Genomic DNA, 142,066 nt, shown 5'->3' on the forward strand with positions numbered 1-142,066 from the left:
GTAATTTCTCCTCCTAAGCTGCCTGCACCCTGACCTGTCCCCACTTCCGCCCCCCCCCCCCCCCCCCCAGCATCATCACCCATCTGGACTGGCACAATCACCTTCCCTTCCCTTGGTCCCCCAGCTCCCTCCCACCCTCACTCTTCACAGTCTTTTCTCCCTACAACAGCCAGAGGGAGCCCGTGAGCACGCGAGTCAGGCCCCGCCCCTTCCTCTGCCCACAGCCCTCCAGCTCCCGCCTCCCTCCAGGTAAAGCCTGAGTCCTCCAGGAGTCCCCCTCCCCGGACCTGCCCCTTCCCCCTCCTGCCCTCTCCTCCTCCTTCTCTCCCCCTCACTCCAGGCCCCGTCCTGCCCCAGGGCCTTTGCACTGACTGTTCCCTTTGCTCAGGATGTTCTTCATTCGAGGCCTTCAGAACTTTGTTCATCACAGCATGGCCTTCCTTTAGCACCTGATTTAAAATTGCACCCCCAACCTTCCCCTCTCCTGCTTACTTTTCCATCCTTACTGCTTCCCACCATGCATTTATTTATCTGGTTTTATGTTCATCTCTTCCGTTAAAAAGTCAGCCCGAGACTGTCACTTAGTTTGTTCCCTTTCTGGCACAGTTGGTGCCCAATGCGTATGTTTCAGATGCATGAATAAACTATGACCTGAGTCAAATCTGGGGCCTTGGGACTTCCCTGGTTGTCCAGTGGTTAAGATTCCATGCTTCCACTGCAGAGGGTGAGGGTTAGATCCCTGGTCAGGGAACTAAGATCCTTCATGCCATCTAGCGTGGCCCAAAATTTAATTATACACTTGGGACCCTTAACCCAGCCCTTCCTGTCTCAAGTTATGTGAATGTGAGGACATCCTTTCCCTCTCTGAGCCTCAATATGCTCCCCTGTGAAGTGGGCAGAAGTCATTCATCTTAATCCAGGATGATAATGATTCCTGGTACTTGGTGACACAGGAAACTCTCAGCCACAGCCTAGCACATAGTAGGTGCTCATCAGATGGATTCTGTTATCCTGTGTCAGCGACTCTCCCCTATCCCTCAGCAGGCAGCCTGCTCCCAGCTCAGAAATGCCCCAGTCTTTCAGTTTCTTTCAGTTCAGGAAAGTCACAACAATATTGGGGGGCAAGAGCGGTGACCATAGCCTGGGGACCTGTGAGCAGTGTCTGAAATGCTACAGCCTCCCTGAGTTTCACGGGCACAGGAAAAACGCCGCCCCCCCACCCCCCAGAGTCCCAGAGTGCCAGGCACCAGGAGAGGCGCTCCACGGGTAAGTGGGACGCCAGGCAAGCGGATTTATTTAGCACTTCCCATTTTATCCTGCGCCACATCTCTGCTGCCAGGACGATCCCACTCGTGGTCGGGTGGGAGCCAGCGAGGGTGGTGGGGAGAGGGCTAGGCTCCAGTCCCCTGCTGGGACATCTATGTCCCCTGTGTGTCCTGCCCACTGTGTGTCCTGGCTCAGTCACACACCCTCTTCAAGGCCTGGTTTCCTTGAGAGGTGTGAACAATCAACACTATGACATCTGTCGAGTGCCTACTATGCACAGGATTAAAGTTACACAGGGTTAACCCAGGCTAGGTTGAATTTCTGCACCATTTCAATTTTTGGAAGAAGGTACCATATGCCCAACCTGCAGTTCGGTAAACTGAGGACAGTTCCTGTGGTTGCAGGGGTGGGCGGGGAAGCAGAGTCCCATCTCCCGTTGCCTGCACCTCTCTGGTTAGTTCATTACTACAGGTGCTACAGTTCATTACATCAGGTGCTAAAGAAGAAGGAATGTCCCTCTGACTACTCCACCCCAGCAGTTAGGGTGATCTGTGCCTCACTCCTGCCTATACACCCTCCCCCCGCCCCCTCCCCTGCTCAGCCCCTGCTAGCTCTGCCCAGAAGAAGCCCTTCATTCACCTCTCCCTGTGCTCTAGGACTACCCTCACACCCTCCCCACCCTCCCCCCTCCAGCCCAGGCAGCAATGCTCTAGTCTGTTCCTGAAATGCATCTGGGCATGGTATGCAAATGAAGTAAGTTAACCCTTTTCACACACAGGGATGGTCCCACACAGTCCACAGGTATTCAGCAAGCCCCAGAGTGTGTGTGGCTTCATGACAGGGCTTAATGAGCACTCAGCTTTCAGAGTGATTTGGGGCTGTAAGAATCAGGAGGGCCTCTTGCAGGTGGAGGGCAGGAGTTGGCAAAACTGCGGGGTGCCAGGAAGGCATGCCAGGAGGTGGGACCAGCCTGGGAAACATCCGGAGGGAGGATCATTGGGAAAAGGAAAGAATATAGCCTTTGCAGTCAGACTGATCTTGATTCCATACTTGTCCCTAAGCCAGTGATATCACCTCCTGGAGCCTCAGTTTCCTCATCTGTAAAATAGGTGTCAGGGAGGCACATGCTGCTTGGGTATCACTGAGTTTCATGGAGATAATTCAATCTGCAGTGGACTTTACTGTTGTTTGTTTTCATTACTAAGTCGTGTCTGTCCCTTTTGCAACCCCATGGACTGTAGCTTGTCAGGCTCCTCTGTCCATGGGATTTTCCAGGCAAGAATATTGGAGCAGGTTGCCACTTCCTTCTCTAGGGGATCTTCCCAACCCAGGGATCAAACCTGCATCTCCTGCATTGACAGGGAGTTTCTTTACCACTGAGCCACTTGGGAAGCCCTGGACTTCAATCCTCTTCAAACATCGATAGTGAGTAGTGCTTGACCTTTTATTACTTCGTGTTTTCTTTCTTCCTTCCTTCCTTTCTTTTGTTTTGCCCTGTGGCATGTGGGATCTTAGTTCCCTGACTGAGGACCAAAACCATGCCCCGTCCCCCATGCAGTGGAAGCCAAGGAATTCCACTTCATGTTTTCTTTACGGCCACTTGTTTGCTTCTAGGTAACTAAACTTCAGGGCTTCTCTAGAGGCTCAGTGGTAAAGAACCCCCCCGACAAGCAGGAGACGTGTGTTCAGGCAACCCACTCCAGTATTCTTGCCTGGGAAATCCATGGACCGTGGAGGCTGGTGGGCCACAGTCTGTGGGTCTCAAAGAGTTGAGCAGGACTTAGTGACTAAAACAACAAAACCAAATTTCTTTTTAAAAAAGAAGCATTAGACCACACCTCTCAAACATTAGACCTGGATGCAAGTGAAGTGAATACACAAAGGCAAATCAAAGTAGTAAGTCCAGTGAATATGTAAGGCCAGAATACACAAAGAAAAAAGATGAAGACCCAGCCATGAAATTAACAAAATCCAGAGCAATGATCCAATCTGAACTGTGACCACCATTCTCAGACCCCCAGTTGGGCCAACTCTTTCCTTCTTGGAAAAAGTGTTGAGAGGATGTGAGCAGGCAGGCGTTTATGACTCAACTAGCACCACCCAAGACTTTCTCCTGGAAAAGAAAACCGAGATGTGAATAGCTTTGGCCGGCCGGATTCCGTGGTGTTTCATGCTGTGAGTGTAGAACCCTGGGGCCTCCCAGGCATCTGGATGCCACCCCCTTGGGGCCTCCCCCCTGGGGCCTCCCAGACATCTGGATGCCACACCTGGGGACCCATGGTGATGGTGGTAGGAAGCCCCTGGCTTGGGGAGCTGAAGCAGGGGGTCTGGATGGCGAATCTAGGTGTGTCCCAAGGTCCTTGACTCAGCAGAGCCCCCATCTGGTGGAACATCCTCTGTCCCTTAAAATCAGTAAGTCTCAAGAGGCCCCATCTGTATCAGGTAGGAGGTAACAGATGTCAGATTTGAAGATTGTCATTGAGTCCCCAGGTGTGTGCATGCGTGTGTGCTGAGTGTAGCCCTACCAGACTCCTCTGTCCATGGCGTTTCCCAGGAAAGAATACTGGAGTGGGTTGCCACGCCCTCCTCCAGGGGATCTTCCTGACCCAAGGATCAAACCCAAGTCTCCCGCTTGGCAGGTAGCTTCTTTACCATCAAGCCACCTGAGAAGCCCCACTAACTGTCTGCTGCTGCTGCTGCTGCTAAGTCGCTTCAGTCGTGTCCGATTCTGTGCGACCCCATAGACGGCAGCCCACCAGGCTCCGCCATTCCTGGGATTCTCCAGGCAAGAACACTGGAGTGTGTTGCCATTTCCTTCTCCACACTAACTGTCTATAAGAGCTTAAATAGAGAATGGCTGGGTTTGGAGAGTTAGGGAAAGCAGCTTGTGTGGATAGGTGACAGTCCAACTGTTTAGCATAGCATTGTCTGTGGGCACCCAAAATAAAAAGCAACATCCATGTCCAGCCAGGGGGAATAGACAGGGCACACATGCCACCCTTCAGCCTCCCAATATGCTCCTTGAATAGCATTTTATTTTGAAATGGTTATAGATTCCCAGGGTGTTGCAAAGATAGGACAAACAGGTCCATGTACCCTTTCCCCAGCTTCCCCAAGTGATCACATCTTCCACAATTACAGAACATTTTCAAAATCAGGAAACTGACATTCTACAGTCCACTGATCTCTTCCATACTTTTCAGGTTTGTGTGTGTGTGTGTGGTGTGTGCGTAGTCTTCACCATTTTATCACATGTTCAGATTTGTGTGACCACAACCACCATCAAGATTCAGAACTTGTCACCACAAAGAGAAAAATGCCATTTTAAGAGAATTATTTGAATAGCCCATCCATCCCACCACTTGTTTCTTTTGGATGGTGGTGGTAGCCTGGATTTATAGATGTGCAAGTATATGCATTTGCTCACTTTAAATGAGCTCTTTTCAGCTTATTTCCTTATAAGCTGAAAACACAGAAGGTGGGACATGATAATCAAAGCTCTCCACAGGCATTTATCAAGAACAAATTATCTTACAGATCCTTCCTCATGGGTCCAAGCTACCTTTCCTTTTTCATTGCTGTATACTACTCCCCAGTTGGGTCATACCTGGTTAATTCATGCTTGTTCCCTTCTCTTGGATACTTGGATTCATTTCTTTATACTTCCCAAAATAATTATCTGTGACATGGCTTATTTGACCCTCACAGAAAGCCTGAGAGGGGTTGGTCTAATTATACCTGATTTCAGGGCAAAGAAACTGAGAATTACAAAGAGACACATGGTTTGCTTAGACTCATGTAAGTCAGGGGTGGCATAGCCAAGAGTTTGTTTAATGTCTTTTAAATTTTATTTTTATTTATTTATTTATTTTGGTTGTAACTTGTGGCATGTGGGATCTTAGTTCCCCGACCCAGAATCAAACCTGCGCCCCTGCAGTTGAAGTGCAGAGTCTTAACCATTGGACCACCAGGGAAGTCCCTAATGTTTTAATATTTTTATTTTATTTTTTAATATTTTAAAATTTTCATTTATTTTGGCTATGGTGAGTCTCAATTGTGGCAATAGGATCTTCAGTCTTTGTTGCAGCACGTGGGCGCTTTAGCTGTGGCATGTGGGATCTTCAGTTGCAGCATGTGTACTCTTAGTTGTGGCACGTGGGAACTAGTTCCCAGATCCAGGATCAAACACATGCCCCCTATATTGGAAGTACAGATTCTTAACCCCAAGACCACACTGTCCTGATGCCTATAACTTTGCAATAAGTTTTGAAACTGGGAAGTGTGAACCCCTCAACTTTGTTCTTTTTCAAGAGTGTTTTGGCTATTCTGGGTCCCTCTAACTCCCATATGAATTTTAGAATCAGCTTGTCAATTTCTGCAAAGAAGTCAAATGGGATTTTGATAAGGATTGGGTTGAACCTATAGGTCAATTTGGGGGAATATTGCCATTTTAGCAGTATTAAGTCTTCCAATCCATGAACATGGGATGTCTTTTCATTTATTTAGGTCTTCTTTAATTTCTTCCAGCACCACCTTGTTGCTTTCATAGTATAAGTTTTGCATTTCTCAGTAAATGTATCTCTAAGTATTTTATTCTTTTTGATATGTTGCAAATGGAATTGGTTTCTTGATTTCATTTTTCTTGTTTATTACCACTGCTTAGGAAATACAATGGATTTAGTGTATTGATCATGTATGCTGCAGCCTTGCTGAACTTGTTTACTAATTTTAATAGTTTTTTTTTAAGTGGATTCATTAGGATTTTCAATCTACAAAATGATGTGCAAATAGAGATTGTTTTAATTCTTCTGGGTTAAATTCTTCTGGACACCCATCTGGATGCCTGTCCTCTTGCCTAACTATCTGGCTATAACCTCTGGTACAATGCTGAATAGGACTTGTGAGCAGGGACATCACTGTCTCATTCTTGATCTTAGAGGGATTAGAGGGACATCATTCAGTCTTTCATTATTAAGTATGATGTTGCTGGTTGATGTCCTTTATCAGGTCAAGGAAGTACCCTCTTCGTCTAGTTTGCTGAGTATTTTATCATGAAGGGATGTTGAATTTTAAATGTCACAGCCAGGATTTGAAGCCATGTCTCTCTGACTCCAGAGTCTTAATGATTACCTGATAAGCTAACTCAGGGGGACCCCCGAGGAAGCCCCACATTGAATGCAGAAAAGAGCAAGCTGTCAGCCAATGAGGTGTTTCCATCTGCCCCTTTTCTCTTTGGCATTTGAAGTGAACTTGGGTAGAGACAGAGAGGGAAATGTTTAACTTGAAGGAATGTACAAAGACAGTGGACTCTGGCATAGGGCAGAGTTGTGGGGGAGATGTTTTGAAAGTGGCTTTCAAGAATTCAAGGCTGGGTTCTGTGAACTTGGCAGGAGGAGTCCTGTACATGCAGTGATGGGCAGTTGATGGTTCCTCTGGAGTTGTCTCAATAAAAACAAAACAAAGCTAAATATCATGTTCTGGGAGATGCCGGATTGGAGATTGTGTTGGCAGAGAGGGAGGGGGAGGGGAAAATGGAGAAAGCCCACCACTCCCCTGCACAAGGTGGCGATGCTCAATGACTGAACAATTCACCCCACAAACCATGAGTCACCTCCACAGCTTGCCAGTCCCTGTGGTTGGCAGACACAAGAGACTCAGAACCTACCATGCCCCACCTCCCGATTCTAGTATTTTCCACCTTGTGGAGCTTTGAGGCTTAAACCATGCCCCAAGGGAGAATAGTCTCTCCTATTTTCTCTTCAAGCTTTGGCTTGCAGAAGTGTTGGTTACTGGATCTTTAATGCCCTCTGACACTCGTCTATATTCCAGGGCTGGCAATAATATCAGACTAGAATGTTCTGTTCCCCTTGTATGGATTTTTATGATCACCTGGCTAGTCATCCTGGCTTTCCCATTTACAGTAGTCACATTTATCAAGCAATCCCTTCTAGAATCTAGATGAAGTAACTCATTTCACCCTCCCAAAACCCGAGGAGATAAGAGACTTACTATCCTGCATTGGCAGATGGGCAAACTGAGGCACAGATAAAGTGGGGAGACAGAAAACAAACAAACTGCCCCCAAATAGTAATCGCTCCAAATCATAATAAATGATCTGGTAGCAAGATGAAGATAAGCTTTGGCAGGATGGTCAGGGAGGGTCTCTCAGAGTTTTGAAGGATGAGGAGCCAGCTTTGGGAACAGCATTCTCGGAAAAGAGAACAGCCAGTGCAAAGGTCCTGAGGCTGGACTGTGCCTGATCTTTGCAAGGAACAGTGAGGCAGCTGGCACAGGTGGACTGGAGTGAGCAAGGGTGGGGGGAGCAAAGGGAGGAGGTGAGAGCAGGGAGGTGATGGGGGGTAGGCAGTGGAGTACCTTGTGGGCTGCAAGGAAGGCTTGTGTTTTTACCCCAAGCGAGACATTGTCTATTTCCTCCCCTGGAATCAACTCCTAGAGGACAGGAATTTTTTAGCCTGTTTTGTTTCTTTCTGTGCCCCAGCCCTAGAAACAGCCTGGCACACAGATTGATGGCTTGAATGGTTTGGTGTCCTGAGCACACACTGTACCATGTTTTGCAACTGTTTTCCTTGCCTGCTCACGAGAACTCTCAGAAGTAGATGAGGTTGTACCCTTTCTGAAGATGGTAGCAGTGAGGCTCAGAGGGGCTTTTTCAAAGTCCTTCACCTAATAGGTGGCAGGGCTAAGTGTGGCTCATGCCATGTCCAGCCCCTCCAGAGTCAGAAGTCTACCTCTATCGAGTATACAGGGCTTGGGCACCTATTGTGTATTTCAGATCAGCTAAGTATTTGTGCACAGACCATCCCATTTGACTCTTCAAGATGCAGTTGTGTCTCCATTGCTTGGATGAGAAAACCAAGGTCAGATTGTCAATGGCTAGGTCAGGGTCACACTGCCAGGAAGGAGGACAAATAAGTTCTGTAACCTGCGCTGGCCGCTGGGAAACTCCAGGCTTAATTTAGGTTCCTTGTTTAATTATTCATCCTCTCCTCTCTTGTCTCCTATTTATGACTTCCGCCTTCTTGTTTTGTTCCCTGGGTTAATGCCTTTTGTTTATATCTGCATCTTTGACTAGGAATGAATGAATCAATGATTTGGGAGGAAAAACCCCCCAAATTCTAAACTTGAGTCCTTTTATGGGCATGAGGCCCTCTTCAAATACATACCTTGATGAAATAAAATGCTTCCAACGGGTTCAAAACACAGTCATTTGATGTGCAATCTTGTTTGGTGTCTTTGAGCCCTCCAGCCCTCCATGGTAATCTTTCCCTTTTTTCTTTCTGTCTTTTTTCCCTCACTGTTCCATAGTGCCAACTATGGGCCAGGCAGGCACCCTATCACACTTCATCCTTACACTCTCTTGTGAGCAACAGCCACCTTGCTCCATTTCACAGATGGGAAACTGAGACCAGGAAGGCGGGGCAAACACATTTTGCAGGTGGCAAAGCTGAGACAGGGCCCCACACAGCAAGCCAGTGTTTGAGCTGGGGTTCCTACTGTGGTTTGCCCTGCCTCAAGGGCAGCAGGTGATGGTAATTAGGTGAGAGGTTTGGGAAGTGCTTACTCTGCAGGAAATGTTCCCTCATTCATGCAATCAATAAGCTAGGATCTCCAGGCCCCACAGAGGCACACCCTAGCATGATCAGAATAAAATCAGGATGATGGCATAGATAATGGAGCTTAGTGTGGCTGATGGCCATGGTCAAGGAGGGCTTCATCCAGGTGCTGCTGGTTGAACAGAGACGGGAGAGAAGAAATGAGGAAGATGTTGTGCTAAGTCGCTTCAGTCCTGTGCAACGTTTTGCCACCTTATGGAGTGTAGCCCACCAGATTCCTTTATCCAAGGGATTCTCCAGGCAAGAATACTGGAGTGGATCGCCATGTCCTCCTCCAGGGAATCTTCGCAACCCAGGGATCCAACCCTCATCTGTTTACATCTCCTGCATTGGCAGGCGGCTTTTTTTTTTTTTTTTTTTTAACCGCTAGCGCCACCTTGGAAGCCCCAGAAAGATCCCGGGGCGGGGTGTGCCGCGGGGAACACTATGCCAGGTGAAGGAACAGCAGGAGCAAGATCTTGTTAGGAGTAGACTGGAAGAACTGTAAGATGCTGGTTTGGCTTAAGCATAGACACCTGGAATAGGGTGGTGGGTGCCAGTGCGGAGAAGTGAGTCTCACAGAAGAGGTTGGATTTTATACAGAGGGCTCTGGGAAGCCAGGGCAGAGTCCAGAGCAGGGGATGGCAAGCACCATGACCTTTGTGCCAAATGCCCTGGGGCTAACGGGGGGACCAGCGGTCAGAGGGGTCCCTGGTGCTGACGCCGCCACCCACGTGTCCCTCGAAGCCCCACACCCCCACGTGCTCCTACAGCCCTTTAAACGCCCCGGGCCACGTGCCCCCACCAAGCCGCCTCATTGGCCGAGGGGCGTGGCGGCTGCGCGGCTGCGCAGTGACGCGCCATAGCGGGCCCCGCCCCCGGCCGGCGGCGGCGGCGGTGGCGGAAGGGATGACGTCACCGGCTGGGGGGGCGCGCGAGCCGGCGCGAGGGGAGCGCGAGCCGCAGTGAGTGTCCTCGCGCCGCCCGCCCGGCAGCCCGGCCGGCGCGCGCACGCCGCGAGCCGCTGGCGCTCGGGCTCCGCTCGAATCCCATGCAACAGCCAGGATGTGAAGCGGGGCAGAGCCGGGGGAGCCCAGCTCAGCCAGCCTCCAGGTAAAGGGGGAAAAATATCATGAATTCGATTCAAAGAAATGCTGGCGCTCCAGTGGGGGACTTGGAGACGGCGGAGTGGGCAGCGCGCCGGCTTTGTGCCGGGGAAGCCTGTACGGCCATTGTGCTCGGAGGATGCTCCGCTGCAGCCGGCTGCACGCCCAGCCGCTGCGCCGGGCAGGCAGCGTCCGAACAATGCCCCTAAGGGGCTGGGCCGGGGCGGGAAGGGGCTGCGGGGGAGGGAGCTCGGCGGGCGGGGCTGGGGGCTTCGCGGCGGGGAGGGGGCTGGGCTGGACTCGCCCGGAGCGCGGCGTTGGAAGCTGCCCAGCGCCGCCGGCTGCACCACCCCGGGCTGCGGGCGGGGCAAAGGCGCGGAGGGAGGACGCGCGTGTGTGCGGAGGGGGTGCTGGCTCCGGCGGCGCCCAGCCAGGCTCCCCGGCCGGGTCCCGGAGGCAGGGGGCGCTGTGCTGGGGATTGGGGGCGCGCGGGCGCCCCGGAGTGGAGATAAGCCCGGGACAGGTGCCTCCAGGTGAGAGCGAGGGGGGCACAGACTGGACGGTGCGCCCAGGGCGGCTGCTGTGCCCGCCGCCTTCGCTCTTTAATCCCCCTCCCCTAGAGACCCCCCCTACTCAATGCTGTCTCCCCCTAGCGCCCTCTCGGTCTCATCTATTCTTTGGTGGGGGATGGCCCTCCGCTACCTTGTCTTGCCCCACCCTTTTGCGGACCCAGCGCCCCCTCTCAGATCCCCCAAGTGGGGCAAGACTCAGCCCCCAGCCCCAGGGACCCGGGCGGGCGGGCGCGCGTGCCGGGCGCCCGACCTCCCCTAGGAGCTGGGGGCCCCGTGGGGATCCCGGGAGAGGGGAAGCCGCCCCTTCAGCTGCCAGCCTCGCGGGTTCTGCACGCCCTGGGAGCCCCCTTGGGGGCTGGGAGGAAGGGTGGTGACGTCATCCCTGGGGGCGGAGCCGTCGGAACCTGGTTGAAGGGGGCGCGGGGGGCCCCTTACCCAGAGGGAAGCCCTCCCCCCCGAGTTAGAGCGCCGGTACTCTGGGCGCGAGGGTTTCGACCGAGTTACGGCCAAGTTCACCGCTCCTTATGGAAACACTGCCACATTTAGGATTCCACCTGTCCACAAATCCTGGATACTTACCCCCACGAAACTCCCCGTAAATCAGAGAACCCCCCCCCTTCAACTGCTTTCTCTCTGAAATTCTCAAATCAGAGAATCCCCCCAACCCCAAGTGTAATATATTTTTTTTGTCAGCCACCCCCCCGCCCCCAATCTGGAATCTCCGCTTATGTGATCCTTCCCCCGATTTCAGACCTTCCTCTAGTAGCTCTGTAAATATGCAGCTTTTCGGAATGTCCTTTCCTCTGCAGTCCTTCCTCAAATTTAGCCACCCCCTTGGGTCCTCATCCCCCAAACGTACGAACCTCCCCAGCTCTTCCATCTGGGGGGTGGTGCCTCCCTTCCCCTTCTCGGGCTCAGCTGGGATTCCCCTGTTCCCCCCATCTCCATCTGCGGGAGTCCTCATTCCGAGCGTGGGGCCCTTCGGTCTCCCGCCAGACCCCTGAAAAATCAGCCTGGCCAACAGTTCGTGAATTGGGGAGGGAGGTGTCTGAGGCGTCCAGGCTGGGCATGAGGACTCTGAGAAGCAGGGACAAAGCCGAAGGGTCCTCGAGGGTGTTGAGGTCGGGGTCCCACCCGCTCTGGGCCCCCGGTGGTCTCCCCCGCTGGACTTTGGCGGTTGGGGTTCTGGCCTTCCATCAGTGTTCCCCACTGTTGCTGTTTTGGGGTGCAGGGGCGAGGGTCCCTTTTGTTTGGGGTGCCCTGCTTCCCCCTCTTCCACCCGTGAGGAGAGCCAGCCAGCCCGTGCCTCTACCCCTGCCGATAGCAGCTGCTGCTGCTGCTGCTGGAGCTTTTATTAATGGCCGAGGGACTGGGTCGATTCTGCCATTTGCATAACGGCCCTCCCCCACCCAGGGTCCCCCTTCCTTTGTGCCCCCTCCCCCTGCCAGTCTCGCCTGCCTTCTGTCCCTCAGCCCTCTTCTTCCTCTGCCAGCTGATACTTTGGCTACGGAAGGAAGGCAGCTGGGGCTGGGGGCGGCTGCTTTCCGCCCCCGGTCAATCCCAGAGCCCATCAATTTGGGCCTGGGTCTCCGGCTGGATCCCCACTCCCACTCCCCCGCAATGCCCTCCTAGGGGGCATCTCTGGATGCCTGCTGTCCTGTCTCCCTTCCTCCCTCCACTCCAGAAGGCTTCATCTTGCCCCGTTCCCTGGGCCCGGGGGACACCTTCAACGTGACGGTGCACTTCTGCGTGGGGCCCTGGTCCCCCCAGCCCCCTGGGGGCAGCCACCCGCGATTGTCCTGAGAGTTGGTATAATTGGGCTCAGGGAAACAAAACGTCGAGGGAGACCTAGCCTGCTTGGTGAGCTCATGTGCTTTTCTATTCCTGCCACCCAGTCGATGACATCGGCCCCCCAGGGGGTGAAGAGGGCTGGTGCTGTCATGTCACTACTGGTCCTGCCAGGAGAGGCCAGGCCTGGCCCACTCCCCATTCTCTGCGGGGAGTCGGGGGCAGGGGAGCAGAGGCATGGGTCATACTGATGTGGCCGGGGTATGGCATTGGAGGGTGCTGCTGGGGTGCAGGCCGGCCTCCTTGGGGTGAACCCTCCTCCCCCATGGTCCCGTGCCTTGAGGTGGGCACAGAGGGAGGGCGCTGCCAGCCAGGTGCCCGCTTGCCACCCGCACAGGAATCGTCACCCACTGACAGTGCCTCTGTTTCTAACTCCTTGAATCATTCCTAGCGCCTTTCTTTTTCCCCTGCTTCCCTGGGGGATCCCTGGCATCTTTGCCTGTCTGGGGGCCCCATTCAGAGACCTGAGGCATTTTTGTCTGAGCACCAGAGTGGTGGCTCTGGGCTGAGTTGTCAGAGCAGGTGGAAGGGGAGAAGCTCCTGGACGTCAGGAGTTTAGCGGTGGCATCTGGGGGCGACAATTCTGGAACCATGACTGTGTGTCCATTTTCTTTGGGCCACTGAGAGTGTGGGGGTCTGCCTGGCCTCCCCTAGATCAGGATCGGTCTAGGAGACAGCTCCACCTCTCCTCAGCAGACGGCTTTCCATGGATGACTCAGTTTCCCCTTCTGCCATCTGGGTGGGCACGAAACAGCCTGTCACAGGTGTTGGAGCAACGCGCATCTCTAACTGCCGCTCCCAGGAGCCAGGCGCCGGGAGACCTGTGGCTGTGCTGATTACTCCAGCCTGAAGGATGATCAGAGAGGTGGCCTGGCAGGGAAGGACGGGTAGGGCCTACGTGGCTCCGAGACTCAGCCCCCCAAGTTTCACCTGCTTCCTGTGACTTTAGAGCAGCCGCTGCTTGGAGGGGGCCGGCGGCAGCGGGGCGGGGAGGGCGCCGATAGAGTTCAGGATGGAGAGGAAAACCCTAAAAATAAAGACGGATATTTATAAACCTGGCGGGTTTGGGGGATAATTGACAAAGCTTAACGTTTTCAGCTGAAAGCAATTCCCACCCCCCACCCCGCTTCACAGCCCCAACTGCATTAGGTTCCATTTGTAGAGGCATCCGGAGCCAGAGGAGGTTCTTGGGAAGTGCAGCGGCCCGGCAGGCTCCTTGTGGGCCGTGGTGTCCTCTCTGGGGGAAGGGGGAAGGGCTTGTGCTTCTGGAGAGAGGCAGGGGGCCTGGCCAGGGGTTGGGAGACACTACCCCATTTTCCTCTGCACCCAGAACAGCCTTCTGGCACACCCTCCGTGGGCGGGCGTCCCGTTTCCCAGAATTTACAAGGAGGAGGCACCCCTGTCTTGCCCTTGCTCTGTCCTTCCTCGCTGCAAAAGATGCCCAGTGGGCGGCGGTGGAGGGGGGATGTGGAGAGACCCCAGCTGCCCACCAGGCAGGGGCCTCACAGTGGGGACAGGCGACAAGATCCAGGTGCCAAGCCAACAAAACCCCATGTGTGGCTGTGGACAGAAGAAAAGTCACACCACTGCGCTGGGGAGAACAAGCGCTTTTCAGATGGTTTTAAAAATTTGGTCTGACTTCTACCTGGAACCAGAAAGCCTCCTGGCTTGCCACTGGAGAAGATGAAGTGCTGGACGGGGCAAGGGATGATTTCAAGTGCCTGTCACCCCATCACCAGGACAAATAGCCTTGACCAGGCAGATCATAGCTTGAGATGTACAGAAAGTGGTGACATCTGGGTCTTTGAACCCCGCGGTCCAATTTGCCATCCCCTCTGGGCTTCTGGACTCTTACGGGTTTTGAGTGTAGTATTTGGATTCCCCCCTGCTCCCTTCTCTCTTTTTTCTTTAAGGAAAGAAAAGGCACACACACACACAAAGGAAGAAAAAACAAAGAACCCCGCCGTACCAATTCTGTCTTGTCTCTGGCTGATATTTCAGAAGTGTTGGGGTGGGGGGTTGTGCGTGGGGAACATGAAAAATCCAATTGGCTTACACTTCTGCAAAGGCGAAAATTAACGAGCGGGTGGGAGTGACTCACGGACAGGCCCCGACTTTCTGTATTGCTTTATTTTTGTCTCTCTTCCCTGCTCTGGGGAACTGCCCTACCTCTCCCCCCACCCCTCCCCCGGGTCTGGCTGGGGTGGACCTAGAAAGAAAGAAAGAAAGTGAAGTCGCTCAGTCGTGTCTGACTCTTTGCGACCCCGTGGACTGTAGCCCACCAGGCTCCTCCATCCATGGAATTTTCTAGGCAAGAGTACCGGAGTGGGTTGCCATTTCCTTCTCCATGGGGTGGACCTAGGGATTGGTGCTATTCTGGGCTGGCTATGGAATCCCACTTCGGTTCCCCCGGTCCTGCGGAGGCCAAAAGGATTCCATACCTGAAAACACACCCAGGTTTTCTTCTTTTTTTTTTTTTTAGGATCCCTGCACTCTCATGTTCCCATGGATTCTCCCCTGATCCAGGGGCTTGGAACTCAGGTTTCTGGGTCACAGGACCCCGCTCCCATAAATATCCTGTTTTTGAAGGAACAGATTTTGTCCACAACTCCCTGGATGGTCCCTGTGGCTTTTGAGGCTTTTTTCGTTTTCGATTTTTTTTTTTTTTTTAATCTTTACTGTTACATTAGTCCCTTGTTGGAAAGCCAGGCCCTAACCCTCCTAGGAAAACTGAAAAATCCCAATTTTTGGTTTCCCAGTCGTCCCTTTTCTCCCTCACACTCTGTGTGGCCTCGGCTCTGTTCCTTAGCCTCTCCGTGTACGAGCCTCATCTCTTGCAAAAGGAGGACATGCCTCTGGCTCAGGGGGTCCTGGGGCTTCCCTGGTGGCTTACATGGCAAAGAATCTGCCTGCAATACAGGAGACCCAGGTTCGATCCCTGAGTTGGGAAGATCCCCTGGAGCAGGGAATGGCAACCCACTCCAGCATTCTTGCCTGGAGAATTTCATGGAGAGAGGAGCCTGGCGGGCTACAGTCTATGGAGTCGCAGAGTTGGACACGACTGAGGAGCGACTGACACTTTCAGGGGATCCTGACTTCCAGCACCCACCCTGCTGTGCATATTTGGGTTGGTTGGTTGACTTCTCTGTGCTCCTCCATCCCTGAGATCAGGGAGCAATCGCAGCCTGCCTTACGGCGAGCCCCGACTCCGCTGTCGATAAACAGCTTGCCTCGGCTCTTGAACGTGGCCATCGCCGGCTGCATTCATCCTATGACGGCCCCAGCCCCCGAGGGGTGTCTTGGCCTCTGTCACAGAGGGCTGGGCCCCTCAGATGGAGGCAGGCCAGGTGGAGAAAAGCCAGGAAGATGCTCTATTGCCGTGCTGTCGCGTGGGTAATTGAGTGTTGGTGAAAATTCAGGGGTTCTGGGAAAGGGAGGTCGATGTGTCTGTGTGTGTATAATTTAACGCCACTTATAATTAACCCCATGATCAGCAAATGAGGGGATGTCGGGGAATAATAATAGCTGATCCAACTTATCTGGGGCTGGCGTACATTCCAGGTCCCGTGCTGAGTAAGCACCTGAGGCGCATGCTGGGAACCCCATTTCACAGACAGGAAAATTGAGGCACACAGAGAGGTCTTCACTGGCCTCGGGTCACACAGCCCACATATGAGAGAACCAGAAATCTTACCCAGGACCAGCAGCTGCCAGAACCTGAAGTCTTAACTCCTGGGAAGGAGTAGGGGGGGCTCTAGCTGCCCCATTGTCAGAGAAGTAGCTTTGATGACCGTTCCCCTGTGGGGTACACTGGAGAGTCACTGTGGAGACCCCAGGGCCCCCAGCTGCCTTCCTCAGAGTGTGGACTCTGTTCTGAAGTGGCTTGAGTTCAAATTACGCCTCTGCCACTCGCTGGCTGTGTGACCTGGGGCAGCCTGCTCAGGCTCTCTGTGCTTTCTGTTTCACATCTGTAAAGTGGAGTGGTGATACTCTCCACCCTGTAGGGTTGTTGGGAGAATCAAGCGATTGTGTTAAGTGATGTGTCAATATGTAGCCAGACCTGCCTGGTGAGGGCTCCCCAGCAGCATCCCCCCCACCCCTGGAACCCTCAGCCCCTCATGGGGTCCAGCATGGGAACAATGTCAGGATGACTCAGCCACTGCAAACTGGGGCGTTCCCCGTCACTGGCTGCCTAATCAAGGCCGCCCCATATCTGCAGCAGGACTGGGCCAGGCGCCTGGCAGGATCTGAGCCATGGGCGGCCAGACGAGGCAGGCAGGGAGGGCAGGTGGTTGCGTCAGGAATCTGGGTGCTCCTGAGACCCCAGGCAGTAGCCCCCTGACTTCCAGAGTCTGTGGTGAATCTAGGTGAGTGCCTAGGGGGAGGTCCCTGAGGATTCAGGGCTGTGCAGGCTCAGCTTTGGCTTCAGCTCTGCTGGGAGGTGCTCAAGTTTATCAGCTTGGTGTGCCAGCCTTCATTCATTCATTTGCCGATTCATTCAATCGTTCATTCATTCAGTCAGTATTTGCTGAATAGTGGTGGCCAGAGAACTTGAGAGCCAGACCCTAGGTTCCAATCCCAACTCTGCTGCTCACCAGCTGTGGGACCTCAGACTATTGACGTAGACCTGTTGGGGAGCCTTGAACTGGGTGTGAAGACACCATGTGCCTCAGTGTCCTCATCTGTAAAATGGGACCTTTGCTTCACTTACGAGTGAATATTGTGCCGGTAGACTGAAAGGGCTTGGTACGTTCTTTCACTTGCTTTCTTTTTGTAAATAAAAGCAAATGAAAATAGAATTCAGAAGATATAGCAGTAAACAAGGCGGGCTCGGCCCTCCATCCCTTGGACCCTGTAGTTTCTCGGGAGAGACAGTAAGTAAGTACATAAATAAGCAGGAAAAAAACTGGCTGCAGCAGGGCTCTGTGGAGATTGGAAATCCAGCGGCCCCCAGCAGGTCACGGGGCCACTATTTTGTCTGGGAGTGGAGGGGGGCCTTCTGAGTTGAACAGGTATTAGGAACACCAAGTGCAAAGCTGAGAAGGCAGGCATGTGACGCTGTGTGGCGGGAGATGAGGGAAATGGAAAAGAGAGGTAGGGGACCTCATGGGGTCCTGACCCTGAGGAGTTTGCATGGCATTTTCCACACATGCAGCTAGAGTTTGCTGAAAGCCCCCCAGAGCTTGGGTGCAAAGATTGTTGCTAGTGGAAGGAAACCTGGGAACTCTGGAAGCACCTCCAGGAACAGCTCTCAGGCTGAGGCCCAGAGAGGCAGGGGGACTTGCCCAAAGCCACACAGCCGCACCAACCTTGCTTGTGTGCCTGCTGGGCTGAGCCTCCCACTAGAAGGTGGGCTGGGTCTCTCCACATTGGTCTAGAGAAGAAGACTTCGCAGAAACTTCATTGTCTTTATTTATTTATTTATTTATTTTTTTGCTGCACTGCATGGCATGTGGGATCTTCCCTAACCAGGGATCAAACCCGTGCCCCCTGCAGTGAAAGCTTGGAGTCTTAACCCCTAGACTACCAGGGAAGTCCAAAAATGTCATTCTTAAACCCTAGGGCCCATCAGGGCTGGAGAGGTCATGCCAAGGGGGCACTGGACAGACCCCCCCCCCCCAACCCTGGTCTTCCAACCCTGGTCTTCTGGAAAACCAGAAATCTAGATTTTTTTTTTTTACATGAAATTGCCCTATTTTTCCATTCTTGGGTTGTTCTTTTCCTTACAACACCTCCATTCGCCGCTTGCATGGGCTCAACCCCTCGCTTGCCATCCCCAGGCCTCAGTCTCCTGGGCTGTGAAATGGGCTGAAGACTCACAGCCACCTGGAGGGGTTATTTGAAGGTAGGGGTGCTGTTCCTCCTGGGGAGGGCTGAACACAGGGCCTGGGCCAGTGGGCCACGCTCAATAAACATTGATTATATTAATATTGGTCATAATGATAAACTTGACTGAAATTAAATGCTGTGCTGGCTGGTCCTGCAGGGCAGTGCCATGAATTACCTGCTGGCTGCAGGACCCGCTCCTCTCCTCTTGTCTTTTCTGGAACGTACCTATTTGTTCTCGGAGCTGGGGCACTGGGTCACCTATGTTATCTGTGGAGTTTGCCGCAGTGGCTCTCAGCCTGGAGTGATTTTGCTCCCCCCACCCCGAGGGGACACAGAGTGAAGTCTGGTGACATCTGTGGTCATCACAACTAGGGGATGCTTCTGGCATCCAGTGGGCAGGGCAGGGATGCTGCTCCATACCCCATAGCGCCTGGGATGCCCCCCACCCCCACCCCCTGCAACAGAGAATGACTGGGTTCTAGATGTCAGTCATGTTGAGCTGTCGAAAACCTGCTACGTGCTCCACAGCCCAGGCGGTGAGAGAAATCAGGCAGCTGGGGTATTATGGGCTTATCTGTGAATGTCCGCCTCCCGCGCCCTGGACTGCCTTCCTGGACTCGAACGCTGAGATCCCAAACGTTCCCACGGCCCACCTATCCTGGCCCCAATGGCCCAGTTGATCATCGCAAGCGGGAAACTGCCCCTGACGCATGGGTTCCTGGGGTTTTCCGGAGATAGTGGTGGATCTGGGGTGCCAAGGGGCTGCCATGGCCAGGTCTTTCCTCTTTTCCCTACCTAGTCTTTGGAGGCCAGAGTGCTAAGTTCGAATCCTGATACAGGCCCTCCCTGGCCATGTGAGGTCACCCCTTCTTCCTTCCCCCAGCCTCGCTTTTCTTATCCAGGAAATGGGGACATGTCCTGCCTGCTGTATCAGGAATTAAACACTGTCATGTGGATATGGGGTCCGGCACCCAGGGTACACGTGTGTGTGTGCTTCTGTTATGTCCAACTCTTTCCAACTCCATGGACTGTGGCCCACCAGGCTCCTCTGTCCGTGGGATTTTTCCAGGCAAGAATACTGGAGTGGGCTGCTATTTCCTCCTCCAGGGCTTCTTCCCAACCAGAGATCAAACCCAAGTCTCTTGCGTGTCCTGCATAGGCAAGTGGATTCTTCTTTACCACTAGCGCCACCTGGGAACACAAGCAGGGACTAAGTGAATGTGGCTTCACCTGCCCTCCCCACCCCCTCACCCCCACCTGTCTTCACATACCACTGGGGGAGACGTGGATGGAACCCCACATCCACAATTTCCCAAACAGTTACAACAGAGGGGAAATAAACCAGTATTACATGAGGTCCCTGGTTGTGGAGTCTACACTGCGTGTCTGACCCAGGGCTCAAGCTTCGCTGAAATTTGTCCTTTCATCCTTAGAACAGCTCCGAGAGGTGGCAGATGGGGGCAACTGAGGCACAGAGTAAGGACGAAGAACTGGCTGGCTGGAACCTTTTCCAGGGTTGCCTGTGTGCATTTTTGTGCTCACAGAGGGTCTGAACTTGGTTGAATGATCTGCTGTTGCTTTCTTGAAATGGTTAATAATTTTCGCAAAAGAAAGCTCTGTGGTTTCATTTCGCAGGTAGCAATCATGTAGCCAGAAGGTCGGTCACAGATGAAGGGGCGTCATTGTCAGCCGGTCTGGGTTCAAGGTCCGTCTTTGCCTCTTATGAGCTGTGTGGCTTCAGGCAAGTTGCTTTGCCTCTCTGGATGGTGCGCCCAAACCCTTCTTGCCATCCACTCCCCTGCCGGCTTCTCTACCCTCTCCCTCCTCGCTCATTCTGCATCGGCCACGCTGACCTTTCTTCTCTTTCCACCTCCAGGCCTTTGTCCTTGCTGTTTCCTCTGCTGGGTATTCCATTTCTGGCTGGGCCAACCTTATCCGGCCAGTGTTCTCCAGTAGTCTTTTTATTGGCCTGGCCAAAAGAGGTTCATTCAGGTTTTTCTGTAATACCTTATGAAAAAAACCCGAACAAACTTTTTGGTCAATATCTCACTTTCTTAGCTGCTGTTTTACAGCCTGTCTGACCCCCTTTTCAGGATGGGAGCTCCACCAGGCTCCCTCCCCCAAGACCATCCTGCCAGGCTTTTGAAAGCTGCCCTCCTGCACTAGAACCAGCATGTCTAATTGTCCAGATTAGATGGGTCATGGCTGGGAAAACCCCACATCAGCAGCTCAGATGCCCTGGCTCAGCTCCCTCTGCCCTGGGCAGGGCTGCTAGGAGACCCACGACCCCAGTGGAGGTGCTGTGTGACTTCAGCCACTCGCTCGCCCTCTCTGAATCGCCTCATGCCTGAGCTGTCTGTTGCAGAGGCTATGATGAACAGCTATTGAGAGCCAGGGCCTCTGAGGACAAGTGCCATGGGGTCAGGGAACCCTGAAACAGTCCAGGAGGTTTCCTATCTCTTGAGAAGATGAGAAACCCAGAGGAACACAGGGGATCCCCAGAGGGCATAGTAGCTGGGCCAGGAGATTTTAAGACTCCGCTAACTGCTGTTCACTGACACCGTGTACATTTAGCCAGAGCAAACTCCAGGAGAGGGTGAAGGAGGGAAGCCTGTTGTGCTGCAGTTCATGGGGTTGCAAAGAGTCGGATAGGACTAAGCGACTGAACAACAACATTCAACCAGAGAGGTAGAGAAGTCACCGAGATGCCCCTAGGAATGGGCCAAGCTTTCTATGGGGGATCACATCTGGCATTTGAAGAATCTGCGTTAGAGCCTTGGCTTTCTGCAAAGCATGACTCTGGGCCCCTGGAGTCTCCAGACTGAACCTCAGTCTCCTTGTCTGTAAAAGGGGAACAAGACTGTTTTGAATGATTAGAATGGTCTGTACCGAGTCTGCTCGGAACGTGCTGGCACGGTGAAGATGTAACAGGCTGAACGTCGTGAGACACAGTATGAATGCCTTCTCCGGGCACATCAGGGGACCTACCTACAAATGGAGCTCTGGAGGGGGGCAGAAGGTTTGGGAGTCCTGGGAGCAATTGGGCTCAAGCCTGGCTTTTTCCCAGCAGGGCTGAGTCTCCTGCTGCAGTGCCGCCAGGAGCTAGGGACCAGCCCCAGGCAGATAGAACCACAGGCCATGCCGGTGCTGTGATCCATGGTGACAGGAGGCCCACCTCAAGGACCACTGAGCCATGGTGGGGAAACCAAGTCACACTTGTGTGGCCAGAGCCCTAGGCAGGTTTTGGGGGGGGGGTCAATTCTGTGCCACAATCACCCGATGAGGTGCAGTGACCTCTCTAGATTCCCTATCCAGAGCTCTTTTGAGACACCACCCAGACATGTGCCTTTTGCCCCCACCTCCCTGGTCTAACACACACTGTGTGTGTGTTAGTTGCCCAGTCATGTCTGGCTCTTTACGACCCCATGGACTGTAACCTGCCAGGCTCCTCTGTCCATGGGATTTCCCAGGCAAGAATACTGGAGTGGGTTGCCATTTCCTTTTGCAGGGGATCTTCCCAACCCAGGCATCGAACCCGGGTCGCCTGCATTGCAGACAGATTCTTTACCATCTGAGCCACCTGGGAAGCCCCATCAGGGAAGACTTGGTAGTTTTCTTAAAAACCCATTCTCTCTGAAAACTTAAAAAAACAAAACTTGATTTATTTAGCTTCACCAGGTCTTGGTTATGGCACGTGGGATCTTTGTTAAAGAATGTGGAATCTAGTTCCCTGACCGGGGATCGAACCCGGCTTACCCCCTGCATTGGGAGCGTGGAGTCCCACCCACTGGACCACCGGGGAAGTCCCTCTTTGAAAACTTAGAGGAGAAAAATTTTACTCTCGTCATTGGGCAACCTGGTATGTCCTTGACATAAGAAGGCAGAACCTTTAAAATAAATGTAATGAGAGCAAAAAAAAAAAAAAGAGAGAGAAAGAAAATGACATTAAATCATCCTGCTGCTGCCACAGGCTTAGAGCAGAGGCCAAGGGCTACTGAGGCGTTAAAGCCCAGTTAGCACCCACCAGAGACTTCCAGCCTTGAGGACACTGGAAAAAGCCCAGGAGGGGAAGGGTCCCCTTACTGGTGGAGTCCATGTTGCTGCACACAGCTATGACTGTCTGGGGGGTCTCTACCTTCACACCAGGGTCCTGGGACTCTCTTCTGTGTGTCTGAGTGTTCCTTCTCAACAGCCTCAGGAGAAGGTTATTTCTCCCTGAATTCAATTAATGAGCCTATTAAAAACTATTTATTTTCCCTGACAGTTGTTTACTGAGGAGAAGGAGATAAATTGGCTGGGCAGCCTCACCAGGCAGGCACGAGGTGGGATGGGAAATGCCTGGCGCCTTGGGCCCGGGTGCTTAGCGAGGGTGGACCACAGGTGGAGCCCTGCCTTCCGGACGGCCCCTGAAACACGGGGCCTGAACTTGAGCTGCAGCCGCAGTTTGCAACCTTGGGGTCTTTGGGGAAGCAGAGCCTGGGATGAGTGAAAAGCATCCTGGAGTGGAGGGTTTCATGTTTGTGGTGGGGGAGAGTCCCTCAAAACCCCTTCTTTCTCCTCCACAGCAGTTGAACCCTTTGACTTTTGGGGGTCCATAGCTACCTGGTGAAAAAAAAAAAAAAAACCCAAACGTTTCTGAGTATACCTTGCAGCTGTCTGTGCTACATGATTCAGTTCTGACCAGTGGGATAAATGAACAGAATTTCCTGGAAATGCCTTCAAAGGGAGGTAGCACATGCTTCTTTCTACCCTACTCCCCTCCCCAACTGGAATATGGAGGTGATGGTAGGCAACAAGGCAGCCATTTTGAACTGTGAGGCAGGTTCATGGCTAAGAATGGGAGATCAGAGATGGAAGGAGCCTGGACCCTGATGATTAGGGGTGGGCAAAATAGCCCTGAGAGGCCCACCTGGGAGCCTCTTTTATGTGAAGAGAGAAATTATGCCTCTCCAGTGAGTTTTGTTTTGTTTTTTTTTTTTTTGGACATCTACAGCCCAACTTGATCCTAATAACATCAGTAGTTGAGCCTCGGGACAAAGCACTTTTCCTTTTTCTCTCCTTAGGTCTCTGCTCATTTTTAAGCGAGGCTTCCTCCCAATCTCTATTGAGGTTTGCAAAGTTATTATTTGTGAAATAACTTGTAAGGTTGTTAATTGCAAAATTCGCCTCTCCACCTGGCTCCCCATCCTTCCTGCTCTGGCTCTGCTTTTACTAGAAGCACTGTTGCCATCTCTACTTCATATTCCTCTTATTTACCATCTACCCCCTTTCTTCCTGTCTCCACTGTGTCCACAGCAGCGCCTGCGCACAGTAGGGCCCCCTGAGAGTGTTGCATGCACAGGTCTCCATTCACAAGGCACGAAATGGGGCTCTGAGACGCCTCAGGTCTTCAGCTGGCTGGAGGCAGTGCCTGCATTGGTAGCAACTGAGCAGGTGGCTCCCGAGTCCTTCCTTTCCACTTGTTTGTGGCCCACCCCACAGTCGGCCAGTTCAGGCCGTTCAGCGGCTGCTCCTGATCCTTCCTCTCGCCCCCGCGTTCTCACCTCGGCCTCCAGAAATAGCCCCTTTAAAATAGCCGCGTCCTTGCGTTCTGGGCTTTCTGCATGCCCACGGATGTGACGCCGTGCTGACGGGCCAACCTCCTTATTGCTGTGGGATTTTTAAAAATACAGTTGGTGTTAGGTATCCTCCCCCCGCTCATTTTTACGCCTGAAGCAGCCCAGCCACACACAAGGCTGTTTCCATCCCAACACTTGTCATTTGGGGTTTTGCAGTGTTTTTCCCCGTGGATACTCCATCACAGCCACGGGGCGTCTGGTTTGCAGAGCTGAGAGCTTCCACTGCAGGCTCATGCCAGCCCACAGTTCCAAGTCTGGTTGGAAAGCCCTGAGTTTGAGTCCCGGTGCTGCCTCTTGCTGGCTATGTGGCCTTGGGCACATAGAGGAACATCTCTGAGCCTCGATTCACCAGTCAGTGAACATCTCAAGACCTCAGGTACATGCCTCAAATTCTTGAAGCCTCAGTTTATCCACCTAAAAATGATACCCCTGAGGATTTTCCACTTGGGGCCTGGATCACATAGTGGGTATTCTTGAGGTATGAGCCAGCCTCATTATAGCAAGTGAGTCATCTCTGAAACAGTCTCCGTGACCCATCCCAGGGAAGGATGGAGTGAATTTAGCACCAGCTTTGGGCACTGCCATTTCTGGGAACCTTCAGGAAATCACTTCCTCCTTTGTGGACTCAGTTTTCCTCATCCATAGAATGGGCCCATATCAACAGATTGTGGGCAGGTGACCAGGAGATGAGGCACCCACACTGTTTTCCCTCTTCCACCTTGGGCTGAGGACACAGCAAATGCTCTGTAGAAGTTGCCAATGTTTTCCTGCCACGTTTTATACTTCAAGACCATGTCGATTAGTGGTTCACAACCAGACGGGCCTGGGTTTGAGTTCCGGCTCTGTTGCTCCCCTGCTGTGAGGTCACCTCCTGGCCTCAGTGTTCTTATTTGTATAATAGGGGAAATGATGATGCTCATCTTCCCAGGATCCTTGGGAGGATCTGATGAGTTAGTAAGTGCGAAGCCTTACTGTTGGGCTCGGAGTAAGGGTGACACGGTGGCCGTCATTAGTACATCTAGGACTTTACTGGTGGTCCAGTGGTTAAAACTGGGGTTCTAGTGCAGGGGGTGTGGGTTTGATTCCTGGTTGGGGAACTAAGATCCCACTTGCTGTGTGGCCAAAATAATAATAATGTATCTCTTCACTAAATAGTTATCAGGCACCTTCTAACATGGCACTTCTTCCTGGGAGTGGGATCAGGGAGATGGTCTGTTTCTTTGGCTGGAAGACCCTGGCTCCGCCTCTGGGGCCTTCCTCCCACCCTGGCAGGGATTAAGCTGTCCGGAGGAACATGCCTGGCCCAGGCCACAGGCACCTCGGAGGCCGCCCCTGCTTCCTGCGTTTTCTCAGCAGGTGTTGGCTGGAGACTCAGGAAAGGGGGCAGAGGGCAGAGTCCAGGGATGGCTCAGAAATGGGGACAGGAAGGGCCCTGGAGGAGGCGTGGGGGCTTCCGCTCCCAGCCAGCCCCAGAGGCCCGATGGATGGCTGGTTCAGCTGTGGCTACCACCCCCACATCTGTGCCGTGTCATCCGGGCACCTACTGTGTGCCGGGCTCTCCGCTGGGGCCCTGCCAGGAGGAAGTGCGTGCTTCTGTGGCGCTCAGGTTGTGATCAGGAAGAGATAATAAGCAAACGATGTGTCATGTCAGGTGGTGATAAGAGAACAGAATAAAAGAGGAAAAGGGATACGTGAGTGAAGGGATGAAGGCTGTCATTATTTTATTTTTTAAATTTATTTATTTTTGACTGTCCTGTGTAGCAAGCAGGATCTTAATATCCCAACCACAGATTGAACCTGTGCCCCCTGCAGTGGAAGGGGCACTTAACCACTAAGGGTCTTAACCACTGGACCACTAGGGAAGTCCCAGGGCTGTCATTTTAAATGAAGTCTTTGGGATGGCTTTTTATGGAGGAGTTGACAACTTGAGTAAAGCCCTGATGGAGCTAAGGGAGGGGGCCAAGTGGATATGTGGGGGAGAGTATGTTCTGGGCAGTGAGCGCAGCCTGTGCAAAGTACCCAGGGCAGGAATGTGCCTGGGGTGTTGGAGGAACGGTGAGGAGGCCCATGTGTCTGGAGCAGAGTGAGCCAGGGGGCCAGAGAGAAGAGGGGAGGGCAGGGAGGGACAGGTGGGGGCAGGGTGGGCAGGACCTTTGGGCAGGGCAGACATGGGCTTTTACCCAGAGGAGGGAGCTGGGTGCCTGACTTAGATGCCATGGGAGGCTTCTGGGTTTCTGGGTGCTGCGGGGAGGCTACATCATGGGGGTGGGGTGGGGGGAGCAGGGCAGAGGAGACCATACTGGTGGTCCAGGCAGGGTAATGGAGTGAACCATGTGGAGACTGAGGATAGGGGAGAAGTGGGGAGATTTGGGATAGAGTCTGAAGGCAGACTTCTCATGGGCAACTGTGATACCCATTTGGCAGGCAGAGAAGCTGAGGCCCTGGGAGGCTGGGTCATCTGCCCAGTGTCACAGAGCTAGATGTTGCGCAGTGGCTGGGGGACCTGGCTGGGGTGCAGCTTGCTCCCTAAGCACGCCATGACCGTCACTTCTTCCTAGTCACTCGGTCGTGTCTGACTCTGTGACTCCATGGATTATAGCCCTCCAGGCTCCTCTGTCCATGGGGATTCTCCAGGCAAGAATACTGAAGTGGGTTGCTGTTCCCTTCTCCAGGGGATCTTCCCAACCCAGGGATTGAACCCAGGTCTTCCACATTGCAGGCGGATTCTTTACTGTCTGAGCCACCAGGGAAACCCATATATAAATTGACCCAATTTATTATAATTTAAAAAACAGAGACATTACTTTGTCGACAAAGGTCTATCTAGTCAAAGCTATGGTTTTTCCAGTAGTCATGTGTAGATGTGAGAGTTGGACCATAAAGAAAGCTGAGTGCCGAAGAATTGATGCTTTTGAACTGTGTGGTGTTGGAGAAGACTCTTGAGAGGCCCTTGGACTGCAAGGAGATCAAACCAGTCCATCCTAAAGGAAATCAGTTCTGACTATTCATTGGAGGGACTGATGCTGAATCTCCAATACTTTGGCCACCTGATGAGAAGAACTGACTCATTGGAAAAGACCCTGATGCTGGGAAAGGTTGAGGGCAGGAGGAGAAGGGGACGACAGAGGATGAGATGGTTGGATGGCATCACCGACTCGATGGACATGAGTTTGAGCAAGCTCCTGGAGTTGGTTATGGACAGAGAAGCCTAGCGTGCTGCAGTCCATGGAGTTACAAAGAGTCGGACACAACTGAGCGACTGAACTGTATAATTTATATTTTTACATGTATATTTAAATTATAATAAATTTTATTGGAGTATAGTTGGAGTACACTGTTAGTTTCAAGTGTACAGTAAAGTGATTCAGTTACACATATTGTTGTTCAGTCACTAAGTCATGTCTGACTCTTTGTGACCCCATGAACTGCAGCTTGCCAGGCTTCCCTGTCCTTCACCATCTCCCAGAGTTTGTTCAAATTCACATCCCTTGAGTCAGAGATGCCATCCAACCATCTCATCCTCTGTGCCCTCTTCTCCCCCTGCCTTCAGTCTTTTCCAGCATCAGGGTCTTTTCCAATGAATTGGCTCATCTTATCAGGGGGCAAAAGTATTGGAGCTTCAGCTTCAGCGTCAGTCCTTCCAATGAATATTCAGGGTTGATTTCCTTTAGGATTGACTCGTTTGATACATATACATGTGTTCATTCTTTTTCAGATTCTTTTCTCATATAGGGTATTAAAGAACACATAGTGCCCTGTACTGTACAGTTGGTTGTCTATCTTATGTATAGTAGTGTCTGTTATGTTCTTTCTAAGCTTTTGCTTTATCCCTCTGTGCCCTGATTCCTCTTTGGTAAGGCTATGGTTTTTCCAGTGGTCATGTATGGATGTGAGAGTTGGACTGTGAAGAAAGCTGAGCGCTGAAAAATTGATGCTTTCGAACTGTGGTGTTGGAGAAGACTCTTGAGAGTCCCTTGGACTGCAAGGAGATCCAACCAGTCCATCCTAAAGGAGATCAGTCCTGGGTGTTCATTGGAAGGACTAATGCTGAAGCTGAAACTCCAATACTTTGGCCACCTCATGTGAAGAGTTGACTCATTGGAAAAGACCCTGATGCTGGGAGGGATTGGGGGCAGGAGGAGAAGGGGATGACAGAAGATGAGATGGTTGGATGGCATCACCAACTTGATGGACATGAGTCTGGGTAAACTCCGGGAGTTGGTGATAGACAGGGAGGCCCGGCGTGCTGCGATTCATGGGGTCGCAAAGAGTCGGACCGGACTGAGTGACTGAACTGACTGAACCATAAGTTCCTTTTCAATATCGTAAGTGTGTTTCTCTTTTATGAATTAGTTCATTTGTATCTTTTTTTTCCCCATGCATGTAAAGGCTTGGGTGAGTTTGCATTCTCTTAGTCACGAAGTTGGTTGGAATCCCCACTCTACCCCATTTTAGGAAAGTACGTTGTCAATACTGTCGGCAGATATACCAGGACAAAACCAAGGATCCTGGATTTGAATTTGTGTGATGTTACTTAGCTGTGTGACGTTATGGCTTTTGCCCAACCTCTCTGAACTCCCCATTTCCGGTGGAATCAGACTCAGCTCTTTCCTTGTCATCCCAATAATATTTCTTTAGCTCCTGCTGTGTGCCAGACCATTTTAGGCAGACTGGTTATCCCTGTCTTGACCACTATGGCCCCCAAAATGTTAGTTGACCAACTACAGTGCTTGGGCTACGCGAGAGTGGATGGGAGCCTTCCGTGGATTGTCAGTGCCTTCCATGGATCCCTTAGTATGGATGTCAGAAGCTTGGAGGGAAGTCTTGAGGCAGCCAACCATGAGAAATTCTAGTTGTCTGGAGCCTGGCCACATAGGGCCAGGTGCCATGTGCAAAACCCTGAGTCAGCAGCACTGGGATGAAACGCAATTCAGAAGACCTGGGCTTGGAACCAGAGGTGTTTTAGGAAAACTTGTACGTATATTTTACTTACACTTTCCACTTATGTTCAGGAGAGAAAGGAGATCAAAGTCTGTGTCCAAAGAAGTCTAAAAAAAACCCATTTGGTTGCTGTTAAATGATAATTCTGTGTGATAAGAAAGTTGTGTCTAGGGACTGCCCTAGTGGCCCAGTGGTTAAGACCGTGCTTCCTCTGCAGGGGACATAGGTTCGATCCCTGGTTGGGGAACTAAGATCCCGCATGCTGCCTGGTGTGGCCAAAAAAAAAAAAGGCAAGCAGTCATGTTCAGTTTAATTGGCAGCATTTTTTCTCTTACTGACACATAAAATAATGATGCAGCTTAAACTCAATGCAATACAGAAATTGTCAGATCTGGAATTTGGATGAGGACAAGGGAGAGAAGATAAAAGTCTCCAAGAATGAACAGTGGGAGGGGAGGTCAGGAAAGACTTCCTGGAGGGAGTGGCAGCTAATCTGAGATGTGGTGGTTGAGTAGGAGTTACCTGGGCAGAGACAGGAGGGGATCCAGGCAGAGAGAACAGCATGGGCGAAGACTCCTCACGTGGTCACTGTGAGCCCTCAAGGTGGAGCGGTTAAATCCTGTGTCTTGCATGAGGCCCAGCACATTGTAGGTGCTCACTAAATGGATCGTGGTAGATGTTAGACCAGTGGATCCATAATAGGCAACCAGTTAGCGGACACGAGGTAGGTGCTCAGTAAACTGGCACTGCCCTTAGTCCAGGATCTGGGTGATGCCTTGTGGGTATCGCATTCCAGCATCTGCATTCTGAGAGACCTGAGACCCAGAGGTTTGGGTCTCTTTGAAGTTCATCAGCAGGTTGACTATTGAGCAGGGATAACCTTGAAGGTTATCCTCAGCTCCCTGTCCTTCTCCTAAGGAGGCTCCATCCTTAGATGCACAATGGGCAGGCAGCTTGAAAAGAGGAGAAACCCAAATCAAACTGACTTCAGTTTAAAAAAAAAAAAAAGCAGATGAATTGATTTGGAATATACAAGCTTCAGGCATGGCTTGATCCAGGAGCTCAGACAAGGACTCTTTAACTCCTTGTTAAAGATGAAGAAAAGCAGACTGGTGGTAGTTTAGTTGCTAAGTTGTATCTGACTCTTGTGATCCCATGGACTGTAACTTGCCAGGCTCCTCTGTTCATGAGATTTCCCAGACAAGAATGCTGGACTGGCTTGCCTTTACATTCTCCAGGGGATCTTCCCAAGCCAGGGATCAAACCCGCATCTCCTGCATTGCAGGTGAAATCTTTACTGACTGAGCCACCAGGGAAGCTGAATAGCAGACTGGCATGGGTTGCCATTTTCCTAGTCCAGGAAAGATAAAAACAAACCCAGATTGCTTAGACTGCTTGCCCAAGGCCACCCAGCAAGGAGGTTAAGCCTTGATTCAGACTTGGGTTGCTCTGAATCTGAAGCCCATGGCTTAGGGTGGTTGTGCCCGGCCAGGTGGTGATGACTCCACTTTACAGACAGGGAAACAAGATTCATAGAAGGAAAATGACTTACTTAAGGTCACAGAGTAAGCAAGGAGCAGAGCCTGGACCAAACTCATGTCAAACTCGTGGTCTCAGATCTCCTGCCGTACGTTTCTCCGTAAGCATGGGTTGGATGGTGACTTGGTCCAGCCAAGAGAGAGGAGGAAATGTTTGCCAGAAGCCACATTGACTTTGGGCCAGGCTCTCCCCTCCCCACCCAAAAGGGGCCCTCGCACCAGCCCTCCAGCCTCCCACTCTGGATGGTTATGACTTTCCCCTCGCTCTTGATGAACACATCATGGGTGACAGGTGGGGAGGTCCCCACTGGCCCTGGCTTTGTGCCAGCCGTGAGTCCTGGCCAGGCCTGCCCATCTCTGTCACAGGAGGAAATGAGATTGGCAGCCAATTGTTCTCTTCAGAGCCAGCCGTCTAACTCCCCGATGCCCAGCTCCCAGCATCAAAGGAATTGATTGCTCAAGCCCTCGTCCCTTCTCCCTAGCAAACACCTGATCCACTGCTCGGAAATTCACTGTTTCTGCCTGAGCATGGTCTCTGCCTGTGTTCCCTTTGCCCTTGGGCATCTCCGTGGCATTTATGGGACACTTACTGTATACTCGGTGTTGAGCTGAGCTGCAAGCCAGCTTTGTCACCTCAGCCTAGGCCAGGCTCTGGGGCTACCAGGTGACCTCTGCCACCTCCAAGCTGTGTGACTTTGAATAAGTGGGCTGACCTCTCTGAGACTCAGTTTCCTCCCTGGTAAAAAGGAGAGAATTAGGTGAGATGTGTGTCTTAAAATATTAACAAGTGTTGTTGTTACTGTTACTCTTTCCTTCTTTTATGGCTGTTCTGGGTCTCTCTGCTGCACGTGGGCTTTCTCTAGTTGTGGCGAGCAAGGACTGCTCTTCCTTGCAGTGCACAGGCTTCTCTTTGTGGTGGCTTCTCTTGTTGTGGGGCCTGGGCTCTATGGGCTCAGTAGTTGTGGTACGTGGACGTAGTTGCCCTGCAGCATGTGGAATCTTCTTGGACCAGGGATAGAACTCATGTCCCCTGCATTGGCAGGTGGACTTGTAACCACTGGACCACCAGGGAAGTCCTGTTACTTCAACATTAGCAAATCTAGGTCTCTCGATCTCTTCCACACTTATTCACGCATCCTATGCCCACTGTTCCGTGCTCTTCTTTTTCACACAGATGCAGTATGTATGAAGCCGTTGCCTGCTTTTTTCTGGGCTGTGTACTATGCTATTGGCATGCCCGCTCCCCTCCTGATGGTCATGCCCGCTCCCCTCCTGATGGTCATGCCCATCCATCCCTCTCTTTCACGTTCCCGTGAGATAAGCCACAGTGCTTTTCATGCACAGGTTTCAAGCACAAGTAACAGATTCTATGGGGATTCACATTTTAAAAAATAATTATTTACATTTATTTATTTGGCTGCGTCGGGTCTTCCTTAGTTGTGGCACGTGGGCTCTCTGATTGTGGCACATGGACTCAGTAGTTGCAGAATGCAGACTTGGTTGCTCACATGGCGTGTGGGATCTTAGTTCCCCGACCAGGAATCGAACCTGTGTCCCCTGCATTGGAATGTGTCTGTGCACGCACTCAGTTGCATCCAACTCTGTGATGCCATGGACTGTAGTCCACCAGGCTCCTATGTCCATGGAATTTCCCAGTCAAGGATATTGGAGTAGTTTGCCATTTCCTTCACCAAGAGACTTTTCCACCCCCAGGGATCAACTCCCCGGCTCTTGCATCTCCTGCACTGGCAGGCAGATCTTTACCACTCTACCACCTGGGAAGCCCCCTGCATTGGAAGGTGGATTTTTAACCACTGGGCCACCAGGGAAGTCCTATGGCATGCACATCTTAGCATTTGCTGGATCTCACCTGGTCACCCTACGAGTGCCTCAGCCACTAGCGAGTGCGTACTGGCTTCTGAATGGTTTGGTAGGAGGGATGTTTTTGTTCTTTAGCTGCTGCCACTGGACTAGTTGCAGAAGCCCCTCATAGTTTCAGATCTAAAATTTTCTTTCAGACCCCAGGAAAAGCTTCTGAGTGTTGAGTAAACAATTAGTGCCTCCTCTGGGTTCAGAATCCTGCTGTGGGGCGGGGTTGGGGGTGGTCTAGAGATTCTTCTATTTATTGAACATCTACTGTGTGCTGGGCTCTGCCAAGGCGCTGGGAATAGAGTGGTGAAGAACACAGAAGACAAAGCCCTGCCTCTGTCAAGTGTAGCAGGGAGAAGACCAATACACAAATGAATAGATTATTTATTAAAGGGCTACAGGTTGCTTTTAAGAAATACAGAGCCAGGGAGAGGGGTGGGTGATAAGGAAGGAACTATTTTAGCTATGGAATCAAGGCAGGGCCTCTCTGAGGAGGTGATCTTTCAGTGAAGACCAGCAGGAAATGAGAGTGAATTATGTGAAGATCTGGGCTAAAGTTGTTCCCTGGAGGAGTGGGAGAGAATTGCTGTGCAAAGGCCCTGGGGCAGGACCATGCCTGGTGTGTTGAAGGAACAGCGACTAAGCCCAAGTGGCTGGAGCTGAGGGAGGGAGGGAGGGGGAGGGGGGAGGGGACAGGGCAGTGCTTTCCCAGGTGAGCAATGATGGGGCTGGACCAGATGGAGGCAGGGAAGGGGGGAGAAGTGGGTGGATTCTGGAGAGTTGTTTGTTTTTTTTTGGTAAGAGTTGGTAGATTGGCCAAGCAGTGGGTGCAGGGTGGGGTTGAGAAGAATTGAAGATAGCTCGCAGATCTCTGGCCTGAGTGTCTGCAAGGACGGGGAGGGACAGGCATGGGGACCCCTGTGTTAACAGAACATCCACTAAGGTTTCCAGAAGCAAAAGAAGTGCTTCTCTGCAGGTGTTGGAGGGGGCCTCCTGGAGCTGGTGGCTCCAAAGTCAGCCTGTGGGTGTGATGTGGGGCTGGTGTCCCCTGCCACCAACAAGCCAGTGGCACATCCTTTTCTCAGCCTCAGTTTCCCCATCTGTATAATGGGGATGGTAAGAGAAGGCAGCAGTGATATGAGTTAATGTGTACAAAGCATTTAGAGCACAGCCAGCTATACATTTGGGCTTAGATGGGGCTGGGGCTTTGCCCAGCTCCAAGCTCCACTGGGGCTCTTAGGGCAGAAATGCAGATATTCACTAAAAGCCTCCAGTTCAAGATACAAAGGAGGTCTGGTTCACACACCAGGAGGCTGAAGCCCAGAGTGGTTAGGGCACTTGATTCAGGCTGCACAGCCTTCGGCTCAGCATTCCTGGGCCCACACATCCTCCCCACCTTGCTCCTCTCTCTTCTCTGGGCATTTTCCACCCCCCGGGGCTGCCAGCTTTGGTTCTTGGTGGTTTCCAGACTCCCCTTGGCTCCAGCTTGGCACTCATCTCCCACCTCCACAGGCACTGAGTCCAGGGCCTGGTGCCAGGCAAGCCCGGGGAGGGGAGGGGGGTCTTGATGAGCACCCTCTGCTTTTACATCCAGGGTTCCCTCTGCTCCCTCTCCTCACCCCTCCCCTGATGCTTCCACTAATGATGGAAGTGGGACTGGAGGGAGTGAGCGAAATTATATACACACGAACATATAAAAATTAGTTTAGGATCTGGGCCAAGAACCACTTGCGCTTGGCCAGGCATTGTGGGTAATTCATCGCCGATTACCATAAAAGCCAGAGCCTGCTGACAGGCGGCCGTGGGGCTTTTGTTTAAGATTCTGATGAATATATAATCTCTCTCCTGCCTGGAGCCCAAGGTTCCCCCCCGCACCATCCCCGGGAAGGGTGTCCCCAGGCTCCTGCCCATGGGGCCGCCAGCTCTGGCCTGCTTGGGAGCCAGGCCTGCCCTAGGTCCATTGGTGAGCCTGCCTTGGAGGAGCTAGGCTTGGTGTTCGATGCCCACTGCTGTCCCCACTGATGCCCAGCCTGTAATACAGCCCCAGCCCTGGGCTCTGTTCCCTCAGGCCCTCATTCATCCACTTGGCACACATTTATTGGGCTCCAGCTGTTTGGCTGGCCCCACGCGGGTGCTGGGATGCTGCGGTGACTGAGATCAACAGAATCCCTGGCTTTTTAGAGTTGGAGGTCTGATGGATGAGTAGATAAGCATGTATTCATATTTAAAGATTCCTCATCTCTTGCCCAGGAGATGCAGATTAAAACAACAAGATCCATTTCTTGCCCATCCGCTTGGCAAAAGTGTATGAAGCTTGATGATTTCCAGATTGGAAATGGGAGGGGGACCCCTGGGCGTCATCAGTGGGAGAATAAATCAGCATGGCTACTTCTCACCATCTTTTATTTTTATTTTCCGGCCAGCTAACACATACGTGTGAGCTATAATGGAGGATATACAGAAGAATACACAGGGGAGAGTCTCTCTACCAGCACTCCCCTCCTATCCGCAGCTCTCCTCCCCTCTCCTTCACCAGAAGCAGCCACCAGTCTCCTGCTAGGACAGCAGTTGGTAGACTTTTTCTGTAAAGGACCAGATAGTAAATCTTTTCAGCAGTCTTCATCAATACTGTTCAGTGCCACTGTTGTAGCATGAAAGCAGCCAGAGACAATACGTGAATGAATGGCAGTGGCTGGATGCCAATAAAGCTTTATTGACACAAACAGCCAGGGGGCCAGATTTGGTCCTTGGGCTGTAGCTTATTGGCCCCTGCTCTGTATTAGCACTGTCTAGCAGAACTTTTGTACAATTTTAGAAACACTCTCTGGTGATAGCTTTCTAATAAAATAGCCTCTGGCCACATGTGCTGTTGAGCATTGGAAATGTGGTTGGTGCAAATGAAGACTCAACTTTTACATTTTATCCCATTTTATTGCATTTAAATGTAAACAGCCACATGTGGCCCATGGCCACAGTTTTGGACAGCACAGTTATCTAGACATGTTCAGTGAACATTCAGTAGGCGGGTAGATTTATGTTCCCTGGTTTAACCAAATGGTAGCTTCTTTTAAAAGCTGTTCCCTACTTTGGGGTTGTTTTTCCTCTCTCTCAAAAAAATGTATCTTAAAAGTGATTTCATAATTATACATCTGGCTCTATCTTCCTTTTCACAGCTGTGATACTAGTCTCATAATACTAAAAGATGGTAATCTTTTGTGGCATTATTTGGTCCCTTGCACCATTATTTAACCAGTCCCCTATTGTTGGGCACTTAGGTTGTTTCAAGTCTTTTGCCATGAGGATTTTCTACACATGCCATTTCACGGGGATGTGTCTCTCAGAAAAACTCCTAAAAGTGATGTTGGCAGCCCCAAAGGGAAGGTGCAGACCCTCCAACTGCCCATCTCTCTGCCCTGAGATGTGGAAGATGTGGACGCAAAGATTCACAGGCATTGGTCAAGACTGAGGAAAAAATAAAAAGTGGAGCCAACCTAGGTGTCCATCAACAGGGGAATGTAATAACCTTGTAATGGAAGATTATACACAGCAGGGGAAGTGTCTAGGGATGAGTGTGCTCACTAGATACAGTGTCTTTTGAAAGAAGGAGGAATGCTGGGAAATGATACAGACAAGATGATACAATTTCACGGATGAAAAAAGCCACTCTGTATTCTGGTGTTACTTTTGGTCTGTAACTGCTCGGGAGAGATATGCAGAGATTGACACAAACCAGCAATGGAGGTTGCTTCTAGGAGCAGATAAGAGGGGCTCTCCTGTCCACAAAGCTTTGCATCTGCCACACACCAGCTGCTTCCTGTCCTCAGCAGGAGGAATTTGAAAGAACAAATCTCCTGCCCTCTTGGAGCTAGCACTCCAGTTGGGGAGCCGGAGAATAAACAAAGCACAGATAAAACCCACAGAAAATGTCTGAGAGAGTGGTAGTTTGCTTTAAGGGGGAAAAATTCCAAGGGACTGGGGAGGGCCCAGGGTAGGAGGCAGAATTTTCAAGAGGGTGTCCCAGAAGACCTCACTGAAGAAGTGACATTTGAGGGGGACTTCCCTGGTGGTCCAGTGGTTAAGGCTCTGCGTTTCTAATGCAGGGGGAGGGTTGGATCCCTGGCCCCGGGAACTAAGAGTCCACGTGCCTGCCAAAAAAAAAAAAAAGTGAGATTTGAACAGAGGTGGTGAGGGAGGGAGACAGGTGGATTTTACGGGAAAGAGTGTTCCCAGCAGGCGAAAGGGGAGTGCAAAGGCCCGGAGGTGAGATCTCCTAGAACAGTTGCTGAGTCCAAACCCCTGCCCTCACCCAGACCTGCATTCCCTCCATCATGGCTCCCAGAAGAGCACTGCTTACTGGGGAATAATTATCTTTAAAAAATATTTCTTTGGCTGCATAGGAATCTTAGTTGTCACACCTAAGGATTTTTAGTTGTGGCGTGTGGGATCTAGTTCCCTAACTAAGGATTAAATCTGGGCCCCCTGCATGGGGAGTACAGATTCTTAGCCACTGGACCCCCAGGGAAGTCCTGGAATAATTAATTATTAATCGTAATACCTGATATATCTGGGAGCCAGAGGTCCATCTTTATGCCTCCATTAGGCTATCAGTCCCTGCCCACATGTGAGCTACAAAGTCACAGTTGGGCTAGGTTCAAGATGCTACAAATTCCAGGACAGGGTGACCTCCAGTCAGGCAGGAAGAAGGGAGGCCAAGGCCTGGATGGGGGGAAAGGAAGGAGGTGAGAACCAGTCTGTGTTCAAGTCCTAGCTCTGCCATTTTCTAGTGGTGAGACTATGAGCCCAACCTCCAGGGCTTAGTTTCTCCAACTGAAAAATGGGGAGAAAGTAAGCCCAGTCTTTGAGGTGATTCAGTGAGCTGCTTTGTGGATGCCTGGCCCACAGGAAGAGCCAGGAATAAGAACCAGAGTGCTCATTGAGTGCCTCCTCTGCGCCTGGCTTGGTTTAGAGCGCTTTCCCCCATTGTTTGCTGTTCAGTCACTCAGCTGTGTCTGACTCTTTGTGACCCCATGGACTGCAGCATGCCAGGCTTCCCTGTGTTTCACCATCTCCCAGAGTTTGCTCAAACTCATGTCCATTGAGTCAGTGATACCATCCAACCATCTCATCCTCTGTCGTCCCCTTCTCCTCTTGCCCTCAATCTTGCCCAGCATGAGGGTCTTTTCCAGTGATTTGGCTCTTTGCATCAGGTAGCCAAATTATCGGAACTTCAGCTTTGCCCCGTACTAAGCCTTAAAGAGCATTCTGAAGTCTTGGAGGAGGGTGGGGTTGGGACCTGGATCCAACCCTGTCTAAAGATGTCACCTTGCCCCGCCTTCCAGTCACCCAGGACATGAGAACTTGGGGAACTGCCCAGAGAGGTCATGCCCACACCTGAGCTCATAGCTGGGTCAGGCAGGGACACCAGCTCTGCTGTCCCATCGCCCTCAGCAGACCCCTGGCTCCTCAGGCTTCTCACCTGTGAGGTGGGACTTAGCCTGAGGTTCCTACTTCCACTTCTTCCCATTCAGTCGAGCACTACTTAGATTTCTTCTCCCAGTTCCCCTCTTCCTTCACATCTTAGATATCACCTCCTCCCAGAAGCCCTCCCCACCCCCATGCATTCCTCATCATACCTCTGGTCTCTTAACTGCCAGAGCCCTGGCGTCTGCCTCCCCTGCAGCCTGTGAACTTCCTGACACTGGACTAGGACTGCCTGGGTCATCTTATGTCTCTAGTGCTCAGCCTGGGGCCTGGTATACAGCAGGTGCTCTTTAAATGCATGTGTGAAAGAATTGTTATGGAAGTATGATAATTGTTCATGCCTCAATATGTTCATTCTTCACATCACATCCCCCCACCTTACTCCTCTAATCCCATCTCCCTCTCTTTCCCCAGAGCGTAGTGTGTTCATTCCTACCACAGGACCTTTGTACGTGCTGTGTCCTCTACCCAGAATTCCCTCCCCACCCCCATCTTTGCATGGCTGCCTCCATCTGTCTCCCTCCCTAGAAGAGAAACCCTGGGAGGTTGTCTGCCCTGGTTCCTGCTGCATCCCCAAAACTCAGAATAGGGTCTGTTACAGGATAGATGGCTAAGATTTCAGCAGTGACCAAGGCTGGGTCCCACCTTCATGAGGCAAGTCGGTCAAATGCTGCATGAAGCCCTGTCTTGGGCATCTCTCTGGCCAGTGCCTCAGTTTCTCTGATCATCAAAGGCCTTGACCCCACCAAAATCAGTCCCAGGCACCAAAAACCCAATTGTCCTCTGCACAGGTGAGGACACAGAGACCCAGACAGGGGCAAGAACTTGCTAAAGGCCACATAGCTCTCTGGGGACCAAGATGGGACAAGAACCGAGGGACCTGCCACCAGGATGGGGCTTTTGGGGGGTGACCCATGGAGAAAGCATCTGGCGGCACAGAGCTACACGGACCAGCAGTGACTCTGTTCAGTCGGTAACAGGTCAAGAAGAAAGTCTCAGTCGGGAACAGGGTGATCTTTAAAACCAACACCTGCCAATCTCTCCATAACCAAATCCCATTGTGCTGCTGGGTTTAGCAACAGTATCCAGGGAAAATGGAAGAACTCGACTCATAGTTTCATTGTAATAATTTTTCTGGTGACTTTCAAGGCTAGGCAGTTAGAGCTGTGCATTAGAGACTTAGTTTCTAAAGTAAATTAGTTTAAGAGAACGGCATGAGCCAGTTGAATGAAAGATTTAATGAGGGTTATTGGGATGTGGCAGAAGTCGGGAACAAGACAGGGAGGATTTGAGGGGGAAATGCCACACACGTCCCCACTGGGGACCTGGCGGGTACAGAGGCATCTTACGGAGAGGATGTGGCCAGATCTATTAAAGCGGCCACAGCTGGTTCAAGGTGGGCGATGGGGGGCCTGGCAGAGGCGCTACCCTTGCCACCCCCACCTCTGACTGAGTCAGCACATTGGCACCTGCCTGCAGAGTGGAGTCTGGCTGTGGTTGGAGCAGCTTTTCACAAATTTCTGCCCTTGGGGCCAGAGCAGAAGCCCCCAGAATGTGCCTGGGGTGGAAGCCAAGTAGACCCAAGTTCAAATTGAGCTGTGTGGATTTGTGGCTGCAGATGGTACCTGCTGACCTCTGCCCCTCCAGACTTTGCAAGGCCTCTTAGCCATTAGTTTATTCTTTCATTCAGAAACCTTTTATTGAGTGTCTACTGCATGCCAGGTGCTAGGACCCAGCAGTGGCTGAAACTGACCTGGCCTCACCCTCCCAGTTCCCACCACTTCCAGCAGAGCTGTCCACAGAACTTTTTGTGCTGAGAGAAATATGTGATGTCTGTGCCAGTCCTGTGGCCACGAACCACACTGGAAACATAGTTGGTGTGACCGAGGAACTGGTTTTTGAATTTTGTTTACTTTTTTAAAATTTTAATTTAGTCACATATGACTGTGGTTCCTTATCAGACAGCACGAATCTAGACAGTAAATGAGAAGTAATTTCAAATGAAAATAAGTGCCCCCTCCCAAGAAAAAAAAGCTAGAGAATGAATATGTGATAAAGGCTCACGGAGGTGGTACCTGAGTTGCAGTGATCGACCATGGTGATCAGTTCTTCTCTGAGGATGCAATGTTTGAGGGAGACCTGAGTTGACAGAAGGAAATAGCCGTGAAAATGTGGGGGAAGGGTGGTTCATACAGAGGAAACCAGTATGTGCAAAGGCCCTGGGGCAGGACTGTGCCTGGGCAGTTAGAGGAACAGTGAGGAGGCCCGAGGCTGGAGAAGAGTGAGAGAGGGGGCAGGAGGAGGAGGAGGGGGGAGAGCAGGGAGGGGACAGGGCAGGTCCTGAAGGGCCTTGTAGGCAGCAGGGCAGGACTTGGGCTTTTGCTGGAGGGAGGTGGGAGCCTAAAAGGTTGGGGGCAGAGGAAGGATGGGAACTGAGTCAGTTACTTACTGGCGCCCTCTTGCCACTGTGGAAGGGAACAGATTGTGTGGAGCAAAGGGCAGAGCTGGGGAACCAGGACAGGGGTGACTGGTCCAGGTGGGTACTAATGGGGGCTAGACAGGATGGGAAGGGCATCTGGAGAGAGACTTGAGAGCATTTCCAGACCAGCAGCATGTGGTGGGGGTGAGGGAAGGAGAGGAGTCAGGGTCGGTCCCCAGGTTCTAGCCCGAGCCTCTGGAAGGACAGAGCTCCTGTCTGCTGAGCAGGGGAAGACACAGGGAAGACTAGGTTTGCTGGATCCAGCTGCACCTGAAAGCACCCCGGCTTTTTCCAGGAGAGAGTGGTAGCTAAGGCCTGCCTGGGGGAATCAGAAGATGGAAAAGGCAGATGAGGAGGTGCTGCGTGCCTGTGGCAGGTAGCGTGCTCACTGCGGTGTGACTGGCAGGCAGACACGGCGCCAGGGCCATGGTGCCAGTGTGGGCGAGGCGGACACCGGGCTGGTCGACACACGCTCGCTGCCCCAGGGCATGAATGCTGGGCTGGGTGGGGAGGGGCCCATTGGGCAACCTGGGGCCCCAAAGCCTGAGAAAGCAGGAAGCTGCCCAACCAGTTTCTCTCTTGCTCCCAAAGCCAAGTGCGTGGAGTTTGGTGGTTGCCCTTAAATGAAATTTTCAGAAATTTTGGTCCCAAATGTGAAGTCAGGGAAATGATTGGGAGTGGGGGGTCCTGCCTGAGAATGTCCAGGGTGCAGTTTTTTGGTGTGTTTTTTTTTTTAATATTTATTTATATGGCTACATTGGGTTTGGCAACCCAATCCAGTATTCTTGCCTGGAGAATCCCATAGATAGAGGAGCCTGGTGGGCTACAGTCCAGGGGATCACAAAGAGGCAGACACGACTGAGGTGATAGCACAGCACACCGGGTCTTCGTTGCATCATGTAGGATCTTTAGTTGGGGTGCAAGGACTCCTCTAGTGTCTCGAGGGTTCAGTAGTTGAAGTGAGTCCCACTAAGTAAGTGGGACTTCGTTGCTCCCAGTATATTTGGGATCATCCCAGACCAGGGGTTGAACCTGCATCCTCTGCATTGCAATATAGATTCTTAACCACTGGACCACCAGGGAAGTCCCCCGGGTGCAGCTTTACCTGGGTGGGCACATCAGGGCAGGTCTCAAAGGTTTTTGACCATCCTGAGGGAATCACCCTCTTCTTGGAAATGAGGGGTGTCACAGCTTGGTCCGACGATGTCCTTTTCTGTTGTTTATGCTGGAGAGCGAGTGAAGACCCGTTAAACTCTGTGGACTGGACCCTGGCAGATGGTTTCATAATGGTGATCTCTGTGTACCCATCTGAGAAAGACCAGAAAGAGGCAATCAGCCTCAGGGCCTTTGTACTTGCTGCTCCTCTTGCCTGAAACTCTTTTCCCATGGCAGTTTGTCTGTCAAGGTCTTTCTGAGAGGTTCCCCCAGACCCCTCCATCCTTCTAGAGCCTTACAGTTCGTTTTGTTTTCTTTTTGCAACCTCTTAGTACTTCTGGCCTTACGTTAGTGATGATGTTTGTTTCTCAGTGCGTATCTGTCTTGTCCTCTTATCTGCGAGCCACGGGGGTGGGGCGGGGTAAGGGGGGGGCGCTTTTTGTGCCACTGCTGTGTCCTCAGTGACCCAGCACACAGTAGGTGCTCAGTGTTTCTGGAAAGAATGAATGAAAATGACCACATGCTAACTGTTCTTCTCCAGGAGAGGGGTGGATTGTGGGCAATTTTTATTTTCTTCTTCATGCTGATTTCCCCTAATTTTCTGCTGCACGAGCCTATTTTATAATTAGAAGAAAAGTTATTTTGAAAAAAAATTACCCCCCAAATGTCCCAGCTGCAGGAGCTGACGTGATTTAGCCCCAGGCTGCATCCCAAGGACAGCCACCTCCTGTGTGTTTAGAGAGGATGTAGCAACTGATTTGTGGGCTCCCGCCTGGGGTCAGCCCTCAGGGGCACTGGGTGGGCCGAGCAGTCAAGGAGGGCTTCCCGGAGGTAGCAGCTCTAGCCTTCAGCATGTGCAGGCCAGAGTGCTCAAAGTAATCATCCTGAGTCCCTTCATTAACTTGTACCCCACAACCAATCCTTTAGAAAACCTCCTTGGCTCTGCCTTCATGATCTATCCAAAATGTGCCCACGCCCCTCCCTGCCCCACCCTGCCGCCCCACATCTCTGCCTCCACCTGATCAGTTCCCTCTTTGCTTGCCTGAACCAGTGCAGTCACCTCTGCCTTGGTTCTCCAGCTCCCCCCACCTGCAGTCTGTCCTCCATGCAGTAGCCAGAGGGTATCTGGGAATACCTGAGTCACACCCCACCTTTCCTCTGCCTGCAGCCCTCCAGTGTGCCCACCTCCTTCAGGATAGCCTAAGGCCCTGCATCAACCTGTCCTGTTCCCCTCACTGCCTCCTTCTCTTCTCCTTACTCACTCTGCTCAGCCACAGGGGTCTCTTTACTGTCCCTCCACCACACCAGAGACTGTTCTGCCCCAGGGCCTTTGCATGTGCTGTACCCACTGCCTGGATCACTCCTCTTAAACATCGATTATCTTAAACACTTCCTTCAGGTCTTACTCAGATGTTACCTCCCCACTCCCTTCCTTGTCGTTCCCTCCCTCAGTCCTGTTCGACTTCTTTGCAACCCCATGGACTGTGGCACACCAGGCTTCCCTGTCCTTCACTATCTCCCCGAGTTTGCTCAGATTCATGTCCTTTGAGTCAGTGATGCTATCTAATCATCTCATCCTCTGTTGCCCCCTTCTTCTCCTGCCCTCAGTCTTTCACAGCATTAGGGTCTTTTCCAGTGAGTTGGCCCTTCTCATCAAGTGGCCGAAGTATTGGAGCTTTAGCATCAGTCCTTCCAGTGAATATTCAGGGTTGATTTCTTTTAGACTACTCAGTGTTGATTTCCCACTCCCTGACCCTCCTATTTAATACTGTATCCCACACCACATATCCCCTCTTCCCTCACTTTGTCCATCTCTTTTTTTTCCCCCACTTGGCCACACCATGAGGCAAATGTAGGATCTTAGTCCCCAAAACAGGGAACTAGACCCAGGCCCCCTGCATTGGAAGCATGGAGACTTAACCCCTGGACCACCAGGAAAGTCCCTACTTTGCTCATCTTCATAGCACTTAGCAACAACTACCCTGGTGTATTTTCTTGCTTTCCTTTCTCATCCACTGCCTGCCCTGGAGCATCAGGATCATGAGGGCAGAGATCCTACTCAGTCCTGGTCACTGCTCCATCTCCAGTGCCTCCAGCCAGGCCTGGCACATCATAGGAACTTCCCTGGTGGTCCAGTGGCTAAGACTCCATGCTCCCAATACAGGGGGCCTGGGTTCAATTCCTGGTCAGGGAACTAAGATCCCATGTGCTGCAACTAAGACCTGGTGCAAATTAATTCATTAAATAAATAAAAAGAAACATTTTTAAAAAGAGGGCAGATAGGGAGTTCCCTGGTGATTCAGTGGCTCAGACACCACGTTCCCAATGCAGGGGGCCCAGGTTGCATCCATGGTCAGGGAACTGGATTCCACATGCTGCAACTAAAGATTCCACATAATGCAACTAAGATTTGGCACAGCCAAATAAATTTAAAAATGGATAAATTAAAAAAAGGGTGAATGAAGACCCCTGCTTTGGGACAAGGGCACCGCACAGTGTAGCATCTTGGCGAGAATGTAGAACTTGGAGTGGGGGGCTCTTCTGTGTAAGAACCCAGCCTGGCTGTTTGCAGAAATGTTTGCTGAGAACCTGCTGGGTGCTGGGGACCCGACTCGGGGCACACACTCTGATCGAGACAGAGACAAACCCAGCCCTGTCCTCTGAGGTCACAATCTGATGGGAGAGACAGACCTGTGTCCAGACAGTTAACATATGGGATGATCAGAGCTGTGATGGGGGCTGGGGGGTAGGCTTGTTCAGGGCATTGAGCAGACAGGGCCTCCCAGCTGAGGGAGGGCAGACGCAGGGCTTGTCTGGCTCCACCTTTACCTAGGGGGTGGCTGTGTTCCCACCCCACTGTGGTCACCTCCTTCACCTGGAAGCAAGAGGTCATCTCCAGGGAGACACGGGCAAGGGCGCAGACGGTAGGGCCTGCCTGGGAGGGGGTGGCACATCCCCAGCCACCACCCCCTGGGGCTTGGGTAGCCCAGAGACAGGCATTTCTGCCCCAGGTCACCCAGCCTGATGACATGGATTCATCGGGTGCCTGTTGTGTGCCTGCTTTGTATTTCGGACGGGGAAACCATGGCCCCAAATGGTGCAGGTTCTTGCTTGAAGTCACATGGGATGTACCTGGATTCAAACCAGGGTCTGCACGAGCCCTTGGCCTGGACCATCAGCCTGTAGATGGAAGCAAAGCATGCTCCTGGGGGCATTCTCTGAGGGCCCACTGTGTGTCCTACCACACCAGGGTAGGGGGGAGGTTCTGCCGCTTGATTCCACACCCATATTGACCCAGAGCACCTCCTGTGTGCTTCCCACAAGGTGCTGGGTTTCCAGGTGTCTGTCCCACCTCTATGAAGCATCAGCTATGGGCCTCCCAGGGTTATGGGGAGAGGAGGTGTCAGAGCATTTCTCATTTAGCAGCACCTACTGTGTGTTCATTTGGCAGCACCTACTGTGTGTTCCATGTAGAAGGGGCAGGTGGAGAGTTTGCCTGTAGATGTTCAGAGTACTTACCATGTGCCCTGTATTTTGAAGACTCCAGTGCATGGCTCTCCAATGCATGGCTCCCCAATGCCAGGGGAAGTGGAATAAAGTGCCCTGTTTTGCAAAAGCAGGGCCCAAAAATGGGCAGATCACCCAGGGAGGGTGCATTCGGTGCTGGGGAGAGATGGGGGTAGACCTAGCAGGGCATGGATGGCACCCTTGGGAAGTGAGTAGTCAGGTCCCTAGCAGAAGGGCCCACAGTGGGGCCCTCAGGGGCTCCCACAGCTGTCTGTGCACACACCCCCCTTCCCACCCCTCCGTCACAGCCCATGTTCTTTGTCCCACTGGGCGGTGAGCTTCTAGAGGCTGGGACCTGTCTGTTTCAGCTCTGCTGTTTACCCCTGGGCTTTACCTTGATAGTGATTTGTCATTTTCTGGCCCCAGGCCTTCTGTAGCATCGTGGGTAAGGGAGCTTAGCCGCTGGACCCAAACTTTGGTTCGAATCCTTGCTCTTCCTGACCTTGGTCATTTCTCTTTGTTTCTCCCTAACCCTTTCGGAAAATGGGGGTGATTGACGGTGGGGTGATGTGAGCTGTCACAAGGCCTGGAGTATACTTAGATCTTGATACACGCTGGCTGTGGGAGTCGTCCTGAGCCATTGGGATCAATGGTGGAATTCGCCTGGAATGGGATCAGCCGGGGGAACCGCCCCCCTGCAGCGGCCCATGGTCTCTGTCAGACTTCTTTCCCCTTCCTGACCACGTCCCCAAGCTCCCAGGACCTACCGGGCCTCCGAATTCCCGGCCTCTCCCTCGGAGTTTTCAAACCCGCACCGGGGCAGCAGCCTAGGCCGGGATTGGCTGCCTGGGTGGGGCCACCCCTCCTTCTCCACCCCCCTGCCCTGTCCTCCCCTCCCCCTCCGGATCGGGTGTCTCGGGCTTGGCACGGTGGCCCCATCTGTTTCCAATCTGGCCCTGTGCTCTCCGCCCCCTCCCCAGGGTTGTGGCTCGGGTGGGGGCCTGTGCCATACATAGTGTTCCCGTTCGCCTCCCCCCAAACACCCCTAGTCCCCTGCTGGACTCCCAGCAGGAGGGAAGCCTCTTTTGTGCCTGCGCCCCTCCCCCACCCTGTGGGCTGCTGTGTTCGCAGGGGGCGCGGCCTCTGCCATCCAACCCAGACTGGGAGGGGATTTTCTGCCCCTTCTTCGACCTCCTGTATTTGGGTCTGTTTGGGGCGCCCCCTCTGACGCCCTGTCCAGCATCCAGTCCCTTTATCCGTTGCCATGGCCACGATCAGCGCCTGGAAGGGAGAGAGGAGCAGGGTAGGGGGCGCCCTCTAGCATCTGGCCTTCAAAAGGGAGGTTCTTGGGCTGTGTCCCTTGGGGCGCCCCCTCGGGTATGTGCACACTGCGGGAAGGGGGCACACAGTGCCCTCCTTGGGGGCCTCCTGGACACAGGACCCCCATCCACGTAGGCTTCCAGTGTCCACAGATCTGGCTCCCAACTGGTCCCCCCGCCCTACTTCCGGCTGGGCCCCGCCCGAGGTTTGCTCTGGAGCCCCCTCCCCGGGCCTGCCCCCTGCCGGCTCCGCCCACGGTCCCGCCCCGCCCCGCCCCCAGGCCGAGCTCGCTGGGCCTCGGCCTCTCTGAGTACTCGCAGCGCGCGGCGCTCCGGGCGGACCCAGGGAAGGGCTGCAGCCGCCCGGCCGAGGCAGCGCGGGCCCGGGCCCGGATCTCTGAGCCTCAGGGTGAGTGCGTCCGGACCCCCTTCCACCTCGAGGCTCAGTCTGCGCTAGGCTTTGTCTCTTTCTTCGCCCCTACTCAGGCTTCCGAGACGGGGGCGGGGGGGGGGGGTACCCGCCGAGTTCCCTCCACACCCCCGCTGCGTGCGGTCTGGCCTGGGTACCCACCAGGGACATCTCGAGCCCACCGCTGCCTGGCGCGCCTCCCCCATTCAGACCGGTCGGTCTGTTACTTTGGAAAACTCCAGACCGTTATGCTCCGTGGGGTCCCCTCCCCCGCCTGGCCCCCAGCCCGACCTCCTCTCCCACCTCCTGGGGGTGGAGCCAGGCCCCGGCAGCCTTCGCTCCCAGCCCGGGCCGAGGGGGTTCTCTGATAGCTGGCTTCTGATAGGGGGCTTTGGCATCCTTCCCGCTGGGGACCCGCTCTGCAGAGGAGGCGACAGAACTCCGGGGGTGGGATGGGGGTAGGGGCGTAAGTGGCTGGGATCCCTGCTCTTAGCCACTCCGCAAAACTCCCAGAAAGTTTTCCTCTGTTTGTTTGTCCCTGCGCCCCTCAGGCCTATGAACTCCAGATACATTCTCTGCGTCTTGGTGGCTTTAATAAACTGAGGGGTCAGGCAAGTATATCAGCTCCCACCGACCCTCTCTCCATTTCTCTCTCCTTGTCCCTAAGTTCCCATGCTTCTGGATCCTACCCGCCCCCCCCGTTTTGTTTTAATTTTTTAAGTTTTATTATTGAAGTATAGTTGCTTTATGGGGGCTTCCCGGGTGGCTCAGTGGTAAAGAATCCACCTGCCAAACAGAAGACTTGGGTTTGAGCCCTGGGTTGGGAAGATCCCCCGGAGACGGAAATGGCTACCCACTCATATTCTTACCCGAGAATTTTCCTGGACAGAGAAGCCTGGTGGGCTATAGTCCATGCGTCGCTGAGTTGGACATGACTGACTGACTAAAACAACAAACATAGTTGCTTTGCACTGCTGTGTTGGACACCTACCCCCCCTTATTGCCTAGAGAGTCCTGCTTCCCAGATTCCTACCCCAGAGGGGCTTCCTGGGGGAGGGGGCACCCCTGTGGGGGGCTGGCGCAGCCCTCCAAGCCCTGTCTGCCCCTCGTTGAGCCTCACCTCCATCTCTTAATGCTTGAGCGGTTTCCTTACACTCAAGAGCAGACGTCAGGGCTGTGCCCGTGCCTGCTGACATGGTGGCTTCTTCTGGCCTCAGTTTCCCTCTCTGAAAAGGACGTAAACACAGGAATGGCATGGATCAAATGGGGCCAGGCATGAAGTAGGCATCTAATAAACGCACACTCCTAGAGTCGGGGAGAAGACTCCCATCCTGGAGGTTGATAGGTCTGTGACAGGAGTAGAGCTATGATGGGAGACACTGGCACTGGGACAGTCCAGAGGGGGCCATGATCCTGCCTGAGGTATCCAGGAGGGCTTCCTGGAGGAGGTGACAGCTCCACTGAGACCCAAGGATGAGTGTGAAGGTTGAGGTTGGATGGAGAATGAGGAAATGGTGTGCTGGGTGGAGGGAACATCGTGCACAAATATCCCTGTGTGAGCCAAAAGGTGATGACTAGGGACACCCACAGGGCAAACAGCTCTTGCAATGCAACGTGATGTAGTTGGCTCTTCTGGGTGGCTGAGGTTAGAAGTCTAGATTTGAATGGACTTTGATGGAAACCAATGAAGGTTTTAGAACAGAGGAGGGGCAGAGTCCAACAAAGCTACTTCCAGGCCCAGGATTGAGGGTCAGGACTGGGCAGAGGATGGGTCCCCAGACAAGTCCACTCTCAGCCTGGGATGGGGAGGTCTGTGGCTACAGCTTGAAGGATGAGTTGACAGGTGGGCCCCTGGAAGGAAGACCTGTATTTGGAAAGGCCCAGAGGCCCGAAGCAGAGCAGTGCGTTCTGAGAACCATGCAAAGAGGGAACAGGACAGGCCCAGGACACCGATTAGAGGTGCTGGGGAGCCTGGCAGGTGTGAGCAGGGCAGGGGTGCACCCAGATCTTGGTGTTCCAGGCTCCCGCGTGAAGCTGGTGTGGGGGACATGCTGGCAGGAGCCATCCTGGCAATGTGTGCCCCCAGGGAGTGTGGACTCTGAGCTTGATTGAGAGCTGGTCTCTGGCCTCAGATCTTAACCCAGCCCTTAACCTTGGTGTGTGACCCTCAACGGCAGCTAGCACTCTCTGAGCCTCAATTTCCTCCTCTGTCAAACAGAAGGAAGCACAAGGAGCACTTGAAAGGGCTGGGCATGTGGAGGGGACACTCATTACTCCCGCTGGGACTGGGCCTGGCTCCCCAGATGCCCTGCCCGTCCATTCCTGGCTGTGGGGACCTTTGGGGACAGCTTTCAGTGCAAACCGATGGTCAATTAAAGGCAGAACCCTGGGCCCTGGGCCTGGCCCCTTCCTGGAAGGTAGCAGGGCCAGCCTCACCTGGCCCCACCCTGAGCCTGTTTTCCCATGGGAAGACATTGATTCCCCAAAAAGGGAGGAGGCCTCAGCCAGAGCCACGTGGAGCCCACCAGGGGCTGCAGAGGCAGAGCTTGGACCCTGCTTCACCCTTTGGGGACACAGCGACCTAGGGAGGCCAGAGGTGGGAGGCAGGAAGGCCCATCCTCAAGGGGATCTGAGGCCCTGGGAAAGGGGTTCCAGGCTGCAGGAAAGTCCCCGGACCCAGAAAGGAGGCAACGGAGCCAGAGAGGCATGGGGGGCGGGGTGGGTGTGACAACCATGAGACTGTGCATCCCTGAGGGACTTTTCCTTAATAGGGACAAGCTACCCAGCCTTCCCTCTGCCTGGCCTTGGGAAATCCTTGAGGGTCAGGGTTGCATAGATGAGCCCCCTGGTCCCCAGAACAGCCCAGACCCAGAGCGGGGCAGGGAGAGGCAGCAGGGAGTCGTCAGGCCCCCAGGAGACCTTGCCTCGTGAGGGTGACACAAAGCCTACTTGCTGCCCAGTGCTGGTCATAATCGCCCTTTTATGCTCCCTGCTGTGCGTGGGTACACAAAGCTGGCTCCAGGATCGCGTGACCTGCGCCCTGGCGCCCGACTGGAATGGGTGCCCGCTCACCCGCTCTGAGCAAGGCCTGGGAGCCGCTAGGGGCCATCCAGCAGCACCAGGCCCAGAGAGGGTCATCCATTTTCCCGAGATCACACAGCAACTAGGGAAGGACACAGTCCTGTGTCGACATGGACTGTGGAACCAAGGCTCCGCCCAGCTGAGGGGCTTCAGCAGAGTCTCCTTTCCTCTGTGGGCCTCAGTTTCCCCATTTGTGCAGGTTGAGCACCCACTGGTGCCCAGCTGCTGGGCATGGATGGTGGACAGCTCGGCGCCTGGCACAGATGCAGGCAGGGATCCGCCCTGGGTTCCTTGTCCAGAGGCCGCTCCCTCCCCTCCTCCCCTCCTCTACACGCTGTACCCAGCCTCATTGGCCACACAGGTTATTTCCTGTGACTCTCATGGGTGGCTGTTCCCTTCTTAATGGCCACACCATCCTCCAAGACCTTGGGGATCTAGCTGCATCATGCTGCCCCAAAGCTCCTACCTCAGTTTCTCTTTCTCAGCTGTGGTGGGGCTGGTGACCCAGGCTGCTTTATGTGTGATGGCCATAGAGGAGGCTTGGCGTGGTGCCAGTCTGGCCACGTCCCCTCCCCCCTGCTCAGAGCCCCTGAGGCCTCTTTGCCACCACTCTGCCCTAATCTCTCCCCATCTGCTCCTTGCCCTTCCTCATGCTGTTCCCTTCTGTGGAAACACCCACCCCCATCCTGCTTCCCCCTTTAATTCTCAGCCAAGTAATCACATGGGTGTGCATGGTAAGTCACTTCAGTTGTATCTGAGTCTTTGCAACTCCATGGATTGTAGCCCACCAGACTTCTCTGTCCATGGGATTCTCCAGGCAAGAGTACTGGAGTGGGTTGCCATGCCCTCCTCTGGGGGATCTTCCCGACCCAGGGATTGAACCCACATGGCTTACATCTCTTGCATTGGAAGGTGCGTTTATATTAACATTAAATCTGGAGGTACTAAGGTCCAGGCAGTGGGCATAGCACATGCAAAGATCCTGGGGCAGATGTGTTGGAGGAACTGTGCCGGGGGGCCCCTGTGGCTGGAGCAGAGTGAGTGGGGCGGGTGGGTGGAGGGGGTCCTGCAGGGCCTTGTGAGTGGTGGGGAGGACTTGGGCTTTTACCCTCAAAGGAAGGGGCATGGGACCTGATGGGTGCTCACTGGCGCCCTCTGGCTTTGAGGGGAGGACAGACAGTTCAGGAGACATGGCAGGTGATGACAGCATCGGTCCAGGTGAGCAGTGATGGGACTGGACCAGATAGAGACAGAAAAAAGGGTAAGAAGTAGACCGACTCAGACTAGACTTTGAAGGCAGAGCTGATAGGATTTGTTCATCTTCTCCTCTGACCCCTTGTAGAAGACCCCCACACCCGGGTCTTGCAGGAAGCCAGAGGAGGGGGAGAGCCAGGGGCTTTGCTATAGCAAGATCCTTCAAGGAGGGTGGGGGCCTGAGAGACCTGGAACTTGGAACCTTCTGTGTTCTGTCTGATCCTCTCCTACCCCCATTCCTGCCCCAGGCCTTAAAAGCCCCCAGTGCTCTGTCCTCCCCACGCCCAGCAGGCTGGACTGGCCTCTTTGGGGGAGTCAGGAGCTGATGGCCGGGCCCCGCCTGTGCCTGGATCAGCCCCATCCTGCCCAGTCATTGAGAAGGCGTTGGCCCAGCGGGTAATTAGGGGCCTCCCAGTTTAGAAGGTGGCTGCCCTTGGCTCCCATGGGGCATGGGGGGGCAGGGGAAGCATCGTGGCCAGGCCCCTTCATGCCGGTGACCCCTGCCCATGCCAACTTGTATTGGAGGTGAGTAGACAGGAACTAGGTCACCCCCACCTTACCCCCACGCCAGGGGGACCTGGCGACCCTGGGCTTGGTAGTCTGTGTTGCTCTGCTGCCTCGGTTTCCCTGAGTCTCTGTATAGGCCTGACCTGCCGATCCAAGTGGTCTGGGCCAGAGCCCCACCCTGTCCCCCAGATGGTGCTGAGCCTATGTGCATCTGTGGGTGGCGTCAGCTGCTGTGGTCACCCTGGCCGCAGCTGGCCGGGGCCATTTCTCCAGCTAGGGCCTTCACCGTCCCCAGCAGCCACTTTTGCTCTTAAAGGGCCTATAGAGGGATTGCCAGGGGAGGTGGCTGGCTCCAGGCTTCCGTTTCCCCATCTGCGCATCCCGGACCAGTTGGGTCCCAGTGTGTGTCTGTGGTCTGACTGTGCGCATGCCTGTCTGTGTGTGTACACATGGATGAGAGGGGTCTGACTGTGTGTTTCTGGGTGTATATTGTCTGGATGGGTGCAAGCTCAGTCTGCTGACTGCCTGTCTCTGTCGCCCCACTGAATGCCCACATCCGAGTCTGGGGGCTGTGTGTTTTCACCTGCCATGCCCCATGGAGCTTGCATCTGCCTCCATGTTCATGTTTGCCCACAACCCAGCTGTGTGTGTGTATTGCCTACGTGACTGTGATCTTGTGTGTACGTGTCTCACCTAGCTGTGGATCTATGATCTTGACGTGGACCTGTGTCTGCCTCTGATCTGACTGTTTACATGTGCTGTCAGCCCCATTGCAACCCTGTGTCTGGGGGCCTGATTTTGTGCCTGTCCGTGTGCCTGTGAGTGTTATTGGCTTGACTACGAAGAATTGATGCTTCTGAACTGTGGTGTTGGAGAAGACTCTTGAGAGTCCCTTGGACTGCAAGGAGATCAAACCAGTCGATCCTGAAAGAAATCAATCCTGAACGTTCATTGGAAGGACTAATGCTGAAGCTCCAATACTTTGGCCACCTGATGCAAAGAACTGACTCATTAGAAAAGACCCTGATGCTGGGAAAGATTGAGGGCAGGAGGAGAAGGGGACAACAGAGGATGAGATGGTTGGATGGCATCACCGACTTGATGGACATGAGTTTGAGCAAACTCCGGGAGTTGGTGATGGACAGGAAGAGTCGGACACGACTGAGCGACTGAACTGAACTGATGCATGTGGACCCATCTCTGTCACCTGACTGTACATCTGTGATGGTGTCTGGTCTCCCTGTCTGTGATCTGACTGTGTGTCCAGGTCTGTCTGTGACCTGACTGTGTGCAAGCAACCCCCATCTCTGTCTGGTCTCACTGTGGTCTAACTGTGTGCCTGTTGAGCCCCCCAGCCCCCACTCTTCTCATCCTGACTTCTCCACTCTCCACCCTGGACCATGACCCGGCCACCACCAGCCCAGCCTTCCCCTGGGGCTGGGCGAGGTGACCGCAGCTGGGTATTTTGGGAGCCAGAATCACGGGGGCCGCCCCATCATTACGTGGCACCCATCCTTGTGGCCATGGCCTGGGCCCACCCAGGGCATGGCCTCTCCCTGTCCCTCCCTTGTGCCCTGGCTAGGGAGGGCAGTGGGGAGGGGGCTGTCCCAGGGTTTGGGTCCTGAGAAGGACCCTTCTGCCTTAGCAGAGGTTGAATTCCCGTGGGAGAAACAGACACTGGTGATACACATTCACATTTGACTTGCAAACTGGGATAAATGCCGTGGAGGATGAGCTCAGTCACTTCTGAAGCCGTGGGATGTGGCATGGGGGTGGGGGCTGACCTATGAGAGGCAGGGAGGGCTTCCAGAGGAAGCGACATGGAACTGAGACCTGTCACGCAGCAGTTGGGGTTGGGGGGAACAGCATTCCCAGCAGGGCACGTAGTAGGTTCAAAGGCTCGGAAGTGGGGTTGAGCTGGGGCTGTGTGGCCACACCTCCCGAGGGAGGGGGCAGGAGATCAGCAGGAATGGCTTCCTCTGGGGGTCACAGGAGCCATAGGTGTTAGAACAGGGCAGGAACCAGCAGGTTGTGTTTGGGAGGGAGGATCCATCTGGTGGCCAAAGGGTCCTGGTTGTAGGGACAATCGGCAGTGTCACCCGGAACCTTGGCCTTCAACAGGCTCAGCCTGGGAGGGGGAGGAATTGGATGTTCAGAGTGACTTCTGGGGGGTGGGGAGCTCAGTCTGGGGTCGGGAGGCTCAGCCAAGGTCTGGGGTCTGGGCTCCATTGGAGCTGAGGCTTAAGTGGGATCAGGACCCAGCCAGGGTGGGGGTGTCTCTGTCCATCAGGCTGACATAAAAAATATCATAGACTGAGTGGATTATAAACAACTCTCATTTCTCACGGTTCTGGAGGCCGAAAGCCGAAGATCAAGATGCTGGCAGATCTAGTGTCTGGTGAGAACCCGCTTCCTGATTCATAGATGATCCTCTTCTAGCTGTGTCCTCATGGTGAGGGTAGTGAGGGAGCTCTCTGGGTCCCTTTGAAAGTGTTAGTCACTCAGTCGTGTCTGACTCTTTGCGACCCCATGGACTGTAGCCCACCAGGTTCCTCTATCCATGGGATTCTCCAGGCAAGAATACTGGAGTGAGTAACCATTCCCTTCTCAAGGGGATCTTCTCGAACCCAGAGATCGAACCTGGGTCTCCCACATTGCAGGCAAATTTCCTACTGTCTGAACCACCCAGGAAGCCCCATTATAAGGGCACTAATCCCATTCATGAGGGCTCCACCACATGACCAGATTGCCTCCCAAAGATCTTTAATACCATCCATATGAAGGGTTAGATTTCAACACCGTAATTTTGTTGGGGGCGGAACACAAACATTCTGTTCATTATAGGGGCTCAGTGCTCTCTTTCTGTCCCATCATCGCCCCATGATCCTCGAACCCCATGACTCTCCTCTGCCCCTCTGTGATCCTCCAGCTGCCTCTCCCATGAAGGCACCCTGGATTGCTGCTCCCCTCTCACAGTCCCTTCGTTTATCTCTGCAGACGCTGCCCCGTCTGACGCTTGGCTCGAGGCCTCTCTGTGAGGGACCTGGGGGGCTATCCCCCCCTCCAGGGTGGAGGTCGAAGGTTGCAGGTCACGGCTGAGCATGGCGCCTGCCTGGGGCCATGGTGTAGCATCTGTGATCAGGCCTGTGGGCCTCCTCGTGGTCCTGCTGATTGGAGGCTGTGCCGCAGAAGGTAAGTGTGGGCATCTGAGTTTGCATGTGCGCATGTGAACACGTGTCCCCACCTCTCCCTGGGGACCCGTGCTTTTGCCAAGCAGAGCCTCTGTGCTCCGTGAACGAGGCCAAGTAGAATGCTTGCTTTGCGCTGGGTCCTGTGAGATGCAGAGGCAGATTGTAAGGATGGTATCAAAAAGCAGTCATAGTAATAGTGGTGACCATGTGGGTTTCCAAAGCATCGACTCTGCACCCAGACCAGTGCTAAATGCAGACTTTATCTGCCTCCTCTCCCTCCACCTCTTAGAACCCAGCTAGCTTCATTACCATCACCATTTTTGGATCAGAGAAACCAAGGCTTAGAGGAGGAGGCAGGGGCTTACTTAAAGTCACTCCTGAAGAAGCCACAGAGTTCACTTTCCCTTGCCACAAGTAGAAACACCAGTGACCAGTTGATTGACACACAAGCAATCAAACCTTCCCAGGAGGAGCCTGGGGAGGCTTCTTGGGAGAAAGGGCATTGGAGCTGGGGTTTTGTGGGTGTGTAGGAGTTTGCCTATAGAAAGGGCATTACTGGTCAAGGTGTTATCACATGGAAAGGCCTGGAGTTTACAAAAAAAAAATTTGGTGTAGTTTGGGGATGGGCTAGGTTGTTTGTGGAAGTAACTTGGGAAGGATAAGGGTTGGTCCTGGGCCCAGTGGCAAGGTCTGTCTCACAACTAAAGGCCTAGAAGAGTGTCATTCGGGGTCTGTCTCACCACTCAGGGCCTGCTGCTGCTGCTGCTGCTAAGTCGCTTCAGTCGTGTCCGACTCTGTGCGACCCCATAGACGGCAGCCCACCAGGCTCCCCCGTCCTTGGGATGCTCCAAGCAAGAAGAGGAGTGTTATTCAGGCCCATGGGGACATTAACTGTCAAGTCAGCAGAAAAACTGGGATCTGGTGTTAGGCTGGATTTGAATCCTGACTTTGCTGTCAGTCTGCTGTATGACCTTGGGCCAATGAGTCAGTCTCTCTCAGTGGCTGTTTCCACCATGATTGAATGAGACTCAGCATCATCCACCTCCCAGCATTCCCAGGACATGGACATGCCATAACCCCTGCATGCTGCCTACACATAGAAGGCCTACAATCCTGGGTTATCGTGAGCATGATAATTATTGTTCCTGGGTGAGAACACCGGAGACATACACACCTGCTTTGTACATTTGTGCTTTTTCTTGTTTTCATATTGTTTTACAATAAATGCCTAACCCATTCAGATCAACCACTACCATCTAATGAGATGGATGCTGTTTTCCCCATCCCCATTGTACACATGGGGAAGCTGAGGCACAGTGAGTTTACATTACAGCCAGGAAGCAGCCTGACTGCCTGGTGCCAAAGCCCAGGTTCCTACCCGTCACCCCACATTGCCCCTGGGTCAGCGGCCACACATAACTGGGCCATGATCTGGCCAGTCACCTTCTAGGGCCTGTGTCTTCTGGGCTATATTCCTCATAGTGGGAATGGCAGGCTGAGGGTGCTGAGCATTTTTAGTTAATTCAGGGTCTCCCTTGCCCTTGGTACTGCTTACATCGGGGCCAGAGCATTCTCTGGGGGCAGGGTGTCCTGGGCACTGTGGGATATGGAGCACCCCTGGCCCCATCTTCTTGATGGCACCCCCACATGAGAACCACTAATTTAACATACACTAGTGGAATAAGTCATAAATCTGTGACTTTGACATCTTGCCACTGACAGTTACCAGCCTCAGGCAGGATGGAGCTGAGATTCTTCCCATTTACAGATGAGGAAAGTGAGGCCACAGAGTGTTTATGGTGAGGAGAGGGGTGGAAATCACAGTCTGGAGACTCTCCTGACCCGGGTTCAAATCCTAGCTCTGTTGTTGGACTATGGCTGCTTCTGTGCTCTTATTCATTTGGTGGGTTTTTAATAAGCACCTGCTGTGTGCCAGGCACTGGTTTAGACCTGGGGACAAACCAGATATCCCACCCCCTTTTGGAGCTGATCATCTCATGAGGGAGAGACCCCAAGTGTGCAGGATGATAGACACGCCTAGGAGCGAGACAAACAGAAAGGGAGATGAGCTTGTGAGTGGAGGGTTGGGGGCTGCATTTTAAATGGGTTGAGAGGGTTTTATGCTGCACCAAGAAAATGGCATCTGAACAGAGTCCTAAAGGAGCTGAGGAGAGTGCCCCATTCATGTTGGGAGAGTGTGGAAAGTGTCCTGAGCAGAGGGCATAGCCTGTGCAAAGGCCCTGGGGTAGGACCCTGCCTGGCATGTTGGAGGAAGTAAGGAGGCCTGTGTGTCTGGAGCAGAGTGAGTGAAGGGGAGAGCAAGGAGGGGGTACAGCAGGTTGTGCAGGGTCTTGTGGGCTACTGGAAGACACGGGTTTTTGTTCCCTGGGAGATGGGAGACCCAGAGGGCCATGGGCAGAATGAATGAGCAAGATCTGACTCAGATACTCACAGGTCCCCTCTGGCTGCCAAGGGAGAACAGATGGAGGTGGGGTGAGGGAACCAGAGCAGAGGGCGAACCACGCAGGGAGAGCGACCCAGGGTATCAGCACCAGGCAGGTAGCCAAGCTACTTCAGTGGGTGCTCCCTCAGTGAGTCCTGCACTTACTGATTATTTATATTTATTTATTTGGCCATGCAGCTCGTGGGATCTTAGTTCCCTGACTGAGGATCGAACCCATGCCGCCCGCACTGAAAGTGTGGAGTCTTAACCACTGGACCCCCAGAGAAGTCCCTGCAGTTGTTATTTCTATATCCCTATAGGTATTGGTAGTGGCCTAGACTCAAACCCAGGTCTCCATCTCCAAAGCTGGGGCATCTTGACCCCAAGAGGTGGTCTGTTTAGCAGGAGCCCTGACACCTGGGTGGGCACTATGATTGGCATTGCCAGCTTTAAGGAGTAGCCCAGGTCCTCAGGGAGCCACTTGGGTGGGGGCTGTCAGCGGGAGAGAGCCCAGCCAGGCAGCTGGGATGTCCACCACCAGCACCAAGAGGAGCGGTTTCTGCCCCAGAAACAGCTCTTGGTCCTGTGGGACCTTCCCAGGACGCTGTGTGGCTGGCCCAGACTTGATTGGGAGGGATGGGAGGGCAGGTGGCCCTCTACCTCTGGCACCAGACTTTCCTCTGCAGAATCTGAAATGGAAAAACAGAAATCGAGCCAAGCCCTTCCCAACCTCCCTGTGCTGTTGGCATCACCACTCTGAACCTCAGTCTCTTCATCTAAGAAATGGGAACACCCAGGGTGCTGTCTGTCACCAAAAACCCACAACCCTGGGTATCCAGTGTACAGTGTGCAAGGCTTTGGGAACCAAATGGAACCAGGTTGGAATCTTAGCTCTTGCCCATCACAAGCTGGGTGAGCAGGGGCCATTCAGTCACCCTCTCTGAGCCTCGGAATAGAGCTGGTGTGAGAACAGGCCCAGCACAAAAGGAACGCTTGCTTGCCAGAAGCTGCAGCTATACCCCAGCGTCTTTCTTGTGTCTGGAGCCTCTTTGCCAAGAAGAGGAGGGGAGGCTTGTCCAAATAAGAGACTTTACGCACCCACAAGAATTAGTCTAATGGGAGATGCAGCAGGCGGAGAAAGCTTTTCTGGGCTGGCTGGACTCCCAGAGCTGCCTGGACGTAGGCTGAGGCGCGTCTGCCCTGAAGAGAGGGGGAGCCAGGGAGCGAGTGGGCAGCTTCATTACTCAGTATTTGGCAAACATCAGGGTTCAAGTGCTTCCCAGGTGGCGTTAATGGTAAAGCACCCACCTGTCAATGCAGAAGACGTAGGAGATGTGGGTTTGATCCCTGAATGGGGAAGGTCCCCTGGAGGAGGGCATGGCAACCCACTCTAGTATTCTTGCCTGGAGAATCCCATGGACGGAGGAGCCTGGTGGGCTACAGTCCATGGGGTTGCAAGGAGTCAGACATGACTGAAGCAGCTTAGCACACATGCCTGCACAGGGTTCAAAGCCCCAGTTTTTCAAGTGTCACTGGGTTCAGAGAGGCGAGGTGAGGGAGTCCCTGGGAGTGGGGTTCATTTCACACCCACCCTGCCAGGTGGCCTGGAACCAAGTATTTCAGCCCAGTGTGATCAGGGCTGTGATGGAGGGGGGCACCCAGGGAAGGATGGGGACAGAGGCGGTCCTGACCCAGCCAGTGGTAATCCAAGAAGGCTCCCTGGGGGAGGTGCTGGCCGAGCAGAGGTTGAAGCTGCCAGATGCAAGGAGGAGGAAGGATAGTGCAGGCTCACATCGGGTCTCCTTCCCTGGATTGGAGGGTCCTCGGGGTGTGTCCCTGGCCCTGAGTGGTAAACAGGCAGCTGGATGCTTTTCCCTCCTTGCAGCTGGCTTCTGCCCTTCCTTCCAGCAGCTCCCGAGGGAGGGTTTTTCCCAGAAGCAAGATTCCTGACCCAACTGCAGTGACTTTCCCCCCCTGACCTTGGCTGGGGACGCATATGGCCCCAGTCGCCGTTCCAGGAGGAGGGGCAGGCCCAGCCCAGGGCTGCTTAGCAGGGAGCAGCAAAAACATGTCAGTCAGGCTCTGGGCCTGGGGGGTGAGAGGAGCAGAAGATGCGGGCGTAGGGTCAGGGAGACCCAGGTTCAAACCCCGGTGCTGACACATCTGAGCTGTGTGAACTCGCACAAGCTCATTAACCTCTCTCAAGCTGCACAGTCCTCTCTGTAATGGGATGAACAGTCACCTCTGCAGTGGACTACACAGGAGCTGAAGGAGGCCCCACATGCCTGCACACAGTGGGTCTACTGATTTTCCAGAGAGATGGCCAGTGTAGACTCACAGAGTCATATCAGTGGGAACACAGCCTGAAACGAGGGAGGTGAGGCCAGTCAAGCCACGGGAATAGGGACTCTGTATTTTGTTCAAGGCCCGGCCTGAGTCACAGATGGTAGAAATTGGGGTTGTGGCACCCAGATTTGGAACCTGAGGTCTTCTTGAACTTCTCGGCACTCCTGAGTAGCCAAAACTTTCTACGTGAAACTATGAGGCCTACTTGTTGCTTAAGCTGGAGTTGTTCATCCTCTGTGCCTCAGATCCCAAACTTTTACTTAATATATTTCTTCAATCTACTCACCTTTCTAGCCAAACCTTACAGAAATAATAATTGCAATTTATCTGCAAATAGTTCTCAGTCTAAAGAAGGTACCAGGCTGTGAAGCCTCCCTTCCCCTGAGTCTGGCTACCTGCTGTCTCCTCTGAGAGGCAGGTGGTGTTTCTGTACACACACACACACTTACACACACACTTTACCCATTTTCAGTTTTCTCATCACACAAATAACACTCACTACACATTTTACCCTGCATTTTTGGTCCATTTTGTGTGGTATCTTACGTTCCTTCCCTAGTAGCTCATTACAGAAGTATCCTTGTCCCTTTTTACAGCTGCGTAGTATTCCACTTCATGTGTAGCTGTATTCATTTAATAATTCCCTTTTGTTGGATACATGAGTTGTTTCCTTCAGGACTTTCTAAGCACGTTGCAGCCCTTAAGTCTGTTGGCAAAACTCTCAGAAACAGCTGAATTCATTTTATGGGATATCTTGTAGCTTTACTGTGGCTGGAAATCCAGGATACCTTTGGGCGATTCAAAGGTTACTGTGAAAAGTCCATAAAAAAAGAGAACAATGTTAATGAGCTCTCACCAGGTGCAAAAGCCTGACTGAGGTCCAGACTTGAAGCTGTCTAGGTGTAAAAGACATCCTAACTCCCACTTGAGACTTACCTGGGGAGATTTTAGCACATCACATCATCATGAGGGACAGAGGATGTGGGCACAGGACCTAGCCCCATTCAAATCCCTGCTCAGCCCCTGGCTGGCTGTGTGTCCAGACAGTTGGCTTGCTTCACTTTTCCTGTGTGTGAAATAAGGATTATGGTGGCTCTGCCCACCCAGCGCTGGCAGAAGAATTTTTTTTTTGAGGGGGGCTACACTGCACAGCTTGTGGGATACTAGTTCCCCAACCAGGGTGTTTGGACACCTCCCATGGATGAAGAGGCTGGGGTCTTGGGTTCGAGCGCTGGTTCTGACCTCAGGTCCCTTGGTCACCCCCCCACCCCCCCGCTTCCCTGTTCAGTGCCTCAGTTTCCCCATGTGTGCCACTGGGGGATTAGACCAAGTTATCTCTTCCCAAGCCATTTTAGGACCAAGGACCCTCCAGGGTTTGGCTGGTCACTACTGAGGGCTGAATTTGGGAACCCTAGAGTCTCAGGGGTCTCCCCTCCCACCTTCCTTTATGGCACTACATCTGAGTGGGTATGCACACATGAGGCTGTGTCTGTGTGTGAGTGTGTGTGGGAGGTGGGGTGCTGGGCAGGCCCCGGGGTCCCCATGGAGGGTGAACAGTGGCACCATCTCTCCTTCCTCCCCTGCAGCCCTCGTGTTGGGCCCACGTGGTACCTCTGTGGCCAGGCGGGCTGGAGGGCATGTTTACCTGGCACTGTGGGGTCCTGATCACATGCCCAGGCCCACCAGAGCTCCTCTTCCTCTCTCTCCCCAGAGCCCCCCAGGTTCATCAAAGAACCCAAGGACCAGATCGGAGTGTCAGGGGGCGTGGCCTCCTTTGTGTGTCAGGCCACGGGTGATCCCAAGCCACGGGTGACCTGGAACAAGAAGGGCAAGAAGGTCAATTCACAGCGCTTTGAGGTGAGTGGCCAGGGAAGGGAGGGGAGACAGCCTGGGGCCAGCCCCCTCCCACCCCCGCACCCCACCACACCCACCGCCATGGGGCCATGGCCGCTCAGGAACAGAAGCCGTCCCAGGAACATTCCCACATGGAGCTGGCTCCCTCCCCATCTGGGACCCTTCTCTTCTTCCACCACCTCCCTGGCAGGTGCACCCTGACACGTGCTCCATGAGGGCCATGCCAGGCTCACTTATTCTGCCACCTTTGTGCTGTGTGGCCTCAAGCAATGCTCTGCCTCTCTGGACCTTTATCTCACAGAAGGGAATTTGCAACCCTGTGCCCATGTCCATGGTCAGACATACACATTTCCACATCCAGCATGCCTTTGCATGCCTATCCCCAGACTTACGTGCGTGTATCACGAACCCATGTATGCACAATACCCTTTATTCGTACAGACCCAGTTTTCTGCCTCCAGTATCTATACAGGGCCTACACACAAACGTGTGTATAGCCCCCAGGTCCTCTCCTGGTCACCCCTGGGACTCCAGCCTCACCCTGACCTTTCTCCCCTCCCCACAACAGACGATCGAGTTTGATGGGAGTGCAGGGGCTGTGCTGAGGATCCAGCCACTCCGGACACCCCGAGATGAGAATGTGTATGAGTGTGTGGCCCAGAACTCAGTCGGGGAGATCACCGTCCACGCCAAGCTCACTGTCCTCCGAGGTATTGGGTTCCCCAGGGTGTGTGGAGGAGGCCCTCAGGCCTGGTTTTGGGGACAGATACCAAAGGGATCCATGAAAGTCTTACTTTGGATTTTCACTTGTGGGGGACTTTGATCTCCTTTTTGTAGCCCATAATACCACAGGGTGTTAAAGCCTTCTGGTAGTAATTTATTGAGTCTTTGCAGAAAAGAAGAGCAGCCTGTTAAGGGATTAGTACAAAAGGTGCATCCAACTCAAACTGAGAATTCATTTGTTCATGTAATTAAAATGTTTGTGGATTATACAGCTTCAGGTTCAGCTGGATCCAGGAACTCATACCATGTCCTCAGGGTTCATCTTCTGACTCTGGGTGTTCTCTTCCCCATCAACTGTATTCTCAGTGAGATCTCCCCATTAGCTCCAGACTCTGGGACCTGTACACAAAAGAGACGACTAAGTGACCCAGGACTGTTCATTGACCCACCTTGGGTCAGATGACCATCCCTGAGCTTGTCACTGTGGTTGGAGGAAGAAATACTCTGATTGGCAGAGTTTTCCCTGAAGTCAAGGGTGGGTCAGCCCATGTAGACAGGGTCAATAAGGGGTGGTCTCCCCAAAGAAACAGAGGAGAAATAGCAGCTGGCTAGGCAGAAGCAGCTAGCCACACCTCCCCACACATTCCCATGGATCCTTCCTGTGGACTGCCTGCTGGCCTCGGTGGACTGGGGCACCAGGAAATGGCTTCCTTATTGTAATACAGCATCATTCAGACAGTCTTGCCGCAAACCCGCCTCCCACCTGCCCACCAGCTGCTCCTGACTGCCTTCTCCCTTGCAAGGTGATTAATTTAACGCAGGGGCCTGCAACTTGGGTTCACATCCTGGCACTGCCATTCTGTAGCTTCGTGACCTTGGGCAAGTTAATGAACCTCTCTGAGCTGCAGTTCCCTCACCTCCAAAGTGGAATAATGATGATGTTCACCACAAGGGATTGTTACATGAACCACAGAAGTAGACAAAACAAGTCAGGGACCAACAGGGTGCCGTGTGGGGAACAAACATTTGGTTGGTGCTACCCATCTGGTATTATTGCCATCGTTGCTGTTCTGGTTGTGACAGGACAGCTACCATCAGCCATTGTGCAGCTGTGGGGTGGGTTCTGCCTGTTGGCTGCAGCGCCACCCTAACACTCTCTGATCTCTAAGTGTAAGCCACCCGGGATTTCCCTGGCAGTCTGGTGGTTAAGACTTTGCACTTCAGCTGTAGGGGGCACAGGTTCGATTCCTGGTCAGGGAACTAAGATCCTAGTAAGCAACGTGGCCCAAAGGAAAAAAAAGTACAAGTCAAAGCCAGCCATTGGGGGCAGGTGGTCCCCACATGTGGCTCCCAGGTTGGGAGTCACACAGTGTCCTCCCTAGCAGCTTGGAGCCCCGGGAGGAGCCTTCATGTTGGCCACAGGGCCACTTGATCCCAGACCCTGGTGTGTGCCCGCCCTCATCTGTTACTGCCTGGAAATTCCTAGTAATTTTCAAACAAGGGGCCCCATAGTTTCATTGTGTGTGGGGCCTGGAGCTGGTCCTGCTAGGGGATGGAGGAAGGAGGAGGGGAGGGGAGGAGTCCGCCTGCCCCAGCCCGCCCTGCCTCTTCCCAGTAGATATTTTTGCCCTGACCTTTCCCCGGGCACAGACGGAACAGCGCGCCTCCCGCTGTACACAAACCGCTGCCCCCCCCCCCCCCCCCCCCCCCGGTGCCAGCCTCCATTGTAAGCGCTCAGAGAGTTAAAAGGACACGCTGTGAATCTATTAACTGCCCAGTCTCTGGGAGTCTGGGAAAGACACATCTCCGCTCCCTGCCCCCCATCTCGGCCCTCAGCATCTCTCTCTTCTCAGGCCGCCTCAACAGACGTGGTGCTTGGGCTGGGCGCTCAGCCCAGAGTATTTGACCTGGAGCGCCTGTCCCCCTGCCTCCTTTGAGCCCCAGGGACCCCCCAGCTGAGCGGGAAGGTCTGGGCTGCTGGGCCCATCCCTCCCCCCCCCCCCCACCTCTTTTCCCCGATGCCATCTGATTGTGGACGCTGCGCACGCCTCTCACGCTGTTGTTTTAATTAAACTCCGAGGAATCCAGCACAATGTGGTACTCGATGAACATTTTTGTTTAATTAGGAGCTCTTGGTAACGTCAGGCGGCCGCAGCCTACCCCCTACCCTGGCTGGCTGCCGCCCACAGGCACGCACGCCCCTCCCCCGCGGGGCTGCACGCACCCAGGAAGTGCTCACGTGTGAACACACGTGGGGTGTGGGTGAGCGCACATGCACACCCGTATGCGCACACGCAGGAAACGTCGGCACAGAGGGACCCTGGCAGCCCCAGCCTCCAACATGTCTAGACCAGCTTTGAGCACCCAGAATTGAGGCCCGGTTATCTTGGCCCGAACTTCCAGTGACGTCATCAGTAGCCAATGAGGACCGTGCAGTGAGGTGGTCCAGGCCTCTGGGCCCAGGAAGAACGAACTGGGTGTGAAGCAGCTTAGCCAGGATCCAGCCGCTCTGACCCGGCAAGTCCAGGCCCAGCTTGGGGGTTCTGCAGTCACTGGCCCCATCCGGCTTCCTCCAGATCTAGCACAGCCTGGATTCGAATTCCAGCCTCGCTGAGACCGGACTGTATGACTCAGGGCAGGTGTGCCCTGTGTTTGAACCTCAGCTTTCCCCTCTGTGAAATGGATCCCTTCTCAGAGGCGGATACAGGAAATTAGCTAACCTTGCCTGGTACATACTTAGTGCTCAGGATTTGGGACTCACGCTGTTTTCCTCTATGAAGTGACTCCTGCCTGGACAGGAACCACAGCACTGTTGTTTAACTGCAGACATGGGGTGATGGTGTCCCTGCTCACCTCTCCCTCACCCGGTCTTGGCTTCCTGCACCCTCCAGGTACTTGGGTCTCTATCCTCTCCCCACATGGTGTCTTCTTGCCTACCTCTTCCCCAGTTCCCTGTCCATCCCCCAATAGCCCCACCATGCCTTGTTTCCCTCCTGGGCATCTGTAATCAAATAAATGAGTGTTATTTCCTTTTTACGCAAATAGCAGCTTTGTCTATACCAGGAAGTGGCAAGCTTCTCCTGTAAAATGCCAGAGAGTAAATATTTTTGACCCTGCAGGCCAGAGAGTCTTTGTTGCAACTTCTCAGTTCAGGCCAGTGGCTGGGGATGATGAGGAAACCACTGGGTGTGGCTGTGTGCCAATAAAACTTTATCAACAAAAATAAGCAGGGGGCCGGACTTGGCTCAAGGGCCATAGTTTTCAATCCTTGGTCTACACATCTTTCACTGCGTCCAGCTAGCGGTGCATCTTGGACTTTGTTCTGAATCTGTAAGGTGATTCCTTCTGCTGTTTTGGGGACCTGCCCTGTGGCTGGCCCGGCCTGTGTCTAATAAGGCTTTGTTGACAGACATTTAGATTGTTGCCAGCCTTTTGCTGTTAGTGTTGGCACCTTGGGAATACCTCTACCTTCCTCCTTGGTGTACAGGCTCAGGGGTCTCAGGTGGATGATGCCAAGTCACCCCTACCCCTGGTTCCACTGGACCAACACACATTCCTGCCTGCCACAGACAAACAAGGCCTGTATCTTCTGTCTCATCAGCCCTGTATGCACTTTCTTGTCCCTTGTGACTATATCACTTGTTCATCGGGGTGGGATGGGGACTGTGTTAGTTTTCTAGGGCTGCTCTAACAAAGTACCACCATCTAGGTGGCTTATGTCACATGCTTTTGTTTATAGTCCTGGGCTGGAGGTCCGAGATCAAGGTGTCAGCAGGGTTGGTTCCTTCCGAGGCCTCTTTCCTTGGCTCAAAGATAGCCGTCTTATCCTCCGTCTTTATATGATCTCTGCTCCGTGTGTGCCTGGGTTTTAATCTCCTCTTCTTAGGAGGACACCAGTCCTGTTGGATTAGGGTCACACTAGTGCCGCCTTTGACTTAATGATCTCTGTAAATGCCTTCTCTCTAAATATAGTCTAATTCTGAGGTCCCGGGGGTTAGGGTTTCAACCTATGAATTATTGTTCAGTCGCTAAGTGGTATCTGACTCTTGGCGACCCCAGGGACTGCAGCATGCCAGGCTTCCCTGTCCTTCACCAACTCCTGGAGCTTGCTCAAACCCACGTCCATTGAGTCGGTGATGCCGTTCAGCCTATTCATAGGGTTTCAACCTGTGAATGCGGGTGGGGTGCCTTTCAGCCCATAACAAGGGGATGGTGGCTGTTCTAACTGTAGCTGAGGAGGTATGCCCCACCCCAGGGAACCCTTTGTCCATTGTGGATGCGAGGCCAGACTGGAGCTGTGGTGTTAGGGGTCAGAGAAAAGGTACCAGGGGTCCAGGTGCTGAAAGGGGGAGGGCAAAGTATACAGGAGGGGGCGGGACCTGCCAGGAGGCCCTGAAGCTGCGTCCCCCCTCCATGGTGCCAGCTCCAGCTGAGTCAGGCCATGGAGCCCATGGTGCGACATGCAGATTACACGAACGGAGGCCACCCGGCTAGTCACCTCGGTTGTGTTAGTTTCAGGTGGCTCAGCAGTAAAGAATTCTCCTGCCAACACAGGAGGCACAGGTTAAACCCCTGGGTCGGGAAGATCCCCTTGAGAAGGGTATGGCAACCCATTCCAGTATTTTCTTGCCTGGAGAATCCCATGAATGGAAGAGCCTGGTGGGCTATAGTCCATGGGGTTGCGAAGAGTCAGACATGACTAAACATGCATGCACGCTAAAACCCAGCAAAGTGAATCTGTTATACAAATACATATATCTACTCTTCTTCAGATTCTTTCCCCATATAGGCCATTATAGAGTATTGAATTGCGTTCCCTGTACTATCCAGTAGGTCCTTATTCATTATCTGTTTTATATGTAGTAGTGTGTATGTGTCAAGAGAACCACATTCTTATCCATCACTAGAACATGGGGACCAAGTCTCCAGGGAGAGGTATTTTCCCCCCCGACCACCTTTATCTGGAGGCTCACCAGTGAATAGGGAGACCGAGGCCAGGAGGCGTGCCTCTCACAGGTTGGCAGTAACTGAGGCTGAGTTGTTTGCTCATTAATTGAGCACCTACTGTGTGCCAGGACCTACATGGGGTGGTAAGGACACGGCAGAGACACAGATGCATTGTGATCTATGGAGTTTGATGTTTGGATGTTCTAGAGTATGGGAGGGTTTTACTTTTTATTATTAGTTTTTGACCACACCGCCAGCACGTGGGATCTTAGTTCCCCAACCAGGGATGGAACCCATACTTCTTGCAGTGGAAGCACAGAGCCTTAACCTCTGGACCACCGGGGGATTTCCCAGGGTGTTTGTAACTTGTGACTGCGAGCTTTGCCCAAGGTGATGTGGATGCATCACCATGGAGTGATGCTGGAGGGGGCCTAATGACTTTGGGGGACCAAAGTGGCTGGCCTGGCTGGATGGAGAGACTGAGAAGAGTGGGGCTGGCCCAAGATGGGGCTGCCGAGGCCACTGGTGGCCAGCGCTAGGCAAGGAGCCTGGGTTCCTCTGGAGGGTGGAGGAGACTACAGCGGAGCGTGCGACACGGAGTGGTACGGCCCCGTTTACGTTTTGAAAAGCTCCCTCGGGCTTCTGTGAAGTAACCCGAGGGCTCTGTAAGTTCAGCACTGCTGACATCAGGGCCGTTCTGGGCACTGTGAGGGGTGGAGCAGCATCCCTGGCCCCCACCCACTTGATGCCGAGAGTGACAACCATGGACATCCCCAGATGTGGCCCAGTGTCCCCTGGGTGCAGGATTGGCCCAGATCAGAGACACTGGTCTAGCCTGATCCTCCCAATAGTTACCACAGTTTCCCACAGACAGAAGAGGAAACAGGCTACAGGAGATCACCCAGCCAGGCAAGGGCTGCCCCCAGGGCCCATCCCCAAGCCCCACCCTGGAGGGACAGCTGTGCAATAACTGGATCTCTGCTGTCTTCCCCATCACCCGCTCCCCCCTCCCCGCAGAGGACCAGCTGCCCTCCGGCTTCCCCAACATCGACATGGGCCCCCAGCTGAAGGTGGTGGAGCGGACGCGGACGGCCACGATGCTCTGCGCTGCCAGTGGTAACCCTGACCCCGAGATCACCTGGTTCAAGGACTTCCTGCCCGTGGACCCCAGTGCCAGCAATGGGCGCATCAAGCAGCTGCGATCGGGTGAGCGCAGGGGGCCAGGAGGACGTGGGAGCTGCAAAGGGTGGGAGGGGGAGGGCAGCATCTCAGGGCCCGAGCCCTGGGGACTGAAGGAGGACAGAAAGGCAGAGCTGATGTGCAGCCGTGGAAGAGAGAAGGGTGTCTTTGGAGCCGAATCGGTGGGGATGTGATAAGGTGGAGACTGACAGGGGTAATGGGGAGCTATGGTGGGTGTTGGGGGCAAGTTCTTCAGTGCCTGAGTGGAGCCATAGCTGACTCAGATATGCACAGTGATGGTGGCTGCTGAGGCCGTGGCAGCAGAGTGTCCCCAGTACCCAAGCAGTGGGGTCCTAATGGGGTACAGAGAGTTGCAGGTAATGGAAAGCCAGAGGAGGATGGGTATCTCCAGTGCCCCTGCATTGGCGACACAGTGGGGGACAGACAGGCAGAGGAGATGGGGAGCTGTGGAGGGTGTTGAAGGAAGGCCGTCTTCAGCATCTGAGCACTGGCTGTATAACGGCACGGTTGAGGTACTGGGGAGCCGTGGAAGCTGGCAGGGGGAGGTGTGTTCTGAGCGGAAACAGTGGACTTGTCCTGTGAGGATGTAATGAGGCCCAGACAGGTAGGAGTAGAGGGGAGCGTAAAGCAAAGGCTGGAGAGTGTTTCCAGTCTGAAGCAGTGAGCATCTCCAGAGAAGATAAAGGCATAGACAGGGAGTGTAATGGGGAGCCACAGAGGGCTGCAGGGAGTGAGCATCTCCAAGACAGTGAGGATGTGATGGGGCACTGGTAGTTGGTCCACCCAGGCTAAGGGGACCTTGGGCCAGAGCACACGGCCTGGGCCACCATGGGGCTGGGCACTTCTACAACTGTGTCTCAGCGCAGCAGCCCCCTGCCCCTGTCTGTGAGTCCATCTGTCTGTGGAGCTGTGTGCACCGTGTCTATTGTCACACTGCTTCACGAACCTGTGTGTGTGTGTGTGTCCAGGCTCCCCATGTGTCTTGACTTAACACGCAGGCCATGCCATCAGCACACAGGTCGCCCTCCCCCTCCCAGAGCAAAACTCGTCCGCGTGCATCTCAGCCACACGTGTGTCTGTGTGACAGTCCCTCCCGTGTGCACGTCTCAGCCTGGTCCTTGTGTACACAGACGCGTGTGTGATCAGGGTGTGCCCCCGGGCACTCCTGCATGCTTTGGTCCATTCTGAAGACACATGTGGGTGTATCCCCTTTTTCCCTTTCCCTCTTCTCTGAGGGCCCCCACCCTGGAGCCAGTCTTGCCTGAAAGCCTCTCCATCAGTCTCACCGTACCTCCTCTGCCACTCACTGCCCAGCCTCATCTTCCGAGGAGTCCCGCTTGCCCATTTCCTACTTTCTGCTCCCCCCAACAAAGACTGAAAACCTGAAAAGGGGCAGATGTTAAGCCCAGAATTTCTTCCCTGGAGAGACGTAGCCTTCCCGGTGCCGACCTGTCTGAGGATATTTGCAGCTTGGGGGGGTTCAGCTGGAGGAGTGGTGGCAGGCTTGGGAACCCAGTTGCTTCTCTGCTGGTTTCCACCATTGTCACACCAGAATAATGAAGCGATCGAGTGTGGACCCAGGTGCCCGGTCACCTGGGCGTGTCCTCCTCTCTGGGTCTCAGTGTCCTCATGAAACGAGCCTACTCCCTGGCGTCACTGTCCGGAGCCCCTGACAGGCTGCTTGGCCCTACCAGAAACTCAGTGAACATCGGCTGCTTTAAAAATCGTAATCAAGGGACTCGCCTGGTGGTCCAGTGGTTAAGACTCTGAGCTTCTACTGCAGGGGACACAAGTTTGATCCCTGGTTGGGAAACTGAGCTCCCGCAAGCCACGTGGCGCAGCCAGGAAAAAAAAATTGTAATCAATCTAATTATTATTCCAACATCCCCTCCCATCCCCAGAGGATACAGGCTTGTGTATAACCACCCGTTAATGTTCCTGTTCTCTTTTCTTGTCCCTCTGTTGTAAACGTTCAGAAACCTTTGGTAAGTTTAATTTCTTCACCATGTCAACAACTAATGCCCTCCTCGTGTCCCCTACCCCACTCCCTGCCCTCAGACTAACGGCCACCGTGACAGTAACTGTGACCCGTTCCACGTGGCATGTCTACTAACGTCCCCCTGCCCCTGCCCCCGCTGCCCCCCCCACCCCCCGGCCACCTGGCCTTCCCCATCTGGGCTCCAGGGGGCTACAGAGAGAAGAGCCTAAAAGGAAAAGAGGAAAAAACGACAAGACCACAAGGGACTTACCGGAGCTTCGCACATAACATACCCGCCCCCATCCCCCTTGCCAGCCCCTTCTGGGCCTTGATGCTGCTGGAAAATGTGAAGTTACAGAAAGTTAGGGGCTAGATGTAGGGGGAATGTTCCATCTGGGCTAGTACTGGGTGCATCTTTTTCTCTTCTCCTAGCATCCAACCTGAAGCCCCTGAATCCAACTGCTGGGCTAATTCTTACTAAGGTGAGAATGACTGATATTGACCCACAACAGTAATTTCTCATCTTCCTTGGAGTAGAAGGCAGAACAACCTTTAATACCCACTCTCCATGTGTGGTCTTCCTCTCAATATAGTGACCATGGGCTATTATGGCCGTCTTGGAAAGCTCTGTCCTTCACTCTCTGGGTTCTGTCACCACAGTCTTAGTAAAACAGCCTGAGCAGGAGCTGACCTAGATTCCCACTGACCTGAATTTTTACTCTCCACAGTACAGCCTCAGGCAAATTCCCCTTCCCCCTCCTCTCCCCTCCTCCTCTGATATGAAGAGGGGGAGTGGCCCCATTAGATTGGGGATTTTCTAAGAGATAATATAGAACCCTCCTAAAAGTTCTAGAAGGGCCCCAGCCTGGGAGGCTGAAGAGCTGAGTTCAAGGCCCGCCCCTGCCTCTGACTCATGGCGCGACAATTCTTGGAACTTGTGGGCCTCAGTTTGCCTCTCTGCAAAATGGGCTGGGGCCAGATGGAGAGGGGTGTGTTTTCTCTGCTGTGGCATTGAGGGTTATCAGCTGTCACAGACGGTGGGGGGGGGGGGGTGTCCATATCACTCCTGAGGATGCAGAATTCTAACCAGGGGCCACTATGTCTGGTTTCCTGAGCTGTCCCAGCCCCCAGAATCCATAGAGACACACAGTCCTTTTCCTCTTTTCCTTTTGGAAATTAGAGAGGCTGCAAGGCCCTCCTTCTTCCCTCCATCCCCTTTCACCACCCTCCCCTGCCCCTCCTACTTGGCCTGTCTGTACCATCTTCCGTTTGCTTTATTAATGCCCAACCCTGGGGCACTAACCCCTCTCCCGCCCTATCTCTAACAAGATTCCCAAGACCCCCCATTGTTCCCTGTCCCTCCCGAGAAGGAATCTAGGAGGGGAGATCACGGACCTCCCTCCCTCGGAAGGAAGGCAGCCGACAGTGCCAGGCCAGGCCAGGCCATGTACTTCCCTGAGGCAGAGCCACGCCCCTCCGGCCAGTCCACAGGGGCTTCTAGACTCAGCCCCTCCTTCCCCAAGAGATTCCCGCCTTCTATGGGAAGCCCTCCTGATTGGCAAGCCCTGAGTGCCCATCTCCTCCTGGGAGCCTTGCCTCATCTTCCTGGACAGCGCCTGCAGGGTCCATAGACCCAGGGCTGCCTACCTCAGCCCCCTCCCAGCCCTGGGGCAGAGTGGACAGGCCTGGCTGGCGGCCTGGCCCCGCCTCCCTGGGGCCCCGCGGCCCCCCAGGACTGCCTTCTGACATTCACCTGACTCTCTCTGCTTCCCTTACAGAAAGCACTCCGATCCGAGGTAAGAGGCTCTTTCCTCACCCACCCACCCACTCACGGTCTCTCTCACTGCCCGCCCAGCCCCCCAGGCTCCACAGGGGGCTGCCCCAGGCCCCCCTCCACATGTCTCCTCCTCACCCTGCCGGTGTCCATACAGTCTGTGTCTGTGTCACCGTCTGTGGCTGGGGGCTGAGGGTGGCCGTGTTGGCCCCTCAGGTCACCCGGCCACAGGGGGTTATGTCCTCCGGAAGGTGCAGTGCCTCCCATGCCTGCCCAGAGCTCTGATGACTGCTCTGTATGCAGCCCTCATCCGTCTCTAGACTTGGTTTTCACATCTGTATAATGGGTGTGCAGAGGGGGGCCTTCCAGCTGTGAAGCTTTGACCTGGGTGATGTGGTAGGGGTGTGGGAGTCCAGCTCTCTGAAGGAGCAGAGAGTCTCAAAGGCAGCCCCATGGAGCTGCCCCAAAGAATAGACTAGAACAGGCCTGGGTGGGAGCCCTAGGGAAGAGTCCGAGTCTGGTCCTGACTTTGCCATGAGTTGTTGTGTGACCTGGAGCAGGTTCCATGCCCTCTCTGGGCCCCCATAGTGGTATCTGCCTGCCTGCTTCCCTGGAGCCTTGAGGTTGGTAGGAAGTGTTATGTAGGACAGAACCCTAATCCACAGCCCCTAGAGAAAACTTCCCCATCTGTGGGTTCCCCCCACACCCCTTGTGTGGGACAACCACAAACGAAGCTGAGAAGGGGGCTTTATTTGGGACCATGGACTGGAGTTTTGGATTCCTGGTGCCAGGGACTCTAATCAAAACCTGTGATCAGAAAAAGAAAAAAAGTTTAAAAAACAAAAACAACCACCTGAGATTGATATTGGAGGTATTCCCTCATCTTCATGTTACTCATAAGCAACAAGTTACAGGGTCTAGGCCTGTGATTCTAACAAACTTACAGATAGCCACACAGTTTCATTAACTTATGAAAGTGAAAACTTTGGTCCAGGCCTTTGGTTTCAAACATACCGTGGAAATCTCTGCCTCATTTTTATTTGTTCGTGGGTGCTCAAGTATTTGATCGAGGCCCATGATTTCAAACATACTTAGAGGTGTTCGCTGGACTTCATTTACTTGTGAAAATGAAGATTTCTCCCAGACCTGTGATTTCAGATAACTTTGGGGAAGTCTTGGCCACATTTTCATTTGCTCGTGAACACTGTAGTGTCCATGGCCTTGTGCATTCAAACACTGTTAAGAAGATTCATTCATTTTCACACATTCATGGGAAGTGAAGTCGTTCATCTGGACCTGTGATTTCAGACATATTGAAGGAGGTAGTCTGCCCTAGTTTCATTTACTTGTGGGCACCAAGGCCCTTTATTTGGGCCTGTGATTGTAAATATGCTTAAGATGGAATTTCTCTGTTGGTCCAGTGGTTAAGACTTCACCTTCCAATGCAGGGGGTGCGGGTCTGATCCCTTGTTGGGGAGCTACAATTCCACATGCCTCCTGGCCAAAAAACTAAAACAGAAACAATATTGTAACAAATTCAATAAAGACTTTAAAAATGGTCCACATTTTTAAAAAAATACAAACTTTAAAAAATCTACTTAAGAAAATTGACCATTTCTTCAAATTCTTTATTGACTCATGACCAACAAATTCTTTAATCCAGTTTTAGGATTTCAAACACATTGGAGGCATTTCAGCCTCAACTTTATTTGTGCAGATTAGAGGTTTTCCTTTAGACCTTCGATTTCAAACGTTTGAAAATTCTCCCCATTAACCTCTGAGCACCATGGACTTCGGTCTCCGTCTATGATTGCAAACACACTTAGACAATTCATTTACTTATGGATCCTGAATCTAGGGCCGTGGTTTTGAAACAGGTCCATGAATTCAGACTAATTGACATAGATGACTGTAAGTCTCTGGGGAAATTCATTCTTCAGTTTGTTTCAGGTACAGAAAGCTTGGATCCAGCCCTTTGATTTCAAACTTACTTGATGTATAGCATTGGCCAAAAAGTTTGCTCCGGTTTTTCTGTTCCATTGTATGGAAAAAGTCCAATTGAACTTTTTGGCCAGCTCAATATATCACTCTCAGCATCCTTTGCTTTCGCTCTTGTGGAGATGGTAACCCAGTTCTGAAATCTAAACACCCTTGAAGAAATACAGCCCTGTCTCCATTTACAAGCACCATGGGCTTTGAGGCCTGTGATTCCAAACATACTTGAAGAACCCAGACCCCGTTCACTTACACACTGGTTGAAACGAACAAGCGACCACCAGCTCCCTGAATTGGCGGCTTGTTTGTTTTTATTTAATTTTATTCTGTATTGGAGTATAGCAGATTAACAGTGTTGTGATGGTTCTGGGTGGACAGCAAAGGGCCTCACCCATATACATATACATGTATCTGTTCTCCCCCAAACTTCCTCCCAGGCTTGGTACATCATTGGAGGTGACCCCTTCAGTGTCAGGGGCTTTGGAGCAGCTGCTGTGGGTTGGGACCGCCAACCTGCCCTCTACCTCCCCCTGGCGAGCATCATTTGGCACTTTCCTAAATGCACCTCAGTTGGCACATATTCCCCCTATCCCCCAGATTTGTCCTTCAACGTGGCAGTCATTTACAAGGTCCTAGCTGAGGGTGGAGGATTGGCCAGGCAGGCGGTGTGTTCAGGATGGGCCAGAATTGGGGCGGGGAAAGGCAGGCATCCAGGGAGGCCCTGACCCAGTGGGGGCTTCTAGGGTGACTCAACTTTTCTGTCTGCCTCTCTGGCCCAGCCCAACTAAGAGACAGGCCGGACGGGACTCTGGGACAGCCCTCCCGCCATTCCCCCAAGCCAGGGTCCCCCCTGATGGGCCAGGCCTTGTCCCCTTTTCCCACAGGAGCCCTGCAGATCGAGAGCAGCGAGGAGACGGACCAGGGCAAGTATGAGTGCGTGGCCACCAACAGCGCCGGCGTGCGTTACTCCTCACCCGCCAACCTCTACGTGCGAGGTAGGGCCCCCCGCCCCCACCGGTCCCCCTTCCTCCTCGGGCTCACAGCCTCCGGGCTCCCCTGTCCCCTGCAGACCCCAGCAGGCAGGCCCACCCCGGGTGGAGGCTGCGGGACCTTGGGCGAGGCAGTGTCCCTCTCTGGACCTCAGTTTCCTTGCCTGTAAAATAGGGGCAGCTTCAATTCCCCCACCCCCGTGCCTGGTGACGGCCTTCCCGTGAGCTGCAGGATGTTGGGGTGGGGGCAGCAGGAGGGAATGGGGCAGGGCTGGAAGGAGGGGGTCTCTCGTGGGCCTACAGGGCCGGGGGAGCCTGCAGGCCTCTGCCCCCCCCGCCCACCCGCCCGCCCATCCGAGTCGGCTTCTGTGGTGTGTCGTGCGGTGCTTCCCTTGCTGTGTGCTCGCTTCGCTTCTCCAGACTCGTGGCCTCGTACCCGCTTCACCGCCCCGCCCTCCAGCGCCCTCAATCTGAGAGTTGGGGAGGGGTCTTCAAGGCTGCCCCTGCCGGCCCCACAGCCTCAGTTGTCCCCAGAACCTGGTGCTCTCCTGGTCACCCTCAGAGGAGGATTCCTGTAGGCAGGTGTCCCAGGGTTTGGGTTGAGGCTTGTCAGTTTCCCACTCGGTCACGCCTGGAAGCGCGGGGGGGTCCTTGCCCCGGCACCACCCCCACCCCCAACCCAAGGAGGGCCTGAGAGTAGCCCCTGGGTATCTCCTCGAAGGTGCCAAGTGGGGGTACTACCCCTGCTCCTAGATGCCTCTGTGGACCCCCATCTCATCTCTGGGTTAGTTCTCTTCTATCCTCTCGGAAATATTCATTTGCCACCTCCTCCATCTCCTATGTCCCCGTGGCTGTTTCTGGTCAGATCTGTGGTGGAAACTGCTTCCACCTGCCAGCAAATGGGGTCCAGTTCATCCCCCGGGGCTGCCCCCAGGTGGCTCCATATCCTTGATCCCAAGCCACCCTTCTTTGAACCTCCCTTCCCCGATTTGACACACCAGGCCCCCCACGGTTCTCCACCTGGGAGGTCATGCAGCTCCTCCCTCACTGGGAGACCCTCAGGCCCTCAGTTCTGCCCCTACCAGACAGCCCCCACCAGCCCTGAAGCAGCACCTTGGCCACCCTTGGGTTCTGCATCTCGCCTCAGAGGAGGAGGTGGCGTGGGGGGCGGGGCTGGGGACCCGGGGGCGCGGGTGGGCAGGGGCCACACCTCCGGTCTGCTACCATGGCATCTCTGGTGAGTTATAGCGTGTCCACGACTCCAACTGACTGGTCTTCGTCTAACCTGCTTTATTTCTCTGCAAACACCTGGGAAGGGGGTTTGTAAGTCTGGCAGGGCTCAAGGAGGACAGTATGGGGCAGGGTGGGGGCGGGACCTCTAAGCAGGGTGCAACCAGGGAGGGGGGCCAGCCTTGTGTGTCCTCAGTGCCCCTCCCCCTGGAGGGGTGGTCCTTTCTTTAGGGGGTCCGGCCTCCCGTCCTTTGCCTGGGCCTCAGACGCTCCAAAATTGAATTAAAAAAAAAAATTGTGGAAGGCAAATGTAGATTGTGTATGTCAAGGAAAGACGAAAAGGTCGTTGCTGTTCTTTTTGTTTTTTAATTTTAATTTTTTTTTTGGTTTAAAGAAAAAAATCAACAAACTATTGCAGCTTTTAGCCTTGGGAAGTCCTCTTTTTACTCTCTGTATCTCCCCTATTTTTTCTCTTCTCCCCATGTCATTGTGTTCTGCATCAAACCCCCTTTACATCCCTCAGAGCTTCGAGAAGGTTGGTGTGTTTTTTTCTTTTTTACTTTCTTTACCCACATTTTTACATTCTGAAAGTCACACACACACACACACACACACACACACACACACATGAAAACACACACAGACAGGAACACGGACACACGCAGACATGCACACAGAAAATGATAGAAAAATGGCAGAATGCGAATAATGAGCTGAAAGCCAACAAAACAAAAAACCGCCAAGCGAGAGCCAAAAAAAAAAACCCAGAAAGACACGAAAATCTCAGCCGCGCCCAGCCCGGCCTAGGGCCGGCCGCACACATGCGATGCTTGCATTGTGGTCGCCTATATGCATCCTTTGGTAATGTTGTTGCTAAGTTTTTTGCACTCCTCGTCGTCATGGTAACTTGGGCCTGATGCATGCTGGGAGAATGTAAAAATTTCTCTGCATGCCACTCTTGTCGATTCGGTTTGGTGAATTCCCAACGCCTTCTGTTGGAGTGTTTCTCGTCTTCCGTTCCGTTTTTCTCCTTTGGTTTCCTTCGTTTGTTTTTTTTCTTTCTTTCTTTCTTCTTTTTATTTAGTTATTAATTTTTTGTTTCATTTTGGGGGAAAAAACCGATCAGTTCGTTTTTTTTTCCCCCTCCCAGCCCCTTTACCCCGCTCCCTCCCCCCATCAAAGCGTTTGGTCTTTGGGTCTGTCTTGTGTTTCCGTGCTCTTTGGTTTCGATTTCTTGGGCTGAGCTGTTGTGTGGTTGTTCTCCAAACGCATTGTGATTTAAAAGCCAGTGTTCCTGTCCCAACTACCATCCAGGAGGGCGGAAGGGGTCCCACAGCTGGGATGCTGGGGCAGAAAGTGACCACCTGGGCTCAAGAGCACAAAGGAGGTGGCTTAGACAGATGGTGGGAGGTCAGAGCTTGGCTGAGGTGTGTGAGGAGAGAAGCCCAGTTTGTCTGACCTGACTGGACAGCTGTGTCTCTTACCCAGAGCTGATGCCTCAGCGCTTCAGGGCTGCCATGTTGGAAGGGAGCTTAAGCAGGCACATTCCCTTCCTTCTGCCTCAGCATGAGACCACCTCCCACCTTCCCAGACAACCCAGAAACAGGCATTGGAAGTACAGCTGAATGGACAGCTGGCATGTTGAGTTCTTGTTCAGTAGACCAACATGTCTAAATATGAGAAGTGGCCACCTATAAATGGACCATCCTCCCAAAATGATGCATGCTTGGCACATAGTCAGTGCTCAGAATGATAGCTGTTGTGATGACTTTTTGCATCCTGACTGGGTACCAATATGGATCCACCCATTGGAAAATGTAGCATGATAGACTTTAGCCAACTACTTGGCCAGTCACTCTGCCCTAGTGCTATGCCTCCGCCTCATAGATGATGTTGGCTGCTTCCCTCACCACCTCCCAGATTCTCAGGCTAGTCGCAGGCATCTTTTGTCCAGCAATGCAGCATGGTCACTTTCTGAGTACCTAAGCATCAGAACTGTGGAATTCTGGAGAAAACCCTGGGGAACTTTGGGCACAGCCCCTCCCTCCCTCTCTCTGCCTCCCTAGCTCTCCCTCTCTCTCTCTCTCTCTCTCTCTCTCTCTCTCTCTCACTCTCACTCTCAGCTCTCCTTCTGTCTGTTTCTCTCACTTTTGAAACCTTTGGAGACGCTCGCTCCCATCTCCTCTTCCCTCCCTGAGGAAAGGCAAACCTTTGAGAGCCCCATTCTAACCCCAAAAAGAAAACAAGCCCCCTATAAAAGATCTATGTAGATTTATAGCCACTAGCTCCCAGCTGACTACCCAACATAGATGACAGTTGAGAGCTGAGACCAGCCTGTTTGGGGTAACCTCTCCCTTGTCCCTCACCTGCCTTCTCTAAACTCGCAATGATTAAGTTCAGGGCCGAGTTGGCAAGAAGATTTTAGGTGCAATAATAGGAGATTTATTTTTCCTGTCTCCTTTTGAATCCAGAGTAATAGCTGCCAGGCAGAACTCTCCAAAAGATGTAGGAAAGAGGTCTCTCAGCTCCTTAATGAAAGCTGGGTTCCAGTCAATGGAAACTGAGAGGTGGCTGAGGGTCTCTGAAGACCACTTGGACTTTGGGGGCAGTACAGACTAGTGATAAGAGTACAGACTTTGGACTTGAGACCCAGATTCAAGTCCTGCCTCTGCCCCTCCTTGGCTGTATGACCTTGGGCTGGTCACCTGGTTGCTTGGAGTCCCTATTTTCTCATCTGAACAATAGGAAGAAGCATCAGTACACCAAGCTCACAGGATAGTTGGGAGGACTCCATGGAGGAAATTCATATTCATCTGTCTGGTGCCTTGTGTCATGTGTGGCACATAAGAAATCACAAGGGAGATTGTTGTAAAAATAGGGAAATAGAGTTCAAATAAATGGTTTGGGCAAGTCATTTTCCTTTGGGGGCCTCAGTTTCCCCATCATTTATTTCACAGATACGGCTTTTGAATAAGATGGCTTACGGGAAACTGCTTTGGGAAGAATTGAAGGGCAAAAATTAATTCATTTGCTCAGAGCTCAAGTTTTGCTAATGCTTTTCAGAGCTCAGCCCATGGTCTCATTTTTTCCTGGCTCCAACCTCAATCCCATGAGATCAGTGGTCTCCCCAGATTCACATCTTTCCTCTTACTCCCTGTCACTCCCACAGGAAGTTCCGTGGCCAGAGTGTCAAAAGGGGGCAAAAAAAATAAAAGGAGGGAGTGCCAGTGACCCAGTTTGGGTTTTAGGCTACCCTTGCAGATACATACCAGCTCAGCAGAAGAGAAGAGCCACCTAGCATGTTCTGCCCTGAAAGCTATAAGCGGTTACACTGTTGCCACAGCAACCATTCCTGGGAATTAGCTGCAAGGAATCCCCACCTTCAACCTAACTCTTCCTTCAATTCACAATCTCCAGCTTCTATTGACCCTGGGTGATCCAGGGGGTGAAGTATTCAGATTTACCCTTCTCCTGAAGTCAATTGCTGAGATTTAAAGGACCCAAAGTCAAAGCCAGGTCCATTTTTTAAAGTGCAGCTGGCAGCTCTAACCCCAGAACTTCCCTAAGGAAGATGTAGCTCAGAATTACATTCTCCCTGGCTGTTAATTTTCTTAAAAAGCATCAGCCTTTAAGGTGAGAATGAGTGGCTGAAGATGGTGTCTTTACCATTTGGTCTAGCAACATAGCATCATTGAACCCTGGTGCAGAGGACCCAGTGAAATGGTGTGCCACCCACCTGATGGCACAGGAAGATACTAGAGCCAGAGACGTGGGAGAGAACCTTCCACCTCCAAGGGACTTAGGATGTTGTCAGGATTTTAGAAGGAGCCTGATGGGGATAACTTAATGCTAGTTCTCAAATGCTGAACTAAGAGATCAGGACTCAGTATCTGATGCCAGAGGGAGCTCTAGATTGCCCTAGTTTCCAGGTGTTCTTCAGAACCCTTTATCTGCAAACCATCCCCAGACCTCTTCAGATCAATTCACAGCATGGCATTTTGTGGGGCAGAATGTTTTTAAAATTAAATCTCTGGCATCCAAGCCATATAATTGGTAGATATGATCTCCAGGTGTTCCCCCTTTCCCCCCTGGCAGCCCCCAGACAGGAGTAGATAGATATTGGGCCTGGAATCACCACCCCTCCCCATGACCTCCTGTATCTCCATGAAGACTACCACTGGGGAATGTTGGCAAGCTCCCCCAGTTCCTGCTGGTCACACCTGGCCATGCCCCCCACCTCATCCTCCACCCCCCAAAGTCCCTGACATGACCTTGGTGGTAGGCAGTGGCAGATCAGAACCCAGCCCTTCTCCTCATCCCACCGTCACCCACAGGGGAGAGGGGCTCCGGGGGTGGGGAGGCAGGCTTCTTCTCTGTTCGGGCATGGTGGATGGGGGCGGGGGGGGGGCCGTTCCGCAGGAACACTGAGCTCTATAGACACCTCTCGCCTGCTGCCTGCCTCACACCCTTTGCATTGCTGTTTCCTCTGTTTTTTGGGGGTGAGGGGTACATTAGATTACACCTCGTCATTCAGAGAGCCCTGTGTCTCCGGCGGCCGCAGCGAGGGGGCAAGGGGAGTCAGTCAATTGGCAAGACACTGTGCCCCTTTTTGCTAGAACTGGAAAAAAAAAAAAGAATATTGGGAGACAGAGAGTACAAAAAAAAAAAAAACAATAAAAAAGTATCTGTAGGGCAGTAAAATGTCCAGCTCAAAAGGCCGCTGGTCAGCCAGCCTGTGGGCCAGGGGTCCAGCCAGGTCCCTCCAGGCCTTGCACTATCTGAGCAGCAGAGGGAGCTGGCAGTGGGAGAGGGGAGGCAGGATGGCGTGGGAGGGGAAGAAAGATCACAGGGCAGGCCATGGAGTGGTACCCACCCTCCCTGGGCCACGGGCTGGGGTTCAATGGAGGGGCTTTGGAGTTAGGCCTCGGACGCCCCTCCCCCTCCCCTGACAGGTGTAATCTAAGCCTGAGTAAACCCCATGGAGGCTGCAGAACTTCTTGGCACCTTCCCCGCCCTTCCCCGTCCTCATTTTGGAGTCCGGGGGAGCACCCAGCAGCTTCTCCCACCCCAAAATGCCCAGCAGAGCCCCCCGCCCCCACCCCACCCCCTCGGAGCTGCGGCTTGCTGACTCGTTGAGATGTCTGACACTGTTGAGTTCCCTACCCAGTGCTTCAATCAGATCACCTCACTTTTGAGTTCCCCCCCCCTCACCCTTCCCATCCCCTTCTCCCCTGAACCCCGCCTCCCGCCCCCCCCCCCCCCACTTTTTTTGGTTTTTGAGTTTCTGCCTCTTCCTGCCTGGGGGAGGGGTCGTCTCCCGGTTGCTTTGATGGTTTTTGAGTTGTTTTTCCATGTGAATCGGGGTTTGAAGCGACCCATCCCCTCAACCCGCCACCCCCCACCACCGCCCACCCTCCTGATCCCCGCACCCACACGGGTCCCCCCCACTGGGACCCCCCCGGCTACTCGGTGACGAGAAGAGCTGGAAACAAGAACCAGCTGGAGCGTGCTGAGGACCAAGGCTGGTGTGGTCCCCTTATAACCTGCCTGGACCCTCCACTCAGGTCGGTAATTGGGGGCGGGGGTCCCGCGGGGCCACTCCGTCCCGTGGGTTCCGCGCCCACCTTACTCTCTAACCTGCACCTCAAGCTTGCAGCCAGGGGTGGAAAAATGATGTGGGTGGGAGTCAGCACCAAACTGGGCAGAACACAGCGTCAGCCACCCGCCCTTGCCAACTGGGAGGATACCCAGAGGCCTTATAAGGACCCCCCGCGGGGTGGGGGGTTAAGCCACCTAGTCCTCATGGGCACAGTCCTCCCCTAAGTCATGGCAAACCAGCCCTCTTCTTGCAGCACACCCTTAGAAACCAATGGGGTAGGCGAGAAAGCAAGTGGGCAAAGTGTCTTAGGTGTCAGCCTTTACAGCATATTGGCAGATCCATTTAATTGATGGCTGCCGGCCATGCTGGGGATTTGTGAGCACCAAAATTACATTTGTTGATAAATGCCCTCCCACACTTAACTGACTTATAATTAACAACCCTGTGTGGCAAGTCTTTTACATGTTCAAGATGTTTGCCTTGTGTCTACTTCAGAAAAGTGTTAGAGGTACCTTCCAAATTATGACACTCCTAAAGGAAGGTATTTTAAGATAAGATCAGACATGAGCAGGGTCTTTGGGGTGTGATGTTGAGTTTTACACAGGGATAAATCTGGCTCCTATTTAATCTTTAAATCCTAAAGCTAGCTCTTACTCCCTTTAATGTTTCAGTAATCCCTTTTGGTATAAACCTTTTACTAATGGCTCCTGGACATTTATTTTGATGGCTGCTGGATATTATTCACCTGGTGATTATTTAGTTGACAGATATATATAGGTGAGGTACTTTTGCCCTTTTTGGTATCCCTAGAGGGTTAATTAAGGATATAAGTGTGAAAGAACCAAGAAGGGACATGTGGCTATGTAATTCTCGCTAATTACCATGGTAAGAGAAGGCTCACTTTATCTAGGAGGTGGGGATCAGGCATACCGGGCTTTGAGCTCTGGCCCTATCACTTCCTTTCTTTGTGTCTTCCAGCTAGCCCTGGTTCCTCTCTGGGACTCCACTGCCTCATCCACAAAATGGGTACAAGGTCATTGGCCTCTCAGTTGGGAGGGATTCAATAGATATTCTTCCTATTGCTTTCTTTAAAAAACAAAAAAACAACTCTGATTCATGCTGAAACCTCCTTAATGTTAAGCATCTCATTGATCTTCCCAGCACCCTGGAAGACCAGAGGGAACTTCACCAGCCTCATGCCCAGGCTGAGCACCTACTATGTGCTGGGCACTGCCCCAGTCAGCTTAATGACCTCAGCGTATCAACTGATGGTCTCCATTTCACAGAGGAGGAAACTGAGGCTCCCAGAGGATGAGGGGCCCTTCCCAAGGCCACAAGGCTATGCAATCTCATCAGCCCCCGACCCCAGCCTGGGCAGGTTTTCCTGAGGTCTTGAGGGGAGCACCTTGAACTGTGTGATGAGACTGATGTGGTCTCCATTTGTTCCGCTCTAAACAAGCATCAGAGAGAGTATCACTGAGAAGTGGGGCTCCCTGTGGCTGGGTGGTTTGGTTCCGAAGGTTCTTTTGCCTGTGAGACTCTCACCTCTGAGGCCGCCTTGAGCCTCTGCCAGGGCCCTTGGGTGCTGGGTGGGGAGGCCAGATGCTGTGTTCTGCCAGGGTTGGGGGGGTACCTCCCTGGGGAAGCCACAGCCCTCCTCCTTTCAGACCCCGATTTTCAGCCCCACACCCATTCCATGGTTTTTTTTTTGTTTTTCCTTCTTGCTTTTTGGGTATTTTGTTTTAGAGGGTTTTTGTTTGGTGTTGTGAATTATCCCCCCCACCCCACTTTGGTTTTGCATTTGTTTCTCCTGGTTTTGTTTTGGACGTCAGTGCCGTTTTCTGTCCTTGATTAATTAGCTCCCCCACGCTCATCCCCCATCGTGTTCCGTTTCCATGACAACGCAGCGTTTGGGCATCCCACTCGTGCCTCGCTGTGGATGCCGGCGGCTGGCCTGGACCGCGTCCGCTGGCTGGCCGGACCCCCCATTCTCCTCCCAACTCCCCCCGCCCTCCTTCCAGCCCTGCCAGAAAGCTGCCCCCACCCATCTCAGCGCCCTACCCGGCCACCCTTCATTCCCCAGTCTGTCTGCATGGCCCCTCTGTCTCCCGTCCCTGCCCCTCCCCCCATTCCTCTCCTCTGCTGACACCTTCCAGCTCCTCCATCCTGTCTCCAATGTGACTCTGGACTTTTCGTGGGGCTTCTTTTTCTGAAGGGCTGCCAGCTTTCTTGGTCCTCCCTCCCACCCCCACGGAGCTCCCCTTCTTCTTCACTTCCTGCTGGAATTCAAGGAACAAGGCTTGCGATTTTTCAGCTTGGAACCCATGCCAAGAGAGAGGAAACGGGGCTGCCTCCCTTTGCCCCTGGAGCCCTCTCCTCTGTAGGACAGGCCAGACCCCTCCACCATGAGCACCCCCAGTTTCATGTGAAAGTTACTTTGTGGTCCTGTTTAGCCTTGCTGAGTGAGCCTCCAGGCGGTCATCCCTACAGTTTGAGACACGATTCCTTGACCTGCCCGAAGCTGGGGGCATGTCCATGTGGTTTCCTGAAGCCAGGGACAACCTTGATCTGGCTAGAAGGGTTTACCAGTTGGCCCAAGTCCTTTCCTCCACAGAGCAACATTTCCCATGGGGCAGCTGTGCCCCTTGGCACTTTAGATGCCCATTAGTGCCTATCCCTTCTTTCCCCGCACACCCAACCCAGAAACCCATCCAGCTTCCGAAAATGGAGCCCCCCGAAATGCATCCTGCTGCCTTCATGGTCTGCAAGATTGGGACAGAAGGCTGCATTCGCTTTCCCGCTAAGAAATGCACAGGACATGTCCCTGTTTCTCAGCGTTCAAGTTCATTCCCTCGTTTATGATTATGATTATTATTAATATCCTACTTATTATTCTGCCAGGGCTGTGATGTGACAATGTGACGTGTCACATTGGGTCACATCCGCTAGAATTAATATGCAGCATTGAAGTGGGTCCCTTCCCCCTCCTTTCTCTCTCTCTCCCCCTCCCTGTCTGTTCTGTTTTCTCTCTTTCTCTCTTCTCTCTGATTCCCCCCATGACTGTGCACTAAAGGCCCCTGAGATCCAGGCCTCTTCGCATTAACCTTCTCTCTCTTCCACTTTCTGCCTTTTCCTTCCTCTCTCTCTCTCTCTGTCTCTTTCTCTTTCAGCCTCTCTCAACCAACCAACCTATTTTGCATGCTGTTTGTGATTCTGAGAGCTGCATCTATCAATGGAAACTTGTCAGATCCGACAGAAGCTTTTAGAAGGGTTTCTATACCCCAAAACCACAAAAATTTCATTAGAGTTTCTCATCTTTTCCTGGAGGGCCCCCCTGGGGAAGTGGGCGGGGACCCCAGGTCACCAGAGCGAGTGGGGATGGGAGGGCCCAACATCCTGGTCCCCTCTGCCTGCTGCTCCCAACTCTTCCCATGACCTCCTGTGCCCTCGCCCCTCCCATCTGACCTTCCCAGAGCATCCCCCCTCCCCTGGCCCCCACAGCCCCAATCTTCTGAAGTTCCTCTGAGCCGGCAGAGGGGCTGCTCCCTGAAGCCACGTCTGTCAGCAAAGATGAGAAACCACTGATAAATTTTTGTGTTCTAACTGTGCTGTGGACCAGCCACTTTGGTCTCTGAAACCCTGTTGCTATGGAATAATGCTTCATGTCTCTTTTATTATATATCAATCTCTCTCTATATATATTGTTTGTGAAATTACCTTCCTTTGAAGTTTTGGTTTCTTTGTGTTGGAATTTGGTTTTTTAATTTGTTTCTTTTTTTGTTGTTGTTATTTTCTTTCATTTGGAAGAAAAAAAATTTTGAATGGGGGGAAGGAAACAGCCCTGTTTATATTTAAATTGTTTTCCACTTTTTTTTTCCTTTTTTCTTTCTTTCCTTCTTCCTTTCTTTCCTCCTGCTTTTCTTTCTTTTCTCCTCTGCATTCCGTCTCCCCATCCCCCCCAACCCCGTGCATCTCCCGCCCACCACCACTCCACCCTGCATCTCCCACCCACCCCACTCCCCCAGTCCGCCGCGTGGCACCACGGTTCTCCATCTTGCCCATGAGCCACGAGATCATGCCAGGTGGCAACGTGAACATCACCTGTGTGGCCGTGGGCTCACCCATGCCATACGTCAAGTGGATGCAGGGGGCCGAGGACCTGACGCCCGAGGATGACATGCCTGTGGGCCGGAACGTGCTGGAACTCACAGACGTGAAGGACTCTGCCAACTACACATGCGTGGCCATGTCCAGCCTGGGCGTCATCGAGGCCGTGGCCCAGATCACAGTGAAATGTAAGCAGGGCCGTGGGGGAGGCAAGTCATCCCTGTACCTCAGGTGTAGGTGGGGCATGATGGTGGAAGAACTTCTGAGTTACTCTTCTGGCTTCAGTCACTCCTGGCTGGGAACAGGACAGTCAACAGATATTTACTGATGACAAATTATTGTAGGCCTGGCCCCATGGAATGAGACCCAGTCTTGTTCTACGGAGCTCCCAGTCCAAAGTGGGTGATACCATGTAGCCTGGCAGTTATGGTGCAGGCTGATTAGGGCAGTGATGGGGCCATGGAGCACCACTCAGACCCCCAGAATAAAGGTGCCAATTCCCAGGAAAGCTAAATAAGGGGAAGACTAAAAGTTGAACAGGAATGAGCCAAAACAGATGGAGAACATATCTAAGAAAAGGAAGCAGCCTGTGCAAAACTCAGAGAGATGGAGCACTGGGGACTAGGGAGGGATTACTGACTCTCTTGATGTCTCAAGTTTGTGGTGAAACTCAGAGGAGGATGCCCCCAGATATTTTTTCTAGCTTTGGAACAGGGGCCAGCAGATTACAGCCCATGGACTGAATCTGGCCCTCCACTTGTTTTTATAAATAAAGTTTTATTGACACCTGCCCATTTGCTCACAACTGGCTTGTGGCAGCTTTGGGCTGCCGTGACAGAGCTGAGTAATTATTAGCACACAAGCAGCCACCAGCAATACATAAGCCGTATACCTTGCCAATACTTGCTATAGATGGTGGGCTAGGGGTCATTAAGACAGGGGTTACCCCCAAAGAAATGATGGCTCTGAGAGGGCAGTCATGTGACTAAAAGCTACACAGCCTTGAGGGTTCACAGCCAGTATGCCTGACATGTGACCTTGCCTCCCACCCACAGCTCTCCCCAAAGCCCCCGGGACTCCCGTGGTGACAGAGAACACAGCCACTAGCATCACCATCACGTGGGACTCAGGCAACCCAGACCCTGTGTCCTACTACGTCATCGAATATAAATCCAAGAGCCAGGACGGGCCGTACCAGATCAAAGAGGACATCACCACCACGCGTTACAGCATCGGTGGTCTGAGCCCCAACTCTGAGTACGAGATCTGGGTGTCGGCCGTCAACTCCATCGGCCAGGGGCCGCCCAGCGAGTCGGTGGTCACCCGCACCGGGGAGCAGGCCCCCGCCAGCGCGCCGAGGAACGTGCAGGCCCGCATGCTCAGTGCCACCACCATGATCATCCAGTGGGAGGAGCCGGTGGAACCCAATGGCCTGATCCGGGGCTACCGGATCTATTACACCATGGAACCCGAGCACCCCGTGGGCAACTGGCAGAAGCACAACGTGGACGACAGCCTGCTGACCACCGTGGGCAGCCTTCTGGAGGACGAAACGTACACAGTGCGCGTGCTGGCCTTCACCTCCGTGGGCGACGGGCCCCTCTCGGACCCTATCCAGGTCAAGACTCAGCAGGGAGGTGCGTTGCCCACGTGATGCATGGCTTCTGGGGGATGGGAGGACAGAGAGATTTGGGACCCAAACCCCACCAGGCAGTAGGAGGCGGCCATGCGGTGATGTGCCTCGGAGCGCACAGAGGGGGCCATCTTACCTGAAAGCCACCACGTGGTTTATTTGGCCTTTTTCAAGTATTTTGATGCTAGCGTTGCAATGCAGGAGGGTGTCCTAGAAAACCCAGATTTCTGGCTACCCTCGGGAAAGCCGATCTGGCAAGCCCACACACAGGGCTACAGTTGGTACGATGCATCTGAGAAAAGGGGTGTGGCCTCCGCTGGCCTCCCTCTCCTTTGTTATGCCCCTCCCCCATCCATCTCTGAGTTTGGGAACATGGGTTTGCTGCTCTCACTAGAGGGATCCGTGCCCACTGGATCACTGAAATAACAGAAAGTATGTTAACCCAAAGTCCCGAAGGCAGGTCTCTCTCAGTGCAGGCGAAGGACTGGGTGTGGAACATGTAGGTGCATGGGCCCCAGCTCTCTATGGGTTTCTGGGCTTGGGAACCTCGAGTCCAGGAAGAGTCAAGCCACTGCTCTAGCAAAGGGAAAGCAGGTTTGGAATTCTGCTGCCGTAGAGCAGAACAGGGTGGATCTATATTTCCAGTTATGGGCCCCACCATTGAGGGGAGAGGGTGGATGCTGGGGTGTGTTGTAAAGGGGATGTTTTAAAAATGTTTTCCCATTGGCAGCAGAGAGGATGGGAGAGTTGGGGCGGGCAGCTGACAACAATAGGCCACAGGGGGGTGTCCCTGGAAAAAGAAGAGGAATGAGAACAGTGGAGAACATTGTGGGAGCATCCAGAACCTCATAACCCTTCATTTTAGGGCAGTGCTAAGCTTTAGGGAGCTCTTTTGGGGGAGAATGGGAACCTCAAAGGTTGGGTACCCTATGCTGGTAGACCCCCTCCCCAGCCTCTCCTCGATGATACCAGCCCTCGCCTCTCACCCGCAGTGCCTGGCCAGCCCATGAACTTCCGGGCCGAGGCTAAGTCAGAGACGAGCATTGGGCTCTCCTGGAGCCCCCCGCGGCAGGAGAGCATCATCAAATACGAGCTCCTCTACCGGGAAGGTGACCACGGCAGAGAGGTACGAGGGTGGCGTGGGGGAGGGGATGGCACTCGCCCCCTCTCCCCTCCCCAAGCACCCGCTCTGGGCGGCTCTCCTGCCTTGCCGACTCGGTACCTGAATATCTATCTTCCTCCTTCTCTTTGCCCCTGTCCTTTGCTAACTTTTCCCCCTCTCTTTTCTTCATCTCCATCACTTTGTGGGTCTGTGTCTGTCTGTCTGTCTCTCCCCCCCTCTCTCTCGCTCTCTCTCCATCCGGGTCTCTCTCCTCGCCCCTCCCCCAGGTCGCGAGGACCTTCGACCCGGCCACTGCCTTCGTGGTGGATGACCTGAAACCCAACACGGAGTACGCCTTTCGCCTGGCGGCGCGCTCCCCGCAGGGCCTGGGCGCCTTCACCTCGGTGGTGCGGCAGCGCACGCTGCAGTCCAGTAGGTGTCTTTCGGACCCCGCCCTGACCTGCGGGGGGGACCTGGCCGGCGCCTTTGCACTGACCCGGGCGGGGCCTGCGCAAGGGTGGGGGGCGCCTTGGCCCATCCCACCTGCTCCTCCGCCTCCGGCGCACGAGAATCCTTGCTGAGCCCCAGTTCCCCCGCCACTGCAGTGAGGGGCTCGTCTGTGGACCCTGCAGGCCCCAGTTTCTTTGTCTCCCCTGGGGACAGCCATGGCCGGTTTGACTGATGGCACCTTCTCTCTCCGCTGTCTCTCCTGGGTTTGGGGCTTGTGGAATAATGGCCACATTGCGCCCATTTCACAGGCGTTTGGAGGGGTCCATGAGACAGTCACAGCGTGCACCCCATCCTTCCCAGAGAGCAGAGGATACAGAGAAGACCCCACCTCCCCAAATGGCCCTTCTTGGCCCCCAAACAGGGGTCCTCATTGGCGGGGGCCAGGGTGGGGGGAGTCAGAACTGATGCCTGGTCCTGGGGGGAGTGCAAGGCTATCCAAAACATATAGCTCTGGAATTCCTGGAGTTCTTCGCTGTGCCCGCCCGGCCTCCCTGTTACAGAAAGTCACCTTTTGGACAGAACACTGCAGCTGGCTCTGGGCCACACCGTGGCCCCTGCCACACTCCTCACTCCCTCCCCACCTCCTGAGCTCAGGGCTGAGGCCGGCCCCTCCTCCGCTGCCTCCCTGCCTCCCCCTCCTCCCTCTGCTCCCTCCTCTCTGCCGAGTCTGGCCCAGGTGGCCCCCTCCTTCTCCTCCCCCTGTTCAGTCAGTCACAGGGGTAGCTACCCCAAGCCTATGTTCCGGCAGCCGCCTTGGTGTTGAAACCTTCAGGCACCCCCTAGGCGTGTGCACAGCGGGTCACGGGTCAGTCGAGAGACGGCAACTCCGGCCAGAGTGTCTGAGCCGCTGGAATCAGGGGCCTCCGAGACAGCACCCTGCCCCTCCTCCGTCACCCCCGGCCCCCTACCCTCCTCCCCGCCCTGCTGGGGCCCAGCCAAGTGCTCCGCAACTCACAGGCGTGTTTGTGCGTGAGGCGATCAGTGAGGGTGTCCTGTGGCTTGGGCAGCCACGTGAGAGACCGGCACAGGTGCCGCAAAGGTGAGTACACGCTGGTCTCCAGCGAGTTCACAAAAACGGCCCACCCTGCGTGCACCCGCTAGCCTGTGCCCAGTGTGCTGGGCTGTGCAGACAGTCCAGAGCCCAGATTCAGCCCCCTAAACTCTTCAGCCCGCTGCCACTGCTGAGAGGCACGCCTGTCAAGGACCCGGGGACCCGGAACCATGCCCCTCCCCCACGTGCATCCACGTGCGCATCCATGCCACCCCGCCCCCTCCCAAGAAGTCACGCAGGTTGGGCCGGATTGTGAAGGAGGCGGCCGCCAAGGTCGTCAAGAAAGCGGTTTGGCCCATCCACGCAAACCTCCGGGGCGGCCCAGGGCAGGGAGTGGGGGAGAAGGGACTCCCTACTTTGCACCCCAAGGCGGTTGGGGTGCAAGAGAACCGGCAGCCAAGACGCAGGGCCAGGCGTATGCCCCCCCCTCCCCGGGGAGTGCGGGCTTCTTAGGCTGAACTCAAGGGTAGGTGGAGGCCAGACCACTCAGCCGTGGGTCTCCCCAGACACCGTCCCACCTTCCTGCCTCGTCGGCACCAGCCTGGAACTGCAGCGTGCCCACACTGGGGCCGGAGCAGGGCTGCACGCCCCACTTGCAGCCGGAGACCCACCCAGAGCTCGGTCTGGCCTTGTAGGTCAGCACTCCGCCATTCCCTCCCTCGTAAGAAAGTCTTTTAAGTTAGCAGTTGAAGAGTGGAAGGTAGGTAACCAGACTGGGAGTTTTCTGGAAGGCGTCTTTCTTTCTTTTATTATGGTTTTTCTCATCATCATCACCATCATGGTTGTTTCTTCTTTTGTTACGGTTTTGGTTTTGTTTTTCCTCCCCCTTTCTCAGCGAATCCATTCCTTCCAGCACATTCCTCGGTTGTTTTTTCTACTCCTGCCTGACTCCCCTATCCCCTGGGCACTTTCGGTTGGGGTGGCTGGTCAAGAAATGGGGGAAGGGACCCCAAGGGTCTAGCTCTGGAGGAAGGAACTCCAGTGTTTCTCTTTAAGTGAGTCCAGAGAGTCATTCTGGCTGCAATAAGTCATTTGAGTGGCCTCTGGGGTCTCAGGTGGCCTGATTGATGGCTTTGAGGACAGAGGCCTCTGATTCATCTCTGTGTCCCAGATCTTGGCAGGGGGTGTGCACAGAGTAAGTGGTCTATAAACACACATGATGAATAGTTGGGGCTGGTGAAGGTTCTATGTACCTTGACCTCAAGCAAGGCCAGTGACCTCTCTAAGCTGCCCACGAGGGGAGGCAGACTCTAGAGTCATGGGCATTTGAGGGAGTGTGACTGCAGGCATCCTTAACTGGCCTGAGCTGATAAACACACTGGCTGAGTTCTGAATTCCCAGCTGCAACCAAAACAGCCTGTGGACAGCTGTTGAGCCTGTTTTCAAGTCCTGGCTCTTACCACATGCCCTAAGGGCAGGCCACTTGCCTTTTCTGGGCCTCAGTTTCCTCACCTGTAAAATAGGGCCTGGCACCCAGTGGGTACACAGTCAATGATAATGCCAGGCAACCCGGTGGGCTTTGAAACCCATTTCCTGGGAACGTGGGGTGGGAGTGGAGGGGGGCTACTTCTGGCCACCTAAGGGGTTGTGAGAATTAAATGAGGCACAATCAGTGGGCCACATTTTGAGTCTGTAAAAGGTCTAGGCTGCTAGGTGAGCAGAAAATACTTAGAATGTGAGGTTTATTATTAGTAATGGTCTTAACACAGGGCCTGGCCCCTAGTGGGTGCTAAGCATATGGAGACTATTACTGATATTCCATAAAGCCCTGACGCACACAGCTGGTGCTTAATGTGTGAGAATATCACGCATTACTTATTTATTATTTAGTTATATATATATATATATATATATATATATATATATGTAGTTATTTATCAAAGCCCTTAACAAGCTGCCTGGCACACAGTAGGTGCTCCATAAATGCAGCAGTTATTTTCAATCTAAATATGATTGACAAGGTGCTGGGCCCAGAGTTGGCACTCCATGAATGGAGACTATTAACAGTTTGTTACAGGCCCAACCTGGTCCCAGGTGCACAGTAGGTCCTCAAAACATGGGGGCTACGATGATCACCCTGCAAAACCCTTGGCCCAATGGCTGGCATTAAGTGCTTGATAAATGGCCTGGTCCTGGGCACGTAGTAGGTGCTCAGATGGAAACTACTGTCAGTCTGGAAAGGCCTAGCATGGGGTCAGGCAGTTTTTGCCCCATACATGAAGAGCTCTTGTCTGCAGGTTCTTGGCTCTGTGTGTGTAAATAGTAGGTCTTCAATAAATAAGAACTATACCATTTTTATATAGGGCCATCAACACAGCGCTTGACACATAGTAGGTGCTTAAATTGTGGAGATTATTACTGTTATCCAGTAGTAACAGGGCCTGACACATAGTAGGTGCCTAAGAGATGAGAACTATGAATGTTCTACAAGGCCCTTCATACAGTACCTAGCACATAGTAGGTACTAATATGTGGGAACTGTTTTTCTTTTTCCATAAAGGCCTTAGCACAGGGCCTGGCATGCAGTAGGCACTGCCTGAATGGCAACAGCTACATTTATCATCAGAGGGCTGTTAAAAGACCAACCTATAGTAGGTGCTCAGTAAATGAGACATATTGTTGATCAGTAATGGGCTTAGGGTAGCATCAGGTGCATAGTAGGGGCTCAGAACAGAAGAACCATGTGTTATTAAAAATCTGGCACACAGTAGGTGCTAAATAGGGCACACAGTAAATGCTAAATATGAGCTGTGTTACCTGGAAAGCTCTGGCCCTGGGCCATCACAGTAGGCATCTAATACACAAGGGCTTCTGTTATTACTCTGCATATCCCCTGGCATGCTAACCGGCACACAGTAGGTACTCAAGACTCTGGCATTGTTTTCTTTGCAAGTGTGGCCAAGGAGTAACCATTGGGGTGCCCTCCAGGGTCTCTGGCAGTAAAGGTTTTCAGTAAATGGATCCTCCTATTATTAACCTATGAAGCTTTTAGAGACACTCCTAGCACATAGTAGGTGCCCAGTAAGTGGGGCTTTTCCTGCTGTTCCCTGGGCACGTAGTAGGTGTTCAGTAAACTATTGGTAACTGCAATTCCATCGTTGGTGGTGTGCCCAGCATATAAGTAAGTGGAGCTTTTGCTATTCCTCAGGCACGGTACCTGGCACACAGCAGGTGTGCAATAAACATTTTACTTTTATTCTATAAAGCCCTTGGTATGCTGCTTGGCACATAGTAGGACTTCAATAAGTACATGTTTTAACTTGTTGGTGAAACCCTTGGCACTGTGCCTAGAATGTAGTGTGAGCATGCTAGGTCTCAGTCGGGTTCGACTCTTTGTGACCCCCTGGACTGTAGTCCACCAGGCTCCTCTGTCCATGGGATTTTCCCGGCAAGAATACTGGAGTGGGTTGCCATGCCATGCCCCAGAGGATCTTCCCGACCCAGGGAGAGAACCCTCGTCTCTTATGTCTCCTGTATTGGCAGGCAGGTTCTCTACCACTAGCACCACCTGGGAAGCCCTGCCATAGTAGTGACTGAATTAACAGGGCTTTTATTGCTTTGGCACCTGGCAAAGCAGCTGGCACATAGGGAGTGCCCGGTAAAGAAGCTTTTATTGCTATTCCTTTGTCACAGTGCTCAGCACACAGTGGGTGTTCAGCAGATAAGTACATTTACTGTTACTCTATCCCTGTGCAATGCCTGGCATACAGTAGGTGTTCAGTAAATAAGTACACTTACTTTTAACTCTGCGAAGCCCTTGACATTGTGCCTAGCATGTAGCAGGGGCTCAGTAAATAGATATTCTTACTGTTACTCTGCAGAGCCCTTGGCACTGAGCCTGGCACATAGGAAGGGCCCAATAAATGAAGCTTTTGTTTTTCCACTGGCACAGTCCTCAGCACACAGTAGGCCTTCAATAGATAAGTACCTTTACTGTCATTCCATCCCTGGTGCTCTCCCTGGCACACAGTAGGTGTTGAGTAAATAAGTACAGAGTCGCTGTTATTTTGTGACCGGCAGAGAGTTGGTGCCCAGTAAATGGGGCTTTTATTGCTATGTCAGTTGTCACCGTGCCTGGCACATAGTAGGTGCCCAGCAAATAGGACTTTCACTGCTGTTCCCCTTGGCCTAGTGCGTGCTCTGTGGGGACTGTGGGCCCCCTCTCCCTAAGACCTACTGTGTGCCAAGCGCAGCCCCTTATGCTGAACGCAGCCTTCTTGGCCAGCCCTCCCGGCCCCCGGCCCCGCCCGCCCGCCCGCCCATCTCACCTTTGGTTGACACCCACTTCTTTTGGGTTCGACTTTTTTCTTTGGTTTGCTTCTGTTTTGTTTGTTATCATCTTCTTTTTTATTTTCTCTTTCCCATCTTTTGTTTCCCCACCCCCTCCCCGCCCATCCCGCCTCCCTTCCCCGCCCCCCACGTTCTCCCCCCCCAATAGAACCGTCAGCCCCCCCTCAAGATGTTAAGTGCGTCAGCACGCGCTCCACGGCCATTTTGGTAAGTTGGCGCCCGCCGCCGCCGGACACGCACAACGGGGCCCTGGTGAGCTATAGCGTCCGCTACCGACCGCTGGGCTCGGAGGACCCGCAACCCAAGGAGGTGAACGGCATCCCCCCGACCACCACCCAGATCCTGCTGGAGGCGTTGGACAAGTGGACGGAGTACCGCATCACGGCCGTCGCTCACACAGAGGTGGGACCAGGGCCTGAGAGCTCGCCCGTGGTCGTCCGCACCGACGAGGACGGTAAGCACCGGCCCCGGCCCACGACCCCCAGGCCCCAGCCCGGCCCCCCGCTGCAGAGCCTTCGGTCCCTGGAGAACTGGGCTGGCTGGTGGTCAGACGGTACGAGACAGGCAGGAGAGGGCTGCGTGACAAGTCATCCCAGGCTCCTTGCTCTTGGAATTCTCCTCACTGGGCCTTCTGGGCTGCATTTTCTCTGAGCCTTGGGCCTGGAACATTAAGCGGGCAGTGTCCTGTATTTTGGTCTGGTGGTGGAAACTGTGGCAGTGGAAACGGCAAGCAACACTGGCGGGAAAATTACGAGGTCCGTGGGACCCCGGAAACCCTGTTTTTAAAGTCTTGAGATAACCCGGGATTTGGAGCTCCTTGGGTCTGAGCCATCCTACCTAGAAAATAAGGAGATGGCATGCTGAGGACGGTTAACCACCACCTCCCCAGGGTGGGAGACTGATTTGCAGTGCTGGCCAATTTCTGTGGTGTAAATATCCCCACTGCTGCCACGCTAGAAAGTTGTAAGGCGCTAGTCACATAGTAGAGGCTGAGATTCCTGGGGGGAAATGAAGCAGGCAGCTCCCCCAGTAAAACTGCAGGAAACCGGGACAAGTTGCTTTCTGGGCCATTGGCCTGGAAGGTTCAGTTGGCAGCCCCACATTTTGTCCTAAACATGGGGAAGAGATGAAGCCATTCTTCATTCCAGATCTTGGGGTCAGGGGCGAGGTGAATGGCAAGGGCTCTGAGCTTGGGGGCTGGCTGCACCCTGGAGTGTAATGGAGCCTGCAGCTGAGCTGCCTGATTCCCATCCCAGCATTGTCTCTTAATAACCCTGTGATCCTGGAGTCAACTCTCTGTGCCTCAGTTTCCCTATCTGTAAAGTGAGCATAAGAGCCCCTATCTGGCAGGAGTGATCTAAGGGTGGAGTCAGTGTGTGTAAAGCTCTTAGGATGGGACATGCAGGACCCGGTCATGTCTGGTGGCCCTGGGCACGTGGTCTAGGCTCTGGGAGCCGCAGTTGCCAATCTGTAAAGGGGGTGCACCGTCAGTGCTCGCTCCCCCGGGCTGTGGGAGGTGTGCGGGAGGTATTCCCTCCTCGCCAGTGGGGAGCGCTCAGAGCGCCCGGTTAACCGGCAGTCACTCGTCACCCTGGCATCGGGCAGTGGCGCTGCCCGGGGCGGGGCTGGGCACCTCAGTAACGGCCCCGCCCGCCCCCCTCCCCTCCTCCCGCCAGTGCCCAGCGCGCCGCCACGGAAGGTGGAGGCGGAGGCGCTCAACGCCACGGCCATTCGCGTGCTGTGGCGCTCGCCCGCGCCCGGCCGCCAGCACGGCCAGATCCGCGGCTACCAGGTCCACTACGTGCGCATGGAGGGCGCAGAGGCCCGAGGGCCGCCGCGCATCAAGGACATCATGCTGGCCGATGCCCAGGTGGGCGGGGCTCCGGGCGGGGCCTGGGGGCGGGGCTGGGCGGGGTCCCTGCGCTCCTGCCGTCTCGCCGCTTCTCTCTTTTTCTCTCTGGCTACCTCGCTCACCTCCTCCTCTCTCTCCTGCCGCCTCCTCCCCGCTCAGTGGGAGATGGACGACACGGCTGAATATGTAAGTAGTGCCCCCCCCGCCCCCGCCCCCAGCCACTGTCAGTGCTGTGAGTCCACACCTCCCTGCACGCTCCTTGTAAAAGGGTCTCCTCCCCTGGGCCCCCGATGCACACCCAGTTTACCTCTTGGAGCTACAGCCTCGGTTTTGCGTCAGATAAATGGACACCTCCTGGGGACCCCGGAGGTATCCATTAGCCTTCTTACCTGAGGGACCCTTGGACTCCTCTGGCCTTTTGCCTCCCCACCCCTGTCCCCCAGGCTGGCTCCCCGCTGTGGTCTCCCACACATCTTCCCTCCAACTGTTCCCACAGCCTTACCCACCCTCCTCCACCTTACAGCCTCCCTTAATGGACCCAGGCCTGTGAAGTTAGAGCAGTCACTTTCCCACCCAGCCTGACTGTTGTCATTTGGCTTAGCCTTCCGACCTTGAAATTTCTCTCAGGCCAAAGTTCCCCTCTCCTTCGTTTTGGCTCTGGGGGAGTGGTCCTTGGGCCCCAGGTGGGACAAGAGGCCTGTAGAACAACTGTTTCTACCCCTCCAAGCTTTCTCTGGAGGCCCTGAACCAGAGTTGGGATGACTGTTTGGCTCTAGGCAAACCGCTGCCTCTTTCTGGGCTGTCTTTCTGCCCCTAAGATGGGGGCCACAGGCTCTTCTGAGAGCCCAGAGCCCGGTGTTAGATTGTCACAGCTTCACCCATTCCTGTGGCTCTGCCTCGTACTCCCCACCCCCGTCCCAGTTTTGCGGGGACGTTCCCACGTGGCTCCAGGTTAACCTGCCTCTCCAACCCACGAAGACCCTGGGAAGGACTGAATGTCTGAGGCTCAGGGGCAGGAGACCCCCTGTTCATGCATCTGACCCCGCTCCTTGTGCTGCTGGGGCCACCCCACAGCTCCCAGGCATGCCTGACGTGTTGGTGGGTGTGCATGCATGGAAACATGGGCACACGTGTGACTGTGCGGGCGGTCAGGGTGCTCTGTCAGCCACTGAAGGAGCAGTGATTAAGTGAGCACCTACTCTAATGTAGACCTGTGCTGGGTGCCATGGACACAGCGGTGACCAGGACAGCCTTGAGCCCACCTTCCTGGGGGGTCACGGTCCAGGGGAGAGGGATATTACTTGGAACACGCACAAATGCATGTCTAGTTACAGCTCTGGTGGGGATGGGGTGTAGACAGTGGTGTAAAGGCTTGAACGGTCAGCTGTCCAGGCAGGCGGGCGGCTGGGCACAGACCTGACTGGTGTGGCATTTGCCCTTCTCCATGAGGTAAACATTCCCACTTCATCAATTGCAAGCTACCGACCAGGTTTGTGGTAGCTCATCATTGTAGAGTATTTCTGTTACACAAATATGAGAGATGGAGCGTGGGTGAACAACAGGGTCGTAAATGTGTAGCACAGGCATCCATTCAGTATCCTGTGATATTGTTACCTCTTGAAGCTTGTAGCCTCCGTTTTGCGTCAGATAAATGGGCACCTGCTGAGGACCCTGGAGGTATCCACTAGCCCTCTTACCTGAGTGGCTCCTGGACCATAGTAGAAAAGAATATAAAAATGTATAAAAATGTGTATACTGCTGAAAGTCTTGTTACAATTTCAGATACAATTTTTAAAAAAGAATAACCTTGAAGACATAAGTATTAGTTAACACAGTAAAATAATTAGGAAGGAATGGGTTTTGAGTATTTACTCCCTTTGCTTTTACTGTTTATTTGCTCGTATGTTTATATAGCTTCATTTTTTATAGTTTGTTAAAAAATGTATTGGCTTTGGCTGTGCCGGGACTTCGTTGCTGTGCCCTTTTCTCCTGTTGCAGTGAGCATGGGCTTCTCCTTACGGTGGCTTCTCGTCTGCATAGCACAGGCTCTAGGGCACTCAGGCTTAGCCAGCTGTGGCACGTGGACCCAGGGTTGTAGTTCCTGGGCTCTAGAGTACAGGCTTAGTAATTGTGCATGGGCTTCATTGCTCCACAGCATGTAGGATCTTCCCTGACCGGGGATTGAACCCGTGTCTCCTGCATTGGCAGGCAGATTCTTTACCACTGAGCCAACAGGGAAGCCTCTATAATTCATTTTCCACCATCACCGTGTTTTAAGAACTGGCTTGCAGATTTCCTGCAAGTCTTGACAGTTGACTTTTGAGAGCTGTGGTAAGGAATCTCCAGCACTCCAAGGGACAGAGTGGAGGCAGGTGGGACAGCCAGTGCAAAGGCCTCGGGGCAGGACCATGTCTGGTGTGTAGGAGGAGCAGCCAGGAGGCCCATGTGGCTAGAGCAGAGTGAGCGAGGGAGGGGACAGGGCAGGTCAGTCAGGGCCTTGTGGGCAGCAGGCGGTGGGAGGGACTTGGCCTTTTGCCCCTAGGGAACTGGGAGTCCTGGTCTCGGAAGAGAGTGGGACCTGACTCCGGTGCTCACACATGACCTCTGGAGGCCGCTGCAGGGAGGACAGACTGGGTGGCAAAGAGTGGTGACACCAGAGCAGCGGGGTTGGCATTGCACTGGTCCGGGTGGGCCATGGCAGGTGTCATGAGGCCACGTGTGCCCATCTCAGCATGGACATGCTACGTGTTGAGGTCTGTGGCATGAGCTCAGGTGCACGTCTCTGCCCGCAGACCGGGCCTTGCGTCCGCCTGGCTTGTCCCTAGCATGGGGAGGAGGGTGGGCAGCCCAGGTTGCATCACTGATCGCCACCCCTGCCCGCAGGAGATGGTCATCACAAACCTGCAGCCTGAGACTGCCTATTCCATCACGGTAGCCGCCTACACCATGAAAGGCGATGGCGCTCGCAGCAAACCCAAGGTGGTAGTGACCAAAGGAGCAGGTACAAGACTCACAGACCCCTTTGCCCTCAGAGCATCCTTGCAGAGTTCTTGAGCCCATGGTGCTGGGGAGGGCGGAAGGGTACACCAGGAGGGAGGAACAGAGTGAAGTACAGAGGTTGTTCAAGAGGACACTCAGACTCAGCGTGGTCCAGCCCCATTCAGCTCCAGCCATATGGAAACCTTCAACACCCTAGTCTTTTTGTTTTTTTTAATGTATTTATTTGGCTGCGCTGGGTCGTCTTTGCGGCATGTGAACTCTTAGTTGCAGCTCATGAACTCTTACATGCTGCATGTGGGATGTAGTTCCCCCGCCATGGATTGAACCTGGGCCCACTGCATTGGGTGTGCAGAATCTTAGCCACTGGATCACCAGGGACATCCCTCAACAGGCAATTCCTAACTTCTTATCCTCTGCCTCCTGTTCCCCCTGTGCTGATACCCTTCTCCCAGCTGGCTGTCTCCTCCACATCCTTTAGGTCTTTGATTAGACTCCCTACTCGGGAAGCCTTCTCCAGCCGCCCGCCCTACCCCCCTTCCAGCCAACAATCGTGCCCAGCTCTGCTATCTGCACCCCGTGCCTCCCCCATCCCAGCTCTGATCCCCCAAGCAGGTTGCCATTTCAGGGTGGTGTCTCCATCTCCCCTGTGGTACCATGAAGCCTCCTCTCCTGGCAGCCCTGCCTTAGTTTCCCCTCTGGCTCCTCCTGTCTGTCCTGAGAGGCTGGTTTTTCACCAGCCAGGATTAGCTGAGTGAGGAGAGAGGCAGCCGTGAAAACGTAAGGGGAGGGCATGGCAGGCAGAGAGCATAACCCGGGCAAAGGCTCAGAGAGGGGAACAAGCTTGCTGTGTTCCAGGAACAGAGAGGGGCCCCCATGGCCTCCATCTTTCTTCTCACCACAGACCCTGATATTGAAGGCCTCCCAGCTGGACACAGCATGCCTTCACACTGTTGCTGGCCCATGCCCCCTACTGTGCTCTTCACCTGCTTAGTATCTTTGTCATCCAGCAGCCAGCTCCCGTGTTACCACCTCCAGAAAGCTTCCCATCTCTCTCCTGCCTCTCAGGGATGTTATATTAGAGCCCTGCTTGCTAAGCAGAACGTGCTGCATATACTGTGACTGTTCATACCACCTTCCATTAAAGACCCTGATAAGTCCCAACAGCAGAGAAGCCTGGTTTCATATGTAGTACTTCAGCACTGCAGGACTTCTCAGGACTTTGATGCATTGATTACTACCCAAACTGTGAGAACCATGGGGGCAGAGACAGGGTTTTAGACACCCCTTTTCCATTCCATTGATGCTAATGAGGTGCTGGCAGGAGGCAAGAGATGAGTGACTTATTAACTTGAGGTACATAGATGAGGGCCTGCCGTGAAATCGGTGGATGTTTTCCTTTCTCGGGTCCTCTGAGTTCCCTGCTTCCTTACTGTTCCTCGGTGGCTGTTCCCTCTGCCTGATGCACTGTTCCCCCCAGACCTCCTTGTCGCTCCCTCTTTCACCTCCTTCAAGTCTTTTCTTTTGAGCACGGCCTTCCCTAGATGGCTCTTAAAAACTGCAGTTCCTTGGGACTTCTTTGGTGTTTCGGTGGTTAGGACTCTGTGCTTTCACTGCTGAGGGCCCAAGTTCAATACCTGGTTGGGGAACTGAGATCCCACAAGTGGCCGAAAAATTGCAACCCCACGCTGTGCTCTGGAGCTGGGGGTTGATCACGTGGCCTTGACGCCTGCCTGTATCCCCCTACAGTGCTGGGCCGCCCCACCCTGTCGGTGCAGCAGACCCCCGAGGGCAGCCTGCTGGCACGCTGGGAGCCCCCGGCCGGCGCCACCGAGGACGAGGTGCTGGGCTATCGCCTGCAGTTCGGCCGCGAGGACTCATCCCCCCTGGCCACGCTGGAGTTTGCGCCCACCGAGGACCACTACACCGCATCGGGCGTGCACAAGGGGGCCACGTATGTGTTCCGGCTGGCGGCCCGGAGCCGAGGCGGCCTGGGCGAGGAGGCGGCCGAGGTCTTGAGCATCCCCGAGGACACACCCCGTGGCCACCCACAGATCCTGGAGGCAGCCGGCAACGCCACGGCGGGTACCGTCCTGCTCCGCTGGCTGCCGCCCGTGCCCGCCGAGCGCAACGGGGCCATTGTCAAGTACACAGTGGCCGTGCGGGAGGCCGGCGCCCTGGGCCCTGCCCGAGAGACCGAGCTGCCAGCGGCGGCCGAGCCGGGCGCCGAGAACGTGCTCACGCTGCAGGGCCTCAAGCCCGACACAGCCTATGACCTCCAAGTGCGGGCCCACACGCGCCGGGGTCCCGGCCCCTACAGCCCCCCCGTCCGCTACCGGACGTTCCTGCGGGACCAAGGTAGGCGCGCGGTGATCCCCGCACCAGAGCCGGACCGGGCCTCGTGCCCACCCCCACCCCAGCCCCCTCCCTCTCCCCTGCCCAGGTAAGTAAGTCACTTTTCTGCTTCCACGTGGACGCTCAAGGCGAGTCCGGACCCCGAGGCTCCGGCGTTTGGCAAAGGTGGGACATGCCGAGGTGGCATCGCCGCCCCCACCGCCGCCCCCCCTCCTACCCACCCACCCCGTCCCCCCTCCCCTCCTCCGCCTTCTCTCTGCAGCTGCGCCGTTTCCCGCAGCAGGGACATGGGACAGGGCCAGGCAGGGCCGGGCCAGGGCCAGGCAGTAAGGCCACGGGCACAGCGGACAACAGGGAGCGCCTGGGCCGCCCCACCCCCACCCCGTACCCCGGCCCAGTCGCCTGGCACTCACGGGAATCTCTCCTCTGCTCTCTCCCACCTGCTGCTGTGTGGCACAGTCTCGCCCAAGAACTTCAAGGTGAAGATGATCATGAAGACATCGGTCCTGCTCAGCTGGGAATTCCCAGACAACTACAACTCACCCACCCCATACAAGGTGCGCAGCCTCCTGTTGCATCTAGGATCGGGGCGGTTAGGGTGTGTGGGGGGCGGGGCTCAGCTGGGGTTAGAGTGTATTTGGGGTGGGGCTTGACCAGGGTGAGGGTGCTGTCTGGAGTCAGGGTAGGGGGTCAGTTGAACTGGCAATTGGATGGGATATTGAGGCTCAGCCTGGGTTCGGGGCTCAAGTCAGGATTGGGATGCACAGTTGGGATTCAGCAGGGGTCGTGGTTCAGTGGGGGAATTAGGGTTCGATCAGAACTGGGGCTTAGCCTGGGATCAGCTGGGATTTGAGGCTCAGTCTCTCAGTCTCTAGTCAAGCCTAAGTGTGGAATCAGGACTTTTTAAGGATTGGAACTTTGAGTTGAGACTCGGCTGGAATTGAGAAGCAACTGGGTTTGGAGCTCAATCTGGGGTCGAGATTGAGTCTTGGGGTCAAGGCTTGGAATTAGGGCTACAGCTGTGATCGAGGTTCAGTCTGGGGTCACAGATCATAGGATCCGGGCTAAGTCTGGGATCCAGGCTCAATGAGGACCAGAGCTCAGCCCAGAGCTCTGCTGAGCCGGCCCGCCCCACAGATCCAATACAATGGGCTCACGTTGGACGTGGATGGCCGCACCACCAAGAAGCTCATCACTCACCTCAAGCCCAACACCTTCTACAACTTCGTGCTGACCAACCGCGGCAGCAGCCTGGGTGGCCTCCAGCAGACAGTCACGGCCTGGACCGCCTTCAACCTGCTCAGCTCAAAGCCCAGCGTGACCCCCAAGCCCGACTCCGATGGCTTCATCGTGGTGTATCTGCCAGATGGCCAGAGCCCCGTGCCTGTCCAGTAAGCTCAACCCACCCGCTCCAGGGTTTTACATCCCTCCCCCAGTCAGCTGTGTGACTGAGGACTGCCGCTTGATCTCTCAGTCCTCCAGTTCCTTGCCAGTCTGTAAAACAGAGATTACATAGGCCCCTTTTCATGTGGTTGCCCTGAAGGTCCAGTGCCTCTCGTAGATGTCAGTGCCTCTCGTAGATGTCACCACTAAGTGTGGCCTCCAGCATTCTCTCACGCCCCTACAGGCCTGACCTGCTGCTAGTTCTAGGCTCTCAGACTGATGGGGAGACAGAGCTGGACACAGACAGTCTTGGTCCCATGGTGTGGGAGTGAGACACACAATGGCTGAGAGTCCCAAGTAAGGACAGGAGTACTCTGAGAAGCAGGGGGAGATTGAGAGTTACAAGACTGCGTGGGTGTGGAAGCTGGGGTTTTGAAGGATGTATGGGAATTTGAGAAGTATACAGTTAACCCTCGAACAGCACAGGTTTGAATTGCAGGGGCCCACCCATATGCATATTTTTTTAATTCAACAAGTACACACTATAGTACTACACAATCCACATAGATGGAAAACCATGGATACAGAAGGCCTACTATACTTACATGTGGATTTCCCACTGTGCAGTGGCAGGGTTGGCACCCCCTAATCTCCATGTTGTTGACGGGTCACCTGTAATTGCACGGGGTAGGTTTTCTAGGCAAAAGGTACAACATGATCAAAACCCTGGAGGCTTGAATCAGAAATTATAGTCCTACGTGACCTGGGCCATATACCCATGGTATGAATGGAAGGGAAGATTCAGAGAGGGGTGGTGCCCTCACTCAGCCCAGTAGCATCCGTTGCTCATGATTGTAGACAGCCCCCTGTGACTCTTGTCTCCTGCCAGGAGCTACTTCATCGTGATGGTGCCACTGCGCAAATCTCGTGGTGGTCAGTTCCTGACCCCGCTGGGCAGCCCAGAGGATATGGACCTGGAGGAGGTAAGGGACTGGGGCCTAGACATGTGCCGGCTCTCAGGAGCCCGGTGGCTCCCAGCTGGGTCCTGAGCAGCCCACGCCTCTGTTCCCACAGCTGATCCAGGACATCGCACGGCTGCAGAGGCGCAGCCTGCGGCACTCGCGTCAGCTGGAGGTCCCCCGACCCTACATTGCGGCTCGCTTCTCAGTGCTGCCACACACCTTCCATCCTGGGGACCAGAAACAGTATGGAGGCTTCGACAACAAGGGCCTGGAGCCTGGCCACCGATATGTCCTCTTTGTGCTTGCTGTGCTGCAGAAGAGTGAGCCTGTAAGTCCTGAGTGGTGTCTGCACACACCCAGAATGCCCAGAGTGGCCTCAGTCCCCAGGGCCCTGACCTCGGAGCCAGACGCAGATCCTCCCAAGCAGAAGGATTTTTAGAGGAAAGGACTTTGGAACTAGGGCTTTGATGGATGTGTAGGAGTTCGGTAAAGAAAAGGCATCCTGGAATTTGCATGTGCAAAGGTCTGGGGTGCAAGAGAAACAAAAAGGACCTAAGAGTGTCTGAAAGAGGAGAGGAGGGGAAGAGTGAAGATTGGCCGGGGCCAGACCACTATGGGCAGTGTTCTTGGAAGCCGTAGGAGGGTTTAGAGTAGGGGATGGACACAGATTTGTGTTTGAGGAAGACCCATTTGGCCACCCTGAGGGCGGTGGGCACTGACGGAAGTCCCCCCCACCCCATTTCTGCAGACATTTGCGGCCAGCCCCTTCTCAGACCCCTTCCAGCTGGACAACCCAGATCCCCAGCCCATCGTGGACGGCGAGGAGGGGCTCATCTGGGTGATTGGGCCCGTGCTGGCTGTGGTCTTCATTATCTGCATAGTGATTGCCATCTTGCTCTATAAGAAGTGAGCCCCTTACGTGTCCCCACTCGACAGGAGGGAGGCCTTCCTAAGGGTGGGAGGTTTGGAAAGATCCAGGGAAAGGATGTCTCAGAGAATGATCACAGAAGCCATCTGTGGTCCAGACAGGTAAAACAGGGCTCAGAGAGGTTAAGCCACTTGATCAAAGTCACACAGCCTGAGAAATGGCAGGGCTGGCATTCCAACCTGTCCAGTGATCTGACTCCTGTTAAGTCCCATGCAAGATTGGGGGGGGGGGGGGGGGGGAACGCTCCCTTTGTCCTGTTAAATGAAGTCATGTGGGACATGTCCCAGCTTAGAAGGCTGAGACCCAAGTTGGAAGGGATTAGCCCCATTTTCTGGAGACCAAGGTTCAGAGGGGGGAAAGAAAGCCATCCACAGTCATAGAACAGGCTCTTGATGGCCAGCCTGCCCTCACCTGCCTTCTTTCCCTCCTTCTCACCTGTCTGCTTCCGGGAGCAGTAAGCCTGATAGGTAAGAACTGGTCCTGCCCTTTGGAGGCTGAGGACAGGGGCTGGGGTGGCACCTCACCCACGGGATGAGCAGGAACCTAGTTGTTCCAACCTTTGCACATGTGTCTGTGCGTGGTTGTGGGAAGCCGAGTCACATACAACTGGGTCACACATCTCTGTCTGCTCACACAAAGCAAACGAAAGGACTCTGAACCCCGCACCAAATGCCTGCTGAACAACGCCGACCTCGCCCCCCACCACCCCAAGGACCCTGTGGAAATGAGACGCATTAACTTCCAGACACCAGGTATGTGCTTATCCCGGGCGCCAGGGACAACACCCACGGGAGGGAGGTAGCATAGTGGGAGATGAAGCGGCCACCTCGATGGATCCTTGTAAGTGCCTGGTGCAGTTCTTCAGTCCCAGATTCCCATGTGGCTCTGGGCTTGGAAGTGTCCTGGGATTGATTGTGCTTACAATCTAGGGAGATTTTTGAGAAGTTGCATTCAACTGGTGGCTGCTGTCTTCTCCAGGAGCTTAAAGGACATCTGCAAAGACAGAAGCAAACATTTTCTAAGTCCTCATTCCTTCTGGCAGGAAAAGCTGTGCCTCTGTTCACACCTCTAGTCTTAAGGCCACTCAGTGGTGGGTGTTCGGGTTTTTTCCACCCTCCCCGGGGAAGCGCCTCTAACAAGGAGCAAAAATTCCACTTCCACCACACTCTCTCTCTACCCCCTCTGTGGCCACATATGCTCATGCTCTCCCAGTTTCATTATAGTTCCCTGTAGATTAAGAGGATTCTGCTGAGTCCCCTGCCACGTGTGGTGGGAGAACTGAATCAGGACCCTGCCCTTGATCATTTTCATATGCAATGCCCCCCTCAGTACCCCCCTCCTCCTCCTCCTCAATGGGCTCATGCCAGCTGCTTCTAACCAAATTAAGGGATTTTCAGTTTAACTGAGGGCTGCTGATCTCTCCTTGGGAGCTCATAGCATGGTGACATCTACCTACACCCTGATCTTCACTTTCTGTCTCTGAACTGCTTCCTGTTAACTTCTGTTTCCAACCAAATGGAGATTTTTAAACATTTAACTGATGGCTGCAGTCCTCCATAATAAGAGACCATGGGGGCTTTAATGGGCTCATGTATAGTCTTGCATGCTGCTGCTAATATATTTCTTTCTCTTTTCTATTTCTGGACTATAACTGTCATGTTAATTCCATGTTTCTACAAATGTGGGTTTTGATCATTTATATTTACCTGATGGCTGCAGCCCTCCACAGGCGATCATGAAAAGTCTCATGGCATCCCTTGTATTCTCTTCTTCTCTCTTCTGTCTTTGGACTAGCTTATGTCAATTCTGTTTCCATCCAGATGAGAATTTTAAATGTGTATGTTTAACTGATGGCCTCTGTCCGTCTTACAGCCATGGCATGGGCCCATATGTTCTCCTGCCCCCAAGTTTCTCCCTCACCATCCTGCTTCTCCTCTAAAATCCCCTCTGCTGACCCCCAACAAGGGACCCAAGGCCAGGTTGGTCGGGGGTGGCGGGGTGCGGGGACGACAGGTTGACAGAAGAACCCAAAAGCTTTGAGATCTTTCCAAAGTCATAGCTGAAAATCAGGACTCACCAGTATCCAGCTGAAGTGATGCCCAGCCGCTGTCATGGGCTCTCTGGTTGGGGCCCTGACGGCCATGTGTCCCTCACTTGTTGAAGTTGCTCTGCCCTTTGCATCTATCTGTCCGTCGACCACTGTGCGCGCACCCAGCGAGGGGTGGGAGGAGGTGGGCCCCCTTCCCCGCGTGTTTTCATTTATTTATTGTTTGCTGTTTCTGCAGATTCAGGCCTCAGCAGCCCCCTCAGGGAGCCGGGGTTTCACTTTGAAAGTTAGTTCCGGTGTCTCTCTGTTCTTGGCTTCCTTTCGCTCCTGTTTGTTTTCATCCTTGGTTTCTCCATCCGGCTTCCTCTCTCTCCGCCCACCTGTCCTGCGCTGGCTTCTCGAAGGGGGCAGGGGTCTGGTCCCCTGGGCCCTAAGGTGGCAGGTTGTGACTGCGTGCGTGTGTGTGAGAGAGAGAGGCAGGAGGAGAGAGAACGGGGCTGGGAGCAGGGATGTAGGGCACAGGTCTGTGTCAGAATACACGCGAGAGGCAGGGGGACCCACCAGTCAAATAGACACCAGCCTCAGACCTCTTAGACGCGGGCCCTGGGGCAGCACACAGGGGCTGTGGACAACAGCTCTTCAGCAGTCGACTTGGCAAATCCCTGTAGGTTTAACACCGGTGCTTGGGTGCTGGCACGCAGCTGTCAATCGCCCTCCCGGTAGATGCTGATTGAGTGTGTGTGCGCGTGCATGGCCGCTGGGCCCCCAGGAGAGAAGCGTCTGGCAGGCCTAAAGATGGGGAACAAACACCCACGCCCACCCCATCATCCTACACACACATACCCCGTGTGTCCCCTCCCCAGCCCCTCAGCTCCACCTGGCAGAGGACTTTTTGGTCCCTCCCATCCCCAAGGGGGCAGACAGGGGTATGGGCCCCCCGCCCTCACCAGGGGGACGATATTCCAGAAGGTTCAGCCAGCCACATCTGCTTCTTCATCTCTGTGTCACTTGCCTGCTTCTTGCCACAAGGCACTAGGAGCTTGAAGTCCTGCGGGGCAACCCTCCCCCAGCACCTGCCTCCCCAGCTGGTTGTCGGGGGGGGGGGGGCCTGGGGAGGGTGGGGGAGACTCCACCTAGTGCTCCTCCTCCAGGCCTGGGTTCCTTGCCCCCATGGGGCCCACCCCAAACCTTCCTCTTCCCTGCCACCCCCTCTAACCCGCAGCTCGTCCATCGCAGACTCACTCCGTAGAGCACCCCCTGCCCCCTCCCCTCCCCGGCCTGGCCCCCTGAGTGACTGGCCACATGGGCGGGTCTGCTCTCCCTGCAGGCATGCTCAGCCACCCGCCCATCCCCATCGGGGACATGGCAGAGCACACTGAACGACTCAAGGCCAACGACAGCCTCAAGCTCTCCCAGGAGTATGAGGTGAGCCAGCCCCTCCCTCATCTCCCACCCTCCTGGGGCCCACAGACGCCCACCCTGACATCTCCTGCCTCCCGTTTCCCACAGTCCATCGACCCGGGCCAGCAGTTTACGTGGGAGCACTCCAACCTGGAAGTGAATAAGCCCAAGAACCGCTATGCCAATGTCATCGCCTACGACCACTCTCGCGTAATCCTCCAACCCATCGAAGGTAGCATGCAGGGTCCCAGGCTTCTCCCCAGCAACCTTGGCCTGTCCTCATTCCATGGAGAACACATAGACCCCATGTCTCCTCTTGGCCAGGGGGGCCAGGCCAGAGTGGACTAGCTAGGAGATAGGCAGGGAAACTGAGGCCTGGCCCAACCCTACCCAGAAGCCATTGAGAAGTTTTGGATCTCCATTTAACTGATGGATACTGTCCACTACAGATTTCTATCCATCCTTTACATCTGTAGCTTTTATCAGGGCAGCTTCACCACAAAGGACATTTGGCAGTGTCTGGGGACATTTTTGTTGTCACAGCTTGGCGGGGGGCAGGGGTGCTGGTGGCGTCTTGAGGGTAGAGGCCAGGGATGCTGCTCAGTACCTTGCAATGCAAAGGACAGCTCCCAACATAGAACAGTCTATCTCCAAACGGCAGTAATGTTGAGGCAGAGAAACCATGGAGTATATGCACCATGATTTCCTTGGGGATAGACTGGGGCAGTCTCGGAGGGCTTCCTTTAAGCGATGGACCAGGTGGAGCCAGCCTAGAAGGATAGAGCACCCCCACTTAACTCTGGCTTCTCCCCTACCCCCGGCCTAGGCATCGTGGGCAGTGATTATATCAACGCCAACTACGTGGACGGCTACCGGCGGCAGAACGCGTACATCGCCACGCAGGGGCCACTGCCAGAGACCTTCGGCGACTTCTGGCGTATGGTGTGGGAGCAGCGCTCGGCCACCATTGTCATGATGACGCGGCTAGAGGAGAAATCACGGGTGAGACCTGGACCCTGTGGCCCCCGAGCCCTGAGCTGGTCCCAGCCCACACTGACCTGTGTCCCCTCACCTGGTGCAGATCAAATGCGACCAGTACTGGCCCAACAGGGGCACGGAGACCTACGGCTTCATCCAGGTCACGCTCCTGGACACCATCGAGCTGGCCACGTTCTGCGTGAGGACGTTCTCCCTACACAAGGTAGGGCCCGATGGTGGGCGGAGAAGGAAAATGAGCTTCTGCCCTGGGAACTCCCCATTGGACGGAAGAAAAACCACATTGACCTAGGCTGGGCACATTCTCAAGTGGTCTCTTTATGGATGGGGACACTGAGACTCAGGGGAACAGCTCTTGTCTCCAGCCACAGCAGGACAAACCGGCAGAATCCAATTTAGCAATGAACCTCTGCTCCCCTCACCAGCAAACACCCTGCCCACCCCCCCACACCAAGGTCAGTCTTGACTCCTTCCCTCACCCAGCCTGGGTTTATGGCAGGGTCTTGGCCATGCAGTCGAGGGGCCTCCAGTCTTGGATGGAGGACAGAGCAGGCAGTCAGGGCTGAGGTAGAGGGAATCTTTATATTTAACTGATGGCTGCTGTCTATCACATGATTCCCTGTGTTCTACTCACTCATTCTCGGTTGCAGCATTTTGCCGTTCAGGGCACATTTGGCAATGTCTGGGGGCACTTTGAATGTTTTTATTGAAGTATAGTTGAATGTTAACTTCTGCTGTACAGTAAAGTGATTTAGGTGTATGTATACATGATTTGTTTTAATACTGTTTTCCATTATAGTTTATCACAGGATATTGAATGTAGTTCTCTGTGCTCAGTAGGACCTTGTTGTTTATCCAGTCTGTATATATAATAGCTTACATCTGCTAACCCCTATCTCCCACTCCAGCCCTGCCTCAACCCCCTTGGCAACAAGTCTGGTTTCTGTTCTGTAGATAAGTTCATTTGTGTCATAGTTTAGATTCTGCATGTGTTATCATGTGATAAGTGTTCTCATATATGTGATAGCATATGTGATATCATATATCATAATTTATCATATACTTTTTATCATGTGATATCATGGTATTTTTTATCATATGATACTTTGACTTTTTTCATTTAGTATGATAATCTCTAGGCCTATCCATATTGCTTCAAATGGTATTGTATCATTCTTTTTTGTGGCTGAGTAATACAGTGTATATATGTATCACGTCTTTATCCGTTCATCTGTCAACAGACATTTAGATTGTTTCCATGTCCTGGCTGTTGGGAATAGGGGTGCCTGTATCTTACTGGAGTTTTGTTTCCAGATATATGGCGAGGAGTGGGATTGTTGGGTCATATGTAGTTCTATTTTTAGTTTTTTGAAGAACCTCCATACTGTTCTCCACCGTGGCTGCACCAATTAATATTCCTACCGACAGTGTCGGAGGGTTCCCTTTTCTCTGCATCCTCTCCATCCCTTGGAATTTGTAGAGTTTTTGATGTATTTCTTTGGAGAAATGTCTACATCTTCTGACCATTATTCAATTAGGTTGTTTGTTTTTTGTTGAGCTATATGAGTTCGTCATCTGTTTTGGAGATTAAGCCCCTCAGTTGCATGGTTGGCAAATATTTTCTCCCATTCTGTAGGCTGTCTTTTCGTTGTGTTTATGGTTTCCTTTGCTATGCAAAGGCTTGTAAGTTTCATTAGGGTGCCATTTATTTTTATTTCTAGTGCCTTGGAAGACTGGGGACACTTTTTATTGTCATGTAGGGAGAGAGAGGTGCTCCAGCGCCTGTGTGGAGCTGGCAGCCAGCCACGTGCCCTAACATAAGAGCATGGACCTGGCACAGGTGCCCGAAACCTGAGCAGAAAGACAAGAGTGAGGGTTTTCAGTTGATTGACACATTAAGCAGACACTGTGTGTCAGGTACCGCCCTTGTGGGGCTTACAGTCTAGTGGACAACACGTGGACAACAAATATGTAACACAACCGGAAATCTTACACATAAAAGTAAAACAGGGAAGAATGGAGCATGTAGTGGAGGACCTGGAGTTGGTGAGGAAGGTTTTGCAGAGGTCTGGGGGCAGCATTCCAGGCAGAGGGCACAGCACATGCACAGGCCCTGGGTGTTTGGGGAACCGTGAGGAGTCCTGTGTGGCTGGAGGAGGGGCAGGGGCAGGGGCGACTCTGGCTTTTAGCCCAGGGAAGGCTTTGGGCAGAGGAGCAGCGGGACCTGACTCAGGTGCTCACCAGCACTCTCTGGCTGCTGTGGAGGGAATAGATTGTGGGGACACCCAGGGGGAACAGGTGACTGCTCTGGTCTGGATGGATGACAGTGAGCTGGACTAAGGTGATCACTGTGGAGGGGGTGAGTGAGGAGTGAGAAGTGGGTGGGCTTGGGATAGACTTGGAAAGCCGAGCCGGCAGTGCTGACTGATGCTGCATGTGGACACGCAGGGGAAGGGAGTCAAGAGCTACTCCTGCTACATTTTGGCCAGAGTGTGTGGAAGGACGGCGCCACCATCAGCTGAGATGGGGGAGCAGGTTTAGGGAGAAATGGGGAGCAGTGCACGAAGATGATGGGGACACTGAGGTGGAGACACTTCCACTCCCCGGAGCAGCTGGGTGCCCAAATCAGGCGCTCAGGGACATGGTGGTCTGGAGGCGTGAGCTTGGGCCCCCAGCACATGTGTGGTGGGTTGCATTGACCAACAGTGTCCCCGGCACCCCCAGAACGGCTCCAGTGAGAAACGGGAGGTCCGGCAGTTCCAGTTCACGGCGTGGCCAGACCACGGGGTGCCCGAGTACCCGACGCCGTTCCTGGCTTTCCTGCGGAGAGTCAAGACCTGCAACCCGCCGGACGCGGGCCCCATCGTGGTCCACTGCAGGTACCAGGCCCCCGCCCCTTCACTCCCGGCTGCCTTCTGTGCCCTGTCCCCCATTCTCCCCTGGCCCTCGGGTGCCCCCTGATGGCCCACTCCATCTCCACAGCGCGGGTGTGGGCCGCACAGGCTGCTTTATCGTCATTGATGCCATGCTGGAGCGGATCAAGCCAGAGAAGACGGTGGACGTGTACGGCCACGTGACGCTCATGAGGTCCCAGCGCAACTACATGGTGCAGACGGAGGACCAGTACAGCTTCATCCACGAGGCCCTGCTGGAGGCCGTGGGCTGCGGCAACACGGAGGTGCCTGCCCGCAGCCTCTACGCCTACATCCAGAAGCTGACGCAGGTGGAGCCAGGCGAGCACGTCACTGGCATGGAACTCGAGTTCAAGGTGGGTGGGGAGGAAGGGGTAGAGGATGCTGTGGTTGGGTGGGGGAGAGGGGGCTAAGCAGGAGACCAGAGTTCTCTCCCTTCAACCTCCCCCCCTCTTTCAGGGGACCAGAGGGTAGAAGGGCTGGTGTTCCCCTGCCCACCATGGCCCTGCTAGCCCTCTGGCTGAGAACACACAGCCTGCTCCCGCCCCAGGGAAATTGGGTCCCCAGATGGAGGCTGTCCTGATGGTGTCCCCTCATCTCCACAGCGGCTGGCCAACTCCAAAGCCCACACATCCCGCTTCATCAGTGCCAATCTGCCTTGTAACAAGTTCAAGAACCGCCTGGTTAATATCATGCCCTACGAGAGCACCCGGGTCTGCCTACAACCTATCCGGGGCGTGGAGGGCTCTGACTACATTAATGCCAGCTTCATCGATGGTTACAGGTAAACCTGGCCCTAGCTGCTACCGGGGCTCCAGTCCTGCATGGGAGAGAGTTCAGTAGACCCTGCCAGCCCCATGCAGTCACCGCTGAGGTGGAGGGACTCTTGAGATATGCATTTAACTGATGGCTGCTGGCTGGAATTTGATTCCATCTGTCCATCTCTCTCAGAGAAGAGCAGTGATCTGGGCAGTTCTGCCCCCCAGGGGAAACTTAATAGCATCTGGGATGTTTTTGATGGTTAAAATGGGAGTTGAGAGAGGAGGGTTACTACTGGCATCTAGGGCTTCCTGGTGGCTCAGATGGTAACGAATCTGCCTGCAATGCAACAGACTCAGGTTCAATTCCTGGATCGGAAAGATCCCCTGGAGGAGGAAATGGCAATCCGCTCTAGTATTCCTGTCTGGGGAATCCCCATGAACAGAGGAGCCTGGTGGGCTACAATGCATGGGGTCACAAAGAGACACGACTGAGCAACTAACACTTTCTAGTGGGCAGAGGCCAGGGATACTGCTGGACACCCCACTTGGTTCAGATCAGGGGCCCATCACAATCGTCCAGTCCCGAACGTCAGTAGTGCCAAGGTTGAGAAGCCCTGAGCCAAAGGAGGGTGTTCTAGGAATGGGCAGCTATATGTAGGCCTGGAGGGGAGCCTGGCCTGAGCAGACAATGGATATTAACTTAATGCCCCTGGAGGGGGTGGAGAATGAAAGCAGAGATGCCTACAGACAGTCCCACAGCTTCCTCACAAAGCTAGAGTGATTCTGAGACTGGTGGTTTCTCCAGGTGCAGAACAGGATTCTTTGTGGGGGTTGAACCAGATAGGGAGGGAGATGATGCCTGGGCCTGGGTCTCCCTGGGGCCCTAGACTCACCGCTGCCACCACCCCCTCCCCCCTCCCCCCTCCCAGGCAGCAGAAGGCCTACATCGCCACGCAGGGCCCGCTGGCGGAAACCACGGAGGACTTCTGGCGCATGCTCTGGGAGAACAACTCGACCATCGTGGTGATGCTGACCAAGCTGAGGGAGATGGGTCGGGTGAGCCGGGGACCATACGGGGCAGGGCGGGCTAGGGAGTGACCGGGGGCCGGGCTGACCACAGCACCCACCCCCCCAACAGGAGAAGTGTCACCAGTACTGGCCGGCCGAGCGCTCCGCCCGCTACCAGTACTTCGTGGTGGATCCTATGGCGGAATACAACATGCCTCAGTACATCCTGCGGGAGTTCAAGGTCACAGACGCCCGGGTAAGTACGGGGACAGACCCTTCAGGCAGTTCACCATTCCCCTGCTGGTCTGGAGAGGGCTTTCCTAGTTGGGGGGTGGAAGCAAACGCCCAGGGGTTGGGTGGAAGAGGAGTGAGTGGGCCAGCTGGACAATCACCCCCACCACCAAGCAGGTGGAAGAGAGGACCGTGACCCCATGGTGTCCCCATCAGAGCACATGTCACGCTACTCACTGGGGGACATAGTCCACGGCGATCACGTAAAAGGGAGTGAGTGGGGCATTAGCTGGGAAGCGGCAACCATGGAGGGCAGCATTAGAGGGCTGAAGGCAGGCTGGGGGAAAGGTGATGGGTTGATGGTGTCAAGTAGTGGCCACTGTAGATGGGAAAAGAGTGGTAGACAGTGGGGGGGTGCCAGGTGCTAGGAATTGGAACTATTGTGTGGGGAGAGAGGAGAATGGAGAGAGTAGACGGTGTTGACTGGAGAGGACCCAGTGGAGGCGGGTGGTGCTGGGTGATGGGAGAGGGCAGGTATTATAGATGGGGTCTGACGAAGACTGTTAGGTGACAGAGCATGGAAGTTAGCGCCAGAATTGGAGAATCCATGGGTAGAATGATGGGGCATGGGAATGTCAGTCCAGATGTTACCAGCGGATAGTGAACCCTGATGGACAAAGCACTGTCGGTCATTGTGCATGGGTAGTTCAGGATGGCACCATTGAATTGGTTGAATGGGGATTGGAGACTCAATGAACGATGTCACTGTTGGGTGACAGAGGAGGGTGGTAAACAGGATGGTCTTAGATGAGAGGAAGGTGGGATTGGAGACTAGAATGTCCGGATAGAAGTGGATGGAGGATGATAGTAGAACATGGAACCGTGGCTTGGTGAAGGGTGATGCGTTACCAGCAATGGATGGAGAGAGGGGAGATTAGAAAGGGCAAATGTTTGGCCAGTGGCAGATGGAATAAAATGAAGAGGAAATGATTTGAAGAGTAAAAAGAATGATGAACACTCAGTGATAGGCAGTACTGTTGATGGTCCAAGAGAGAGGAAGGTGGGATTGGAGAAAGAAAGTGTCAGGTGGTGGAGGATGGAGACCATCCAAATCACATGGCATCACTGGACTGCAGCATTTTGATGTAGAGACTGTGAATGGGAAAAGGTAAGTGATGAGTGAGGGAGGGTGGAGAATGTCAGTGGTCCTGACATAGTGGAATGTCTAGTGGTCCTTAGATGGGGAAGAATGATGGATTGCTAAGGATGAATTGTGGAAAATGGTACCATTGGGTCATGATAAATGAAAGGTGGAGGAGAGCCATGCTGATGGATGGCACTGCTTGGTAGTGGAAAGCGAGTATTGGCGAGATAGGTGGTTGGGTGGAGGGGATGAGGATTACAGAGATGATAGTTGAGTGGTGGATATGAGGACCCAAGAGGTTGAGTGGTGGGAGTAAGGATTAGACAGATGGATGGTTGAGTGGTGGGAATGAGGATTATAGAGACGGATGGTTGAGCGGTGGAGATGGAGAAAGTTAATGGGAGGCGGCATCACCAGGTGTTCAAGGATTATGAGCTACCATAAGTGGATGATGAAAGTTAGGAGGCAAAGGTATTGGGTACACAGGTAGAAGATGATGAATTTACAATGGTGGCTGGTGGAAGATGGCACCCTTGAGTGGTGAAGGATAGGAAATTATAGGGCTTGTGAGTGGCTGAAGATGATGTCCATGGTGGAAGATGGAAGGTGGTGCTGTTGGAACCTGACAGTATGGGGACAGTGCTCTTTTGCTCTAAGACGATGAGAGAGGAGGTTGCCAGGGAGTTAGAGAATGGGTCAAGAAGGGCAGATGTTGGGTGTTCCATGGACAGTGCAGAATGGAGGATAACAGACAACAATGATGGTGTCACTTTGGTTGTGGTGGATGGGTTTGGAGCTGTGCAGAGAGCAGCAGTTGGGGGATGGGGGTGAACGATTGCCATGTAAGATGGTGTTGCTGGATGATGAAGTGAAATGATGAGGAGGATGGACTGGGCAGCCTTGGGTGGTAAAGACGAAATCGGAGCATCTCAACGAAAGATGGTATGGGATAAGGAGGGTGGGTGGCGGAGGGTGAGGAGGATGGAGAGTGCTGTTGGTGCAGCTTGTGGTTGGCGAGGGTGACTGCCACTGACCTTGCTAACAGGACCCGCCTCACTCTCTCTCCGTTCCAGGACGGCCAGTCCCGGACGGTCCGGCAGTTCCAGTTCACGGACTGGCCGGAGCAGGGCGTGCCAAAGTCGGGGGAAGGCTTCATCGACTTCATTGGCCAAGTGCACAAGACCAAGGAGCAGTTCGGCCAGGACGGCCCCATCTCTGTCCACTGCAGGTGAGCTGCCCGTGGCGCGAAGCGGAGTCTCTGCGAGCACAGCCTCGGGCACTCCTGCTGGGGCTCCTTCCATCCCTGGGGCAGGGGGCTTCAGAGCAGGCAGGACGGGAATTGGGCAGCTGAGCCAGGCTCCCCCACACGCCCACCCCCTGAACTCACCTGTGCACTCGCCCTGACAGTGCTGGCGTGGGCAGGACGGGCGTCTTCATCACGCTCAGCATCGTGCTGGAGCGGATGCGGTACGAGGGTGTGGTGGACATCTTCCAGACAGTGAAGATGCTACGGACCCAGAGGCCAGCCATGGTGCAGATGGAGGTGAGGCGGGGGACTGGGGGGAGGGGAGGGCAGCCCGGCCTCACGCTGGCGCCGCCACCAGGCTCTGTTCTCGCCTCTGTGCAGTGGGCACAGCCACCCCCACTCCCGGGGTTGTCGAGGGTACAAGGTCCTCAGCCCCTCCTGCTTTGGGCTGACCCAAAAGTAAGCCAAAGGCCAGAGCTGAGAAGCATCCCTCAGAGTGAACGGAGATGGGTCCCCTCTCCCGGTCCCAGGGCCTCAGCGAGATCCAGCTCAGCCGGGACCCTGGCAGGGGTCATGGGTCCTGAAGCGAGGCCCAGAGTCCCACCATCATGCTGACAGTGGGCACCTTTGCTTTGACCACACAGTGTCTCCACGTCACATAGCAGTTTGAAGTGGAGCTGGGATTCATACCCCAGTCAGTCTCATCCACCGCCCTCAGAAGGGTCAGCAGTAGAACTGAGTCCATGGAGGGAGCAGTTAGGTTGGGAGCACTGTACTTGCCCATGCTCTAGGCCACCTCATGAGCAGACCCTACTCTAAGCCAGAGTCAGACCCCCGGCGGGTGGAGGGGGAGCCGGTCTGTGTCTGCACCCATTCCTGGGTCCGTTCCGCATCTGGCTTGAGACCCAGAAGTGGGTAAAAGATCCCCCCCTGTTCTCACAGAGATGCTCCAGGGATGAGAAGAGGGTCTGAGGGCAGGGGCCAGCCTAGGAAAGAGTGGGGTCACCGCTTTTAGAAGCCACCAGATCCAGAAGCTAGGTTAAATGCATCCATAAGCTCCCCCATCTCCAGGCAGTCAGAGCTGGAGTGGCAATCTCCCAGCCCACAGGGGAGTGTCACAAGAGGCAGGGATGGCCACATGGCTGCGTCCAAAGAGACAGGTAGGACCCTGCGGGCCAGCTGAGGACGGGGAGAGCCCAGCATAGGTACAGGGTCGAGGGGCACAGCTCTGCAGTGTGATGGGGAGCCCTGGGCGGCTGCAGAGGTGCTGACGGGGGCCCTCCCCCACTCCCCCCACCCCACAGGATGAATACCAGTTCTGCTACCAGGCGGCGCTGGAGTACCTCGGGAGCTTTGACCACTATGCAACCTAGAGCCAGGTTGGCCTGGCCCGACTCCACCGGCCCCCTCGCCTCCTGTGCCGGGCGGGCCCCCCGAGGCCTGGACCCCCTCCGGCAGCCAGGGCAGGAGGCGGCAGCCGCATTTCCACAGCCGAGGGGTCTCCGGGGATGACGACGCAGCCCCTCAAGGCCCCCCGCACGGCCCCAGCCCCCTCCCTGGGCCGGGCCGCCGCCTTCAATACTTGGCACATTCCTCATTCCCTTCTAAAACCAGATTCCACAAGGAGAGGTTCCGGGGTGGGGGGAGGGGGGCGGTGAACAAACCAGGGGCTGCTCCCCAGAACCAGAGGGGGGCGGGGGCTGGGAACTGGGCCCCTTGCCCTCCCCACCAGGCAGCCTTCCTGCCCCGCAGCCTGGGGGTCACCGGGCTGGGGGGACAGGAGTGGGGTGGGGAACAGGAGTCAGCTTTCTTTCAAAACTCAGTGTAACTGTATCCGGTGACATTTCGTTTTGTTTTTTTTTTAATAGTGTATTTTTTTTTCATTTTTTTTTAAAGAAGAAACAAATAGGGGGGAAACAAAAGAGACTTGACAGTCGACGGATTTAAAAAGAAAAACTTGGCTTATTCCTATTCTGTTCACAGACGGTCTGTTTTTTTGCAGTGTAACAGACGTTATTGCGTGCCGGTCATGTTCGTGGGCCTGCGCGGGCTCAGGCTGCCCCTTGGCTTGCTTTTTCTTTCCCCCTTTACCTACTCCAAAGGTGTGCCTCGCTCAAGAATAGGGCCTTTGCCTCCTGATTTTTTTTTTTCTTTTTTTTTAAAATTTTTTGCTTTTTCTTTTTTAATTAAATTCTCAAGACATATCAAGGAGGGTGAGGGTGGGGCAGCCAGGGGACTCGGGCCCACCAGCGTCCGGTTGTCAAGCCCACAGGGTGGGCACTACCACGGAGGAGGTCGCAGCGACCCCCGCCCCCAGCAGCCCGAGCACCCCCTCGCCAATCTCCCACCTCGAGGAGAAGGACTGAACACAGTGGGAGGTTCCCACTTCTCCGGGGAGAGAGAGGCCATGAGCTGCCCCAATCAGGGGCCCCTCCCCGCACCCCCGGGACCATGGGGCTGTTCTGGGGCAGAAGGATGGGGTTCTGCCCCACCCCCACCCCTGAGCAAGTGAGTTTTTCTCTTTGTACAAGAGCGGAGCTGCTGTTGCTTTCAACACTGTTTATTCAAACGGAAGCAGCTGGGTGGTTTTCCCACCTCTGTGTATGTAGATATATCGACTTTGTATTAAAGGAAGATCGTCTGACCCCGGCCACTGGTGGAGTCTTTGTCACCCCACCCCCTGTCCGTCCAGTCTCCTTGGGGAAGCCAGGAGCCTGGAGAACTTGAACACAGAATCCAAGCTCCCTGCCGGGGCTGCCTCATTAATAATAGTAGTTACTCATGTTGATAATCGTGACCATCTCTCTGAGTATCTACCATGGCCCAGCCTGCTGAGGTGGGAATCAACCCAGTTTATAGATGAGGAAACTGAGGTTCAGAGAGCGGCAGGCACCAACAAAAAGTCACACAGTGGTTTGAAGTGGAGCTGGGATTCGTACCCCAGTCGGTCTCATCCATAGCCCCCAGCAGGGTCACAAGGGTCGGCAATAGCGCCGAGTCCATGGAGGGAAGAATTGGGTTGGGAGCACTATTCCTGCCCACGCTGTAGGCCATCTTATGAGCGGGCCCTACCCTAAGCCACAGGCAGACCCTGTGCAGGGTGAGCGGTTCTGTGTCTGTATCCTTGCCTGGGTCCCTTCTCCACCATCTGGCTTGAGACCCAGAAGTGGCTGAAAGATCCCCCTGTTCTCACAGATATGCTCCAGGGGTGAGAAGAGGGTCTGAGGGCAGGGGCCCAGCCTAGGAAAAAGTGGGGTCACCGCTTTTAGAAGCCACCAGATCCAATATCAATAAGTATGTAAGTCGATGACGTGATCACCATGAATACACTTAGTCAAATAGATTTACCAAACCCTAAATCCCCCATCCTTAAAATTCTCAAACACACATGGAACATTTATGAAAATCAGCACTTATTTTAAAAAAAACCCAGCAGTGGAGAGCTTCATAAATTTCAAGAAACAAATGTTAGATAACCTGATCTTGACCACGGCAGTAGATTTTGCAATACTTAGCCTCCCCTGAAAAGGCCTTCAATGAGAAATTTTAAAACACGTTTTTAAATGAGGCATGAGTTAAGGAATCAACATAGAAGTGACACATTTTTGAAACTGAACAACTCAAATAGTACAAAATATAACAAAACCCGTGGGATGCAGCCAAAGGGATGCATGAGGGAAATTTTATAGCCTTGAACGTGTTGACAAGAAAACAAATTCTGGAAACAAGTCAACCTTTTAAATATGTGAACCAAGTTTTCAATTCATGTAACTAATTGTGTGTTACGGAGGTGGTTCTTGCATTGACAAAACTTTTCTTTAAAAACACCAATATAGCCAAATCTTTGGCAAGTACAATCAAGAAAACAGCCAAATCCAGGGATATGGGGGAATGCACATTACAGATTGAGGCTTTTTTTAAAATTGTGAGATGAGTATCAGGGGAGAAAAAACAGGAAAGAGACTGCAGACAGGAAAAGTGGGAGCTATAGCACAACTGGCATGGGGGAAATCCTTCACTCTATGGGCTGAGATGGTGGGAAGATAGAAAGATGAAGAAATAGCAAAGGACTACATTTAGTAGCTCCTGAGTTCTGAATTCAAAAAGTAGTGGGAAGGTGTCTTCTTAGTAATAGACATGGGACCCAAGGGATAGAAGTCAGACTCTAACCCAAGTCTGGTCCTACCTAAATTATCTAAGACTTTATCACAGGCTACTCTGCCCACAGAACTTCTACTCAATCCTCAAAGCCCAGTTCTAAAAGCTCCTCTAAGAAATCTGTTTCCTTTCTGTTTACCCAAGCCCATTGAGACTAAAGTGTCTGAATAGGATCTACCTTTCCCTCCTTGGAAACCAGACAGAACATCTTCAGGGAAAGTCAATGAGCGTGTGACCCTCGGCTCTGTGATTCCACCCTTGAGATGCTCATGGCTGAGTTGGAGGGTAGGTGGTGGTACACAGATTTATCTGAAGACTTGCGGGAAGAGGGCCATAAAGAATTGCCTCAACTCACAGACAGAAGCACCAAGACTCTTAAGCATCTCCAGTTGTCTTGGCCCTGCTACAGGATTCCATAACATCCACCCCCATTTATTGAGCACTGACTGTATACTTGGCTCACGCTGTCCATTTAATCCTTCTGACAATGCACCAGTGGACAGAGAAAACGGAGGCTCAAATAGGTCAGGTTTCTCACCCAAGATTTCACAGGTCGTGAGTAGTGTAACCTGGACATGGGCCCAGACCTAGCCAGTTCCCATTGTGATAGTGCGAAAGTTCAAGGCTTCTACGAGCTCCTCCTGACCACAGCGTCGGCCCCAAGCTGGGAGGGACAGAGCCCTACAGCAGAGGCCCACTTTCCACCAAGGGCCTCTCAGGGAGCAAAGCATTTGAGTGCTCTGTGGTGGTGGTGGTGTAGTCGCTCAGTCATGTCCAACTCTTTGGCCCGCCAGGCTCCTCTGTCCATGGGATTCTCCCAGCAAGAATACTGGAGTGGGTGCCATTTTCTTCTCCAGGGAATCTTCCCAACCCAGGGATTGAACCTGGGTCTCCTGCATTGCAGGCGGATTTTTTTTTTTTTTTTTTTTACCAACTGAGCCACCAGGGAAACCCATTCTAGTGCTCTAGAAAGTGTAAATACCCTGAACACACACTCTGTCCCTAATAACATCACCTTGAAACATTTAAAGCTAAAACACCCATGAGGAGCAATGAACAGAACTACAGTGATGCTAGATGCTAAACCCACCTCAGGAATGGAAAGACCAAGCTGACAAGAAGGATCTTCAGCTGCACAATGCAGTAGCAAACTTTAGCAAATAGATCCATGCAGGGCTCTGTACCCACAAATGAAAAATGTACATTCTGTCTAAATACATCACCAAAAAAGGACCACGAATTAGACCAGAGAGAGAAGCTCAACATTCAGACTTTACTCCCTAGCCACCTGTAATAAAATTATAAATCAGTGATGATATCTAACTTTTCAAATGCACATAGGTGGAAGGGTTCAAACAAATGAATTAAAGGTAAATCACACATGAACAACAAAGTATTTAGAACTGAATGATAAGACCACTGCAAACGAAAGCCTTTGGGATGCAACCAAAAATGTACTCAGAGGTAAATTCAAAGTCTTAAGTGCGTTTATGGAGGGAAGGAAAACACTCGTTATAAGTGAAATAAGTAGCCAAAGAAAGTACTCAAGGGTATATGTAGCCTTATATAAATTTATGAGAAAAATAACTGAAAACAAACTAAAGCTTTCAACTCAGGCACCCACAAAAGGACAAATAGATCCAAGGAGCGTTAAGGGGAAATATCTTTAGGACAATCAGGTATTAGTCAAATGGTAAACTACAGCAGTAACAAGAAAATAACACAAAAATCTGGATTTTTTTAAGCATCCATAAAAGAAGAAAACCTTTGGCACAAAGACAGCACAGATAAACATTACGGATGACAGAGGAACCAAGAGTTCTCACAAAGAAGTAATAAGATTTAATGGCTGAGCATATACTGCATATGTATAACTTCATACCAGTAAATGTTGGACTTCCCAGGTGGTGCAGTGGTAAAAGAATCCACCTGCCAATGCAGAGGATGCAAGAGATGTGGGTTCAGCCCCTGGGTCAGGAAGATCCCCCTGGAGAAGGAAATGGCAACCCACTCCAGTATTCTTGCCTGGGAAATCCCATGGACAGAGGAGCCTGGTGGGCTACAGTCCATGGGGTCGAAAAGAGTCGGACATGACTTAAGCACACCACTAACTGTTTCAAATGATAAAATATGGGGGGGGGGGGGGGGAGGGGCGCGATCTAAGAAAGCAAAACCAAACCATTAAAAAAGTTATTAAAAAGTGAATAATGTTCAAAAACACTGAAATGATGGTCAAAGATCTATCCCCCATACAAGGCACTTTCTCAGCTATTCAAGAGAAAGATAATTGGCATCTTTTATAAGCTATGTCAGCTTGCAGGGAGAAAAAAGAGATAATATTCAAAGCGTATAGGACAACTCAAGGTGGGCAGGGGGGAAATACATCTCGCTCATGTGCCTAGATTCAAAAATGCTAAGAAAATACTAGTAATGCAAATCTTGTTGTTACTTAGTTGTCTGGTCATGTCTGATTTCTTTTGCAACCCTATGGACTATAACCCACCAGGCTCCTCTGTCCTTGGGATTTTCCAGGCAAGAATACTGAAGTGGGTTGCCATTGCCCTCTTCCAGGGGATCTTCCTGACCCAGGGATTGAACCTGTGTCTCCTGCATCACAGGTGGATTCTTTACCACTGAGCTGCCAGGGAAGTTCAATGCAAATCTAGCATCTCATTAGAAGAATAGGATGTTATGACTCAACAGGGAAGGATTTATGGAATGCAAGGATGCTTTAACATTAGAAAACCCACTCAAATAGAAGTTAGAATATGTTGCTACCTCAGAGAGCAAATCTACAGTATCTAATACATTGAAGATACTGGTCAAGATACCTTGACTCAATAATTCCAGTCTTAACACATCTTACAGAGACTTGTCTTGGGCAGATGTGCCCAAGGAGACATGCAGAGGTTTGTCTGTCGTAGAATTATTTGTAAAAACTGAAAAAATGAACACTGTATAATATTTTTCTTATAAACAAAAAATAACAAAATCTGGAAACTGATTTTATAAAAGATTGGCATCGACTTAAATACCCACCAACAGGAAGTGGGCATGAAGATGGAGAGAAAGAAAGCCTCCTACACCATTGGTGGGAATGTAAGCTGGTGTAGCCACTATGGAGAACAGTAGAGAGGTTTCTTTAAAAACTGAAAATAGAGTTGCCATATGATCCAGTAATCCCACTTCGGGGCATATACCCAAACAAAACTATAATTCAAAAAGATACATGCACACCTATGTGCATAGCAGAACTATTTACATAGCCAAGACGTGGAAACCACCTAAATGTCCGTCAACAGATGAAAGGATAAAAAGGCTGTTATACACAATAGAATGGGGGCTTCCCTGGTAGCTCAGCTGGTAAAGAATCTGCCTGCAATGCAGGAGACCCCAGTTCGATTCCTGGATCGGGAAGATCCCCTGGAGGCGGGCATGGGAACCCACTCCAGTAGTCTTGCCTGGAGAATCCCCGTGGACAGAGGAGCCTGGCAGGTTACAGTCCATGCGGTTGCAGAGTCGGACACGACTGAGTTACTAAGCACACGGCACATACAATAGAATATTAGTCATATAAAGGAATGAAATAATGTCACTTGCAGCAACAGGGATGGACCTAGAGATGATCATATTAAGTGAAGCAAGTTCAGAAAGAGAAAGACAAATACCGTATGATACCACTTGCATGTAGAATCTAAAGTATGACACAAATGAACATATCTATGAAACAGAAACAGACTCACAGAACAAATTTGTAGTTGCCAAGGGGGAGGGATGGATTGGGAGTCTGGGATTAGCAAATACAAACTATGATGTATAGGATGGATAAACAACAAGGTCCTACTGCATAGCACAGGGAATTATATTCAATATCCTGTGATAAACCATAATGGAAAAGAATATGAAAAGGAATATATATATATAACTGAACCATTTTGTTGTACAGCAGAAATTCAACGTTGTGAATCAACTGTACTTCAATAACATTTAAAAAAATAGCCAGCAGCAGTAGAAGTGCATGCATGCTCAGTCGCTCAGTTGTGTCTGACCCTTTGACTCCATGGCGCCCACTCAGCTCCTCTGTCCATGGAATTTTCCAGGTAAGAATACTGGAGTGGGCTGCCATTTCCTTCTCCAGTGGATCTTCCTGACCCCAGGATTGAACCCATGTCTCTGGCACTGGCAGGCAGATTTTTTACCACTATGCCACCTGGGAAGCCCAACCACCAGCAGAAGAATGTCTAAAGAACTCTGTATGGTCACACAATGAAATACTACACAACAATGAATACAAAGCAATTGGAACTGCACCACAATATAAACAAATCTCTAATACACTCAACAAAAAGCAAGCAAATCACAGGAAGAAAAGTTAGTGTAACTCTACCACAGAATACTTTAAAACACATTAAGCAAATATATATTAGAGATAAATGCAAGTGGCAAATATGTAAAAACTCATCTATATGGATACTACTCAAAGCAATCTACAGATTCAATGCAATACCTATGAAAATCCAAATGATTTTTTTCCCTGCAGAAATGGCAATGCTAATCCTATACAGAATTGCAGAGGACTCTGAATAGTCAAAATAATCTTGAAAAGGAACAATAAACTTGGAAGACTAACAATTCCCAATTTCAAAACACTACAAAGCAACAGTAATCAAAGCACTGTGATCATAGCTTAAGAGCAAACATAGAGATCAATGGAATAGAAATGAGAATCCAGAAATAAACCCATCCATCTATGACCTAGAGATTGACAAGGGTACCAGTGCCACTCAGTGAAACAAGAACAGGCTCTTCAACGAACGGCATTGGGACTGGATCTTCACATGCAAAAGAATGAAATTGGCCTCTGTGTGCAGGCATGCTCAGTCATGTCTGACTCTGCAACTCCATGGACTGCAGCCCGCCAGGGATTCAAACCCACGTCTCCTGTGTCTCCTGCATCGGCAGGCAGATTCTTGACCGCTAGCGCCACCTGGGGAGTCAAATTGGACCGTACCTCACACCACGTATGAAAATTAACTCAAGGTGCATCAAAGAGGGCTTCCCTGGTGGTCTATCTTCCTGCCAAGGTAGGGAACGTGGGTTTGATCCCTGGTCCAGGAAGATTTCACATCCTGTGAGTCAACTAAGCCCATGTGCCACAACTGCTGAGCCCACATGCTGCAACTACCGGAGCCCAAAGCCCATGCTCTGCAACAAGAGAAGTCATGGCAATGAGAAGTCCACAAATTGCAACTAGAGAGTAGCCCCCACTCTCCACAACTAGAGAAAGCCCGCACTCAGCAACAAAGACTCAGTGCAGCCAAAAACAAATCAATAAGTCTTTCAAAATTTTTTAATTATTAAAGAATTAAAACTATAAAACTCTTAGAAAAACTCATCTCTAAACAAATTCTGGATAACTGTTCCCTCTGGGCAGGACTAAGGGGAATGCATTTAGCAAAAGGCACACATGTAAATCCAGCTCGATATGTGTTTTAACTTTTAACTTGGGTGTTAAGGATATCGTGTTCATTATATCACATTTATATATCTGAAATGAGAAAATAAGAAATCAGTCCATGGGGGAAAGAAAGAGAGAGAAAGCCCCAAAGCTTTTGATTTAAAAAAAAAATATTCCATAATTTGATAAAGTAACTTCCCAATACTGAAATTTTACAACAAAAGTTGGCAAAAATATTTTAGGCATTGCAGGCCAGAAGGTCTCTGTTGCAACTACTCAGCTAACCCACTACAGCACCTAAGCAACCACAGACAAAACACACGGGCCTGGCTGTGTTTCAATAAAACTTTATTTACAAAAACAGGTAGTGAACTGGATTTGGCCCACAGGCTATAGTGAGCCAGTCTGTGCTCTAGAAACACATCCAGGGAATTCAGAAATGACACAAGGAATGCCCATGATGATAACAATCATTTCATGTAATACTAGGGACCCCAGCCAATGCAACAAGAACAAGAAGTGACATACAGGTATGAAAAGAACACAAACATTTCATTATCGTAAGAGATAGGACTGCCTACCAGACAGCTCCAACAAATCATCTTAAACTGTCCTGTAAGTAAGAGGAAAATCCAACAAAGTGCCAGTTACGAAGCCACCATGAAAAGTCACTGGCCTATTTCTGAAGCTGGTGCAGTTCAACTAAAAACACTTTCAGCCGTGAAAGGCTCTGATCCAATTTCTTATCAACTGCTCAACACTCTCATATTTAAACCTTTGTGACTAGAGACTCACAAGCCAGAAGAAATGCAATTTTCCACACAAAAGAGAGGTCTGCCACCCTCTCACACTTTGCACTCGAACCTGGCTCTCTCTCCCCACCCCGCCAAAGTCAGGCAGAGTTCATTTTCTTTCCTCTACCCTTTGTGAAGCCAGAGTTAGTTAGATTTCTCTCTCTGGGTTACAAATACTTGTTCGAGGGGCGGGATTTTAGAAGTCTATTTTTGTATCACTGAGATATGCACAAGTATTACCTGGCATAAGTTAGCTTTGAAGATACATATTTCAGAAAAGAAAACAAGCAAAAAAGGAAGGAAATACTAAATAATAAAGTTAATGGATGAAAAAACAGGATATTTGCATAGTCTCTAAGTATCTCCATACAAGATACTTTTTAATTACAAAGGGGAAAACAGTAACTTTACCATAGAGAAACCTGGCTAATAGGACATTAACCAAGGGATCAAGGTCAAAACCCCCACAGATGAGACATACCAACATCATTTGTCTCCTGATACGTTGACTCAGAAGGACACAGCATCACTTTTGTGACATTCTTGCCCCAAAATGCACCACCTCTGTATAATCGTGAGTAAACAGAAAAACTCAGCTTGAGGGACTTGCTACAAAATAACTGACCCATACTCTTTAAGGTACCTGAGAACAGAAAAGACAAAGAATAAGAATCCAATCTATAGCGACTTCCCTGGTGGTCCAGTGGTTAAGAAATCTGCCTGCCAGTGCCGGAGCCAGGGGTTTGATCCCTGGTCCTGGAAGATCCCACTTACCGGGAGGCGACCAAGCCTGCATGCCGCAACTGGAACATGTTCTCCGCAACCAGCGAAGCCATCACAACGCAAAGCCTGCACACAAAGAAGCATAGCCCCTGCTCACTGCAACTAGACAAAGCCTATGTGCAGCAATCAAGATTCAGCACCGCCAAAAAAAAAAAACATTAAAAAAAAAAAAAACAAACTCTAATCTATCACTTAGGAGATACAATGATGAAATGCAACATGGGGTCCTAGCTTGATTCTGTATCAGAAAAATGACTTGAGAGGCAAAACTGCTTACATGTATTTGAATGAGTTCTGTAGTTAGTTGCTAGTATTGTATCAGTGTTCGTTTCCTGGTTTCAGTAAATGTACCACAGTTGTGTAGGTGAAGCTGGATGAAGGATCCACAGGAACTCTGTACTATTTTTGCAACATCTCTGTGGGTCTAAAATTATTTCAAAATAAAAAGTTATAATGATGTTTCTAAAAGTCATCAGCAAGTTGTAACTATCACCAATAATGAATTAGAAATTGTAAATAAGGACTTCCCTGGTGCTACAGTGGATAAGAATCGTCCTGCCAATGCAGGGGACACAGGTTCTGTTTCTGATCCGGGAAGATTCCACATGCCTCAGCATCACTAAGCCTATGAGCCACAACTACTGAGCCTGAGGGCTGCAACTACCAAAGCCTGCACTCCCTAGAGTCTGTGCTCTGCCGTAAGAGAACCCACCACAATGGGAAGCCCATGCACAGCAACTAGAGTGTAGCCCCTGCTAACCACATCTAGGGAAAGCCTGCGCAAAGCAATGAAGACCCAGCACAACCAAAACAATGTTAATTTATTTTTTTATTTTTTTATTTTTTTTTTTTTTTATTTTTTTATTTTTTTTTTTGTTTGAATATTCTTTGGCATTGCCCTTCTTTGGAATTGGAATGAAAAGTGACCTGTGGCCACTACTGAGTTTTCCAAATTTGCTGGCATATTGAGTGCACACAGAAGGGTTTTGTTTTTGAACTAAGATTGTTATAGAGACAGATCTGAAACCCAAATGTAAGCCCAGAATCTTCATATCTCATAAACTTTCTAGTATTCCAACCAGCAGTATATGAGAATGCCTAAATGAAAATAATTTAACTGAAAAAGGGGCTTAGAAATTGTGTTCAACATCATTACTTTGCAGTAAGAACACAGCCTAGTGGAGGCAGAGGCTTAGTTTACAAAGTCAAGACAACAGAAAAGTAACAGAATCCCTACCAAACTATGAATAGACCTCCCAGCACCAGGTCTTCTTTCTTTTCTCAAAATTCTTAATCTCAGTGGTTTTTTGGTCTATCTTTAATAACCTCTACTAGCCAGACCCAGGTAATGTTGCCAGACCCAGGTAACATTGTAAAAGTCAAGATAAGCTTTGATTGGCACTATATCAAAGCTTTCAGTAGGGAAGCAAAGCTTAGGAGCTGTATCTGTGCCTTAACTGGGCATCTTGTCAAGAAAAGGGAGATTTTCCTTCCTGCCCAATGAGTTTGGTGCCGAGGCTTGTATCTGAGATGACTCTGATGGCCTCAGGGACAGCCCACCCTAGGAGCACAACTGTGGGACTTCTGACAGTGATAGGGACTTCTGACAGTGGTGAGTGTCAAAGACTAGTATGATGCTGCTGTGAATAATAGAGCACATGTATCTTTTTGAATTAGTGTTTTTGTTTTTTTCAGATACATACCCAGGAGTGGAATTGCTAGGCCATATGGTAGTTCTGCTTTTAGTTTTTTGAGAAACCTCCATACTGTTCTCCACAGTGGCTGCAGTGATTTACATTCCCACAGTGTACAAGTGTTCCCACTTCTCCACATCCTCTCCAACATATATTATTTGTGTTTTTTTTATTTTGTTTTGTTTTTGGTGATAGCTGTTCTGACAGGTGTGAGGCGATAGCTCCTTGTGGTTTTTTTTTTTGTGTGTGTGTGTAATAAAGTTTTATTAAAGTATAAAGGAGATAGAGAAAGCTTCTGACATAGGCATCAGAAGGGGGCAAAAGAGTACCCCCAACAATGTTAATTTAAAAGAGAAAATTATAAACAAAAAAGCCATCATATCATAATGATGCTTCCCAGGGCTGGGAGGCAGAGAGGATGGGGAGTTAGAATTGAATTGGGTCAGAACTTCAGATTTCCAAGATGAACAGAGGTATGGGGATAGATGGTGGGGATGGTTGCACAATAACGTGAATCAACACCACCCTGCACACTCTTTTTGAGCCATACACTTAAAAATTGTTACAATAGTGGGACTTCCCTGGCGGCCCAGTGGTTAAAGACTCCAGGCTTCCGGTATAGGTTCAATCCTTGGTTGGAGAACTAAGATTTCATGTGCCACACAGCACGGTAAAAAAAATTTTTTTAGTTAAATAAAATTATTACAGGGGTAAATTTTATGTTATTTTAACACAATCAAGAAAGATTATAAATGTATCCATGTCAGAAAAAAAAGACACTAGCTCTTTTCTTGGGGACACACACATGATTGTAAATACATAGGAAAGGGAGATCTGAAAGCTATACATCTAAACTGTATACGTGAAGTACGGCTGTTTTAAAACATGACCACTAAGTTTTTGACATGGAGAGGTGGGGTCAGTGTCCCCTCCCCCTGCAGCTGGTTGTCACTGATTCTGTAGCATATAGGGGAAGTGGTACTGGTGGTCCTCGAGGTTAGGGCATATAGGACTGTCAGCTCCTACCTGGTTCCCTAGAGACACTCACTTCTTAGAAACATCTTCTGAGGACATGCTCTTGGACCCCCGCCATGTTGTGAGGAAGCTCAAGCCACACAGAGAGGCCACATATAGGTGCCCTGGTCTGCAGTCCCAGCCTCCAAGTTCAGGCCGCAGATATCATGTCATGGAAGGAAGTCATCGCCGCCACATTTGGTCCAAATGACTGACCCACAGTCACAACAAAATGACTAATGCTTACAACAGGAGGCCTGGGGTGGAGGTTGTGCTCAGTCATGTCCAACTTTTTTGCGACTCCACGGACTGTAGCCTGCCAGGTCCTCTGTACATGAGATTTTCCAGGTAAGAATACTGCAGTGGGTTGCCATTTCCTACTCCAGGGGAATCTTCCTGACCTAGGGATCAAACCCACACCTCCTGGCAATCAGATTCTTTACCACCCCAGCAAGGTAAAGTAGAATAGAGGGCAAAGACCAGACCAGCATGAAAGATGAGTGAAAAAGAGCTTTAGTTCTTATAGTCATATTTCTGTTCTTATAATGGAAAATGCATTTATACAATAATTCTGATTAAAGTGAATTATAAAAAATAGAGCCCTTCCAGGGACTTTCCTGGTGGTCCAGAGGTTAAGACTCTGTGCTTCCTATGCAGGGGTCACAGGTTTAATCCCTGGTCAGGGAACTAAGATCCCACATGCCTCTCGTCAGTGCAGTCAAAAAAGTTTTTTAAATAAAAAAAGAGTTTAAAAATTATTTATATAAATAAAGTCCTTCCATTCACTATCAGGTATTAGAGACTTAGCTCATTTTGAGCAGACAGCAGCATCCTGCAAGCACAAGAACACAGCTAAATCTTGTTAACTATGCCATCTTCCCCAGGGAAGCCCTGTCACAATCATAAAAAAATAGCTCCTGTTTATTCAGTGGTAACTGTGGTGTTTTATACTACTGTGATAAAGTAGCATTGTCACCTCCCTTGTGCAGATGAAAATATTGAGGCACAGGGAGGTTAAGTAACTTGCCCAAGGTCACACAGCCTGAAAATGGCAGAGCCAAAAATTGAACACTTGTATGGGGAACTGGGTATTTAACAGTGTACAAGACGTAGCCCCTGCCTTGGTGGGCTTGTTGATGAGTGGGGGAGACAGACTTACAAATGGGAGATTTCTATTCTCTTCTGCTGAGTGAAATACATGGGGCCAAAAGGTTCATAGGTGAGAGGGTCATCAAGAATGGTTTCCCAGGGGACTTCCTTGGTGGTCCAGTGGCTAAGAGTCTGTACTCCCAATATAGGGCGCCTGAGTTCAATCCCTGGTCGGGGAACTAGATCCCACAAGCTGCAACTAAAGATTCTGCATGCCACAACAACAACTTGGCACTGCCAAATAAATACTTAAAAAAAAAAAAGACTACAACCCAGACACACACAGGGGGATGACGGCCACCTGGAAGCCACTGAGAGAAGCCTCAGAAGGAGCCAGTCATGCCGACACGATCTTGGACTTCCAGCCTCCACACTGTGAGATGATAAACGTCTATTGTTTAAGCTGCCCCATCAGTGGGGCTTTGTTACAGCAGACCAAGCAAACATGGTTTCCCAAGTTTGGGAATCAAATCATAGAAGAGAAGTTAGAATCGACAGGAAAAGGGATGACTTTAGATGGCCCAGGGAATGGAACTAAGTAGCTCTGAACTGAAAATAAGGATGTTCTAACACTCACTTAATTCTTCTGTTCAGCTCCAGGCGAAAAGATTTGGTTGAGTGTTATTTATCAACCACCACCCACCCCTTGTTAACTTCCTCCTACCTTTTCATTTCTATTTATTTATTTTTGGCCTTGCTGCACAGCGTGTGGGATCTTAGTTCCCTGACCATGCCTCCTGCAGTGGAAGGCGGATTCTGTTACTTTTTAATTTCTTTTTCTATATATAATTTATCTTGGTGATGCTGGGTCTTCGTTGCTGTTCAGGCTTTTCTCCAGTTGCGGAGAGCAGGGGCCGCTCTCCAGCTGCCGTGTGAGGGCTTCTCACTGCGACGGCCTCTTGTTGTGGAGCGCTGGCTCTCCGGCTCTCCGACTTCAGCCGCTGTAACACGTGGGCTCAGTAGCTGCCATTTCCGGGCTCTAAAGCACAGGCTCAACAGTTGTGGCACACAGGCTCTACTGCCCTGTGGCATGTGGGATCTTTCCAGATCAGGGGTCAAACCCGCATCCCCTGCACTGGCAGGCGGATTCTTTACCACTGAGCCACCAGGGAAGCCCTGGAAGGCAGATTCTTAACCACTAGACCACCAGGGAAGTCCCTCCGCTACCTTTTTAAAAAACTGAGGTTTAATTTACCTGTCATCAAAGCCCAAATATGAAATATAGAGATGGATGAATTTTTTACATCGACCTACCCTGCCAGATCAAGATAATAGAATGTTTCTGGCTTGCTATAGTCTATATGTGTCACCCCCTTTTTATGTTAAACTCTACCCCAGTGTGGTGCTACATGGAGGTGGAGCCTTTGAGAGGATCTTAGGTCATGAGGGTGGAGCCCTCATGAATGGGATTAGTGCCCTTATAAAGGAGACCCCCAGAGAGCTCCTCACCCCTTCCCCCATATGAGGACACAGTGAGAGGATGGCATTCTATGAATCAGGAAGTTCTCACCAGACACCAATTCAGTCAGTGCCTTGATCTTGGACTTCTAGTCTTTTCTCTGGACCATGACCAGGGAATCCCATCTCTCTTGTCACCCCCATATCTAGTACCTCACCACATCCTTCACGCCATGATTCTTCATTTCCACTCCTCCCTGGGAAATGCCCTGATTCCTGCTCCCAGCCTCCACCTCCTCCCATATTTTCATCATGCAAAAAAATGGAATGATCTTTTATGAACTGAACATAGGGCTTTCTATGTGGCTCAGTGGTAAAGAATCCACCTGCCAATGCAGGAGATATGGGTTTGATCACTGGTCTGAGAAGATCCCACATGCCTGTGGATCAACTAAACCGGTGTACTACAACTACTGAGTCTGCACTCTAGGGCCTCAGCTACTGAGCCCGCACACCGAGAACCCGTACTCCACAACAGGACGAGCCACCGCAGTGAGAAACCCATACACCACAGCTAGAGAGCAGCCCCCACTCGCTGCAACTAGGAAAAAGCCAGCACAGCAATGAAGATTCAGCACAGCCAAAAATAAATAATAATTAAATTAATTAATAAAAAAACTGATCCTATTTCTCTGGAATGTCAGCTTCAGGAGGGTAAGGATCTTATTCTGATTTGATCACTGTTGGATTATCAAATGCCTGGTATATTAGTAAGTGCCTTGATCTGAGACTTCCAACCTCTAGAACTTTGAGGAATAAATGTCTGTTGTTTATAAGCCACCCAGCCTCTGGTTTTCTGCAGCAGCAGCTCAACCAGTTTGGCACCAGCCCCCAGAAAGCTCCCTCGTAACCTCTCCGAGGTAATGCTCACACCCCAGGGAGAATGGCTGTTCTGATTTCTGTCACTATAGATTAGTCTTGCCTGTTTTTTGAGATTCATAGAAATGAAATCATGTAGCACATTCTTCTTGGGGTCTGGTTTCTGTCTCCATGTTTTTTTTTTTTTTTTAATAATTTTTATTTATTTATTTGGCTGTACTGGGTCTTAGTTGGCAGCATGCAAGAACTTCAAACATTGTTGCAGCATGCAAACTCTTAGTTGTGACATTTGAGTTCTAGTTACCTGACCAGGGATCGAACCCAGGCCCCCGTGCTTTGGGACCTCAGAGTATAAGCTATTGGACCACCAGAGAAGTTGCTGGTGGACATTTTAACAGTATTAACTGTGTCTTCTTCAGTTTTCTTCATCAACGGTTTAGTCTTCAGTGCACAGATCTTTTACCTCCTTGGTTCAACTTATTCCTCAGTTTGTTATCCTTTTTGATGATCTTGTAGATGGGATGTTCTCTTAATTTTAAAAAAGTTCATTGTTGGTGTACAGAAGCCAAAGTGATTTCTGTGTACTGATTCTGGATCCTGCAAGTGTATTGAGTTAACTTGTTTGTTCTAACAGTTTTGGGTAGACTCTTTGGAATTTTCTATATATATGATCATGTCCTCTGCAACAGATAATTCTACTTCTTCCTCTCCAAGTTAGAAGCCTTTTATTTCTTTTTCTTGCCTGATTGTTCTGGCTAGGACTTCCAGGACCATGTTGAACAGAGATGGCGAGAGTGGGCACCCTTGTCTTCTTCCTCATCTTGAAAGAGAAGCTTTCAGCTTGTCACCACTGAGTCTGAAGTGACCTTATTGTTGAATTTTAAATGTTCTTTGCATATTCTGGATAACAGCACTTAATCAGCCATGCCTTTCACAAATGCGTCCTCCCCTGTATTTATTTTCCTGATGGTCTGTCTCATAAACAGGTGACTCTTTAAGTATGGCTTGTGAATCAGAAGGAGAAGTGAGTCAGTGGATCAAGAAAGAGCTGCCCAGACCCCTAAACTTAGGGAGAACATTGTGCCAAGTGAAGCTGAATGCGAGGACCAGCCTGACAACAAAGAAAATCGTTCTTTTGAGAAAACATCTCAAAAGCCTGTTTTCTTCACCTGCTCTGCCCATAACCACCGAATTCATTAAAATCCAGAAGAAAGAAGGGCAAAGAAGCTGGTGAATTCTAATTTTCTCTTTGCATTTCAATCAGGGCAAACAATGGGCATCCGCAGCCCGAGGGCTTCAGGCGAGGGTGCCTCCCCACCCCTTCAGGCCCCCAAACCAAGAGCAGAGCTGGACCCTACAAAGGAGGGACTGAGGCCGCTCCCGCTCCAAGCTTTGTTTGTGAGCCCCAGCCTGGCCTCCTCCCTCTCTGACCCCTTTAGAAAGGGGCTCCAGCTGAATAAGCCTCCTGAATAGTGAAACTTGCTATCTTGGGGCCCTGCTGATGGTTCCCAGTCCTGGGAGGACCTGGTTGGCTTAGCCCCCTCCCTCTCACCCTCACAATGGGCACTCGGCAGGAAAGCACCAGGGAGCTGGGGGCAGTTGTAAGTTTCATCCTTTTCCAGAATCTCACTGGCTTTATTTATGTATTCATTCACTTACTTATCTATTTATCTAATTGTGGCATGTGGGATCTTTAGTTGCAGCACTAGAACCCTTATTTGCAACATGTGGGGTTCTAGTTCCCTGACCAGGGATCAAACCCAGGCCCCCTGTGTTGAGAGTTTGGAGTCTTAGCCACTGGACCACCAGCAAAGTCCCTTAAATCCCACTGGCTTCATTAACAAGATCAGAGCTCTCTCTCTGCAGTAACTTCCAACCACCAGTGTCCCTCCAGCTTATAACTCATGGGAAAAGCAATGGTTTTTCTAGTAGTCTTGTACAGATGTGAGAGTTGGACTACAAAGAAGGCTGAGCACTGAAGAACTGATGCTTTGGAATTGTGGTGCTGGAGAAGACTCTTGAGAGTCCCTTGGACTGCAAGGAGATCAAACCAGTCAATCCTAAGGGAAATCAACGCTGAACATTCATTGGAAAGGCCAATGCTAAAGCTGAAGCTCCAATACACTGGCCACCTGATGCAAAGAGCTGACTCATTGGAAAAGACCCTGATGCTGGGAAAGACTGAAGACAGCAGGAGAAGGGGTGACAGAAGATGAGATGATTTTGGATGGCATCACCAACTAAATGGACATGAGTTTGGGCAAACTTCGGGAGATAGTGAAGGACAGGGAAGCCTGGCATGCTGTAGTCCATGGGGTTGCAAAGAACTGGGAACAACAGTGATTGAGCAAAAAAGCCCATAGTGAGTTGACCCCACACTGCCTACACGAGAATGACTAATCTAAGAAAGAAATAAACACAATAAGCATTGACAAGGATGGGGAGAAATTGGAAACTTCAAACACTACTGGTGGGATATTTAAAGGCTGTGGCCACTTAGGAAAAGAGTTTAGAAGTTCCTCCAAAAGTTAAACATAGAATTATCATAGAATCCAACAACTTCATGCCTATGTATCTACCCAGAAGAACAGAAAATGATGTATGTTTGCACAAAAACTTGTATGGAAATGTGTATAGCAGCATGATGCGCAATAGCTAAAAGGTGGAAATAACCCAATGTCCATCAATGTCAAACAGATAAAACAAAATGAAGATAACCATAGAGATTACCTGGAGGAGGGTATGGCAACCCACTCCAGTATTCTTGCCTGAAGAATCCCATGCACATGTTGGTGGGAATGCAAACTAGTACAGCCGCTATGGAAAACAGTGTGGAGATTCCTTAAAAAACTGGAAATAGAACTGCCATATGACCCAGCAATCCCACTTCTGGGCATACACACTGAGGAAACCAGATCTGAAAGAGACACGTGCACCCCAATGTTCATCGCAGCACTGTTTATAATAGCCAGGACATGGAAGCAACCTAGATGCCCATCAGCAGATGAATGGATAAGGAAGCTGTGGTACATATACACCATGGAATATTACTCAGCCATTAAAAAGAATTCATTTGAACCAGTCCTAATGAGATGGATGAAGCTGGAGCCCATTATACAGAGTGAAGTAAGCCAGAAAGATAAAGAACATTACAGCATACTAACACATATATATGGAATTTAGAAAGGTGATAACGATAACCCTATATGCAAAACAGAAAAAGAGACACAGAAATACAGAACAGACTTTTGAACTTTGTGGGAGAATGTGAGGGTGGGATATTTCAAAAGAACAGCATGTATACTATCTATGGTGAAACAGATCACCAGCCCAGGTGGGATGCATGAGACAAGTGCTCCGGCCTGGTGCACTGGGAAGACCCAGAGGAATCGGGTGGAGAGGGAGGTGGGAGGGGGGATCGGGATTGGGAATAAAGACCTGCCCTCTGTAGTTGAAATAAAAAAAAAAAAAAAAAGAATCCCATGCACAGAGGAGCCTGGTGGGCTTCAGTCCTTAGGGTCGCCAAGAGTCGGACACGACTGAAGTGACTTAGCATGCGTGTGTACAATGCAGCATTATTCAGCTACAAAAAGGAGGGAGGCACTGACACTCACTACAACATGGACGAACCTTGAAAACACGATGCTCAGTGAGAGAAGCCAGACACGCAGGGTGTGATTCCATTGATGGGAAATGTCCAGAACAGTGAAGTCCAGAGCCACAGAGAGTTGATGAGAGGTCGTTTGGGGCTGGGGAGGGGGGATGGGGACAGAGTTTCCTCTCGGGGAGATGAGAATGCTCTGAGTTTAGACTAGTGATAGCTACACAACTCTGACCATACTAAAAACCACTGAATTGTACACTTTAAAGTAGAGAGTTTTAGGTTATGTAATTAACTCAATTAAAAAACCCAAAAAAGACATACCATATAATATCACTTACATGTGAAACCTAAGGTATGACACAAATGAACTTACCTATGAAACAGAAGCAGACTCACAGACACGGAGAACAGACGTGGTTGCCAAGGGTGCAAGGGGGTGGGGGAGGGAAGGATCGGGAGTTTGGGATTAGCAGAATCAAGCTATGATATATAGGATGGATAAACAAAAAGGTCCTACTGTATAGCACAGGGAACTCTATTCCATGTCCTGTGATAAACTGTAATGGGAAAGAATATGAAACAGAATCTGCACGTGTATAACTGAGTCACTTTACTGTACAGTAGAAATTAATACATTGTACATCAATGATACTTCGATAAAACTAAAAAAAGAAAGAAAAGGAAAAGGAGGACTTCGTTGGTGGTCCAGTGGTTAAGACACTGAGCTTCCAAAGCAAGGGGTGAGGATTTGATCCCTGGTCAGGGAACTAAGATCCTACATGCTGTGCAGTGTGGCCAAAACAATAATTTTTTTTAAAATACATATTTTTTTGCCTTCGGGGCCTTCTGAGGCAAACTCATACTCAGCCTGCCTCCAGCCCCTCCACCTGTCCCACCGCAGTGCCTTTGTCCGGACTCTTCCTTCTGCCTGGCACACTTCTATCTGCCCTGTTCCCCCACCAACCCGTATCTCCCCTGCATCCTTCAGCTCCCAGCTCAAACTTCTTCCAGAAGTCTTCACAGATCTCCCAGACTGGGTCCACCCCGCTTCAAGCATCCTCCTAACCCCCTGCTCCTTCCTAGAGGTGACCACAGTTGTGATTTCCTATTTCAGTGTGGGGTTATACATTGAACATTGGTCTCCCCTCACTAGATTGTGAGGTCTCTAACAGGAGGGATCTTGTCTCTCTTGGTCACTGCAGGGTCCCCAGAACCCAGCAGAGGCCTGGCACCTTATAGTTGCACATGAAGTATGTGTTCACAAACCTAGACAGTGTACTAAAAAGCAGAGATATCAGTTCACCGACAAAGGTTCGTCTAGTCAAAGCTATGGTTTTTTCCAGTAGTCATGTATGGATGTGAGAGTTGGACCATAAAGAAGGCTGAGTGCCAAAGAATTGATGCTTTCAAATTGTGGTGTTGAAGAAGATTCTGGAGAGTCCCCATGGACAGCAAGGAGATCAAACCAGTCAGCCCTAAAGGAAATCAACTCTGAATATTCATTGGAAGGACTGATGCTGAAGTTGAAGCTCCAATTCTTTGGGCACCTGATGCAAAGAGCCAAATCACTGGAAAAGACCCTGATGCTGGGAAGATTGAAGGCAGGAAGAGAAGCGGACAATGGAAGATGAGATGGTTGGATAGCATCACAGACTCAATGGACATGAATTTGAGCTAACTCTGGGAGATAGTGGAGGACAGGGAGACTGGCATGCTGTAGTCCATGCGGTTGCAAACAATCGGACACACCTTAGTGACTGAACGACAAGTACACGTTAAATAGGTGAATGAACTGTCACCGAAATGACTTGGGGTCTTCTTACCCACTCGCAGCAAAGCCAGTCTACTGGGTTTTGGTTGAAATTGAGCAGGACTCTGCAGGGCCCTCCTGAGTACAAAAGCCCCTCTGTGTTCTATTTTTCTTTGTAGATTAATTTTTATTGGAGTTTAGTAGCTTTATAATGTTGTGTTAGTTTCTACTGTATGGCAAAGTGAGCCAGCTATATGTACACATATATCCCCTCTTTGGGAGGATTGCCTTCCCATTTAGGCCACCACAGAGCATTGAGCAGAGTTCCCTGAGCTATACAATAGGTTCTCATTAGTTACCTATTTTATATGTAGTATAAATACTGCTTATGTGTCAAGCCCAATCTCCCAACTCATTACACATCCTCCCCTTCCACCCTTGGTGTCCATATGTTTGATCCGTACATCTGTGTGTCTCTGCTTTGCAAATAAGATCATCTATACCATTTTTCTAGATTCCACTCACATGCATTAATATATGGTATTTTTCTTTTTCCAACTTATTTCACTCTTTATGACAGACCCTAGGTTCATCCTCCCCTGCTTATTGTTTGTAGAGAAAGCCCTGGTCTCATTAATTAGGGAAGTGAGGGGGTGCAGAAACAAAGGAAAAACAGTCAAGTAAGAAAAGTCATAACAGGAAGTCCCTGGTGGTCCCGTGGATAAGAACCCACCTGCTAATACAGGGGACTCAGGTTCCATCCCTGGTCCGGGAAGATTCCACATGCTGCAGAGCAACTAAGCCCCTGTACCACAACTACTGAAGCTCACGTACCCTAGAGCCCAGAAGCCACAACAAGAGAAGCCCCTGCAATGAAAAGCCCAAGCTCCGCAACTAGAGAGTAGCCAACACTTGCTGAACTAGAGAAAGCCCCTGCACAGCAACAAAGATCCAGCATAGCCAAAAATAAGTAAATTTTAAAAAATTGTTAGTGGTTTTGATTTCACCTGTCATCGTGGCCATGAGGAGCCGACTTCTAAGGAACAGATGTGCTGACCGAGGATTACACACACACCCCCCTCCCCTTGCCACACACTGTTTTCAAACAGGCTGTGGCAAGTCCCACAGCAGAGTCATCACTGGGGAACTGAGCAGTCATGTTTAACTGCACCTGGCTTCTATTTCAGGGAGGCTCTCATTGCATGTAGTTTTGGGGTGTCATGATGTCCTCCTTGGATGGAGGACCTAGTCCTCCCATGACCCCATGGGAAGGTGTGTGAGAGGCCGTCCTGGGTTGAGGCTGGGCCACCCTCTCCTGGGGCTTTGAAACGGTGATAGGAGGGGAGGGAGTTGGCATGAGGCCATGGAGCAAGCCTGACTGCCCTCCTATTTCCGTTCTGTAAATCCTCGTTGGTATCCCACTGCTTGGACCCAACTCCTCTAAGACAGCAGAAGTGGTTTCTGTCACTTGCCACCAAACAACTCTGTGAGATACAAGTCCGTCGGGACCCCAGGGCTCAGTGACAAGGAGACAGAGGTCAAGTGGACCCCAAATATTCCTGCACCATGGGGCTGCAAGAGGCTCTGAGGGAGACGTGCATGCATGCTCAGTTATATGTCAGACTCTTGGTGACCCCATGGACTGTAGCCCACCAAGCTCCTCTGTCCATAGGATTTTCTATGGAAAACTGGAGTAGGTTGCCATTTCCTTCTCTAGGGGATCTTCCCAACCCAGGGATTGAACCTGCATTGGCAGGTGGGTTCTTTACCACTGAGCCACCATGGAAGCCCCTCAGAGAGATGGGGGGCATCCTAAATGACCCCAGAGAAGAAAGGACATCTCTGGGGGCAGCACCAGCCAGTCCTAGTCCAGCAGGCTGGCTCAGGAAAGAACTGGACACAGTTTCCTCCTCTTATGCTTCATTTCCTCATCTTGAACCCTCCTCCTTCACCTTCCTACATTTATTTTTTTCTAAATTGACATTACTATTGCACTAGGATAAAAACGACCCCCAATGGCAGCCAGGTTGGTTTTTTTTTTTTTTAATACTCTAAATAATGTTTAGGATTTTTTTTTTTAAAGTGGGAAGCAAAAACTAATTACATCTTTAAGGGAGGAAAATCGTAAATCACAGAGTTACAGTGAGAACACGGGCGACTCAGGCCAGGCCCACAAGACGGCGACAACTCCTTATCTCATTACTGTTTAATTAAGAATTATGTTGGAGCATCTTCTGTTTCATTATCATCAGGCCCAGCTGACTTCTAATCTTTTTTTTTTTTTTAACCCGGCATACAGGAGGGTCTGGTCCAAGATGCGTGCTAATGAATTTACAATTCCCTCTTTGGGGAACTTTAATAAAATTAGCCAATGCAGAAGATGAACACAGATAGGGTAAACTTCTGGAAGGAACATTTGCTTTCAATTACAGGAGTTCTGGAATAAAGGGCCAGGGGGGTTCCCAGGGGGACCGTGGAAGCAGCAGAAGAGATGCCAGTGGGCTCTGCTCTGTGATCCAAGCCACACTTCAGTCTCCTGGCAAGGGAAGGTCTGCCCTCATGAGCTCCCCTATCGATTGAGCATCTGCTGCATACCAGGCCCCAGGATGGATGCCCCAGATACGGGGGCACCTTTGGGGAAGCAGGCAGATGAGATAAACCCTAAATTGTGTACAAATAATTGTCTAAATATGGCTATGATAATTTCTCCAAAGGTGAGCACACAGGAAGGTGTGGGAAGCTGGAAGTGGGGGCTTGAACTGGATGGGGGCATCAGGGAAGGCTTCCTGGAGGAGATGGTGTTAAAGG

At 52.3% G+C, this 142,066-nt stretch overlaps 1 protein-coding gene across 11 annotated transcripts; it reads left to right on the forward strand.

Moving 5' to 3' along the window:
- The first annotated feature begins 9,841 nt into the window (after positions 1-9,841).
- PTPRS (protein tyrosine phosphatase receptor type S) lies at positions 9,842-119,226 on the forward strand. Of its 11 annotated transcripts, none has more exons than XM_043911871.1 (34): positions 9,842-9,992; positions 54,390-54,584; positions 61,084-61,229; positions 61,795-61,936; positions 67,914-68,102; positions 74,728-74,838; positions 85,687-85,956; positions 86,824-87,405; positions 88,394-88,527; positions 88,791-88,935; positions 94,503-94,808; positions 96,031-96,224; positions 99,090-99,207; positions 100,953-101,561; positions 102,018-102,115; positions 102,696-102,949; positions 103,831-103,924; positions 104,016-104,231; positions 104,652-104,809; positions 105,287-105,298; positions 105,471-105,583; positions 107,117-107,164; positions 108,206-108,303; positions 108,388-108,511; positions 109,106-109,281; positions 109,361-109,480; positions 111,982-112,154; positions 112,258-112,543; positions 112,793-112,971; positions 113,878-114,004; positions 114,087-114,212; positions 116,405-116,559; positions 116,739-116,874; positions 117,882-119,226. In XM_043911871.1, the coding sequence occupies exons 2-34, from the start codon at positions 54,494-54,496 to the stop codon at positions 117,948-117,950; spliced, it is 5,799 nt and encodes a 1,932-aa protein (XP_043767806.1). In that variant the 5' UTR covers positions 9,842-9,992; positions 54,390-54,493; the 3' UTR covers positions 117,951-119,226. The 11 variants fall into 11 exon arrangements, with proteins under 11 accessions (XP_043767806.1, XP_043767805.1, XP_043767809.1 ...); XM_043911870.1 differs by lacking the exon at positions 9,842-9,992 and adding an exon at positions 46,405-46,550; XM_043911874.1 differs by lacking the exon at positions 9,842-9,992 and adding an exon at positions 46,405-46,550 and having other exon boundaries at positions 112,000-112,154.
- Positions 119,227-142,066: the final 22,840 nt, after the last annotated feature.

This window comes from Cervus elaphus, chromosome 9 (genome assembly GCF_910594005.1).
Source record: "Cervus elaphus chromosome 9, mCerEla1.1, whole genome shotgun sequence".
Lineage (NCBI taxonomy): Eukaryota > Metazoa > Chordata > Mammalia > Artiodactyla > Cervidae > Cervus > Cervus elaphus.

Excerpts from the sequence above, each read along its gene's own strand:
- PTPRS (XM_043911871.1), top strand. The coding sequence starts at position 54,494 with ATGGCGCCTGCCTGGGGCCATGGTGTAGCATCTGTGATCAGGCCTGTG. Across the intron at positions 103,925-104,015 it reads AGGATATGGACCTGGAGGAG|CTGATCCAGGACATCGCACG; the intron begins GTAAGGGACTGG and ends CTGTTCCCACAG. Across the intron at positions 109,282-109,360 it reads GGCTAGAGGAGAAATCACGG|ATCAAATGCGACCAGTACTG; the intron begins GTGAGACCTGGA and ends CACCTGGTGCAG.